The 144179-nt window shown below is 44.5% G+C and overlaps 3 protein-coding genes and 1 pseudogene across 10 annotated transcripts; 2 read left to right on the top strand and 2 right to left on the bottom strand.

The window, feature by feature from the left end:
- The first annotated feature begins 12513 nt into the window (after positions 1-12513).
- SDCBP2 (syndecan binding protein 2) lies at positions 12514-22065 on the top strand. Its single transcript, XM_055543195.1, has 8 exons — positions 12514-12567; positions 13225-13294; positions 13894-13994; positions 18002-18160; positions 19213-19388; positions 19468-19639; positions 21184-21275; positions 21523-22065. The coding sequence occupies exons 1-8, from the start codon at positions 12514-12516 to the stop codon at positions 21575-21577; spliced, it is 879 nt and encodes a 292-aa protein (XP_055399170.1). The 3' UTR covers positions 21578-22065.
- Positions 22066-25831: 3766 nt separating this feature from the next.
- On the bottom strand, positions 25832-67765 carry SNPH (syntaphilin). 2 transcript variants are annotated; one of them, XM_055543197.1, is made up of 6 exons: positions 67632-67765; positions 67289-67398; positions 33395-33491; positions 32590-32697; positions 30130-30279; positions 25832-27044 (listed from the first exon to the last, which is right to left on the bottom strand). In XM_055543197.1, the coding sequence occupies exons 3-6, from the start codon at positions 33442-33444 to the stop codon at positions 25853-25855; spliced, it is 1500 nt and encodes a 499-aa protein (XP_055399172.1). In that variant the 5' UTR covers positions 33445-33491; positions 67289-67398; positions 67632-67765; the 3' UTR covers positions 25832-25852. The 2 variants fall into 2 exon arrangements, with proteins under 2 accessions (XP_055399172.1, XP_055399171.1); XM_055543196.1 differs by lacking the exons at positions 67289-67398; positions 67632-67765 and having other exon boundaries at positions 33395-33576.
- A 9225-nt stretch (positions 67766-76990) lies between these two features.
- On the bottom strand, positions 76991-118684 carry RAD21L1 (RAD21 cohesin complex component like 1). 7 transcript variants are annotated; one of them, XM_055544660.1, is made up of 14 exons: positions 118567-118684; positions 115869-116044; positions 114576-114705; positions 112899-112992; positions 110143-110249; positions 101238-101408; positions 99991-100086; positions 98932-99039; positions 95315-95541; positions 94987-95086; positions 94033-94157; positions 90774-90869; positions 86659-86736; positions 76991-78534 (listed from the first exon to the last, which is right to left on the bottom strand). In XM_055544660.1, the coding sequence occupies exons 2-14, from the start codon at positions 116010-116012 to the stop codon at positions 78346-78348; spliced, it is 1665 nt and encodes a 554-aa protein (XP_055400635.1). In that variant the 5' UTR covers positions 116013-116044; positions 118567-118684; the 3' UTR covers positions 76991-78345. The 7 variants fall into 7 exon arrangements, with proteins under 7 accessions (XP_055400635.1, XP_055400636.1, XP_055400633.1 ...); XM_055544661.1 differs by having other exon boundaries at positions 90774-90866; positions 118555-118681; XM_055544658.1 differs by having other exon boundaries at positions 118555-118681.
- LOC129625806 (40S ribosomal protein S27-like) lies at positions 80517-80766 on the top strand (annotated as a pseudogene).
- Positions 118685-144179: the final 25495 nt, after the last annotated feature.

Raw genomic sequence — 144179 nt, forward strand, 5'->3', positions numbered from 1 at the left:
AGACCATATTTTGTATTTTATTTATAAATATATATTAAAATTATAAATGTTATATATTTATATAATTAAGTTATATAAGTATATACTATTTATTATGTTAAAAACCGGGATACTGTTGAGAGGATTACTGAATTTTTTGGTTTTGTTTTTGGTTCTTTAATAATTTTGCCTTTTCTGAGTTTGCACAGTTTGTGGTTGTAGGTCCATAGTAAATTAAAGCTGTTTTGACTCATAAGAGAACAAACCCACGGTTACCAGAAGGGAAGAATTCAGGGAGCGGACAGCCAGGGAGCCCCAGGATTGACATGCACACACTGCTACATTTAAAATGGATAACCAACAAGTACACACTGCACAGCACAGGGAACTCTGCTCACTGCCACGTGGCCTGGATAGGAGAGGAGCTGGGAGGAGAACAGCCATATGTGTATGTACAGCTGAGTCACTCCACTGTCTACTCAAATCCATCACAACACTGTCAATCAGCTATATTCCAATACAAAATAAAAAGGTAAAAAAATAAAAACCTTACAAAATAAGCCAAAAAAAAAAAAAAGAAAGAAAAAATAAAGCTCTTTTCATCACTCATATACATGCACCATAAGATTTGGCTACTGATTTAGATGTAGAAAGTATAAAAGAAGTAGAGATCTTAGATGTGTCTAAGTTTTCTCATTTGTGTTACTAGGTGACTACTGATCACATTTACTAAAATAGGCAATGAAAAATGGAAGCAGTAATTTTGATGAGAAAAGAAGTTATAAAACATATTTCAAACTCCTCTAACTAAAACAATACTGATAAGAAAAACACACCTAATCCTTGTTTTTTCTTAATCACCATCTTTTTAGAACTTTGTGTTTATCTTTGTGTAGTGATGTGGTACAGCAGCCAAGAATACAGACTCTGTATTACAGGATGTAATACAGGATGCCTCATTGCTTCTTTAAATGACGTTGATGGCTTTCCGATCTTCCAAAGACGCCTTATTTAACTGACCCTGTGATGTCTGTGATGGGCATTTGGAGATTTCTAGATTTCCCTACTATAAGAAACACAGTGATGGGCCCTGAGACCCCACCCTACTTATTTGCTTATGACAAATCCCCAGAAGAGGAATTGCTAGGTCACAAGGTATGGCCATTTTTAAAGACCCATCAAACTGCCTTCATGTTTAGAGGAGTAGGTGTCCTATCCAAGTCTGATTTCCTCAAGGTCAAGAAGTCTGGTTCATGCCCCTCCCCACAGGAGCTGTGAGCCCCTAGCCCCATTTCTACATCTAGACTAAGGCCAAAGCCCTCCTCTGAACCTGCTGACCTTGGGCAGGTTGACCCAGCCGCAGGGACGTACTTGGGCCCATTCCAGGCCTGGGTGAGTCAGCTGACCAGGGAGCAGGAACCCAGCTGGGACAAGGGCCACCACCTTCCAGGGAGGGACCATAGTCCGTCAGCAGTGGCTGGAGAAGGACGAGCAGCAGCACCTGACTACAGGTAAGAGCTGGGCGCAGGGCCCCTTGGCAGGGGGGTTGGAGGGAGCGAAGAGGACACCTGCTCTCACCTGTCTTCTTCTTTCCCTGTTTCGACCCTTCTGGGACTTCCAGGTCTTTTCCTCTCAAGGTGCTTCTCTCTGGCAGTGAAATGTAAACTTTGGAAGAGGGGCTTCCTCTTCTGAGCCCAGCCCTGGGCCAGGTTCAAGGGTAGGTGATCTTTATCCAGACATCACTAGGGCTCCATCCAGGCTTCTTCTGACTGCCTGGGACGGTGATCACAGGGATGGGACCCACACTTTGTTCCTCGCAATGGGCCCCTGGAAAACCAAAGAGCAATCTCTGCAAGGAACTGAATGCAGGCTTCAGTTTTTGTTACTCACTTCTCTCCCTGAAGCTGTTTCCATCAACAAGCTCCCTACCAAGGAAGGAGAACCTGCTGGGGGCGTGGGCCAGTGGCCTGACCCAAGAACCGGTTTCCTCCTGTGGGGACTCCCACACAGTTGGGGAAACTGAATGAGGTCATGGATAAAAGGAGCATGCCTCCACACAGCTAGCCTCAGAAAATGGTGCCTAAGACAGGGCTGCTATGTGCTGGGCAGGCACTGCATGGGCTGTTGTACACATGGTCGTCCAAACTACTAACAACTGTACCGCCACCACCTCTAGCCCGGGCTCTCTGTTCACTCGCGCTCCCTCTTCTATCTTCCAAATGAAAGTCCGACCATATCATTCTGCTGCTCAAAATTCTCCAGTGGCTGGCTCCCATCTCACAAGAGTCTATGCCAAGCCCTCAGCATGACCCTCAGGCCGTGAAGGATCTAGTCTCTCTCACCACCTCTCCATGCTCTGTCCTACTACTTCCCCTCTGAACGACTGACTTCAGTCTCATTGGTCAGACGTTCCCCAAATAGAACAGGCACTCACCTTACGGGCACTGCAGTGGCTGTGCCCTAAGCCTCACTGCTTTTCCTTCCCCATTTAGGCCACTTGTGGCCCCCACCCTCAGCAGTGAGCCTCCTGGACTTCCAGGCTCTATCCTCCACTCCCTATCACTTCCCTAATCACCTAACACTACAGACGCACTTATTTATCCAGCCAGGTGCCATTCAAAGGCGGGTTTTTCTTGTTCCCTGTCTTATTACCGGTACTTAGAACAGTACTGGGACTTAGGTGCTAAGTGAATGTACTGAATGAACAACAGCTAACGATTACTGCGTGCCCTTTATTGTGGTAGTACTTTCTGTACACATCTCAAGAATCTAACCTCCACCACAACTCTGTGATGCAAGTATTGTTATTCATATTACAAAGGAAGAAAACACATGCAGGAGGGACTTGTCCGTGCTTGCTCTGCAGCCAGAGCACGTCAGTCTGAACCCATCCTGCCTGCCTCCGAGGTCCTTGCTCACATTCTGCCTCTCCTGTGCCTGGGTTCAGAAGCATCTGCACTCCTTGAAAGAAGTTCACAGTTTTTCTCCAGCAGGCAGTACAGCCTGAGGGAGGGAGGTGGTTATAAGCTGGTGGCCTAGCAACAGCCTCTTCTTTTCCAACTCACCACATCCCTGGGCTAATTTGGCCTTCCAGGAGCTATTCCTCTGACACTCTAACCCACGCTTCCCTCCTGCACACTGTCTTCTTCAGGATGGATGAGTTGTCCACAGGAACAAGTGGGCGTCCCTTAGTGTCAGCTCTTTGGAACAAAGTGTTCTCATTTCAAAGCCCAAAGATGGGGGCTGGTGACCCCTTTTCAGCCCTGCTGGTCTCTGAGAACCTGATTGCTGCTCAGTTGTGGGAGTTGCTACCACTCAGAATACCACAAAGTACAGAAGCTCAGGGATGGAAATCGTGGAAAATGCAGTGGGAGAACATTTCTCTGGGTGAGCTAGGTTAGATGGGTTCTTTCCTTTCACAGGAGCCAGTTAATTGTAGGAAAGCACCAGCATCGTATTGAGCAAACTTTTCCCGTGTCATTGCAGGAGCCCGCCTTTCCATCTACCTCATCAGGGCACTGTTTTATCTCACTTTCTAGGCCCAGGGTTTTTCTTCAAAGGTGTTTTTGAACCTTTTTGTCTTCCCCTTGGGTCTGCTTTTCCGTTTCAAGAAACAGTAATTGGACCCTTGCTGTGTGCCAGGGAGTGGGCACAACATTAGGGCTTCAGAAATGAGCAACATTCCTCACCAGAGAGGGAGACAGGCAAACAAATACAGAGTAGTGGAAATCCAACTCAGGAAATGCAGACCTTGCTCACAGTAGGTGCTCAAAAAACACTAGTGGAATGAATGATGAGATTAGCAGTGGAATGAGTTTGAGATTCTGTGGTTTAGAAAAGGGAGACGCTTATTTGTGTTTGGTTTGGGGAATTTGGGGGTAAAATGAGTTCACCAGATGAACAAAGTGGTGGGGGCGGGGGAGATGTGAATGGCATTCAAGACAGCGGGAACAGCATCTGTAAAAGCACAGAGGCTGAACTAGCAGGGTGAGTTACGATCAACAGGAGTCTGGAATGAATGAGATGCAGGGTAAGTGCACAAGAGTGAGGTTATCAGGAGTCAGTGGAGAAGGTACCTGGAGTCAGGTCAGGGAGATTCGAATATCAAGTTGAAGTCGGCGATTTTACTCTGAGGGCAGGAAATGGGTAGGCTGGAGGGCAGGAGTCAAGGTTAACTCCCAGGTTTCTGGCTCCGACCATGGGGTGCATTTGGTGGGGTCACTGTAGAGCGGCAGCAAAGCTGGGAAAAATGAGTTTCAACCAGCGGTAGGTAGTAAAGATCTGGAAGGCGGCTGGACTCCTGGGTCTGGCCCTCCCATCCCTGGAGTAACATACTCCACTCTCCTCCTCTGGAACCTCCATTCTTCACAGTCCAGTCTTTGTCCCCTGGCTTCCTCCGGGAGGCCTTCCCACTTGCCCCAGGCTTTTATCCTGCACCCCACAGACCCAACTGCCCGAATCTCTAATAACGAGCAGCGGGTCGTTTTGCTGTGGAAAGTGATCTGCCAGGCCAAGCCCAAGACCCTCACCCCGAGTGGCAGGCCCTCATTCTCGGGTGGGAGCCTAGGGTGAATCTTCCTGGGGCGGAGCACCAGGACGGGAAGTCAGGGCAGGACAAGAAACTTGGGAAGGTGACGTCTCAATGGGTGGGAAATACTCGGGGATCCAAGGTGCTTCCGAAACCTACGGGAGCGCTGGAGCTTCCTCTTCCTAAGGAGCAACAGGCAGCCCGGAGCGCAGGCGTGTCAACTTTGCCCTCCTCCCTCCCACAGCTGCCTCAGAACGGAATCCTATCAGTCAGGGGAGGGTTCAGCCGCACCCGCTCTCCTTCGGGAAGCCGTTAACGGACTCAGGCTCAGGGGTGTGAGGAGGTGTAGGGAGACATTCCCATTGAAAGCGCAATTTGATCCGCGTAGCTTCCACACCGGTAAGAGGCGATGCGGAGCCCGATTGAGCCTTTCAATCCCTTATTCTGATGCTCTACCTGATTTTGTGTGTGTGTATGGATGTGGGTGCCAGCCACGAGCGCCTGGAAAAAGCAAGAGGCCGGAGGGACACTAGGATCCCACCGGACCAACAGCCCACAGAAGAGGCTGCCATTTTCCACACACAACCGCGGAGCACCCTGGGAACGGCATGTAGCCGCGCGCAGCCCCGGATGGATTAGACGCATGCGCTCTAGCCGCCGCAGCGCGCCCTAGCGGCCTGGCGGAGTCTTTGCTGTAACCCATAGCAACCAGGGGAGGTCGCCTCTCTTATTCCGAGCAAAGTTCGGAGCTACAAGAGGGTCAGAATGGGAGTCTTTTAGAGATCTTCGATCAGCGATCGTTGGACAGATTAGGAAACAGGCCCTAGGGACCTATGGTGCTTTCTCCGGTCCCCCTGTTCACGGAGTTTTGTGCCTGGCTGTTTGCAAAAAGCAGGAAATTGAGGCTGAGGGAGGGGGTAGTTTTGTCCAGAGCGGCTTTTCAGCCCCACCTCCTTAGAAGGCATTGCTGTGAACAAAGCTAATGTAGGTGATGGAATTCCAGCTGAGCTATTTCAAATCCTAAAAGGTGATGCTGTTAAAGTGCTGCACTGATATGCCTGCAAATGTGGAAAAACTCAACAATGGCCACAGGACTGGAAAAGTTCAGTTTTCATTGCAATCCTAAAGAAGGGCAATACCAAAGAATGTTCAAACCACTGCACAGTTGCACTCATTTCACATGCTAGCACAGTAAGCTCAAAATCCTTCAAGCTAGGCTTCAACAGTATGTGAACTGAGAATTTCCAGATGTACAAGCTGGATTAAGAAAAGGCAGAGGAATTAAAAAGCAGGGACATCACTTTGCTGACAAAGGTCCGTCTAGTCAACTCTATGGTTTTTCCACTAGTCATGTACAGATGTGAGAGTTGGATCATAAAGAAGTCTGAGCACTGAAGAACTGACGCTTTTGAACTGTGGTGCTAGAGAAGACTCTTGAGAGTCCCTTGGGTAGCAGCGATCAAACCTGTCAATCCTAAAGGAAATCAACCCTGAATATTCATTGGAAGGACTGATGCTGAAGCTGACTACTTTGGCCACCTGATGCGAAGAGCTACTCATTGGAAAAGACCCTGATGCTGGGAAAGACTGAGGGCAAGAGGAGAAGGGGCTGACAGAGGATGAGATGGTTGAATGGCATCATCGACTCAATGGACACGCGTTTGAGCAAAATCTGGGAGATAGTGAAGGACAGGGAAGCCTGGCATGCTGCAGTCTGTGCTAAGTCACTTCGGTCGTGTCCAACTCTTTGTGACCCTATGGACTGTATCCTGCCAGGCTCCTCTGTTCATGGGATTTCCCAGGCAAGAATACTGGAGTGGGTTGCCGTTTCCTACTTCAGTGAGTCTTCCTGACCCAGGGATTGAACCCATGTCTCTCACGCCTTCTGCACTGGCAAGCAGGTTCTTTACCACTAGCGCCACCTGGGAAGCCCTACTCTACAGTCCATGGAGTTGCAAAGAGTCGGACGTGACTGAGCGACTGAACAGCAACAAGTTGGAAAAAACCCCGCAAAACAGCATGTTGCCCTGTCTGCACTGTAAAGGAGAAATGAGGGCAATGAAAATAGTTTCTAATAAAGGAATATGCACTTCACTATGTAAAAGCTCAGACTGGGTTACACCAGATCACGCTTGTACCTAACTTAAAACTAGGGAGTTTGGATTTGTGTGCTCAGATGCTCAGTCGTGTCCTACTCTCTGGGACCCCATGGCCTGTAGCCCGCCAGGCTCCTCTGTCCATGGGATTCCCCCAGCAAGAATGCTGGAGCGGGTTGACATTTCCTCCTCCAGGAGATCTTCCCCACCCAGGGATCCAACCAGGATCATCTGCTTGTAGACAGTCTCCTGCATTGGCAAACAGATTCTTTGCCACTAGGGCCACCTTGGATTTAATAGATAGTATTCAGCTGAATTTTGCCAAAGTTTATATTTGGCATCTTGAGTCAAAGGTTAAATGTATCTGTATACAGGCGTGGAGTGACTATGACCAGCTACAAACGCAGACACACACGAGTGTGTTCTGGTGACCTAGCCGTGTGGTGGAGAATTGACAATGATTTTTCAAAATGGTGAACAAAACCAAGAATAACTTCCTCAGATAAGCTGGTGTATACATTTCTGGATGATATATTGTATATTAAAACCAGGTAAAGTTTCATTGTATTTGTATATAAAACAGGTTATATACAGGTTTTTTTTTGTTGCTTCTGTGAAGGTTTGGTGGGATATTGGAAACTTGTGTGGGACAGTTTGTTGTGATGAACTGTTCTGTGCATTACAAAAGGTCCTGGTCACTACTCCCTGCTTCTTAAACGCTAGTGTCCCCTCAGTCTTGTGACATCCAAGAATGCCCACACAAATTTCCAGTCTGTTTCTTGGAAAACCACTTATCTATTCAGTCAAATAGCAATTTTTGTGGGCATCCGTGTGCTGGGTGCTGTTTCAGTGGGGAGGTGTAGGGTGATGAACAGGACACAGTCCCTGGCATTCTGAGTTGGAGTTCAGAATGAGGGGATACCCAGACAGTAGTCGTATAATATGATAAATAACTTGAGAATAGGCGCAGTACCTGTCAGTTTGGGAACACAAGAAGACCTAGCCAACTAGCCAGGGGTCCCACGTCCTGAAAAAGCCAAGCAGAGAACTTGCATTTGAGCTGAGTCTTCAAAGGCTTGAAAGGCTATGCAGAGAAGGGTGGTATGCCAAGCAGAGGGATCTGCATAACAAACAGGTCCAAGGTCGCTGGCACACAATGGACACTCAAATAGTGTGAATGAGTAGATGGATAATTGAATGAGATACGCATATTTCCTGGCAGGGAGCCAGGAATATTGTGAATTGCTAAAAGGCAGGGAAACACCTACCTCTTGATTCCACCCAGATCCCTAACCTTGGTTGAGACCCAGAGAAGGTGGCAGTGGTGAAAGTGTCCCAGACCCGGAGGACGGGTTTTGTGATCCCAGCCTGGAAGGGATCTCCAGGAAATGGATCTCAGATTCTGCTCGCCCAGACGGCAGCTGCTACAGATATAAAAGCTCTACTACTTCAGTGTTTGAAAAAGCAGGGCAGGGATGCCTCTTATTTTCACATCTGTAGCTCATGTGTGATCCAGGGCGTGTTTTTGATGGATGGTACCTTCTGAGGACTGTCCCAAGATCCAAGTCTCCTGGAGTGTGTGCACAGAAGGGAAGACCACAGGCAAAGGAGCCTCTCCCCCAAGCTGGTTTAAAGCAGGTCAGAGCCAGTCTCCCTCTCCCCATTGGACCATCCCTGTCTCCTTAAGATGGTCATTTCTGCCCCAAAGACCAGGTGAGGGCAAAGATCTGGAACTGCCTGCCCCCAGGAAGCAAGCAGGCAGTGTGAGCCAGCTGGATGGGTACTTTGGGAAACAAGAGGTGTGTGCAACCTCATCTAAGGGCAGGCTGTGACTCTGGCCTGGCTGAGTGTTGCTTGTGTATGATTCCTGCTCTTGCATTGCCAAGTGTTTTGTGTTTTTTTTTTCCTACACAAGATAGAAGTGGAGAATTCTATATTTCCAGATTTTAAAATGTTGACACTAACTCAAACGAAAACAGAAAAAACAAGCCAGTGAAAGGCAAACAAAGCCTGTCTGGGCCCTCACATCCTGGTTTCCATCCTAGGAAGGGGCGCGTTCATACGACATTAGTGCTTTACTCTACAAGGAGAAACGTGGAAGCCCAAGCGGAATGCATTGCTTCTGGAAATATTGAGTCAATGTCCACGCTAGGGGCTGGTTGATGTCCACAATAAATTAGAAGGTCCAGTTTCTGCCCATTTGGAACTCCCAATAGGTAGATCAAGAGGCAGCTTCAGAGCAGTGAATGATCAACAGACTAAGAACATGAGCTGGGAGAGCAGGCGAGTGTGTGGGCAGGGGGAGCACAAATCAAGGCAAGTTTCCTGAAGAGCCCTCTGACATGGAACACAGAAAATAATTGGAAGTTAGCCAGGTGGGGAGCACAGTGGGTAGAAAGGTATGCCAGACAGAGGGCATAATAATACACGCAAAGGCCTGGGGACACGAGGAAGTTCAGTTAATTCAAGGATCTAAAAGTAGCTCATTGTGGCTGAAGCTGAGGGTGCGGGTTGGGAGAAAGACATGTGGAAAAAAAGAAAGCGGGAGAATTAGGCAGGGGGTGCAAGCAAATGTCTATTGGGACTCAGGGCCAATGAGTAAATTGGTCTTGATGTAAGAGACAACAGAGGCTGAGGGGGTCTGGGGTGCCCGGGAGTTGGCTGCGACTCAAATGTAGCAGAGGTCCAGGGTTGCTAGAGTGTCCTGTTTTTCAGGAGCAGTGTGAAGCTAGATTATTAAGTGCGGTGTCTCGAGTTCTGCATTTACGCTTTTAACTTTGAATGTATAAAGTCCTTGGCAAGGTCAAACAACATCTGTTTGCATCTGGCCTGTGAGCCACTGGTTCCATTCTCTGAAGGAATCATAAAGGGCATGTGGACTGGATTCTGAGAGTGGGGGAGCCACTAGGGGTGCTTTAATCAGGGGCATGGCATTCCAGGCTCACACAGAAAGGACCTGTTGGCTGGAGAACAGCAGTCGAGTTGACTCACTGGAGATGTTGTGATTCCTGCAGAAGAGCGGGGAGATGGAGGAGGACAATGTGGGGATGGGCGGGGAGATGGAGGAGGACAGCATATGAGGATTAGTGATGGGATGTGGGGATAATAGGGTGTGATGGCAGACTAGAAGGGATGGTGTGTGTACGGGGTCCTTAGGGAGGCTTAAAGTTGATATGTGTCAAGGCAGCAGGTGCAGAGGAAGGACAAGGAAGAGTGATGGAGGAAGATGACCTTGACCCCTGGGGATCACTCCGGCGAGATGCCCAGAGATTCTGGACCTGGTCCAGGAATGTGGGCCCAGTGCAGTGAATAGGACCCCCTGGATTGCCAGGAACTGCAGGTAAGGTGGGAAGACACACTGAGGACTACTGAAGAGCCCAGGACCGGAGGCCGGTCCGCAGTCCCTGCTGAGGGCAGGGCCCTGAGTGGAAGCAGCGGTGACCTCACTGTCTCAGGAGCCAGGGCGGGAGGGTGGGGTAGGAGCTTCCAGCTGACGAGGACTGGCCCGGCAAAGGCCGGTAGATGTCACAGAGCCAGTGTGTTAGTGGGTAAATGGTGAAGAATCCAGAAAGACAAACTGCTCCTTGCTCACATTTCATCTAAGGAGGAAATAAAGCTTTTCTGCAGGTAATTTCTTTGAATTTCTTTTGGTACCTTGCTCCAAGGTCCTGCTGGTTCTCCCCCTGACAGGCAGGAAGGTTTTTAATAAATGTTTATGGTCCCCCATCATTTCTTTATCCCTCTGAACAATACTCTGATGAGCATATAAACTCTGTTACAGTTTGTGTGCATGTTTTTAAGAGTTTCCATTGGCCTTCATCATGATCAAGATCAAGACTCACCAGTGAAGCCGGAAATGGCAGTAGGGGCTCAAATGCCCAGAGATGGAGAGGGGTGTTGGGGGGCAGGGGAGGAATTATAAGGTACCTGCTGCCTTTCTGTTTTAATATGAAGTCCCCAACTGCTTGACACTGGACTGAGCCCCAAGTAGTTGTGGGAGGATGCTGCACAAACCCCTAATGCTGGCCGGGTATACAGTAGGTGCTTACTGTGCACCAACTGGACCGGGTTTAGGTCTTGAGCGATAAGATCTTGTAAGGCTTTCTGACCTTTGAAACATGGCAGGGAAGGACATGGTTCCCCAGTCCTACTTTGCCTGGTCAGCATGTCCTGGGTGACCCCTGGGTCCAGGTTCTAAAGTCCAGAGTCAGCTGAACACGGTGGGGTGGGATTTTGCAGGAGTGGAGAACATGGGCTTGGGAACCAGACTCTGGCTGAATCCCAGCTCCTCCATTTCTAAAATGGGGATAATAATACCTATTATATAACTGGTCCAATCCCAAAGAAAGGCAATGCCAAAGAATGCTCAAACTACAGCACAATTGCACTCATCTCACACGCTAGTAAAATCATCCTCAAAATTCTCCAAGCCAGGCTTAAGCAATATGTGAACCGTGAACTTCCTGATGTTCAAGCTGGTTTTAGAAAAGGCAGAGGAACCAGAGATCAAATTGCCAATATCTGCTGGATCATGGAAAAAGCAAGAGAGTTCCAGAAAAACATGTATTTCTGCTTTATTGACTATGCCAAAGCCTTTGACTGTGTGGATCACAATAAACTGTGGAAAATTCTGGAAGAGATGGGAATACCAGACCACCTGACCTGCCTCTTGAGAAACCTGTATGCAGGTCAGGAAGCAACAGTTAGAACTGGACATGGAACAACAGACTGGCTCCAAATAGGAAAAGGAGTTCGTCAAGGCTGTATATTGTCACCCTGTTTATTTAACTTATATGCAGAGTACATCATGAGAAATGCTGGACTGGAAGAAACACAAGCTGGAATCAAGATTGCTGGGAGAAATATCAATAACCTCAGATATGCAGATGACACCACCCTTCTGGCAGAAAGTGAAGAGGAACTCAAAAGCCTCTTGATGAAAGTGAAAGTGGAGAGTGAAAAAGTTGACTTAAAGCTCAACATTCAGAAAACGAAGATCATGGCATCCGGTCCCATCAATTCATGGGAAATAGATGGGGAAACAGTGGAAACAGTGTCAGACTTTATTTTTGGGGGCTCCAAAATCACTGCAGATGGTGATTGCAGCCATGAAATTAAAAGACGCTTACTCCTTGGAAGGAAAGTTATGACCAACCTAGATAGCATGTTCAAAAGCAGAGACATTACTTTGCCAACAAAGGTTCGTCTAGTCAAGGCTATGGTTTTTCCTGTAGTCATGTATGGATGTGAGAGTTGGACTGTGAAGAAGGCTGAGTGACGAAGAATTGATGCTTTTGAACTGTGGTGTTGGAGAAGACTCTTGAGAGTCCCTTGGACTGCAAGGAGATCCAACCAGTCCATTCTGAAGGAGATCAGCCCTGGGATTTCCTTGGAAGGAATGATGCTAAAGCTGAAACTCCAGTACTTTGGCCACCTCATGCGAAGAGTTGACTCATTGGAAAAGACTCTGATGCTGGGAGGGATTGGGGGCAGGAGGAGAAGGGGACGACAGAGGATGAGATGGCTGGATGGCATCACCGACTTGATGGACGTGAGTCTGAGTGAACTCCGGGAGTTGGTGATGGACAGGGAGGCCTGGAATGCTGCGATTCATGGGGTCACAAAGAGTCGGACACAACTGAGCGACTGATCTGATCTGATCTGATAATATATGTTATTATATAATATATAAGTATATAATAATAGAATATAGAATATATAACAATATATATTATCTATGATATATATAATATGTATCATATATAATCATGTAATAGTAGTATAATAATAATACTACCCTTCCTGACGTCTTTCTCATCCTAAGAGTGCTGGGTGGCACATGTCTGTGCCTCCTCTCACCCCTCAGCACCCCGCTCTGTTGTGCCCTGCAGGGTGTTCCAAGGAGCAGCCATGGCCTCCCTGTACCCATCTCTGGAGGACCTGAAGGTGGACCAGGCCATGCAGGTAAACTGCCAGGCTGTTAGCCTGGGTCCCCTGCTGGGGCTTCGGGATTACCCCAGGGTAGTTAAGGGAGGCTTGTCTTGGATCAAGGTTGGAGGCCACTGGGAGTTCCTTATTGGCCCCAAGGCATGCGGGTTCCTAGTGCGGGGCCTGCTGGGCAGAGCAGGTGTTCAGAGGCCAAGGCAGTGAGATCACAGCAGGTGGAGAAGACGAGCAGCTGCAGACAGGCCTATGTCTGGTGCCCGCTTGGTCCCAGTGCTTCCTCCATTGGGGTTCGTGCAGACCCCATGCTCTAGGGCAAGCTTCCAGGGTAAACCCTGTGGCCGTGGTGTTTGGCCTACTCATCCCCCAGAAGCCCTTTCCTCCTTCCATCCTACATGAGGTCTTAGTGGGTTTTGAGAACTGGGGGCTTTTTGACTGATAATTACCTTGGCCACTGCAGGTAGTAAATGAGTTGTGACATTCGGTGGGTTGCAGGCCCTTGGGAGAACCTCCCTCCTGAGGCATGGAGGTGTGCGAAGCCACATTTATTGAAGGGTTGGATACCCACTCAGGCCACGAGCATACCTATTGCCCTGACCCCCAGCCTCAGGGAGCCCCAAGCTCCAAGGGCTCTGGGGTTCTGACCACAGCTGAGCGGCACTCCCCTTCCATCCCCAGGCCCAGGCCAGAGCTGTACCCAGGATGCCTGCCCTGACAGTACGGGGAAAAGGGGACTCCCAGCCTCCACGTGAGTGATGGGGATGGGGTGCTTCCAGCCAAGAGTGACTTCTGCTGGCCATTTCCGAGAGCCTGCCTCTTGCCTGCCACCGAGCCATGGGCACTGTGTACAGTTGTCCCCTCTACTTTGAAAAGCTGTGACCTGTGAGGGGCCCGACATCCCTGACTTAGGGCCACCAAGGAAGGCTGCGCGAGGAGACCAGGATGTATGCAGTGGCCCTGGGGCTGCTCTGGCTATCGTGACTGGTCCTGCGGTAGCAAACTTGAGCTCAGGCCCAACCCCTCTCCTCACCGTGCAGTTTCCCAGAGCTGCCTTTGGGTCGGCTGGTGCCAAATAAAGGTAACTGAGCTCAACACCAAAGTGATCCCTGAGGGGCTCCGTGTCCCAGGCTGCTCCCAGACCATCTGAGGGGAGGACCCACATTGCCAGTGAGTGTTCCCAGGGCTGCAGAGCCATCTCAAGAATATACTGCATTCTTGGGAGTAAACAGCATCACGGACCCTTTTGTTTCTTAACAAAGATGAGTGACCACTTGGGAGCCAGGCAGGTGTGGCCAAGCTCATGGCCAGAATAACATCTTTCTCTTCTACCCCTTCCCTTCCCACCAGTTTTGTACCCTAACCTGGCAGAATTGGAAAACTATATGGGTCTTTCCCTCTCCAGCCAAGAAGTCCAGCAGAGCCTGCCTCAGACTCCAGAAAGTGCCAGTGTAGGTATTTGTCTCTTGCCTGATGTGGGCCCTCCTTCCTTGGTCTTGCCATTTAAACAGATTTGAATCTCCTCTCTCTGTAGCATCCCTGAGGCTCTGTTTCTTGATGACACGTTTCATTTTGAACCTTCATGAGAAGTGCCGTGGGGTTTCATGGTTTCCTGCAGGCCTTGGGGCTAGAGGGCCACTGCCTGCCCTTTGACCTCTGACCTGCTGGCCTGAGCCTGCTGGATGAGACGGGAGGACATTAAACCTGGCCTGAGCCTGGGTGCTTCTAATGAGGGGGTGCCTGTGACTTGGGAGCAGCTGCATGGTTAGGCAGAGCCTGTGAGGAGGAGCTTGTCAGCCCCAAGTCCCCAAATGAAATAATAATGCTTAACTCTTGTTCTCTATGACTTCAGGGAACAACAACAAAAAAAATCATAACATAGAAATATTCACTCCTGAAAATATATTCACTTACAGAATCAGTCCCAAAACTGTCTCCCCATCAGCTTCAACATTCCTGGTTGGTTCATTGTTCTGGTCCAGTGCAAATTGATTGCAAAGTACAAATACAAATCTTGGTAAGGCTGTGGGATTTCATGAAATTGATAGAAGTGACGATGAGAGCTGCCACACTGACAAATGAGGATTTCACAGGAGAAATCAGCAAGGATGAGGACGTGTAGGATTCTGAGCAAAGCTGGTGACATCCTGGAGTGGTTTTCCAAAATGACGCCCTTGACAGTCATGTAGGGAAGCACACACAGGAAGCAAAGTAGGTCACATTGTCCAGTTTTAATCCATTGATTGATCTCTCTTTGGTCAATACCCCAGACAACCTAAATTTGATGGGGAAAAAAAAAAACGACAGATAATGTACTTTCATAATTAAAATTTTTAATTATTTTTAGTTTAAGTTTTTCTTTTTAAATAATCGGAGATTCAGTCAGGAAGTTGCCAAGACAGAGAAGTCCTTTGAACTCTTCATCCAGTTTTCCCAATGGTTCCATTTTATGTAACTATACTATAATGTCAAAACCAGGCATTTTACATTGGTACAATGCGTCTAAGGTTCTGTGTGTTTTTATCACCTGCAGCCACCAGCACAATTGAGATACAAAACTACATCATCACACAGAAGTCTCTCTCGTGCTGCCCCTTTATGATCACGCCCAGCCTCCCCTTCAGCATCCTCAGCCCCTTGGCAGTCACTGGCATGTTTTTGTCCCTATAATTTTATCATTTCAGAAGGTTATGTAAGTGAAGTCACATGGTGTGTGACCTTTTCAGATGGGCTCTTTCCACTCAGCATTGTGCCCTGGAGATCCTTCCAGGCTGTCGCCTGTTTCAACAGTTCATTCCTTTTTATTGCAGCATTTCGTTCCATGGTGTGGCTATAGCTCAGTTTGTTTAACCTCTTGAGGGACATTTTGGTTGTTTCTAGTTTTTGTCTATTATAAACTAAGATATTACAGATGTTTGTATACAGATTTTTGTACAGACATAAGTTTTCGTTTCTCTGGGATAAACGACCAGGAGTGCAATTCCTAGGCAGTGTAATACATGTATGGCTAATTTTTTTTAGAAAGAAACTGCCAAATGATTTTCAGAGTGGCTGTATTATTTTATTTTCCTGCCAACAGTGCATGAGTGTTTTGTTGGCACATCTTTGCCAGCATTTGATATTATCACTATTTTAAATTTTGCTCATGGTAGGTGTGTAGTGATGCCTTATCGTGGTTTTTATTTGCACTTTCCTAATGGCTAGTGATGTTGAACATCTTTTCATGTGCTTATTTGCCAGCTGTATATTCTTTTTGATAAAATGTTTTCATATATTTTGCTTATTTTCTAAATGGATTTTTTTAAGTCAACTTTTGAGACCTTATTCTAAAATCCTTTGTCATTTGATTTGTAAATATTTTTCTCCCACTGTGTAACTTCTCCTTTCATTGTGTTAAAAGAGTTTACTGGAGAACAAAAAGTTTTCAATTTTGATGAGGTTCAATTTATTGATTTTTTTTCTTTGTGGATCATGCCTTGGTGTCCTAAGAAACTTGACTGAGCTCTAGGTTCTGAAAAATTTTCCGTTTTACTTCTAAAACTCTTATAGTTTTTTGTTTAAATTTATGATTGAACTTGAGTTAGTCTTTGCATAAGGCATGAGGTCACGATTCACATTTTGCTTATGGATGTTCAGTTGCTCCCATGCCATTTGTTGAAAAGACTCTTCTGCCTTCACTAAATTGTCCTCACACCTCTGTTAAGAAGCAGTTGCCCCTACTTGTGTGAGGCTATTTCTGGATATTCTCTCTTCTGCTCCGAAGGTCTGTCTCTCCCCAATACCACACTATCTTGATTACTGTAGCTATACAGAAAGTCTGGATATCTGGTAGAGTGATTTCTCCTGTTTTTTTTCTTTTTTGTCAGACTAGTTTTAGCTATTCTAGTTCCTTTGTGTTTTCATATAAAGTCTAGATTAACCTTGCCTCTATCTACAAAACATAGAGACTGTGATAGGAAATGCGTTAAATATGTATATCACTTTGTGGACAGTTGACAGCTTCATCTAGTTTTTCTGATCCATCAATACAAAATATCTCTTATTTATTTAGACCTTTGATCAGGCTTCCCCAATAGCTCAGTTGGTAAAGAATCCGCCTGCAATGCAGGAGACCCCGGGTTGATTCCTGGGTCAGGAAGATCTCCTGGAGAAGGGAAAGGCTACCCACTCCAGTATTCATGGGTTTCCCTTGTGGCTCAGCTGGTAAGGAATCTCCCTACCGTGCGAGAGACCTGGGTTCAATCCCTGGGTTGGGAAGATCCCCTGGAGAAGGGAAAGGCTACTCACTCCAGTATTCTGGCCTGGAGAATTCATCCATGGGATGAAAGGGGTCAGACATGGCTGAGCGACTTTCACGTTCAAACTCACAATACATTATATTAACAACAGTAATGAGTACTCAAAATTTCTCTTTTTAATAACTTCACTATTTTCTACTAATATCTATCCTACTGAGGTTATTTCAGTTTTTATCTAAAGGTAGAAATATTATATGATGATGTGATGAGAATTCCATGGACTGTATATTCCATGGGGTCGCAAAGAGTCGGACATGACTGAGCGACTTTCATTTCACTTCACTTCACTTCTTTGATCTCTTTTATCAGTGTTTTGTCATTTCCAGCATACAATTCCTGTATATGTTTTATTAGCTCCACACCTAAGTATTTCTTTTCTTTCTTTTTTTTTAGCGATTGTAAGTGGTATTGTATTTTTAATTTCAGTTTCCACGTATTCATTGTGAGTATATAGAAGTACAATTGATTTTTTTGGTATGCATTGGTCTTGTGTCCTGTGACCTTGTTAAACTCACGTATGAGTTCTAGGAGTTCATCTGTAGATTCTTTGGAATTTTCTAGTAAAGCATCATCTTATCTGAAAATAGGGACCATTTTATGTTTTCTCTTCCAATCTATATGTCTTTTATTTCCTTCCCTTGTCTTATTGATCTGGCTAGTTCTTCCATTACTGTATTTAACAGTAGTGATGGGAGTGGACATCTTTGCCTTGTTCCAGATCTTTTTTGGGGGGGGCGGGGATAGTATTCACTCATCTTGATACTTTTGACATAATTTTTTTTAAGGCAGAAATCAACTTGAGCTCCTTTACCCCCTCACTGTTCACCATTTTCTGTAACTCTTTATTTTTAAGTGGATTTTAAAAGGTTCTCCTGACATCAAGTTGTCTTGGAAAATGAGGACCCTTTTTCTATAATACATACCTGTCCTCCCGTCTCTATTTTCCTGGCTGTGTTTTTTTGGGGTGTGGACTTTGACGCCCCCTAGTGGCTTCATGGCGCCATGTGTCCTCCTGCCCGCAAGAGGTATGTGTGGTCTGCGGTGGACTGGAGCTCAGGGTCCGCCCCGTTCTATTTTCCCAATCCCTGCTCCCACGCCTGGACCCTTGAGGCACGAGGCCTCACGGCGCTGGCTGACCTCTGCTCCCCTGTGGTCTGCAGGCAGCGGTCTCGGGCCCTTCGCCGGGCCAGGTGGTGGCGCCGGTGTCCGGTAACAGCCTGGGCGCGCTGCGTGCGGAGATCAAGCCCGGGGTGCGCGAGATCCACCTATGCAAGGACGAGCGTGGCAAGACGGGGCTGCGGCTGCAGGCCATCCACAAGGTGGGGCTGGGGTCGGGCGGGAGGGGAGGGGCCCCGCGGAACGCAGAGAGAGAGCTCGCGTGCTGGACTGCGCCTGCCCGCGGCCCGAGCTGCCAGCGGGAGCCAAGGCTCACCTGAGCCCTAGACAAGCTCGTCCTCTCCATCCCCTCCCATAAGGCACTAGGGCTTGCTATGGGTTGTGCCAGGGACCCTCCACTTGACCCTCCTGGGACTTCATGCTTCCTTGCTCCCCCCTCAGAGGGATCTGGCTTATGGGAGGCTTTCTGAAGACAGTGGAAGGTGAGGGGTGTGGGGGTGTTGGTTCAGATTCCAGCCTGAGAGGCCTTGTAATCTGGTGACTGGGGATGCAGCCACTAGTTGGAATTCCTGAAAGCGTTAGTTGCTCAGTCATGTCCAACTCTTTGCGACCTCATGTACTGTAGCCCGCCAGGCTCCTCTGTCTATGGAATTCTCTAGGCAAGAATGGCACCCCACTCCAGTACTCTTGCCTGGAAAATCCCATGGATGGAGGAGCCTGGTAGGCTCCAGTTCATGGGGCTGCTAAGAGTCGGGAACAACTAAGCGACTTCACTTTGTCTTTTCACTTTCATGCATTGGAGAAGGAAATGGCAACCCGCTCCAGTGTTCTTGCCTGGAGAATCCCAGGGACGGTGGAGCCTGATGGGCTGCCGTCTATGGGGTTGCACAGAGTTGGACACGACTGAAGCGACTTAGCAGCAGCAGCAGCAGGCAAGAATACTGGAGTGGGTAGCCATGCCCTTCTCCAGAAGATCTTCCCAAGCCAGGGATTGACCGAGTCTCCTGCATTGCAGGCAGATTCTTTATCATCTGAGATACTGGGAAAACTCCTGAATTCCTGACTCCGTTGCTTCCTAGCTGTGTGGCCCGTTTCCTCACCAGGAAAATGGGGTACCCTCTTTGTTGCTATACAGAGCTGCGGTCCCAGGGCCCAGTAGGCTCTGAGAAGATCAGGAGGCAAACAGCAGTGCAGGAGGAGGCGCCTGGGCTCAGGGTGGGCTGGGGGAACTGACTGCGGGGCTCACCTCCTCCAGGGGATCTTCGTGCAGCTGGTCCAGGCCAACACCCCTGCATCCTTGGTGGGGCTGCGCTTTGGGGACCAGATTCTGCAGATTGATGGACGCGACTGTGCTGGGTGGAGCACGGACAAAGCCCACCAGGTGGTGAAGAAGGCATCGGCCGAGAAGATTGTCATAGTCGTTCGGGACAGGTGAGCACCCGGGTCCCAGGAGCCTGTCTGTCTGCCCTTGGTTATGTCCCAGGCCCAGCTCACTGTCCCTCCCTGCCAGGCCGTTCCAGCGGACCATCACCATGCACAAGGACAGCACAGGCCACGTCGGCTTCGTCATCAAGAAGGGGAAGATCATCTCTTTGGTCAAAGGGAGTTCCGCGGCCCGTAACGGGCTCCTCACCAACCACTATGTGTGTGAGGTGAATGGGCAAAACGTCATCGGGCTGAAGGTGAGCAAGGCGGAGCATGGCTCCATCCCAGGACCTCAGGGACTGGGAGATCGAGAGGTGGTGGGAAGGTTCGTGTCTGTGGGTGAGCTGCTGCCCTCGCCCCAGCTTCAGATCCTCATCCTAAGGCTGCTGCAGGGATTCAATGAGACAAAGGTACGAGAGCTTCAAGCACAGTGCCGATACTAAGTGCTCAGTGAATACTCGCTGATGTTACTTACTCATGAAGGCCAGAGGTGTGACTACAGGTGGTGGTGATGACGTGTGTCAGGAAACAGGTGTCCAGGGCGGGGGTGAGGGGCTCCTGGCTGCACGGTCTACTCTGTGTGATATTTCTGTTTGTATCCTGGATCATGTTCACTAATAGGAATATTTTAGGAAATGGCTCTTCAGAAGCCCATTTCCTACTTCTTTCTTCTCCCCAACAGTGTGTGTGTGTGGTGAGTTTTATCTTTAAATACAAGAAGGAGCAAATGGTCTAGGGCCAGTGCTGTGACGTAGACTGGGGGACAGGGTGGGTGCCTTCGGGGAATGGACCCCAGAAGAGGTTGAGTCACATGGCTTCTGGTCCCTGGACAAACGAGAGTGGTTTATCCTGATTGATGCCACCAGGACTGAGAGCCGTTCTTAATTCCAGTTGTGATTTAGAGTGAGGGTCCCCTCCTCTCCAGCATCCAGGGCTTTGGGGCTCACAGGCAGGTGAAGGTGGCCTGGGGGGGTTTGCCATCTCACCCCACAGATGACACAGTCTTGTGAGCCACTCCCCCTCCCTCATAAGGGCCATCTCCAGGTCACTCCTGTCACACATCTTCTCCCCTATGCCTGACGGTCTAGTCGCATCTGGTATATCTTCTCCCATTGGTCCTGGCACAGCTAGGAAAACACACAGCCAAGTCGGAGATCTGTGTAAAGTAAAGGTCACGGTCTCCAAGTAAGGGCCAGAGGTTTGTCTCGTGCCTTAGCGTTCGGCTTTGGGCTGTACGGCACACTCTGTGTAGGTGCTTCTCGTGTCTTGTTCTCCCCACGATCTGAACGGCTTCTGCAGGCCTTTCTTTTTACTGGTCAACAAGATGTAAGAGGAAGAGGTACCCCATGGCCTCGGCTCAGGCTGACAGGAGCCCAGAGAAGAGGGTGGGTGGGTGTGCCTACTGTCCCCCCTTGTCCCCCCACTGCAGCGTGGTTCTCTTTCTGCTTTGGGGTCAGAATCCCGGTGTGACTGGGGCCCGGGAGACGGCATACACGTGTGGTTGGTGGGATTCCCGGGGCTCTTTGGGGGAAGTCATGTCTGTGAGGCCGTTCGGTGTCAGGCCCACACAGGCCCTAGAGGTGAGGGTAGGAGAGGTGAGTCCATTTTACTGAGAGAGCCTCAGATGGGAGGCCCACATTCTTGCTTGAGCTGAGGGCCTGCCACCCTCACTCAAGGGGCAACCTATTCCCTACCGTCACTGTCAGTGGTGGACTCCAGCAGGGCCACGCTGACCACTTCACAGAGGTGCCTCAGAGTTGCCCCTGGCCCCCAAGGTGACCGTCACTCACCTCTTCTCCAGGACAAAGAAGTCACAGAGATTCTGGCCACCGCCGGGAACGTCATCACCCTGACCATCATCCCCACTGTCATCTACGAGCACATGGTCAAAAAGTAAGGCTAACCACTCCCCCCCGCCCCAGCCCCCCTCTCCTCCGGCCGACCCCTCCCCTCCCGCTGCCCCCCTCCCCTCCGGACTCCTCCCTTCCTCGCCTCCCTCCTCCCCTCCCTCCTCCCCTCTCCCCACCTCCTGGCCGCCGCCTTCTGGTAACTTGGGGTGAGGCAAGGGAGGCACAGGTTTTTGGGGGAAGGGGGAGAAGGTGCTGCCAGTTTTGGCGACTGTCCTTGTTGCTGTATCTAGGTTGTCCCCGACCCTGCTGCACCACACCATGGACCACTCTATCCCTGACATCTGAGGCCACGGGACAGCAGCTCAGACCTGTCACCCTCCTGCCAGAAAGGGAAAGTCCGTGCCTGCCTGCGGAGGCGTGCTGCTTGGGGGCGGGGCCATCTCAAGGGGGCGGGATCTTCTCAAGGGGGCGTGTTCCGGGCGGGGCGACAAGGCATCCTGTGCGTCTGTTATTTACATACACTGGCCTTGTTGCAGTCTCAGCCACTCAACTGGGCTAAGGCCGGGACAGGGCCCACAGGCAGCCATTCTCTGTGCTGATTTAAATGCTCGGCACGTCGGCAGGCCGGCTAAACACTTCCTAAAGTTGCAGCTGGGGCCCTTTCAAATTTTTGCCTCTACCAGTAAAACAGTTCCATGTTTTGAGAACACAAATATATCTTTTTTTTTTTGGTTAAGAATTGTTTCTTTTTCCTTTACTTGTTCTTTGTCACAAAGTGTATAGAGTTATAACCCTTCACTGTCTTTTGAATAAAGATTTGATTTTAAATAAAATCCCTTCCTCAAAAGTAATTGATATTCCAGAATCCTCAGTCCCATTACGACCAGTGTTGGTTGTCTTTTAAGCAGTGGTGAGACCGAGGCCTTTTCTATGCGTTGCCTCTGACAGCATGGCTTGGCTTGGCTTGGCTTGGCCAGCGTCACGTGCCGCCTGTTGGTGTGAGTCTGGGATGACTGGGTGGTGGTGGGGGAGTGATGGGGGACAGTGTGGGCTCTGGAAGGGGGCACTAGCTTTAGAGTGCCCCCTGCTCAGTGACTCTAGCTGGCTTCTGCATCTGTAGGTGTGAGAATCACCTCAGGGGTGCTGGAGAGGATGGAATGGGTGCACTCTCAGGGCCCAATGGGGCTGACACCGAGGGGGTGCCAAATGACCCCCAAGTGATGCATGGTAGAGCTGAGCCAGCTTGCAGCTCTCAGGTTCCCTCTACCTCAAGAAAGATCTCTGCCCCCTCAGCTCTTTTCAGGGTGTGAGTTTTGACTCCCATGTGGGCGGGGACAGCATGAGCCCCCTTCATCCCCCTCACTGCCCCAAAAGACACAATATAAAGAAAACAGGCGATGGATCTGGTTGTGTTTTCATGCTTTAATCCAGAGCTGTTCTGCTGTAGGTACAACTCTGTCAGATCAATAGGACAAAGGAGACAAAAGTGAAGACCCCTCCCCACCTCCCACCCCCTTCCTGTATCCCCTGAATTCTCTGTCAAGGGCATGGCTGAATTTAACAGTGCACTATGACTTGTTTGTACTGACCCCTAGGTCACAGAGGGGTCATGAGTTCACTGGGCAGAGGCCCCTCCGTAGGCCTCTACCCCAGAATTTTGTCACTTGCCCCCTACACCACCCCCCGCAAGGTGCTGCCAGGTACGCCGGTACTACTGGTGACTGGGAACTGTGTTCATTGAAAAGCTAAGTTATCCCCTTGGGAGATATTTGGAATAAACTTCACTTGAGGCCAGCTCTCTGAGCAGAGTACTGCCCCTGACTCTGATTCCTGCTTGAGCCTGGACCAGAGGAGTAGCCGGGCCAACTCTGGCCTGGACCCCACAACTGAGGGGAAGCCAATTCTGGCAGCGGGGCTCCAAGGGACCAGCAGTTCCACAAGGTGATTCCTGAGAACGGTGTTGCTCAGGATCTAATCAGCTCCAGCCAGAGGCTGGGGAGAGGGGAGACCCCAGAGATTTCTGCTCTAGAAGCGGAGGGCATGAGAGAAGGTCACAGCCCAACAGGAGGAGGTATTAAGCAGGAAGGAAAAGGGGAGCCTTGGAGGATGAGCACTCAGCGGGAGGCTCCGGGGCCCTGGCCTTGCCTCCAGCCCCACATTCTGGACGCTGCAGTCTGGGCTTGGAGCCTGAGCCAGCGGGCCGCTGCTTCTTACCGCTGGAGCCTCCCAGGCAGCTCTGCCCCTTTTGCATAGATGCGGGATCCCGAACACACACACGCACACAGGCACGAGCTGGAGCCTGGCCGACACGGTCCCAGCACCTGTCCCGGGCTTGGGCCAAAGAGTCGCCTCCTCCATTGACAAGAGACAAAGCCTGTCAAAGGTCCCACCAGACCCCACAAAAGAGAGGACCCAGAGTGGGCTGGGGCCCCTCTGACCAGGCAGGCAGGTCTCAGGCCAGAGCAAGAGTAGAGGGTGGCACCAGTTCCTCTCACCTTGTCCACAGACCTGAGTCCACACTCTTCCCGAGGGGCTTGTTCAGAATTAGGGACAGAGCGGACCACGGCCCCGGCCCTGACCACGTCCACCATAACACAAGACACAGTAGGAAGGCCACAGACAGCAAGACGCAGACAGGAGCAGAGGGGCTATGCAGCTTGACTAGATTCCAGGGGTGAAAAATATATAGATTTTATGTTGTCAAATATAGTCATATCTTTATTTTCTCAGCAAAGCTTTTGACTATTTCTAAGGAGACACTGCACAGCTCCGTGAGTACACGGCACGAGGTGGGGTCCATGGCCAGTCTTGGCTTGGCTTTGGATGGGTGTTGTCCACTGCCCCTCCACGTCATGACCCCAGGGTCCTGTGGGGCAGCCCAGCCCTGCCCCCAGAGTTCAGGTTTGGTTCGGCTGGGATCAGGGGGAGCTCCACGAGGATGGCAGGTCTGAGGCTTGGAGTGAGGACGGGGGGCTTCGGAGGCGCAAAGCACATGGCTGAGGGGCTCTCCCCCCAGCTGGTGGCTAGGCTGGCTGCCCACCCCCAGCATGCAGGCGTCCCCCGCACCAGCAGAGGCACAGAGAGGAAGGGCAGAGTCCACGAGTCAGGTGACAGCTGCTGAAACAGCGGGGTGGGCAAGCCACCTTGACGGAACCAGAGGGCCCCCCTAGGCCAGAGGGCTGAGTAAGACACAGGGTCCCAGCAATGCTCCCCACCCCTGCTCCAGTGTAGGGCGTAACTCTGAGGAGTGGGTGGGGTGAGCAGACAGGTATACGCCCTGAAGGGGAAGAGGAATGGGTTTACTCTGTAAAATAAGAATGTTAATAAAATGTCAGCAGCTTTGCTGGGGGACCCAGACGTGGTCCCAGGGAAGGAGGCAGGGGGCCAGTGAACCTTTCCAGGTTGACTGGGCTTGGGCTGGGAGCCCCACTCCACTCCCATCTAGGAAACATCCCAGAGCACCCTGCTTTGGCCTGGACGGACATTACGGCTTCAGCACCTCATCTTGCCATTCATCCTGCTGGATATTCTTCCAGAGGCAGATAGGTGTAAGATTTAGGAACCCTCATCCTAGAAAGCAAGCAGCCACCTCACAGGAGATCCCGAGATGCATGAGAACCAAGCCCCAAAATGAACATAGTGCAAAGCAGAAGTTGGTTCTAAAGTCTCTGGAGAAACCTGGGCAAGCTCCAGGGGCTGGAGTGAAACCAGCTGGGGTTGCTGAGCCCAGCCCTGCCTCCCAGGCTGCAAGGCCTCATCTCAGAGGCTGGAGGAGCCCCCTTGAGCTGCCAGCCCCATCTCCTCCTTTTGTGCTGGCAGAGTCTCCAGATGGGAGCTGGGGCTCAGGCCAGTCTGGCTCTCACAGAAGAATGACCTGACACCGTCAGAAACTCCAAGAGGAAAAGTGAGGTGGGGAAGGTCTGAGATGAACAGACAGACAGGGGACCCACACTGCCCTCTGCCACCTCTTGCCCATCACCATCTTTCCTCCAGCCCGTGGCCTGATTGTGCTCCCAAATCCCAAGTGGGGAGAAGTCTGAAGAGGCTGGAGCTTAGCACATGCCAAGTGGTTCCAGACTTGCTCTGAGTCCCAGTCCCCTGCCTGTACTTTGGGTCACAGCTGCCTCCATCTGAGGAGATAATACTGGCCCAGAAGCCTGGGCTGAGGGCAAGGGGTGGCTTGGGAGACAAGGCCTGGCATACACAGGGAAACAGACAGGACCTGGGGGCGGGGGATGGGGAGGCCGGACTGACAAGTCAAGGCTGGCCTCCCCAGATCATCACACGGGAGACTTCCTGAGCAGCGGCTGCCCTGTGTGGGGGGCCTGGTGGGCAGGGGGGCCGGGGTGGGGGCCTCACCACTTTCTCTCTCTGCAGTGTGTCTGATCAGTGGGCCTCCCGGCTGTCCGTCTCTCTTCCCTTCTCTCCTGTTGCAGTTTTCAGACACCTTCCCCCGACCTTCACTCCTAGCCTCTGATACGGTTATCATCCTGAAAAAGCCACCTCCAAACCCCAAACTAAAGAAATAAGATGATGCCCCAGGGGAAGGTGTGAGAGGGAGGGCGGCACCCCTACAATTGGTAGTTGGGCTGTGGGAGCCTCTGCCCAGGCCGGCCCTCCTCAGAGCTGGGAGCTGCCTCCGGCTGTCGTGCCAGCGGCGCTCGGGCCCTGATGGCTCAGCGAGCGGCAGCTGATCCTGCGAATGGAGTGCAAGGCCACCGTGCAGCAGCCCCGCAGCAGGGAGCTGATGTTGTAAATGGGCTGGCCCTGGCGCCGCTGGGAGCGGCAGAGCCAGGCCACCGTGGGCACGGCGGGCACTACCACGGCCAGCAGATCCACGATATAGTGGCGGCTCCAGTAGCTCTTGGGCTCCTTCTCGGCCGTGGCTGCCTCCTCCTCCTCTTCCACAGGGCATGCCACGCTCACCGAGGGGCTGGGGTTTGGGTGGGCACCAGGGTGGTGTGGGGTGGGCCCCCAGGTGATGGGCTCCGGGGCCTCCAGCTCATCCCCCACCGTCACCACCACTGCAGAGTTGGGGTCTCTGGGCCCCGGGGGGTGGGGATCCAGCTCCGGGCGCCTGTCCCCTGACTCGGGGACCATCCCGCAGACCTGGGCCTGGGTCACTTTCTCCAGGATGGTGTCCAGGTCAGGCTGGGATGGCACGAAGTCTGTCTGGATGGCGCGCTCCTGCATGCAGCTGGCCTGCACACCGGCCTCCGTGCCACACAGCAGCTTCTCATAGGTGTTGCTGGCGGGGAAGCGGGGCCCCAGGCTGAAGGAGCTGTGTAGAGACGAGGGCTCCTCGGGGCCGCAGTCCACCCCTGACGACAGCAGGCTGCTGGCCTCCAACGCCTCCGTCCGGCTCAGGGTGTCATCGTTGGCCGCGAAGCCGCTGTCGACCCCATCCTCGGCCGAGGTGCCAGGGTGGTTCCCGGGCGGGTGGTCGCCGCAGACAGCGGGGTCGCTCAGCTTGGTGTATGTGGAGCTGCGGGTGAGAGAGCGGGCTGGGGAGCCGCCAGCCGACTCGCCCGCACCATCCTCCTTGGCCAAGCCGTTCTGGGCCACTTCCATGCTGTGCAGCAGCGTCTCCAGCTTCTTGTTCTGGATGTTGATGTCCACGAAGTACTTCTGCAGCCCCTTGTCCTTGTCGATCAGGTTGTTCTTGACAGTGTCGATGACCTGCTTGAGCTGCTTAATCTCCTTGCGGGCCTCCTTCAGGGCCAGCTGGGCCTCCACGCGGTGGCACTCCTCCTCAATCCAGTCCTCCTGCATGCGCGACAGCTGCGTCTTCAGGTCATCGATCTCTGTGTCCCTGTGAGCGGATGAGACACTGCGCTCATCACCTGGCCGGGCACTCCATTAAGGACAGGCAAGGAGGGGGTTGTCCCCAAGGACAAAAAGCACTAAAAACAAAGGAACGACTCGATGCCTTCTTCCTCATCCTCTTTATTCCACCGGGGAAGCAGTGGGGGTGGGACAGGGGTGAGGGGTCAGGACAGAGGAGCCCCTTCCTTGGGGACAAGAAGCCACCATTGCATTCCCACCCCCTAGAGCCGAAATGCCGACGACCGTCCACTTTTACATCCACTACCCAAAGAAGAGAGTCGATGATGAAGACCTCAGTTTAAAAATGCAATTGCTATAAAAACTTAATACATCCGTTTAAAACTCTTAACATAAAACAACAAAAACGAAACCTAAAATCTCTGCTCTGCCCAGAGGGATGTGGCCTCCTACAAAAGCCGGTGGTGGAAATTTTCAGTGGAGGGTTATTTGGCCAGAGACTGAGGGGAGAGGGTGACAAACCACTTTGTTTTTATGAGAGAAATTACTGCCGTGAATGTTGCTGATAATGTTACATCTTCCCTCCAGGGGAGGGGTGAGAAGTGGTGGATGAGTCCGAGGAGAGTGATGAGAACAGAGTGGCTGTCTTATCTGTGCTAGATGTGTCCTTCTTGTAAGTACTGTCGAGAGGAGAGGCCCAGAAGATTGCTGAAAAAGGCACAGAGCTATTCCCAAGAGGAGAGGCAAGAGCAGGCAACATGGACTGTCAGAAGAGTCTCTGCCAGAAACTCTCAGGCTTTTAAAATCCCTGAGGCTTAGATGAATCTGGGGGGCAGTGCAGGGGAGGGAGGTGAAGTAGGAAATGATGCCATCTAGTCCAGAGGTAAAGCCAGGGTGAAACTCATCAGGATGAGCTAAAAGCAGTAAGAAAGGAGGAAAATCTTTCATGGAACTGAATTCAACCTGCACGCAGACACTCATCCCAAATTTATGTGAAATAAATAAAATCCAAATGGCATATCCGTCACTTTGGGGTTTATAAGGCCAGCAGAGTGACCAACCCAGATCCAGCATCGTGCTCTTTTCAAAGGCAGATTAGAAATTCAGGAAATGGGCCCAGGAATTTCACTCCACAAAACACTGAAGGGCCTTGGCCTGGGGAGCTGCAGGGGGCACAAGATCAGCAGTGGCATCAACTGGAAGGGGCAGAAGGGAAGGAAGGGCTGCCCAGCGGGCACAGCTTGGCAATGGAGGTGGGGTGGCAGTGGGGACCTGCAGGGGCTCAGAGCCCCCACAGGTGCGGAGAAGACTGTCCACTCCTCCTGCCTTGGGGTGGAGGGCTCACTCTAGGGTAATCCCGCTCACTGACGCTGAGCCCTGGGAGGAAGGGTGAGTTTGGAAGAAGGGACTGGGCGTGATCAGCTGGGCTGGGCCCACTCCTCCTTGGAGCTGGCAGGACCCTAGAGCTGTGGCTTCCCAGCCCTGTCTCGGTCTCAGGTGGTCTGTGGGATGTTATATTTGAACTGGGTCTTGAAAGATAAATTTGCCAAGGAAGTGAGATGGGGGAAAAGGGCGTCTTGGAAGTGGGGATACAGTGTATGAAAGCACAGAGTGTAAAGCCATCTTTGAGGAGCAGGCAGGCTACTGAGGGAATGAGAGCATCACTGTTCACAGCGTGTGTGGAGGGCAACAATACAGTAAGTAGAGAGCGGCCAAGTTACCGCATGAGTTGTGGGTGGAGAGGCTGGGGAGCTGAGGTTCAGGCACGTCCAAAGCAGGGCATCCTGCCCAAACCACACAGGGCAGGTGGCCTGCTCTGAGCCACAGGGCAGTCCTGGAAAGGCAGGAAGGAAATGGGCTGTCTGCTCCCTGAGGACAGCAGAGCAAAGGGCCAAGCAGACCCAGGGCATCACTGAGAAGAAAATGGGAAATAGAAATCCTGGCTCTGCAGACAAGGAGGCCCACAGAATGCCACCTGTGACCTCCTCAAGTTCCAAACCACAACAAATACAGACTGAATGGGGTACTTGGCAGAGCTCTGGTCAAGAAAGATGTGGTCTTACTTACTTATTTTATATATATATATATATATATATATATGTATGTATGTATATGTATGATAGACACATTCACAGAGGGAGAAAGATTAGTGGCTGCCAAGGATGGGAGAGAAATGGGAGCATGATTGCTGCTGGGAACAGGGTTTCTTTCGGGAGTGATGAAAACATTCTGGAATTAGATACTCTTGATGGTTGCACCATTCTGTGAATATACTAAAAAACCACCGAACTGTTTACTTTAGATAAGTGAATTGTATAGTATGTGAATTATATCTCAATAAAATTGTCATATTAAAAAAAGAAAAGATGAAGGAAGCCGTAGTCATGGTGCTCTGACCCCCCAGTGCCCTGCGCGGCACCTTGTCCAGCTCACAGTTAGCTGTGTATCTGAATCCATACAGTTTGGAGAAGATGGGTAGATGATGCAAAGGTCAGAGGGCAGCCCTGAAGCTTCCATCATAAAGATGAAGCCGCCAGCCTGAAAAGGTGAAGGCTGGGAGGGTCAGGACTGGCCCTCAGGTCTGGAGAATGAGCTCAGACAGGCTCACGGGGTCTCCTGGGAGACCCCTGGGCTGGGTGGGCGTTCAGAGAAAGGTTCCTCGCAATGGATGAGGAAGAAGGCACCTGGGCCTGAACGGTAGGTCAGGAGCCCCTGGTGACCCCCTGGGAGGAGGCCAAGGAGGGTTAACAGGTTGTTTCTCCCCCCCCGCCGCACCCCCCCAACCCCGGCCCTGCCACCAAACCTCCCCGCCCCGCGATGAGCAGGTCAGCCGGGAAGAATGCCCTGGGCTCCTACTCCCCAGGTAGAAAGGAGCCAGGGCACGAGAAGTGGCCAAAAGGGGCTGCCAGGCTGCTACTGAGAGAGCACTGCCTTGGAGTGAGAGGGAAGGCGGGGAGGCCAGGATAACTGCTTTCGGCCTGGCCCTAAGCAGCCACCTGAAGCTTCAAGGAACAGCTGAGGGAGGGAAGGGACGGGTGGGGTTTTGCGGGAGAGAGGAGCCCCCAGCCACTCCTTCCTCCCAGAGATGCCACGGGCCCTGGCCTCCCGCTCACCGGTCCTGGAGCCGGTCCTGCGTGTCCTTCAGGCGGGCCTTCAGGTGCCGGATGCACACCTCCTTCTGCTGCAGGGGCGTCAAGTACTGCTCCGGGGTGGGGGGCTTGATGCCATGGTTGTCACTGCACAGCGTGTACTTCATGGAGCGCCTGCCAGGGGGCGCTCGTCAGCGGGGAGCGAGGAAGGGGCCTGGCGATGCGCTGGGCCTCCAGGCGCAAGGGAGCCCCGTCCACCCATCCTGGTGTCCCGCCCACTCACCCTGGAGCCCCGCCCACCCATCCTGGTGCCCCACTCCCCTCTGGTGCCCTCCCTCCCCGCCTCCAGCGCCTTGCAGGCCAGGCCTCCCCCTGTGCCCCTGTGTGCATGAGAACACCCGGCCCTTCTGGAAGGTGGGTTTTATTAAGGTTCTTCTGAGGGAAGAGCATAGCGTCGAGGTGGGGAGGTCAGGGCTCCTCTAGCTCGGGGTGGGGAGATACGTCACAGAGCATGTGGACAAGCCTGGTACCACCCAGGGCAATGCCATCTCTGTCAACCCAATCCCTGCGCTGCAGCCCAGGGCTCAGTCTCCCATCCCAGAGAATAAAGCTGAGGCAGGGAGAAGCCTCCCTCTCCATGTAATTATCCCGGGGCCTGCCTGGTGGGCAAGGACTTATCCGTTGTATATGTGAGTGACTCGGTGTGGAAATCTAATCACTGTACCGCAAGAACCATAGGAGCTGGCTCTGTGTCGTCATCATCACCATCGCCTAAACGTTCATTCTGTGTAAAGCAGGTACCGAAGTGGTAGCCTGTCATTTCCCTGGCATAAGGTGGGTGATACTTAATATAAAATTAATAGTGTGTAAGTTTCCTCACTGTTCTACAACTGTGCCTTCAGAGGATCACATTCCCCTACAGTAGGCCTTTCTCTGGTAATTGGAGAAACTGCCTATCATTCTGTCATCACTGTAAGTGGTTTTAGACAAATGTAACAATGTTTCTCATACCATATTATGAATATGACTGTAATACTGTATGCCATAAGATTTTTATAACGATTCATTCATTAGATAGGCTAGGCTACCCTGAAGCAATCGTATTGCTGCTTCTTTGTTATCAATGTGTATTGTTATCAATACATGCATCATTATGCCTGTAAGTAAATATGAATTTCTTTTTCACATGATCTTTTCATTTTTGATGTCTAGTCTTAGTGATACATATAATCCCTACAGTGTTTTGTGTCATATAAGACAATATTGATGTCCTGACAGGTGATTCATCTTAGAAATAATATAAACATACCGTGTCAATAAGTACAGTGCTGTAAACATATTCTCTTGTGCTTATAATTTTCTTAACATTTTGTTTTCTCTAGTTTACTGTATTGTAAGCATATTGTTGATAGTACATATAACATACCAAATATGTGCCAATCAACTGATTATGTTATAAAGGCTTCTGCTCAGCAGTAGGCAGTTGTGTTTTGGGGCAGCCAAACGTGATATATGGATTTTCAACTGCACAAGGGGTCAGTGCCCCAGCCTCCCTGTTGGACCAGGGTCAACTATTCTAGGACACCAGCTCATGAACACATTCACACAAATGCAGGTCGATCCTTCCCATCTGCACGTGCCCACTCATGTTCTAGAGGCACATGGGAGCCCAGATGTGCATCGACTGTTCATAACATCGACCTGTTCATAGCTGTACCCTGAGGTGGAGGCAGGCTGGACATGCACTGCTCCCAGCAGCCACACTCCCCCTCATGGGGTGGTGCAGATGTGCATGTGTGGTGAGCACACCCAGCTCCCACCAGTGCCAAGGAGAAGGAATTCCCACCCAGAGGAGGCGGGAGGGCCAAGGCTTTCATCCAGGGGTCGGGAGCACCCCTATCCCACCAGCAGACCTCAGCCTAGCCTCCTCAACTCACAGCTTCCTGCCTTCTCCCCAACAGAACTCCCATTGTGCTTAGGTGGCCCTGCACGTGGAACCACTAACCCTCCCTGAAGCCAGTCAGTCACACCTGGCACCCGCCAGCACAGTGTAGACAGAATTTACTGGGGAACGTGTCCTGTCTCAGGAAACATGAGCCTGGCGTAGAGGGGAGGGGGGGTTGGCCTTCTGCCTTCTTCTTCCCTGGACGTGGACCTGATGCCTGAAGGTGTCAGAGCCAGCTGTACACCAAGGATGGTGGAGGTGGGGTCCTCGACACTTTAGGGAGTCGCCCACCTCTGGCCCCTTGTTCTGAAAGCATCACCCCTAGTTTGTCTCAGCCACTGTCTTTGGTTATGTGTAGCTGGGTATGATCATATCATCTTACAGATGGGAAACTGAGGCTCAGAGAGAAGGGACCTTCTCAAGGTCACACAGCCAGGGAGTGTGCTCGAGTTGGGGATGGTTAGAACACCCACACCCCCCAGGCCCCAAGGCGTTCAGGTTCCCTGCCGGCTGGGAGGCAGGAGGGAGGGGCTGGTTACCTGGGCGTGGGGCTGCTGTCACTGCCCTTGCAGGAGCCTGAGTTGCTGCTGCTACTGAGAGAAGAGGTGCCGTAGGCATCCCGCACACTCACGGGTGGAGAGGTGCGCCTGGAGGCAGGGAGAAGAGGCAGGTGCTCGTTCTGGCTGGTGGGCAGCTGCGGACACTGGGCGAACACTGCCAGGCCGCTGCGGCCCAGAGGGCCCCCACTTTGGGGTCACCGCCGGGGAGAGAAGCAAAGGGGAGGGTGGGGGGACAGAACAGACAGGGGTGACAGAACAGACAGTGCAAATGAAGATGGAAAACCAGGAGGCAGGTCCTCCTGGCTCCCCAGGACAGAGGCGGAGGCTGAGCAGGGCTGTGGGCCAAGGGTGGGGCCCAGCTACCCCTAGCGAGGGTCCTCAATGTCCAGGGTCCCCCAAGCCCAGAGGGAAAGGGCCCTGTGTGAATTGAGACGGAGGAGGAGAGGAACGGGCAGGCAGGCGTAGGGGCAGGAGGAGGGGCATACGTGGAGTCTGGGTGAGCCTGGGTGGAAGGCTACATGCTGTCTTTGTAAGGATGGAACAACAATATTAATGATGGGAAGGATCCAATGGCTTAAGTCTTCAGACAACTTTTCTATCCACGGTGTCATCTGAGCCCTTAAATAGTTCCTGAGGCAAGTGTCAGCAAGCCCATTTTAAAGACGGGAAAAATGGGGGCAATGACTTGCTCCAAGACAAGTAGGTGGTGGACAGAGTAGGAGGAGGCAGAGACCCCCTCCCCCCACTTTCAGAGGCCAAGGCTCTGGGCAAGGGGGAGACTCACCTGCGGGATCCACCAGAGGCCCGTCTACTGCCTGGCAGGGACATGGCCATGAGGCTGCGGGTCCGGGTGAGGGGCGGGATGGGCGGTGTCCCCGGGGCTGAGGAGAGAGGGCGGGTTGGGGGGGCCGTGGGGAGGGCCGGGCCCGGCCACGTCATCCTCTCGCTGGGGCTGCTGCCCGGCATGGCTTCTCCTCTTACCCTTCAGCAGGACACCTGGGACCAGGCTGGGGGCTGGCAGGCAGGCTCTGCCCACGACTGCCTCCACCAGTGAATTTAGCAGGCTCCCACCACCCAACTTAAAATCACGATTGTCAGAGCCTCAGGATGGCCAGAAATCATCAGTCCAGCCCCGTGTCCTCAGATGAGTGGATGGTGCCCCAGAAGAGCGAAGGCCTCCCCCCAGGTCACACTGACACTAGGGCAGGGCCTTCTGATTGCCTCAACCCAGCACTGAGTCTGGCTGTGAGCCAGGGTCCCCGGACCCCTGACTCTCAGACCCCCACCCCTGTGCTGGTCAATCCACCCTCCTCCTTGGAGGGGACTGCAGGCTGGAGGACTCCTGGAGCATCACCAGGAAGCCCAGATTAGGCTGGGCTAGTCTCGACGTCCTTCCCAGGGTGCCTGTTGATGCGAGGCTCGGGGCTTCCCATCTATAGGGGAGACAAGACAGACCAACACACCAGCACACGTGTAGAAAGACATATGGATACACATGAACATGAAAAGGTACCGCATCCCTGCCATTCCAAGGCGTGCCACACAAGGCTCAGTGAACATGCTCAGGGGGCCTGTCCACAATGCAGGGCATGCAGCCCTTGCCTGCCCCACCTCCACTTCCCACATGCTACACACAGGCACGCCTGTGCCCATCCATGCAAATGCGCATGCTCATTTTGGGATGCACGAGGAACTCAGGGCACAGGCTCAAAGCAAATGAGGAAGGAGACAGATGGGAGAAGAAGACACTACCCCACCCATTCAGAGCATCAGTGTAGGCTGGACCCAGTAGGAAGGGACCATGCCTGTGGAGATCCATCCTCGGCCCTCTTGACAAGTGGGTAGGGAGACTCAGATCTGGGCTTCTGCCTGGGGATCCCTCGGGCCCTTTCCTGGGTAGGGGCCTGGGTTCTGAGGGCAGCTCTACAGAGGTTTAAGGGAGGGAGAGGCCCCATGCTGGGCTGGTGTTGGCTGTTGTGGGAGGAGGCCTATGCTGGGCTTCAGCCCAGAGCTCCCAAAGGCCAGGGAAGGGAATGGGCCTGGACTCTTTGCAGCCAACATGCTAGTTCTGTGCCAGCTCCAGAGACCCTTGTCCCCTCCTTCCATACTCAGAGCAGGGACTAAGGACAGTCGCCTGGGTTACAGGACTCGGCCGAGGACACCGTGCACTGGACCTTCCTCCATGCTGGGAGAGAAGCCGTTGCCAAGCCCTACTCCACGCCAAGACCCGTGCTAACCACGTTACGTACATTACGCCATCGACTCCTCCCAACAATCCTATGAGGAAGTGCTGTGATTAGTCCCTTTACAGATGAGGAATCTGAGAGGGAAGGGACTGCCTGAGTCCCTGCCCCAGTGTGGCAGGGCCAACACCTGAGCCAGGCCAACACCAGATGCTGAGGGGCTGGATCATGAAGCCCGGATCCCCTGCCCAGGGCACCACCCCTTCCCACGTCAGGGCCTCTGAGGATCCCGGCTGCCCCGGCCAGTGGTGAAGCTGCCTCCTGAGCAGACAAAGGTGCTGCTCAGGTGGCCTGTTTCCTGGCTGGGACACAGACACGGTCTGTTCCCTGGAGGGCCTGGACATAGCCAGCATTGTCTGCCCAGAGGTGTCAGGTGCCAGGTACAGGAGCCGCCGGCACCCCACCTGTTATCTGAGCTGCTTGACCTGGCTTGGCAATGCATCCCACCCACCATGCCTCAACCACCCAGGCAGGGCCTCCTGGAACTGCAGGGCTGGCCCTCAGAGGAGGAACCGTGGGACAGGGGCTGGGGGGACAAGCGTGCTCCTCCATACTTGCCAGGAGGCCACCAATGTCTTAACACCTCCTAGGCACAGGAGAGCCTCAACGAGGAGCATGGGGGAGGGGCTGATTGTCCTTACTCATGGGTGACAAGGGCTTCAAGGATCACCTGTCTTTTTTTTTTTTTTAATTGGAGGATAATGGCTTTACAATATTGGGTTGGTTTTTGCCATATAGCAAAGTGGATCAGCTATATGCACACATATACCCCCTCCCTTTTGAGCCTCCCTCCCACCCCCACCCCTCATTCTACCCCTCTAGATTGTCACAGAGCACGGAGTTGAGCTCCTTGTGCTATACAGCAGCTTCCCACTGGCTAGCTATCTTATGGGAATGTATATATGTCAATGCTATGCTCCAATTTATCTCCCCCTTGATCATCTGTCATTGACAGACCTCTTCTGTCTGCTACCAGGTGACCATGCTGAGTGCTATTATGTGCCTTGGCTCATTATTCCAAATAAAAATCCTTCAAGGCAGGATCTGTTATCACATTTGGGTCCAAGGTCTCACAGCTGCACATCCAATAGACCCTGGCCTCTAGCCCCAGTTAGCCTGGCTTCACCGGCCATCCTCCCGTCATCACTTCTGGTTTTTGGGAGGATGCTGTGCCTTCAGGAAGACCTTCAGAGAGGCAGGACTCAGAGCTGAGGCCAGACTTTGCTCTTCTAAGCTAGCCCTGGTGAGTGTTGCTAAGGAGCTTGCAAAGCCTGGGTGGAGCTCTAGGCTCCAGTCCTGGGAGGCAGGCACCAGCCCTGCTTCGCCTTGGAGCTGCGTGTGGCCTTATACAATGAGGGCTTTGTCCCCATTCTTACCTTGCTTGGCAACCAATCCCACACCTCCCTCCTCTCTTGCTCCCTCTTCCTTCCTCTCTGGCCTGGGGAAGGGGGGTTGGCAAGGGGATGGCATTTGTACCTGGATGGAGCTGACAGTCTCCTGGGAGGCCAAAGACAGCCATTCATCTGGGACAGAGGTGGAAGTGGCATTTCCCCTGCTGGGATGAGACCTTGCAGGCTGGAGTCCCTCTGGGAGGGCAGAAGATACCCAGGCCCAAAGGGAGTCACCTCCCCAGGATCTAGCCCAGAAGTGTTGGTGAGCACCCTGTGCTCTCTCAGGTCCTCCCTCCCCTCTGAGCCCCAGAGAGGAGGTAAGTTGCCATGGCATTTGTTGCCATGCCAACTGCTTGGCCTGGAGTCCTGTAGGCCTATCCCCAGGTGGCCACCGGAATGGAAGGTGGAAAGGAAACCCCTAAATGTGGGGAACTGGGCTGACAGTCGCCCATCATCTCCACCCCAAGGTAAGCCCAGCCCCATTTCCCCATCCTGCCCACACCTTGGCAACCCTGTTGGATCCACCCCTTTCATCAGTCCCTTACACACCCAACAATGGGAGCTTGGGAGATGGAAAGAGTCGGAAATAGTCTAAGCGATCTGGGCTCAAATCCCAGCTCTGTCATCCTCTAGCTGCCTGCCTTGGGCAAGTCATGCCACTTCTCTGAGCCTCAGCTTCATCATCTGTAGGTATAACAGAAAGCTCCTCATATGGTTACTGTGAGGATGAGATGGGATAATTCATGCATGGGGGCTTAGCCCACTGCCCACCATACAATGAACACACAAAAATGGGAACTGCCAGGATTTGGGTAGTAGGTAACCGCAGTGCAATGTGAGCTTTGAAAGAGAAACATTCAAGGGATAATAGTGGCTTCAGGAAGGTCAGGGAAAGAGTCTTCAAAAGGAAATTTACACTGGGCCTTTAGGGGTTAACAGGGGTTCACCAGGCAGAGAAAGCGCATGAGAGGGATGGAGAAGCCTGGGCAAAGGCGGTGAGTAGTTCAATAGAACAGCATGGCTGCTTGGGGAAACTAGGGGGCCTCGTGGAGGCAGGGGCACAGCAGGAGTGAGGCTGCAGAAGGAGGTGGGGCCAGACCACACAGCGCCACGAAAGCCAGAATCTTGTCCTGTGGGCAACAGGGAGCTATGGAAGGGCCTTAAAATGGGGATGGACATGATCAGATTTGCACTTTAGAAAGTCCTGCACCTTTGTGAACCATAGCTGGAAGGGAAGAAGAATCGAGGCAGAGAGACCGGTTAGGAGGTTATCAAAAAATTAGAAGGGCCTGATTCAGGGCATGGGCTTCCCAGGTGGCGCTAGTGGTATAGAACCTGCCTGTCAACGCAGGAGACATAAGAGATGTGGGTTCAATTTCTGGGTTAGGAAGACCCCTGGAGGAGGGCATGGCAACCCACTCCAGTATTCTTGCCTGGAGAATCTAATGGACAGAGGAGCCTGGCAGGTTATAGTCCATAGGGTCGCAAAGAGTCGGACACAATTTAGCGTGAATGAACGCAGGGCGGCCCAGGAACAATGAAGAAAAGGGCATGGGGTCTCCTGGAAATTCATCAGAGGCCCCCAATTAAGTAAAACTTAGGGCATAACTCTTTTTTTTTTCTTTTTAGGTAAGAATTGGATTTATTTAGAGAGAAACACACTCCATAGACAGAGTGTGGGCCATCTCAGAAAGAGAACAGCCTAGGGCAAAACTCTTGACCATGGCATTCAAGGTCATGCCATGGTCTCTACCTCTCGTCTCTACCCTGTCCAGCCAGCTCTCAGCTGCTTGCTGACCCCCGAGGAAAGCCCTGTTTGTTGCTCCCATGTCTTTGCAAAGGCCGTCTGCCCAGCCGACAGCACCTGCCCTGCTTTGTCCTCATGCATACACTGCACTCTGTGTTAGGGTCTGCCCTGCAGGCCTTTCCTCCCGGGACTCCACCAGTCACTTACTCTCTTGACCACTTAGCATGCCATGGCTTAGGTTGAAATTCAGGGAACACCACCCTCTGGGGAACTTCATAAAAATAAACACAATCAACACACAACAGTTAGTAACACAATGGGTTAAACAGGCACATATGATAGACCAAGTGGTTGGATTAGATGGTCTCCAAGACAATTCTGGATCCAACATTCTCTGATTCTAGGGCTGTGAATGAAATGATAGAGTCCTAATTGATGCTTTCTTCCCTTTCAATTACTAGAACCCCTGGGTTTCAGTTTCTCCATCTGTAAAATTAGGAAGCTGCATTCTTCAAAGCGAGACATGATGGCATTTTACTCAATCAATGAGTCACGGGGGAGAAACCAGGCACTTGGGTTAATCTAATATACTAGCTAAGTGAAAGTCCCTGTATGTACCATACATTATCCTCCCCCCTGCAAAGAATTAGCCATCAATAAAAGAGGAAATCTATCCAAAAATCCAAGGGAACAGAACAATCTGTATATGATGACTCAAGCCTCTCACAGCTGTGGAAAGCAAAGCAATGCAACCTACAGACCAGAACTTGGGCAAAATCCTCTCTCTGCCAAGACTACACCAGAAGGCAGAACATTCCACCTGTCAAGCTGCAGAGCGCCTGGTGCTCCTAGAACGCTAATGCAGAGAGAAGCGGCAGGTGGAAGACGGGCCTGGGAGTGTTCCAGCCTCCCTCTCTGGATCTTCAGGTTAGTGCTCTGAGTGCTGCTTATGGCTGAGGGGTTTGGTAAACTTCCCCTGGCTTCAAAACCTCATCACCCGCTACGCTTCTCCACACTGTCAGCAAAAGCCAGGACCTTTCCTCCTGGACACGGAAAGGGAGGTGCTGGCAGCACGTCTCCAGCTTGCTCCTTGTTTCCAACACGCTGCCCGCAGAGCCGGAGCCACTGGACTCCTCACTGTGGCAGCCCCAGCACAGCACAGGGCAGACCCACAACTTGGCCACACACTGCGAAGTCTCTCAAGGCAACCAGGATGGGAGTGAGGGTGGAGGCGTCTGCTATGCTGGGTAGTCTCCGGTGGTTACACTCAGATCCCAGAGCTTGGAGGGCATGGAGCCCAGTGGTCTTCAAACCACCCAGAGAACTTGCCCCTGGGACTGCAAGGGGCTGTGAGCTCAGGCCTCCTTCCCCCTTTCACCTGGAGAGGCTCCTCTTGTATCTGTTCTACCTATGGAAGGTCCAAAGTAAGACTACATTTTTGGACTTTGCAGGTTAAACATCTATGCGATGCATATTTTCCGTGATGAGATACTCCTTCATATCCACTAGGATGGCTATAATCAAAAACACAGATAATAATAAACAGGGGTGAGGATGCAGAGAAATTGAAACCCTTGGGTGTTGCTAGTGGGAATGTAAAACAGCATGGTACAGCTGCTGTGGAAAACAGGCTGGCAGTTCTTCAAGAAGTAAAACAGTGAATTACCAAATGACCTAGCAGTTCCACTGGTGGGTATTTACCCCAAAGAAAAGAAGATAGATGTTCAAACAAAAACTTACACATGAATGTCCATAGCAGCACTGTTCACAACAGCCAGAAGGAGGAAATGACCCAAGTCAAATGTCCATCGAAGGATGAATGGACAAAAAGTATGGTTTATACATTTGGTGGAATATCATTAAATCAGAAAAAGGAGTGAAGTATTAATATATGCAACAACATGGAAGAACCTTGACAGTCTTATGCTAAATGAAAGAAGCTAGACGCCAAAAGCCACACACTGTGATTCCATGTGTATGAAGTGTCCAGAACAGGCAAATCCACAGAGACAGAGAGCAGATTAGCGGTTGCCAAGGGCTGGGGGAAGGAGGAGTAGGGAATGACTGCTAGTGGGCATGGAATTGATGAAAACGTTTTAGAATTAGAAAGCAGTGACAGATATGCAACTTTGTGACTAGGCTAAAATCCTTTGTATCATACATTTAAAAGTGTGGATTTTATGGTATGTAGCTATATATCAATAAAAAATAAATATGATCTATATAATATTTCAAATGAACTGGTATAAAATGACAGGCATGGTCCAAGAAGGGGAAGGGAATGGCCAAGGATGGCTCTGCAAGCAGAGACTGGACGGGGACCAGAAGCAGCCCTCCGGTTCTACTTGACTTCAGGCCGCCGGGCCCAGGGCAGCCACTGCCCTGGTGCCCGAGAGCCTGGAGGAGATGGTGACTGAGGCTGCCCCTTTTGAAGGTTTGGAATATCCCCAACTCCATCTGATTCTCACAAATTCCCTGTGGAGGGAGGCCAGGTGGAGACTGATCCATGGACACATGGGAAATCTGAAGCTGCAGAGCTTTTGAGATCACTCAAGGTCACACCTGGACATCTAGGTCTCAAGGGCCTGCATTTCTACTGCATCATGAAGGTCTCACAGCGCAAGAGATCTGGGACATGTATTGTTATGCTGCATGAAAAAGCAAAATTCTACTTTGCTGGGAGATCCTAAAATACCGTGGTGGAGATGTGGGGTTACATCCCCAAATCCTGTGCTCCTCATGCTTCCATAAAAGGAGGACATCGCAGGTGAAGAAAAGGGAGGCCTCATACACTCTTGGTGGCAGTGTAAAATGAGGCAGCCTCTGAGGAAAACAGTGTGGAAGTTCCTTAAAAAACTAAAATTAGAACTACCATATGATCTAGCAATTCCACTCCTGGGTATATATCCAGAAAAACCAGTAACTTGAAAAAACATAGGCACCGTAATGTTCAATAGCAGCACCATTTACAAGAGCCAAGACATGAAAACAACACACGTGCCCATCAACAGAAGATTAGATTAAGAAGGTGTATATGTATATACACGCACACACATAAAACGAATATTACTCGGCTGTAAAAAGAATGAAATGTTGCCATTTGCAACAGTGTGGATGGACCTAGAGAATATTATGCTTAGTGAAATGTCAGAGAAGGACAAATCTGTGATATCACTGATATTGACAATCTAAATAATAATACAAATGAATCTATATACAAAACAGAAATATACTCACAGATATAGAAAACAGACTTGGAGTTACCAAAGGGCAGAGGGAAAGGGAAGTGACAGATTAGAGGCTGGAGTTAACAGACACAAACTACTGTATATAAAATAGATAAGTAACAAAGATGTGCTGAAAAGCAGTGATCCCCAACCCTTTTGGCACCAGAGGCCAGTTTCATGGAAGGCAGTTTTTCCATGGACCAGTGTGGGGAGATGGTTTTCAGGATGATTGAAGCTCATTACAGTTACTGTGCACTTTGTTTCTGTTATTATTAAATCAGCTCTGCCCCAGATTAGATCTGAGGCATTAGATCCTAGAGGTTGGGAACACCTGCTGTCAAGCACAGGGAATTATACCCATTACCTTGTAATAACCTAGAATGGAATATAATTTGAAAAAATACTGAATCATTAAGCTGTACACCTGAAACTAACACAATAGTATAAATCAACTATATTTCAATAAAAAGATGATAAAATAATACACTTCCTGAGACAAAAAAAGTGGGACATAGAAACAGGAGGTTAGCAGAGCAAGAATGATTATTCAAAAAGAAATTCTTCATATGTCTTCTCCCTAACCAGCATAAGTCTCTCCACATCCCTCCAAGAATCAGCCGTGTGGGCAAAGGAGAAGCCCTCATTGTGAGGACCGTTGTGTTCAACTCTTCCAACAGCTGTTGGCTGCACCCTGCTCTCTAGACCAAGTGCTGTGTGAGCCCAGCACTGAGAGACCCTCAGCTCCCCAGGCCATATCACAGGGTCACTGTACGGGACCTTGGGCCCTTGACATGTCTGAATCTCAGCTGCCACACGTGTTCAGTGGGAGCCACCCTCCTGACCTTGCCTGTCTCTTTAGGATCCAACCAAGGCAACGAATGCAGCAACGGAGGAGGTGCTTAGACAAACAGAAGACAGAATATTTCTTGCCATTACTACGAATATCACTACCTTGAAGGGATCTTCTCTCCTTTTTCAGAGGTATTATTCTTTGCTTTATGTGAAGTCCCAGCATGCACGGGGGTGACTCTTGAAATTACTGGCACCCTCTGCCAGGCCAACTGCCCTGGGCTGGCTCTCCAGGGCAATGCCTGCCAGGTCTCCTATATGGGGAGGGGCAGCAGGGGGCAACACTGGTTTCTATCCCTCCACCATCCAGCGTTCCAAGGCTGCCCCTCTGCAGACAGCCACGGGGAGGCCTGGGGGACAGAGGGGCCCCAGTGCAAGCCCCAGGTGGGCAGATGCCTGGCAAGTGGCTCCTGGCAGATGGAGGCCCTCCAGTGACCTTGGACACAGCATATGCTTCCCTGGGCTTCCTGGCTGATAGAGCTGTCAAGCCATCACCTGGCTCCTTTCCCCGCTGCCTCCTCTGCCTGAGGTTCCAGCTCTAAAGCCTCACAGGATGGGACCTCTGACTCTATGGATTCTCTCCTTTTCTTTTCAGATCTCTGCCTTAGTTCTCAGGATCCTTGAGTCGGTGTCCACACCTCTCCTAAATTTACCCCAAGTACCTCCAAGGGCCAACACCCTCACAGAATTCTAGAATCCTGGGTAGACTGTGTTACAACCCATCATTTTACAGAGAGACACTGAAACCCAGGAAAAGCATGCAATTTGTTTAAAGTTGCCCAGCAAGTAGGGGATAGAGTCTGGGCTGGGAGTTCAACTCCTGGCTCCAGTGACAAAGCTTCTGCACTGTGGCCTCCACCCCACACCCCCATTTGAATCCAGGCAGAAGCATCCTAAAAGATGATTCTGTTAAAGTGCTGCACTCAATATGCCAGCAAACTTGGAAAACTCAGCAGTGGCCATAGGACTGGGAAAGGTCAGTTTTCATTCCAAATCCAAAGAAAGGCAGTGCCAAATAATGCTCAAACTATTGCACAATTGAACTCGTCTCACACACTAGCAAAGTAATGCTCAAAATTCTCCAAGCCAGCCTTCAACAGTAGATGAACCGTGAACTTCCAGATGTTCAAGCTGGATTTAGAAAAGGCCGAGGAACCAGAGATCAAATTGCCAACATCCACTGGATCATCGAAAAAGCAAGGGAATTCCAGAAAAACATCTATTTCTGCTTTATTGACTATGCCAAAGCCTTTGTGTGGATCACAACAAACTGTGGAACATTCTTCAAGAGATGGGAATATCAGAGCACCTTACTGGCCTCCTGAGAAATCTGTATGCAGGTCAAGAAGCAACAGTTAGAACTGGACATGGAACAACAGTCTGGTTCCAAATTGGGAAAGGAATATGTCAAGGCAGTATATTGTCACCCTGCTTATTTAACTTATATGCAGAGTACATCATGTACTCTGGGCCAGAGAAATGCTGGGCTAGGTGAAACACAAGCTGGAATCAAGATTGCCGGGAGAAATATCAATAACCTCAGATATGCAGATGACACCACCTTTATGGCAGAAAGCGAAGAAGAACTACAGAGCCTCTTGATGAAAATGAAAGAGGAGAGTGAAAAAGTTGGCTTAAAACTCAACATTCAGAAAACTAAGATCACGGCATCTGGTCCCATCACTTCATGGCAAATAGATGGGGAAATAATGGAAACAGTGACAGACTTTATTTTCTTGGGCTCTACAATACTGCGGATGGTGAGTGCAGCCATGAAATTAAAGGACGCTTGCTCCTTGGAAGAAAAGCTATGACCAACCTAGACAGCATATTAAAAAGCAGAGATATTACTTTGCCAACAAAGGTCTGTCTAGTCAAAGTTATGGTTTTTCCAGTAGTCATGTATGGATGTGAGAGTATAAAGAAAGCTGAGCAGTGAAGAATTGATGCTTTTGAACTGTGGTGTTCGAGAAGATTCTTGAGAGTCCCTTGGACTGCAAGGAGATCAAACTAGTTAATCCTAAAGAAAATCAGTCCTGAATATTCATCGGAAGGACTGATGCTGAAGCTGAAACTCCAATACTTTGGCCACCTGATGCAAAGAAGTGACTCATTGGAAAAGACCCTGATGCTTGGAAAAATTGAAGGCAGGAGGAGAAGGGGACAACAGAGGAGATGGTTGGAGGGCATCACGGACTCGATGGACATGAGTTTGAGCAAGCTCCAGGAGTTGGTGATGGACAGGAAGGCCTGGCATGCTGCAGTCCATGGGGTTGCAAAGAGTCAGACATGACTGAGTGGCCGAACTGAGAAGTTTGATAAAATAATAACAAAAGTTAGCTTTTTGAGTAAAGAAGTCATGGAAGGAAAGCCGAGGGTAAGACAGAAATCTCACCAACTTCAAGGTAGCTCACAAATGACACAGTAAAATATACACTGAAACTGAGGCCTGTGGAAGAAGGGGATACTCCAGCCTGACCACACATACAAACGTGTTGGCAATAATGAGGTTCAGGGTCCACTCCAAGCTTCCTGTCCTCCAAAGCAAAAAGAGAAATTACGCCCAGTTTTCTTATAGTTAAGGGAGAGTGGGAAGCAGACTAATTCTTCAGGATAAATAAAGATCTCCCTAAAATGATTGCTAAAAGAAACATTATTGCATGGGATTTGCTGTAGGGATAGAGGACTGCCCATTGTGAACCTGCAACGAGGGTCCCAGGGTAAAGGAAAGACGGTTCTCTCAGAGCTCACCCAAGTTGCCCTGTGTGTGCTATGCTCTGCTGACATGAGACTGAAAGACCCATGGAACACAAGGACCAAAGGCTAAGAGGATGTACAGATATGATCTGATCTGCCCGGGACCACAGTGCCTTTCCATGGAGATAGCCCCACCCAACCTGATGAGAGAGCTTCTCTTTCTGTGTATCCAAACCAGGGAACCACCGAAGCTCACACTGTGTTTTGCATTTTTTCTCCCACCCTCTCTCCTGGCATTTCATGACAACCTAGTCCAACGGCCACATTTTCTAAAACATAAAACCAAAGACTTGCCAGAGGCCATGATGTGAGCTGCAGGGCCAGGGGACAGGAGACTGAAGGTGGGCCAGCTGATTCCAGTCACACCAATCACTCTGGGCATGTTGCTTCTGTTGGAAACCAAGTCTCATCTATCTTCCGGAGGCTCCTGGGGGCTTGGAGACACAGACCCGGTTCACCTAACCGTTTCTTGGCCTGGGGGCCATGCCGATCCTACATCAGCATCCTTCACCTCTCCTCCCAGGCCCTCCTTCTTTCTCCAGCTGCCAGCTTCCCTGCCATCCTTGGCAGCTGACTCCTACCCAGCTGATTTCCAATGGCACATCCATTCTCAAGCTGAATTCTCTTGCCTTCACCAAGATCCAAGGCTTTTGACAGCCCCCAACATAGCTCACACTTTCTGGAAGAGGGTGGGTAATTATAAACCCCTGTTCCCAAAAGACTTCCTACTCTGGAGAAGCTGTGTGTGTGTGTGTGTGCGTGTGTGTGTGTTAGTTGCTCAGTAGTGTCTGACTCTTTTGTGATCCCAGGGACTGTAGCCTGCCAGGCTCTTCTGTCCTTGGAATTCTCCAGGCAAGAATACTGGAATAGGTTGCCATTTCCTTCTCCAGGGGATCTTCCTGATCCAGGGATGGAAGCCACATCTCTTATGTCTTCTGTATTGTCAGGCAGATTCTTTACCATCTGAGCCACCTAGAATTCTTTTTTCCAAATTTATGAATCCTTGGGATTCTTCAATAAGTATTGGCTTCCAGGTAGCCAATATCTTTTGACTCAAATTGGAACACAGTTCTAGGTCTCTGGCATTGCAGGCAGATTCTTTACTGTCTGAGCCACCAGGGAAGCCCCAGAGAAGCTGCTCTACCCCTTATTTTAGCTAAAGTGAGCATTTAAAAATGTTTTAAAGGGGAGATTCTGTAAACATCTACATCTATATTAAAATCCCTTTGTCTCAGAATGAGCTTTTCCCCTTTGCTAAGAGACTAATTTAACAGAAAGACATGACTTTGGGCTCAGATAATAAGTCTGGATCTGAATTCCAAACTGAACCATCCACTATCTTCATGACAGTGAGAATCCCACTTTATTTCTCTAAACCCCAGTCTCCTTATCTGTAAAATGGAGCTAACTACAGTTGTGCATGAGTACAGTCACGATTAGCAATTATATGTGTGTAATTAGCTATTATATATGTGAAATGCCTAGCAAGGAAAGCACTCCACACGCAATATTTATTTATTCATCTAAACAGTCTTATTCTTGGGCTTCCCTGGTGGTCTAGTGGTTAAGAATCTGCTTTGCAATGCAGGGGACACATATTCAACCCCTGATCCAGGAAGATCCCACGTGCCGGGGAGCAACTAAGTGTGTGCACCACAACTACTGAGCCGGTGCTCTGGACCCCATGAGTTGCAACTACTGAGCCCATGAGCCACACTTACTAAAGCCTATGTGCCTAGAGCCTGTGCCCTGATCAAGAGAAGCCACTGCAGTGAGAAGTCCACGCACCACGACAAAGAGAAGCCCCCACTCTTGGCAACTAGAGAAAGCCCAGGTGCAGCAACAAAGATCCACCACAGCCAAAAAATACAATAAATAAATCTTAAGAAGTCTTATTCTAAAAAATAAATAAATAAATAAATAATTCCTGAGTAAAAAAAAAAAAAAGAAGTCTTATTCTTAATGTTATTCATATATGTTACATTTTTATCCCACCTTAAAATCTTCCTCTGGAATATTATCATAGTTTGTGTTTCAGGGGGCCCTCTGTTTCTTCCCTTGCTTTGTTTTCTCCATAGTCCCGCTACAGCTCATATATTTACATATTTTGTTTATTGTCTCTAGAACACAAGCTCCAGGAAGGTAAGAGTATTTGCCCATTTTGTTCTTAATATAGTTCCCAGCACCTAGATTAGTGCCTGGCACCCCGCACGCCCTCAAATATTTTCTGAATGAATTAGTGGTTCTGCATTCACTTGGACTGATGTCACTACCCAGGTAAAAGCAGGCTTCAAGAATGCTCAAACTACCGTACAATTGCACTCATCTCACATGCTAGTAAAATAATGCTCAAAATTCTCCAAGCCAGGCTTCAGCAATATGTGAACCGTGAACTTCCAGATGTTCAAGCTGGTTTTAGAAAAGGCAGAGGAACCAGAGATCAAATTGCTAACATCCGCTGGATCATGGAAAAAGCAAGAGAGTTCCAGAAAAACATCTATTTCTGCTTTATTGACTATGCCAAAGCCTTTGACTGTGTGGATCACAATCAACTGTGGAAAATTCTGAAAGAGATGGGAATACCAGACCACCTGATCTGCCTCTTGAGAAATTTGTATGCAGGTCAGGGAGCAACAGTTAGAACTGGACATGGAACAACAGACTGGCTCCAAATAGGAAAAGGAGTACGTCAAGGCTGTATATTGTCACCCTGCTTATTTAACTTATATGCAGAGTACATCATGAGAAACGCTGGACTTGAAGAAACACAAGCTGGAATCAAGATTGCCGGGAGAAATATCAGTAACCTCAGATATGCAGATGACACCACCCTTATGGCAGAAAGTGAAGAGGAACTCAAAAGCCTCTTGATGAAAGTGAAAGTGGAGAGTGAAAAAGTTGGCTTAAAGCTCGACATTCAGAAAACGAAGATCATGGCATCCGGTCCTATCACTTCATGGGAAATAGATGGGGAAACAGTGGAAACAGTGTCAGACTTTATTTTTCTGGGCTCCAAAATCACGGCAAATGGTGACTGCAGCCATGAAATTAAAAGACGCTTACTCCTTGGAAGAAAAGTTATGACCAACCTAGATAGCCTATTCAAAAGCAGATACATTACTTTGCCAACAAAGGTTTGTCTAGTCAAGGCTATGGTTTTTCCTGCGGTTATGTATGGATGTGAGAGTTGGACTGTGAAGAAGGCTGAGCGCCGAAGAATTGATGCTTTTGAACTGTGGTGTTGGAGAAGACTCTTGAGAGTCCCTTGGACTGCAAGGAGATCCAACCAGTCCATTCTGAAGGAGATCAGCCCTGGGATTTCTTTGGAAGGAATGATGCTAAAGCTGAAACTCCAGTACTTTGGCCACCTCATGTGAAGAGTTGACTCATTGGAAAAGACTCTGATGCTGGGAGGGATTGGGGGCAAGAGGAGAAGGGGACGACAGAGGATGAGATGGCTGGATGGCATCACTGACTCGATGGACATGAGTCTCAGGGAACTCCGGGAGTTGGTGATGGACAGGGAGGCCTGGTATGCTGCGATTCATGGGGTCGCAAAGAGTAGGACACGACTGAGCGACTGATCTGATCTGATCTGATCTGAAGCAAGTCAAATGGGGCAAAAAAAAGTTTAACAGTACTTAGTTTGTTACTTTAGTCCTTTTCACACATGGTGTCCTATTTAGGTGGGCTTGTCTCTCCTGCTAGATTTGTAAGCCTAGGTTTTTAAAAAAATTTTTGTTTTTTTTTAATTGAAGAATAATTGCTTTGTAAGCCAGGGTTTTATCTATCTTCATATCCGTAGTATCTAGCAGCGCCTTGAGTGCAAAACTCTTAAAACCTGTATCTTAAAGGAAGGCATGAAAGCAGCACAGTTTGAAAGCTGACATTTAACCAGTCTCTTGCCAGGCACTGTCCTGCGTGCCCCACATTTATCCTGTCAATTCACCCTTATATTACAGGGTATTCTCTCTGTTTTACCACCAAGGAAGCTCAGGCTCCAGAAACCAGCGAACTTGCATGAGGGCCGGTGGCAAGTAGGTGGTAATGGTGAGAGTAGAACTCAAACCATCCCAGCTGCCCCTCCAGATTATTGGGTTGGCCAAAAAGTTCATTCAGGTCTTTCCAGAACATCTGCTACAAAAACCCGAACGACCTTTTTGGCCAACCTGATACATCTCCCCACGCAGAAAACCCAATTCGCTGTGTCAACAATCCCAAATCCTAATAGCACCCCTCAGAGAAAAGTGAAAGATACGTCACAGTGGATCCTCATTGTCTGGGGAGTCCATAGTTGTGAATTCACTTACCTGATAAGCATTTATTTACAAGCCCTGTTAATTGCCTGATGCCCACATTCCCAGGTCAGGTGGAACAAGGCAACCTTCTTATTTCTTTTCTTTCTTTCTTTCAAAATAAAATCTCATAAAAAACTAGTGTTTCAAACTGGAGTCACCAGAAGTATCCAGTTATTAAAAATATACACTTGGCTTGTTTCATTTCTTAAAAACAAATGTCTTTTTGTGGCTATTTAGAGCCATGTTTTAACAGTTTTGTGCTTTTTTCTGCAGGGTGACTTTGCTATTTAAAATGGCCTGCAAGTACAGAGCTGAAGTGCCATGCAGTGCTCCTAAGCTCAGGAAGGCTGTTAGGTGCCTTACAGAGAAGATAAGTGTCAGATAAGCTTCACTGAGGTGTGAGTTACAGGGTTGCTGGCACAAACTCAATGTGAATGTATCAACAATGTATAGTAAAGGCGCTGTCTTAAAACAGAAACACAAATAAATAAAACAAGGTTTTATTGATCAGTTGATGAAAATGTAACAAGAGACTTCCAGGATCCTAACTCTGTTTTCCCTCAGGAGCAATGGTTTCGCACCAATTCAGGGTTCCCAGTTGGTTTATAGTGCTAGAACATGACTTTTGCAAATAAGAATTGACTGTTCTAAGCATAGGTGCCAAGGACACAGATTTGCACAAAACAGGTCGAGTTGTATTCATGTGCTCACTAGTGCTCACTAGTACACACATGTAACTATGCTCATCTGTGTGTGTGCAGTCCATGTACTCAACACGGCCATCAGCACCAGCACAAGCCAAGCGTTCTGAGGGGCTGAGGAATAAAGGCAGGAACTCAGAGGGTAGAGCCAGATGCCCCTGGGTTCAAATCCCAGCTCAGAGGGGAGCTGTGTGCCTGCGGGCCAGTCATAATCAGGGCCAGTTTCCTTATGTCCACATGAGGTTTATCACTGTCACATGGTGAAGCGGGCCTGTGCATGTTAAGGTGCCAAGCACAGGGCCGAGCACACCACAAGCCACAGAGAGGATGGGGTTTGGAGCAAGCAACAGGACAGGGCCTTTTAAGGCCCTTGTTATCTATTCCAGTAGTCATGTACAGATGTGACGGCTGGTCCATAAAGAAGGCTGAGCGCTGAAGAATTGATGCTTTCAAACTGTGATGCTGGAGAAGACTCTTGAGAGTCGCTTGGCCAGCAAGGAGATCAAACCAGTCAATCCTAAAGGAAATCAACTCTGAATATTCATTGGAAGGACTGATGCTGAAGCTGAAGCTCTGATACTTTGGCCACCTAATATGAAGAGCTGACTCATTGGAAAACACCCTGATGCTGGGAAAGGTTGAAGGCAAAAGGACAAAAGGGTGGCAGAGGATGAGATGGTTAGATAGCATCACCAACTCAGTGGACATGAATTTAAGCAAACTCCAGGAGATAGTGAAGGACAGGGGAGCCTGGCATGCTACAGTCCATGGAGTCCCAGAGAGTTGGACATGACTTAGTGACTGAATGGCAACAATAACAATCTATACAGGGCATGTGTGGGGGCCCAGCAGTCAAACTTAGGGCCTCCTCCTTAGCACACTGGCCTCGTTGTTCTCACAGACCTGGGCTTCACTCTGCCCAGTGTTACTTCTAGGAACACCTGACGCTAGGAGTCCAGGAACCAGAGGCTTGAGAAATGGAATATTTCACATCATATCAGTAAACAAGGGTGTCACAGTCATCAGCGATGGTAGGGAGCCTTCCAAGCCACTGAGCCCTAAGGAAACTCAGGAAGGTGGAGGATACCTGCCACCTAGCAGCCATCAGACTGCAGCCACTCTCTACTGTGAGCCCTGAGGAACTCAAGGTGTGAAAACAGAATATTGGCCCCAGATAGCTGAAGTGCAAATCAAAAGAATGATGATTTCAGCACAGCCAAAAATATAGAAAAAAAAATATATATGAACGATTTCAGTGAGCCCAGACTCTTGCATTTTCCCCAAAATAGAAAAGCACTAAATTCCTTAACTTGGGATATTCAGCTTTCTTTAATTAACAACAATCTTTTGATGTTCAGACTGCCTGTCTTTTGTTGCAAAACTTCTGTATAATCTGGCTCCTTCCCTTGCCTCCTCAGAACCATTGTCTCAGGGTAACTTAAGATGCTGTCTCTTGGGCTTGAAGTCCGAAAAATCCCCACCAAATGAAACATAACTCTCAACTTTTAGGTTGTGAACACTTTCTAAGCTGACAGGGTCAAAGCCAGAGGGTGCTCAGAGGCAGGAAAGTCCAGAGGTCCCAAACTGGCAGCCCACAGGCTATATCATGCAAATAGACCAGTTTGCTTTGGCCTGCATTTGTATGTATTTTATTTTCAGTCAATGTTTATAACTTGAAAGATTTCATACTTAAAAAACCCGGAGATTTTCTAGCCTCTCTTAAACCCCAAAGATGCCGTGGCTCTGTGCCCACATTCCTGCAGGACAGTGATGGACTGAGGCTGAAAAGTGGCTCCTTTTGGTCAATTCTCACCTGCACTCTTGCTCTTTACCTGGGTTTTTTTTTTTTTTTTTTTGGTTAGCTGTCTGGTGTTGGAGTTTGGAATCTCTAGTCTAGCCTGATCCCATTTTATAGGTAGAGGATGTGAGGTTGGGGGAAGGGGTGGGCCCTTGCCCAAAGCCCCAGGATGAACTGGTGGAGCTGAGACTCGAACCCTTGCAGTTCTGAACCCAGGGCACTGGACATACAGGGAAGTTGGGAACACGGAATGGGGACTTGGGCTGAAGGGCAAATTCTGCTTAGGAGAAGTCTGCTGGGGCAGAAAGGTGAAGCAGAGACCAACAGCTCTGGCTGCAGTTAGCACAAAGTTCTCTCCTCCTCACCTGCTGGCAAACACCGCCTCCTGACTATATAAGCTAAACTCTTCTTGGCTGTGTTGACACAAGGCTTTCAGGTGTCCCTCTTCCTGACTTTTCTCCGGAGCACACAAACATCTTCATAATCACAGGGGCCCTTGAGGAGGCGTACAGAGCAGGGGCTTTTCTTAGGGCAGAATCCATCTGGAAAACTTAATTCTCAGCAGAGGACTGACCATGGCCTTTGGCTTCCTCATCTGCAACATGGAGTTTCCATTGGGAATTTTAATCAGATAATGCTTGTGAAGAATCCTGGCACACACTACCCAATGAGCCATAATTCCATTTCCTTATTTTATAAACCAAGGCCCAGAGACATAACTCATCCCAAGAAGGTCACAAATTAGCTACAACTGGATAATTTTTAAATGTTAAATATAGCTCTATTTATGAATATTGTTCCTATAGCTATAGGGCTTTGCTGGTGGCTCAGATGGTAAAGAATCTGCCTGCAATGTGAGACACCCTGGTTTGATCCCTGGGTCAGGAAGATCCCCTGGAGAAGGGCATGGCAACCCCCTCCAGTATTCTTGCCTGGAGAATTCCATGGACAGAGGAGCCTGGTCGGCTACAGTCCATGAAGTTGCAAAGAGCTGGAGATGACTGAGGAACTAACACATTCCAACTATAAAAGTAGCATGCACCTTAAAAAAAAAAACCAAAACCTTCCAGTTTTGCTACTCAAAGATAAACCACTGATTAATTTTACTGTTGCTCCTTCTAGTTTTTTCTAAGCATAAAAGGAAAACTGTATTGGTTGGGGGGGTGGTGGTGGTGGTGTTATTTTTACATAGTTATAGCCATGGTAGAGAGGCATCTTTCAAAAATTTAACACAGTTTATGAATTGCCCGTGATATGGCATTTTCTTTATAAAAAGTATCTTATGGGCTATATAATAGTCCATTTCATGGCTCCATCATGGTTATCCTTAACATCCCCTTTTGTTGAACATTTAGACTTTTTCACTCTCAAAAAGGATGCCACAGTAGGCATCTTCGTGCATAAAAGTTTTTCTGTATTTAGAATTATTTCCTCAGGATGAATCCCCAGGAGATATTTATAGGGTTAAAGAGTATGAATATCTGCAAACTGCTTTGCTAAAGGGTTGAGTTGCCAGTTGATTCTCCCCCCAAAACATATGCACAGCAGCTGTATTTCCCCTCGATAAAACCACAGGCACTTAGTTCTGTCTCCTAAAAGGGAAGGAGTTCCAGTTCAAACACAAGAATTACCCAAGATGGTCTTTCTGCATCTCTTTGGCTAGTGACAAGTGTCCTCACCCCCACATGGCAAAGAGGGAAACTGAGGCCTCCTGGAGAGCCTGAGCTCAAAAGTGGCCTACCTCCATGCCCCCTCAAGCTTTCTCCCTCTCCTACTCACAGCCCTTCTTATCTGTGTGGCGGCTCTGGCAAGGCCATTTTGGTCAATGTTTACCAAGTGTCTGTGTGCACTGGGTTCTCCCCAGTGGTCCCAGTAATCAGAGTGTGTGTCAGGGAGGGGCTGGGAAGAGGATGGAAAGTCTCTGCAGAACTCAGGGGCAGGTTTCTGCGGGTGGATGCAGAGCTGTCTGTGGGGATCATTCCAGGTTGAGCACAGGGGGCGGGAGTCAACACTCCAGAGGCTTGCAGGAGGAGGGCAGAGACAAGCGGCTGGGCACACCGGTCAGACAGTGTAGGGCCCAGAGGGAGCAGAGGGGAGACTGGGTGCTGTGGGAGCACCTTTTGAGGCTACAGTAAAAAGTTATGAGCAGAGGAAGGACAACCTCAGGTTTAGAGCATGGAAGGCAACCCTGTACCAGCTCTGCTGAGAGTGGGCTGGAAGAAATGAGCAGAGGCACTGGGAGTCGGAAGATGGGAGAAAAGGAGAGGAGGTGAGAGAAGCAAAGATGGCTTTGAGAGAAATTTATGGGGACGACAGGGCTCGGAAGAGATGGGCAAACCAAAGAGAGGGAAGAACCGTGATGATGCCCAGGCCTCTGGATAGGTGGGGGTGATGGGCACTCATCACTGCCCATCCGATGTTCCTCTCCCCTCTTCCCTTAATAACAGAACCCTATTTTTGTTTGGGGGAGCTATCCACCCAGTTAAAACATACAAGTGTCCAGAGTGGCGGTGGCAGTTCTGGCCTGTGCACTGTGAGCAGTAACATCCCGGCTAGAGTCAGGCTAGCTGTTGTTTAGCCTGTGAGGGCCAAAAGAGAAGTGGGCATCACGCCTTCAGTGGCTCAGAGTCTCCCAGGTGCCAGCAACAGGACTGTGTTCAGAATCAAGGCCTAGCGGACACCAGCTGAAGGAAGTGGGGCAGCCAACCAGGCGATCAGGGCCTAAGAACCCCACATAGTCAGTGCAGGCACCGGGAATGGGCCCCGAGGGAGTGTCACCATCCGTCTGTCCTGGGACACAGCCCAGCACAGGAGGGAGAGCATGGAACTGGGAACCTGGACACTCAGCTCTGCCACTGACTCACAGACCTGAGGGTGCCCCTCTCTTGAGCCGGTACCTCAGTGTCCCCATCTATAAATGGAGGAAACACCCCAACCTCATGGAGCTGTGTGACCACCTGGCCTCTGCCTTCCTTGTCAGCCTCGCCTCCCATCACACCTTCCCAAGCATCTTCACTCTCACTGATTCATCCTGTGGATTCACCATGCTCTGACATGTGCAGTGCCTTCCACCTAGAGCACCCTTCCAAGCTTCTTCCACCTGCTTATCTTCCAAGATGAATTCAAGTACAGATGCCTGTGTGTGGCTCCACAGAAGACAGTGTTCACAGCTCAGCCATGATGGCCGAACTGTACCTCTGACTTTTGGAGCACTTGTTACACCAATAAGACATGGGCTGTTTACACACATCAGCTATGGATCACTACCTTCCATCTTTTGAGGGGTTCTAAGCCTACACACACACACACGCACACACACACACACAGCATGTATCTGCTGGAGAGCTGCAAAAGGGCACTGGCAGAAGAGATAATGATGTCCTGATCCAGGCTCCACATGCCCAGAGCAAAGCAGAGAAATTTGCCCTGCACTGTTCTAGCCCGTGCATCTCAAACCTGGCCCTCCTTTATGAATTCATGGCGCCTCCTCCTCTGTCTCCTGAAAGCCTTTTGTGGCAACAGGTGGCGCTGACACACTCCTTGTCCTTGGAGTTGGGATGGTCAGGGAGAGAGCTCTGCACCAGCCTCTCATCCACAGGAAGGCACAGTTGTGCCCATAGAACAGACAAGGTGAGGGAGGCGCAAAGAGGTGACCTGCCTCTCTGGGGTCACAGGAATCAAAGACATCAAGACCTCCAGCCTGGGCCCTCTTCCTCTAGAGATCAGAGGTCTGTGTGGGCTCTGACACCACACCCCATGGTCTCAGGGACTCAGGCCCCCTGTTTGCAAAACGAAGTTGTTGAGGTTAGGTTAGGAAGTACTTCTAGGTCTGTCCTGTGATTCCACATGCTAGTAGAGAAGGATTGAATTCAGAGGCTAGAGTCTCCCAGGAAGCTAGTTTCTCTCTCTTACACACACGTACACACACGCATTAAGTCTGAAACTCCCAGAGGGCCCTCTGGGGCAAGACAGAGATTAGGAGAAAATGGTTGCAAAATATATATTTGATGAGGAACTTGTATCAAGAATGCATAAAGAACTCTTACAACTCAATAATAGAAAGACAGCCAAACGGTTAAATATTTAAAAGTTGGAAAATTTTTTGAACAAATAATTCACCAAAGATATAGAGATGGCAAATAAGCACACAAAAAGATGATCAACATCATCAGTCATTAGGAGAATGCAAATTAAAGCCATAAGGAGACACCGCTATACAACCTATTGGATGATTAATGATAAAAAGACTGGTCATACTCAGTGCTTTGAGGATGTGAAGAAACCAGAACTCTCATACATCTGCTGGGAATGTAAAATGGCACAACCACTTTGGAAACACTTGGACAGTTTTAACTTAAATATGTATTTACTAAAGGACCTAGCCATTCCACTTCACTCCTAGGTATTTACCCTCGAGAATAAGAAGGTATATCCACACAAAGACTTATACACAAATGTTCACAGTAGCTTTATTTGTAATAGCAAGAAACTAGAAAAAAAACCAAAATGTCCATCAACAAACAAAGGGAAAAGCAAATCATGGTTTACCCTTACACACAGGGGAGTACTACTCAGAAGTAAAAAGGAATACACTATTGATAAACACAGCAACTTGAATCTCTAAATAATCATGCCAGGTGAAAGAAGCCAGACCCTCTGCCCCAACCAAAAAAAGTATATGCTATATGGTTCCATTGATATGAAATTCTAGAAAATGCAAAGTAATTGATAGTGACAGAAAGCAGATCAGTGGTTGCCTGGTGAGGGGAATGGAGAGGGAGGTATGAGAGGAAGGAATTACTACAAAGGTGCAAGAGGAAACTTTGGGGGTTGATGGATGTGTTAATTATCTTAATGGTGGTGATGGTTTCATGGGTCACATCCCATGTCAAAAGTCACACTTCTAAGTAGGTGCAGCTTGATGTATACATCAAGAGCTGGGAGGAGGGGAAGGGGCCAGAGAAAGAGAAGAAGGCAGGGCAGCAGCAAGCAGGAGGGGTCTTTCTTGGAAGCCTGGCACATGCACAGACATGGACACAGATGCACGGATGTACACGCACTGAGTAGGAAACCACCATGTGGCCTCGAGGGAAGTTCTAAGAGTCTCTACTCAAGAGATTCCATCTGCAAAAAACATCAAGGCTATTTGCCATTTGCTCATTACTCGTCCAGAGTACTTCCTGTATGCCTGGCTAGCATTGGGCACTGGGGATTCAGAGACAAATCAAACACAGGCCTTGCTCTGGGCAGTTCACGCTATCGACCACGGTGTAGCCTTCCCAAAATTCAGCCGGCACATTTAGCCTCATACCCTAAACATCCCAGCCGGGTTCCCTTCATAGGGTATGTGAGAACTCTTCTTCTTAGACCTCATTTTGTTTCTAGCCTCGTCATTGCTTGGGAGAAAGCCTTCAATTAGCTCATAACTCCAGCAGATTTTTGTCTTTTATCTGTGCTAAGCAGACATCCAAGCCGAACCCCAACTGTTTCTCATAATTGACTAAGGAGATCTGAGTCAAAGTCTTCACAGAATCACAGAACTTAAGGACAAGAAAGAATGTGAAGATTTCAAAGCCCAACATCCAATGATGCTGATTGAAGCACCATTTCTCTGAATAACAGTCCTGTTCTGCAGTCACCTAGACTGTTTGAATACCTCCAGTGAGAAGGGAGCTCACTACCAACCGAAGATGTATCAGATCTTTGGAAAACTAGAGAAGTTATAAAGTTCTTTCCTTCTAACTGGGTGTAAGGGTACTAGCATTTATTAAGCACCTACTGTGTGCTAAACCCTGTGCTGTGGGCTTTACACACATGGGATTTCTAATCTAGTTTAATTCTCTACCCAGCTTTGCTCCTATGAGGCTGGAATTATGACTATGAAGCCCATTTTTACTACTGAGGAAACAAAAGGGTCAGAGAAATCAAGTGACTTGCCCACAGTCACAAAGTAAGTCCATGATCAAGACCAAGGTGGCAGTCCAACTTGTCCAGCTCCAAAGTCCGTGCTCTTAGCTGACCACTCAGAGAGCAGGGTGAGAGATCTGATGCTGTCCAGGCTTGGATCCTGGGCTCCATCACTGGAAGGCTGACCTCTGAGATTCCTCACAACAGCCATCTCCTGCTAGTCCTAACAAATCTGAGGCCCATCCTCTCCCAGGCACGGAGCCTACCCGCCCCCTATTTTTAGAAGGAAGCCACAAGCCAGGGAGTTGGCTCAAGTAGTCCTACAGCTCTAGGCCGGGCCCTGGGTACTGGGGGCTGCTCTCTGTAGTGCAGGAAATGGGAGGGCGTGGAGGGTCAGGTGCTCTCCGTCCTCTGAGCTCACAGAGCTAGGCTTGGTGACTAGGAGCCTGGGCTCCAGGAAGGAGCTGACGAATAGGGACTCCTGAAAGATAGCACATGAACTGGGCCTTGAGACAGATGGGAACATGGGGAGATAGCAGCGGTGATGGGAAGAAAATTTCAGGGTGAATTAAAGTAAAGGAGGTAGAAAGGAGGGGCCCGTGGAGGGAATACTGCTGACTGGGATAGAATTTGACCAAGGGCCCCTTACGGACATTTCTGAAGCAGCAAAATATCCTTCTTCAGGTCTTAGGCTGGCTCATCCCAATCAGCCCCAGGGCTGGTAATCTTGCTCGCAAGAGCCCAGCTAAGGGCTGAGGAGGGAGGAATGGATACCCACAGGCCCAAAGGAGCAGAAACAGGGAGAGAAAGAGAATGAAAAAGCAAAGGGAGAAAAAGGAATGGGGAGAAGTGGGCTCAGGAATCGGTTATTTGGTAGCTCAGCCACATACAAAAGACAAGTCGCTTTAATTCCCTGTGACTCAACTTCCTCTTTTATAATACTACTTTCCTTGAAGAGCGGTAGGAGGATAGGCCATGTCACACATCCCTGTGCCTCTTATCATTCGCAGGGACAAGGGTTGGGACCCAGCGGGGAGAGAAGCAATTGAGGCCATAGAGAGGAGGCGCATTTGTGGGGCCATCTGCCATGTGCCACGCCCTTTTGGCAGATCATCCTCTCCTCTCAGGCACAAATGATCGATCCCTCTTTGGTAGATGAGAACATGGCCCAGGGGTGGGGGCTGGGAGGGGAGGGTGGGGAGTAAGATAATTTGTCTGCGGTCTCAGGCTGACAAGCAGCAGAACTGGAGATGAGCCAGGCCTGACTCTGAAGCCAGAGCTCACCCTGAGCAGCAAGTAGCCCCTAGGAGACCCAGGTCGGCTTCAGCTCTGTGCCCCAAATGAGAGGAAGGTGACCTTGGTCAGCGCCCTAGGCTTCGCCTCACTGCAGAGGCCACATTTGGCATACCTGTCTCCCAGGAGAGCTCAATGTCCGAAGTCTGCCACCTCCAAAAGGGAGGATGGAAGGAGGTGAGTGGTACAATAAAGAGAGGAGCAGTGGCTTGGAGGGAAGAGGGGGATGTGGTGCCAAACTAGCCTCCTAATGAGGCTTTGGGAAAGACCCAGGATTCCCTGTGCCATTTCTACCATTTAAAAAAGCTCTGGAGAACAGGGGACTGCCCTTTGCTGAGAGGTACTAACCCTACAGCCCAGCTAGACTGGTGGGCTTACCACCCTAGGACTTGCTCAGCTTACCCAGTCCTACTCCTCTCCCTTTCCCCAACCCTTCAGATCCTGCTCTAGTTCCTCCCACTAGGAAGCCTTCCCAGATAGCCCAAGCCTACGGTTACCCTTTCTCTTGGGGACGCCAGTAGCACTCACTGCTTGCATCACCTGTGACCAGTCCTATGCTAGAATTCCCGACCCTCTAGATTACAAGACTATTGAGCATCGCCATTCCACATCCCATCCCATTGCAAGAATTCCTTCTAGAACATCAAGACCTATGTGAGCAGCCTAGAGACGAGGAAGTAGCTCTCAAAACATACTGCTTCATTGCTAGATGGTTTTTCAACTTAGCATGTTTTTCCTTGAACTGAGCCTAAATTGTCCTCCCTGGCTGGCACCTGTAAGTGCTGATCTGGGGACTGCCCTTCAGGGCATGTGGAAGCCCAAGATCTCTCATGAGACTGAAATTTGAGTTTCCACATACAACTATCTTCATACCCAATGACCATATTCCATCCCAGCAGTGTGGGAAGCCATGTCCAACATGCCTGGGTTGGGGTTCCAACCCCACCACTTTCTGGCTACACGAAGTATGGCCAGTTCCTTCTTTCCACTGGTCTCAGCTTCCTCAATTATAAAAATGCCCCACCTCACCAGGTGGCAGTGCCTCACCTGTTGAATGTAGTAGCTTTATTGCTTTATTCATTAACCACTTTTTTTGAAGCAATATGGCTTAGAAGAAAGAACATAGCTCTGATGCCAAACAGACCAGCTTGTTACACAGTAGCTCCGAACAAACTTACTTTCCCTCTCTGAGCCCCAGTGTCCTCATCTATAAAATGAGGATAACATAAGCTAAGTGGGACTGAGTTGTTTTGCGTCTTATTTTTCTAACAAATGTCTTGGCCTTTCTTCTGGATCTGCCCAGTTTGCAAGGTTACTATAAAGCAGCTACCCTTTTACTGAGCACCAGCATGTGGCAGGCACAGTAAGTGTTTCAGATGAAGACTCCATTCAATCCCCATACCCACTCTCTAAAGCAGGTACTACAATCTAGCATCTAACACTCGGAAGGCACGCAATCCAATGGCAGCTGTTACTAATATTTCTATGAGCCAGGCTCCATGTATCATCCGTATATCTTTATCAGCCTCAAAATCTCCCTGAGTGGGAGGGGCTGAACGTCAGTACCTGCTTATAGACCGGACACTGTAAACACTGGCTGAATGAATGAATGGAAACATTTCTTTGCATTCCCCCACGGTGGCCCGGGTAAGGCCTGACCACGGTAGATGCTTGATGAATATTTGATTAAGTGGAGCCACAAAAACGTAAACTGTCCTCAGAGGCTTTAGTCTGAATCCCAGAATGCCTTGAAAGCACATCAGTGGGGTTCCTCCAGCTAATCAGGAGGTCCTCTCTGAGAACACTCCAGGCTTTCTTCATAATCAGATCCCAGCTTTTCCTTGGGGGTGGCTATGTGGCAGAGCTGTCAAAAAGAGACCACTTACTGTCCAGACCTCATCATAACCCAGGCAGAGGTGGTAGAACCAGCGTGGCTTCCAGAGAACAAGAAATGCCCCTCCTGCTGAGGAGATACCAGCACCTCTCCTCACACCTGCTTCTCAAGGGTAGCTTTTGTGCCGGCTTCACTGGCCATCAGTCAAATTCCCCCTTCCGAGGCTGCTGATCAAGCTTCCAAAGACCCTGTGGAAGGGAGGCTGGAAGGTTCCAGGGGGCTCAGAGGGGTTTGGAAGCCTCAGTCTCTAGAGACTCCTTCCTGACAGTGCTGCCAGAAGCGAAGGGGCACAAATTGGGCCTTTGAAGCAGGCGGCCAGAAGCAGAAGATCCAAGTGGCCAAAGTAATGTGTTCCCCTGTCTTGAAGAGAGGGAGGGCATCCCTGGTCCAGGTCTGCACTCTCAGCTTCATTTCCTTTCTCTGTCCTCATCCTCAGCCAACAGCTATGAGCACTACGTGTCTGGCATCTAACACTGTACATCAGGAAGCACAGACTGATGGCCTGACACAGACACACTTTAATGGGCGTATTTTAAAAGGCTGCCTAGTTGGTCACATTAAAAAAAAAATCAAAAGATGTCACAAACATTCAGATTTCTGTCTTATTTTTTATTATTGTAATTATTTATTTTTTGGCCATGCAGGTTGTGGAATCTTAGTTCCCCGACCAGGGGTCGAATCCATGCCCCCTGCTGTGGAAGCATGGAGTCCTAACCATTGTACAGCCAGGGAAATACCTGGGTTTCTTTCCTATAAATGAGAAGATCCAACAACATGTGACCCACATTCTTGCGTGGCAGGAGTGGCAGGCAGGCTAGCAGCTGCCTCTTTCAAGTAAATACTCTCCAATTTGCTATCATCTTCCAAAGCCCAAAATGGACAAGAGAGTTTGAGGTTCCTTCCTTTACATGTTTTATTATGGCATATGGACCTCCTCTAGTGACCTTAGGAGGTAGATAGATAGCGTCATGTCCCCATTTTACAGATGAGGAAGCAGAGGCTCTAGAGAAAAAATTGGCCAGGATTTGAGCCCAAGCAGCCTGACTTCAGAGCCAAACTCAAGGACAGTGAGTATGTGCAAAGTCACTTCAGTTGTGTCCGACTCTGTGTGACCCTATGGATTGTAGCCTGCCATGCTCCTCTGTTCATGGGATTCTCCAGGCAAGAACACTAGAGTGGATCCTCCTCCTCCAGGGGATCTTTCTGACACAGGGATTGGACCTGTGTCTCTTCTCTCTCCTGCCTTGGCAGGCAGGTTCTTTACTACTAGTACCACCTGGGAAGCTCCCTGGTCTGCTGCAAAATATGGACAATGCAATGAGACTTTTTAAAAAATATTTATTTTTATTTATTTGGCTGTACTGGGTCTTAGTTGTGGCATGTGAGATCCTGTTCCCTGACCAGGGATTGAACCCAGGCCCCTTGCATTGGGAGTTTGGAGTCTTAATCACTGGACCACTAGGGAAATTCCTGCAGTGAGTTTTTAAATAAAGCAAAATGCATCTGATTTGAAGGAATCATTTTTTTTCCCTGATTTTATATAGCCTTCTTACTTTGGGGATAAAGGTATTAAAATGTTCTTTTTCTCTCTATATGACTATAACAGTAAACAGAATGAGTGTAATTTGTCCTTATTCGGCAGAGTAAAAAGTTGGCCAACCTAGGATAGATTCTCAAATGTATTGATCTTTGAAATCTGTCTCAGGACCATTGCTCTGCTATACAGCCTTCCTGTCCAGATAGAAAGCATGTTTCTGCTACTCCTCATGGTTCAAAACCCCCCCACCTTGATCCGCATCTCATCCTATCTTTGAAGAGGTAGCTTTTGAACTGAGCCTTTCCCAAACCGTCTCTCTCCAGCAAACCCACAGAGCATGTGTTCATACCTCTAGTTATATTTATCTCATTCTTCCTCAGGTTACAGGAACCTGTGTATCATATCCACTCTTGTACCCCTTAAAGTGGTTCTAGAACAGAAGAAAGTGTTGCGGAATTGTTAACCAGTCAGTGCTTGAAGAGATCACCACCTCTGCCTATCATTTTACAGGTGTGGAAAAGCAAAGAGCCTTGCCTCAGGCCACCCAGGGAGCCCTGGCAGAGCTGAGGTCAGTCTCTTGGCCCCTCGGTGCTTGCTCTTTCCACTGTACCAGGCTGCTTCCCAGGTGTTCTCTTTCGGTTGGTTCAGCACCTCAGTTCAGAGGTGCTAGCATATGACAAACACTTCATAAATACCTGTTCATCAGGCAGTACAAAGCAGCTTGGGAACACAGGCCTCCTCTCTCTAAGGGCCCTTAGCTTCATATCATCTGCATCAAACCTCTACTCGGTGTGAGCTGCCCATCAAATGAAGAAACAGCCCCTTAGGTTCCTAGTGACCTAGATGTAGAAAGATACCCTTATGGCTCAGAAATGCAGTCCCCATAAGGCCAGAGTTCTGATCCCAGCCTTGCTGAGTAATCTTGGCTAAATGCCTTCACCTCTCCAGGTGTCGGGTGGTCTGGACAGGTGGGATAATGACATGAGGAAGAAGTCCCCAAGCCCACTGGATGGTTATAGGCACTAGACAGGCTTTCCAAGAGGAGCCTCAGAGTCCTACTTCTAGAGGCCTCTGATGACAGGGAGGGTTCCAGGCCCCCTGAGACAAATGGATGGCTCCTTTGGAACTGAGCCACAGAGTGAGTTGGGATGGTCCCTCAGATTGTGGCCACTTTTTGGGTTACTGCAGTCAAGAGTCAAAAACTCCTTGGAAACATCCTAATCTGGGTAGAACATTTATTATTATTTATTATATACAAATTTAATGCAGAAAATGGCATCATTTCTCTAAAGTCTTCCTGAGAGAGGAAGAGGCTATCCCTTTCTCCCTGTCCCATTACATCCACATCAGTGTTATCACAGCTCCTAGATGGTCCAACCATACCCACAGGCTTAGATAGTTGTCTTCCTCTATTAGCCGTGAGCTTCTTGAAATTAGGGATCGCCTGTTACTCTTTTCTGTATCCTATGTGCTTGGTCTGCTGCTGCGGCTGCTGCTGCTAAGTCACTTCAGTCGTGTCTGACTCTGTGTGACCCCATAGACGGCAGCCCACCAGGCTCCCCTGTCTCTGGGATTCTCCAGGCAAGAACACTGGAGTGGGTTGCCATTTCCTTCTCCAAGGCATGAACAGGGCCTGATAAATAAATAATAAACAAAGGCTGATCCATGTTTAGCTGGACAAGGAAACTCCACTCTTGTTCTGGGACAAGGCAGCATTTAGGCCCTTTAGAGTCATAGAGGCGTCCAGTGCATTTAGGACATGCAGAGAGAAACTGGCTAACCCGAAGTCACGCTGTCAGTGAGAAGGCTCAGACTAAAAGCAGTTCTTTCAACTCTCAGCTAAACTGTTTCTGGATCTACCACAACTTAGCTGTGTAACTCTGGGCAAGATCCTTTGTCTCACTGCCCTGGCTTCCTCACTTATAAAATGGGTAAGATTAAAGTCTAAGCCCACAGAATAGGATTATTTGAAGAGTAAGTGAACCTGTGTAAAACAGAGCACAGGACCTAGGAGGAGCTCAAAACATGTGCCCGTCATGACTGTCATTCACTCCCAGCGGTTCTCCTTGGTAAAGGGGCACCAGCCACTCATCAGCAAAGCTGAGCTCACGCTGCAAGGAAAACTTTACAGCACTAACTCACAAACTCGTCAACCCAGCAAGTTCCCCTGCAACAGTCCCTTTGGGGAAATGCCTGATCTTTTGTCATAATCTTTCACAGCTTCCCCTTCTCCAAAGCCCTAGGCACAGTTACAAGTGTACACACACCTCACAGAGACTAGAAGCGGAGGTAGCGAAACCTTTGCAAGAGCTCACCCTTTCCACTCAGATAGACCAGGTGTCGGATAACAGTTCTGCCACTTCGAGCTCTGTAGCCTTAGGAAAGTCACTCTCTCTAAGCCTCAGACTCCTCTACTTTCACATCAGTATAATCTGTTACAAGGATTACCTGAAATAGGTAATGGTCTGCTATTCCATAAATGATACTCAGAGTAATAATAGTTGTCTTACTTTTATTTAACAAAATCCACTTGACAAAATGTCAGAAGCAGAAGGAAGCTTCAGGATCATGTCTTCTCACTTTATACCTGGGGAACTAGAGGTCCTGAGAGGAGCTATGATTGGCCCAAGGTCACTCAATGCGGTGGTAGTAGAATAAGACCTGGGACCTGGGTCTCCTGATTTTTTGCTACATGTCCATTTTGACTTGTTTGATTCTCCTTATCTGCTCCTTCCCCGAAATACAAGAAGAGGCTGGAATCATTCTCTTCCCAATTTTCTTCTCTTTATGCTCATCTTTCACCAGCCAGAACCACCATCATCACTTCCCAAGGCACATCTATTTCCTTCAAGCCTGACTCAGGGAGAAGGTGAAACAACTGTTGGCCACTGGCAGTAGCAATAGTAAGAGCAATAATAATGACAACCAACAATTGGCACAGTACTATACTTAACAATGCTTTTCCCTACACTGTCAACACACTCCTGCAGTTTCTCTCTAACCTAGTTGGCTTAGGGACATAATTTCCTCAAACTTATTTGATCCAACACTTACTGAGGACCTGCTTTATGCCTAGCCATGGGCTAGAGGTTGAAGACAGAGAGAGAAAAAAGTCCAGGCCTCTGCCGGGAGGAGCTCACAAACTAATGGGGATGTAGTGGAGCTGGGGAAATAATTTCTTATGGCCCAAATGGTGCAGCAGCAACATGCCCTGCACTACCCTTATGGGGAGCCTTCTTTATCATGCTGTCAAGAGGCAGAATGTATCTGTGGAATAAACCGCAACGAGAAAGGGTGAATGTAAGGCTGAACAGGACAGCAGGAGAGACTATAAAGAATAGGAAATACAGACACCAAAGTCTTGACCTCCTTATCTCATGGAGATTCTAGTGAGAGACTCCTGGAGTGCAAGGGAGTAGGAGTGGGATCCAGGTGAAAACAGGAAGGCTTGGTCCCTGCCTCCCTGTCAGCACATAAGATTTTGATGCTTCTGTTCCCTAAGGGACTCGGCTCTTTGATGCCAACATTTTCCAAACCCAGTGCTGGGCTACATGTGCCTCCTTGGGACTACCATTTGCTGGAATGATGTCAGCATCCTTGCACCGGAAATGTTTGTACCTCCTGGTTGCTTCCCCCTCAGCCTGGCAGCCCAGCCCACTCCAGCACACATTATCCCCTGGCAGGGAACCATCTATAAGGATGTGGAAGAGACTGGTGGGGAGGTGAGAAAGCACAGGACTAAGAGGAGCCACCCCTCCCCTCTTCCTCCAGTCTACCTCCCAAGTCCCACATCCCTGAGAACCTACTATGTGCCAGGCATGGGCAGTATTTTCAGTGCTTTCATATAGGTCTCATTCAGTCTTCACGTCAACACTCTGACAAATTCTTCCCAGATTTACAGATGAGGAAATTGAAGCTTGGGGGAGGGAAGTAGCTTGACAAAGGTCATTCCAGTGATGGCATGGAGATGCCAATACAGGACTGTCTGACGCCTCCAGTTCTACAAGGCCCACACAGTCAATGCTTCCCTTGAGAAGTCCTGAGTTTAAAGAGATCAACTGAGGAAACCCCAATTATTTCATAGACCCAAGTTTAAATTCTAGATTGCTTTTAATAGAGATGTCCCCCTGACATGTAAGAGCTGCTTGAATGGCATATTAAAATCGAACAGACCATCTAATCCAACTCCTGCATTTAACAGACAAGCAGACAGACACCCACGCCTAAAGGATTTTAAGATGGCTACTTGGGGCCTCTGAGCAGGCTAAGGGACATCAAGAACCCCAATCTCTGGCACCTTCCCTCCCCCACCCTGCCTGCAGAGATCACCTTCTTTGGGGAAACAACTCCAGCCCATCCCACCTCCAGATGGACAGAGAAGGCAGAGGAAACAGGCCTCTCCTCAGACTGCAGGGGTGAGGGAGGGAATGTGGGACTCCCCTGGCTAGTTGGTGTTCCAACAGCCCAGCTCCCGGCTGAGGAGCAGAAGGAGAAATTATCACATCTCAAGGAAGCGCCAGGGAGACTGAGGCTCAGAGCTCCTACTCTAGGAGGTCAGGGGCATTTTTTTCCAGATCTACCGCAGGGCCTTGATTCTTCTCAGAGGGGAATAAGGGAAGGAAGCAGTCATTGGCACTTGACCTTGGGCTGGGTTTGAGGTTCCATCCTCCCCCCACCCTCAGGTACCCTTGCTCCTTCCTCCTCCAAGAAGGAAAGAGGCTTAAATGTTTGCCAAATGCTGGAACAGGAAGACAAATAGAAACGGGGTGGTCCCTAAAATCCCCTAAAATCGCCCACTTCGGGCATCTTCTCTGCTGCTACCAGCATCCTCTAACTGGTGAATTTTAAGGTGGTGGCGGTGGTGGGGCGCTTAGAAGGGTGTAGGGGAATGAAGGGAGGGTAAGAATGAGTCACTGTTAACCCCTCCGCGGCTGGTGTTCTCTGAGGGATTCTACCGCAGCGAGCGGCCCCCGCCCGCAGCCCGCAGCGGTGCAGCACACGCGGCCCCTCTCCCGGCTCCGCCGAGGCCTCCTCACCTGAGTCCACTCGCCCTCCGCAGCCCCGCCGGCGGCTCTCACCGCTCCGGCCCGGCTTGGCGCAGCGCCTCTGCAGTCGCTGCTGCAGCTGCCTGGCCCAGATCAGCAACCTGCGGCGGTGGGGAAAACAGACAGGGGCGGGTGAGCGTGGGCGGGGACCCGGGGCGGTCGAGTCCCCCAGCCGCTGACAGCTGGGCCGCCGCAGCCCGAAAAGCCGGGAGGGCTGGCTGACCGCTGGGCGCTCCGGCTGCTCCCCCGAGCCTCCCCTTCCCCCACCCGCACTTGGCATTTGGGCCGCGGCGGCACCGCTGGGGCGGTGGTCCCCGGAGGTCCCTGTCATCACCTGCGGAGGCTTCCATGGCTTCGGCTGCCCTGCCCAGGCCGCCGAACTGCTCTCCGGAGCCCCTGCTGGAGGCGGCTAGCTGGGTGCTCGCCGGGGCTGGGGCTGCCGGGAGGGAGGGAGGGACAGGGAGGGTGAGGTGGATGCAGGGGACCAGCCAGTCGGCGGCTCGCCGGCAGCTGCGTAAGCGCCCCGTCTTCACTTTCCTTCTTAAAGAGATAGTTAGCATCTTGCTCCAAGAGATTTCGGGAGCGGTGATGCCAGCATGCACCGAATAGGGGTGGCCTCTCCCACTTCCACACAGGCCTGTACTTAGAACCGGTGGTGGCACCTGGCCAGAGCATGTTGGCTCACTGACAGGTCGTGTGACCCTGGACGAGTCCTGTCACCTCTCTGGGCCTCAGTTTTCTCATCTGTGACATGGGATGTTGATACTAAACTCACTTCTTGTCATATGGTGGTCTTAAATAGTCATTTGATCCTAATTCCTTGAAGAATATTTTCACTCAACTACCTCTGAGTATCTAATGCAAACAGTACTCAGGTTACTTAGGAAAACGATAGTAAGAATCTTAAATATCTGAAAACAAAAAATGTTTTTCTTTGAGGTATTAAGATGATGAATCATCAGAAAGATGGAAATATAAAAACAATCAATACCTAAAATAAGTGTTCATTATACACCTTTCCCCTCTGTGTCTGTCTTCCATCCACTATCAGAGGGAAGAAGAGAAAAAACAAGTGGGAAAAGTCTAGAAAACTGGACTCTCTGCCTAGCCCTTCCACTTCTAGTCCTGTAACTTTAAATAAAGTAACTCACTCTCTGGGCCTGGATTCTTAGCTACTCTATGTGTGGGAAGCTGGGTGCAATGGGAAGCTGCTCCCTCCTTCAGAACCAGCCCTAACTATCTGATCAGTAACTCCTTTACTCAAACCATCCCTCAGTTCTTCCAATTGTTGTTTAGTTGTTAAATCATGACCAACTCTTTTGCAATCCCATGGACTATAGCCCGCCAGGATCCTCTGTCCATGGGATTTTCTAGGCAAGAATACTGGTGCAGGTTGCCATTTCCTTCTTCAGGGGATCTTCCTGACCCAGGGATCAGACCTGTCTCCTGCACTGGCAGGTGGATTCTTTACCACTGAGCCACCAGGGAAGCCAGGCCTTTCTTGACCACCCTAAATAAAATAGTGACTCCCTCCTCCTTCACTTCCTCTGCCCTAGTTTTGCTGTATTCCACCACCATATTAAATTTTTACTATTTGTAGTCTTTCATTATTACCCCCACTACAATGTACACTCCATGAAGGTAGGGACTTTATCTCTTTCCATATTCCCATTGCTTAGATGATGCCTGACACATATCACATGCTCAATAAGTATTGACTAGGTAAATGAGAGAGTAAGCATGCATTGTGCCAAGCCCTAGTTTCTATAGAACATGAGGTCAGATGTTATCCTAGTCTCTAAGATTCCTAAGTCCTTAAGTCTCTGTCTACTCTTGGCAAGGCTTAACTTGGTACCCTTCACCCTAAGCTGACTTTTCCAGAGAAGTATTTGTAAAATGAATTCTCTGACCTCATATCATGACTCTGCATTACTGGCCTGGTAAGAAATAGTTAATATTTACAATATACAATTATAATATTTGCAATATACTATATATAATAAGAAATAATTGTTTTAAGTGAACTGTTACTTTTCAGAGTTAAATCTTTTTTTGTAGCTCTAATTTGTGGTAAATCCATGATCTGTAACAATACATATAATTTCGCAAAAAATGCCTATAAATTTTTTGGCATTGGCTATATTTCCCCTCATTCATTTAAAATGAATTCTTCTGTCAGATGGCTGTATTATATTATGCTTTGTGGAAAAATACGGCAGAGCAATTGTAGTAAGAATAGGAAATTGTAGTTGAAAAAGCCATGTGGATTAAGGCCTGCTGTCTAAAAAACAAAAACCTGATGCTAAATTAGCAAGTTAACTGATGAAACATTTTATCTGCTCTAAAGCCCACCTAAATAATATAAGTGACTTACACTTGATGCAAAACCAAAGGAAGCCATGTAATTACTGTTCGTTTATCAGGAGATAATTTCTGAAATCCTCATTTAAAAATATTTTTTGTCTGTTCTCATGTTTTTTTCCTTGATACTTAGAAGACTACATTTCCCAGAAATATCCATAAGGAATTTCACCCCCCAAAAGAGAGAGGATCTCTATCCACATTACTGTCCTCTGGGATGGTGTTAGCTAGCAAAGACTCCTCAGTAACATAAAGCATGTGATTGAGAAGAAGATAGCCAATGTTTAGTTACAATAGAAATTGTAAGCAATGAGGATTTTAAACACAAAATGAATTATTCAAAAGAAACTAGTAGTTTTGCTTTTGTTTTGTACAAATTGAGAACTACTAAATTTGTTTATTTTCAAAAGCATTTCTGGTTCCAGTTTTGGGTAAGCACATTCCTCCCACTGACTGCCACAATAAACCTGAAGAAAATGCATGTAGCAGCTACTCGAGGACTCTGAAAATACTAGCAGGCAAAATGGGGTAGAAGGATAGAATTTGACACACCACTGACTAGTGAGTTTACCAATTTTGCTTCCTCTGGTATCCCCCAGCCTGATCTCAAGATAGCCCCAAATCTGGAATTGGGGAATCATCACAGAGAAGATGCCTAGTTCTGGCTTGAGGGTTAGGAAAAGAGACCCCTAATACTCAAGGTGAGTGAGGGGAATAATTTTACTTTTATTTTATAATATTTTCTTCATTATCTCATGCCCCAGTCCTCGGGAATTCTGCAGTGGTGGCTGTGGCATCTGGGACCCACAGGTCTCTAAAACTCTGAGGCAGGAAAAACTTCTCCAATCACAGTAGCTGTGGGCCTGAGAGTGTGAGCCTCTGCTGGTATTTGTGTTTTGTCTCTTTCTGTTCCTCCCACCATTTGGGTCCAGATGCAGGTGCAATTGTGGGAAGAAGTCAGGAAAACAGAGTGGAGTAAATAAAGCTACAATCTCCAGCCTTCTGGTGAACCCCAAAGAGGATGAACTAAATCATTATAAGGATAATAATAAAAAAATAGTAATTCTGGTTACTACTGAAAACTAAGAATAAAGAAAAATCTTGCAAGCAATCAGAGAAAAATGATGTGTTATTTACACAGGAATAATGATTTGAATAACTGTGAATTTCTCAACTGAAACCATGAAGAGCAGGAGAAAAATGGAACAATAATTTTATATTGCTGAGAGAAAAGAGCAGTCAACCAGGATTCTACACACAGCAAAAATATCCATCAGGAATAAAAGTAAAATAAAGACATTCTAAGATAAAGGTAAGATACGAAAATTTATTTTCAGCAGACCTGCTCTAAAAGAACTGTGAAAGAAAATTCTTCAAACAGAAGGGAAATTATATTAGAAGGAAAGTTAGAACATCAGGAAGAAAAGGACAATAAGAATGATAATTATTTGGGTAAATTTAGTAGACTATTCTCCTCTTGAATTCTTTAAAATGTTTGACAGTTGAAAGCAAAAGTCATCATAACACTGTCTAGTGGGTTTTCAATGTAGATAGATGTAATATATAAAACAATTATGATTACAATATAAAGTAGGAAGTCTAAAGGAACTTAAATTATACAAAGTTTCTATACTTCGCTCAAGGTGGTGAAATATTGATTCTAAGTATGGAGAATCTCAGGGACGGAGGAGCCTGGTGGGCTGCCGTCTATGGGGTCACACAGAGTCGTACATGACTGAAGCGACTTAGCAGCAGCAGCAGCAGCAGTGTGAAAATTTAAGAATTTAATTTTGAATCCTTAGAGTTACTATTTAAAAATATCTACAACAAAAGATAGAGTAAAAAAAAAAAAACAAACAGATAAATTATAACGGAATTCTAAAAACAAAGTTCAGATATTCCAAAAGAAGGCAAGAAAGGAGGAAACAGAAGTGAGAAATAGAAGAAACAAATAGTAAACAAATAATAAGATGGTAGATCTAAATCCAAACATGTCAATATTTACATTAAATGTATAAACACATCAACTAAACAAAGATTATCAGGATGGACTTAAAAAATGACTTAATTAGATGCTGTCCACAAGAAATCCACTTTAAAGAATGATATAGGTAGGCTAAAAGTAAAATATGGGGAAAGATACACTGTAATACTAATCAAAGGAGAGCTGGAATGGCTTAATATAAGAAAATGTAGACTTCAAAGAAAATAAAATTACCAGAGACAAAGGACTCATTATACAAAAATAAAAGGACTGTAAATAATTGTAGAAGAGCTTCAAAATACATGAAGCAAAACCTGTCAGAACTGCATGGAGAAATAGATTCACAATTATAGCTGCAGACACAAACACTCCTTTTTCTGTAATCAGTAGAACTAGTAGACAGAAATAAGCTAGGATACGGAAGAACTGAAAAGCACTATTACAACTAGGTTCAATTGACATTTATAGAACACTCCACCTATCAACTACAGAACATATTGTTTTTAAGACAGACCGCATACTAGATCATAAAACAAACATTAATGAATTTAAAAGAATCAAAATCATTTAAAGTATGTTCTCAGACCATAATGAATAGAATAATTACATAAAGGTAACAGGAAATTCTCCCTTGAAAATTAAACAACATACTTCTAAATAATCCACAGGTTAAAGGGGAAGTTTCAAGGAAAACTAGAATATATTTTGAACTGAACAAAACTGAAAGTACAACTTATTGAAATTAGTGCAATGCAACTTAAAGCAGTGCTTGGATGGAAACAAATAGCATTAAATGTTTAAAGAAGGAAGGTCCCAAATCAATTAAGCTTCTACCTTAATAAAACTAAAAAACAAGAGAAAAATAAACTCAAAGCAAGCTGCAGGAAGGAAATAATAAATATCACAGTAGAAATCAATGAAATTGAAAAAAGAAAAGCAAAGGAGAAAGTCAATGAAACCAAAAGCTTTGAAAAGACCAATAAAATTAATATGCCCCTAATATGACTGAAAAGAAAAAAGAAGACAGAAATTAAGAGTATCTATAATGAAAGAGGGAGAGGGCAATGGCACCCCACTCCAGTACTCTTGCCTGGAAAATCCCATGGACGGAGGAGCCTGGTGGGCTGCAGTCCATTGGGTCGCTAAGAGTTGGTCATGACTGAGCGACTTCACTTTTACTTTTCACTTTATGCATTGGAGAAGGAAATGGCAATCCACTCCAGTGTTCTTTCCTGGAGAATCCCAGGACGGGGGAGCCTGGTGGGCTGCCCTCTATGGGGTCGTACAGAGTCGGACACGACTGAAGCGACTTAGCAGAATGAAAGAGGGGTTATTACTATGGACCCTGCAGATATTAAAAGGATAATCAGGGAACACTCCAAAAAACTGTACACAATTTAGATGAAATGGAACAATTCTTTGGAAACCACAAACCAGTAAAACTCACCCAAAATGAAATAGACAACTGCATAGCCTTACAATTATTTAAAAAATTGAATTCATAGTTTAAAACCTTCTAAAATATAAATCTCCAGATCCAGATGGTTTCATGGGTTAATTCTACCAAACGCTTAAAGAAGAAATAGTACAAATTCTACATAGTCTTTTCACAGAAAAATAAAATAGGAAGAAACAATTTCCAAGTAATTTTTATGAGGTCAGTACCGTACTGATCCCAAGATCAGAAAAAGACAGTACAAGAAAGAACAAAAACAGACAAATATCCCTCATGAACACAGATGCAAACATCCTAAACAAATTGCTAGCAAATCCATATGGAAAGATGCTTAACATCATTAGTTATCAGGAAAATGGAAATCAAAACCATGAGTTATTACTTAAAACTCACTAGGATAGCTGTAATCAAAAAAAGGGGCAATAACAAGTACTGGTGAGAATATAGAGAAATTGGAACTCACACATTGTTGGTAGAAATGTAAAAAGGCACAGATATTTTGTAAACAGTTTGATAATTCCTTTAACACTGCTGCTGCTGCTAAGTCACTTCAGTCGTGTCAGACTCTGTGCGACCTCATAGACTGTAGCCCACCAGGCTCCTCTGTCCCTGAGATTCTCCAGGCAAGAATTCTGGAGTGGGTTGCCATTTCCTTCTCCAAATTCCTTTAATAGTTAAACATAAAATTATAATTTGACCCAGAAATTCTACTCCTACGTATATATCTAAGAAAGAGAAAACGTGTATACAAAAAACCTTATAACTTACAAACTCTTGTTCAGAGCAACATTATTCATAATAGTAAAAAATGGAAACAACAACAAAATGGAAACAAGCCATGTCTACCAACTGATGTGGATAAACAAAATGCATACCCATATAATGGAATATTAATTTAGCCATTAAAAGGAATGAAGTACAGATACATTCTACAACATAGATAAACATTATGCTAAGTGAAAAAGGCCATATATTATATGACTAACAAAAAGTGGATGAGTTGTTGCCAGGAGTTGAGGGGAAGGAGGGATGAGGAGTCATTGCTTATGAGAATGGGGTTGCTTTTTGGCTGATGAAACTGTTCTAAAATTAGATAATGGTATTGGTTCCATAATACTGTGAATATACAAAAATTCAATACCTACTTATGATAAAAACAAACAAACACCTCTCAGCAAATTAGGAATAAAAAGGAATATCTTCAACTTGAAAAAAATTACTGACACATGCCCAAACCCACCACTACCCCACCCTTACCCACACAACATACAAAACAAAATATATCTAATATCATACTTAATGGTGAATGCGCAAGAAGGAATGAGTTCCTTCTTGCACTGGGAATAGATTAGAAAGGAAATGAAACCATCCCTATTTGCAGTCATGATAGTCTGTAAAAAATCCCAAGGAATCTACAAAAAACAAAGTTCTAAAAGTAATTTGTGAGTTTAGCAAGGTCACAAGATGGCAAGAAAACACAGAAAAACTCTACAAAAAAGATCTTCATGACCCACATAATCACGATGGTGTGATCACTCACCTAGAGCCAGACATCATGGAATGTGAAGTCAAGTGGGCCTTGGGAAGTATCACTATAAATAAAGATAGTGGAGGTGATGGAATTCCAGTTGAGCTATTTCAAATCCTGAAAGATGATGCTGTGAAAGTGCTGCACTCAATATGTCAGCAAATTTGGAAAACTCAGCAGTGGCCACGGACTGGAAAAGGTCTGTTTTCATTTCAATCCCCAAGAAAGGCAGTGCCAAAGAATGCTCAAACTACCGCACAATTGCGCTCATCTCACACGCTAGTAAAGTAATGCTCAAAATTCTTCAAGCCAGCCTTCAGCAATACATGAACTGTGAACTTCCAGACGTTCAAGCTGGTTTTAGAAAAGGCAGAGGAACCAGAGATCAAATTGCCAACATTCACTGGATCATGGAAATAGCAAGAGAGTTCCAGAAAAACATCTATTTCTGCTTTATTGACTGTGCCAAAGCCTTTGACTGTGTGGATCACAATAAATTGTGGAAAATTCTTCAAGAGATGGGAATACCAGACCACCTGACCTGCCTCTTGAGAAACCTATATGCAGGTCAGGAAGCAACAGTTAGAACTGAATATGGAACAACAGACTGTTTCCAAATAGGAAAAGGAGTACGTCAAGGCTGTATATTGTCACCCTGCTTATTTAACTTATATGCAGAGTACATCATGAGAAACGCTGGGCTGGAAGAAGCACAAGCTGGAATCAAGATTGCTGAGAGAAATATCAATAACCTCAGATATGCAGATGACACCACCCTTATGGCAAAAAGCGAAGAACTAAAAAGCCTCTTGATGAGAGTGAAAGAGGAGAGTGAAAAAGTTGGCTTAAAGCTCAACATTCAGAAAACTAAGATCATGGCATCCGGTCCCATCACTTCATGGGAAATAGATGGGGAAACAGTGGAAACAGTGTCAGACTTTATTTTTGGGGGCTCCAAAATCACTGCAGATGGTGATTGCAGCCATGAAGTTAAAAGACGCTTACTCCTTGGAAGGAAAGTTATGACCATCCTAGACAGCATATTAAAAAGCAGAGACATTACCTTGTCAACAAAGGTCTGTCTAGTCAAGGCTATGGTTTTTCCAGTGGTCATGTATGGATGTGAGAGTTGGACTTTAAAGAAAGCTGAGCACCGAAGAATTGATGCTTTTGAACTGTGGTGTTGGAGAAGACTCTTGAGAGTCCCTTGGACTACAAGGAGATCCAACCAGTCCATCCTAAAGGAGATCAGTCCTGGATATTCATTGGAAGGACTGATGTTTGAAGCTGAAACTCCAATATTTTGGCCACCTAATGCGACAAGCTGACTCATTTGAAAAGACCCTAATGTTGGGAAAGATTGAGGGCACGAGGAGAAGGGGATGACAGAAGATGAGATGGTTGGATGGGATCACCGACTCAAAGGACATGAGTTTGAGTGAACTCCGGGAGTTGGTGATGGACAGGGAGGCCTGGCGTGCTGTGGTTCATGGGGTTGCAAAGAGTCGGACACGACTGAGTGACTGCACTGTAACTGTAACAGGGTATAAAATTAACCTGCAAAAGTCAACTATATTAATGACAAAATTATAAAGATGGAAAACAGGCTAAAGGTCTTCAGGGGCTAGGGAGGAAAGTAAGGAAGGAAGTGGCAGTAGCTACAAAAAAGTAACAGGTCATTCCTGTGAAAGAACTGTTCTATTTCTTGACTGTGGTGGTGGTCACATGAAGCCACCTATGTAATACAATTGCATAGAACTAAACACACACAGGTGGCTCAGACAGTAAAGCATCTGCCTGCAGTGCGGGGGACCTGGGTTCGATCCCTGGGTTGGGAAGATCCCCTGGAGAAGGAAATGGCAACCCACTCCAGTACTCTTGCCTGGAAAATCCCATGGACTGAGGAGCCTGGTGGGCTACAGTCCATGGGGTCGCAAAGAGTTGGACACAACTGAGTGAACACATTCATTCTAAACACACACAAACAAATGAGTGCATGTAAAACTGGTGAGACATGAATAAGGTGAGCAGACTGTATCATGTCAGTGTCCCTGATACTGTACTATAAATATGTAAGATGTTACCACTGGGGAAATTGGATGAAGAGTATACAGGATCCGTATTGTTTTTCACAAGTTCATGTGAACCTACAGTTATCTCCAAATAAAAAAGTAAACAAAAAGTCAACTGGAACTCACATACATTGCTAATAGGAATGCAGAAAGGTACATCTGGAAAATAATTTGTTAGTTTCTTCTAAAGTTAAACATGCACTGGCCATATGACCCAGGCCTAGATATTTACCTTAGAAAATTAGAAACTTATATTCATACAAAAACTGTACACAGGTGTATGCAGCAGCTCTATTTTTAATTGTTAAACAATATAAATGTCCTTCAGGGGGTAAATGGATACATAAACTGTGGTATATCCAGACAACAGACTGCTACTTAACAATACATAGGATTGAACCCCTGATATATGCTACAATTTGTACTAATCTCAAAGATTAGAATGCAAGAAGTCAGTCTGAAAAAAGGTTACTTACTATATAGTTCCATTTGTATGACATTCTTAAAAGGATAAAACTATAGTCATGTAGAAGAGTAGTTACCAGGAGTTAGAATGGGGGAAGGGTGTGACTACAAAGGATTAGTACAAGGGATTTTTTTGGTACCCTGGTTCTGATGGTGCTCACAGGAATCTATACCTGTAAAATTCATTGAACTGTGCACTAAAATAAAAAAGTCAATCTTTCGTGTGTTAATTAAAAATTAAAGGAAATTTTTAAAAAAGGGAATTTTGACATCTAAAACTTATAGTTAATACATTCAAAGGGGCCATTTAGAATTTCGTTTGTAGCATAATTCCGGATACAATAGTATGGAGCTCACAGAGCATTACATGAAAATCTCTTAATTCAAACTTCAACTAAGAAAGAAAAACTTTGGTTTTAATGTCAAAAATGCTCAGTATACACCATATAAAGAACATTTATTTTAGTTACCTTTACTTGAATTATAGCTGAAAACAACATGTTGAATAAGCATCCATTAATTTTTTCTAATGTTAGTTTTGCTGATACATAAATGATAGCCATAATAATCATTAATAGTAAATAAACAGGTTGCATGAACTATAATTAGACTAAAGCCATATTATATTAGACTCATATAATTTGAGACTAAGAAAAATTTTATAACTCTTCGATTAAGATATTAGATTAAAAGCCAGGGCATTATATCAAACCAAGAGTGATATGCAGTATAATCAAATAAATTATTGTGGAGAAATAAGAAAGTGTTAATTATTAATTACTAATATTTATTAATAATTAATAATTATTAAGTTATAAAATTTAAGTAAATAATCCACTTTATAAAAATCCTTGAAGACACAAAGTATTTTTAAAATGTATCCTAAATGCAACATTCAAGTCAAGGAAATGGTAAATGATATGCATTCAAGTCAACCAAGTTAAAAATATTACTTAGCTACAATTATTTCTGGAAGCATGTAGGTTTCTAATTATGCCTATGATTATTCTGAACTTACAAAGAGGAAATATGGGCTCAACCTATCTATCTATGAAATATGAGCTCAACCTATCTATGAAATGGATCAGACCTTCAGCTGCTTCCAGACAGCTTCTGCATTAAACTGAACAATCTATACAGAAATTCCAATGATGACATAAATCTGCATGTTCTGGATTTCCTTCACATTTTATGGAACATTGGTCCCACTGTAGCTATAATATCTGCATAGGGAGCACTCTGGCTCAGCTCAATAGCCTGATGTTTTTTCAGGATAAGAAAGCTATAAAATTTGGCAGCAGTTTGTTTCCGGTCACTATTTCTGCAGAGCTTCATCAGACTAAAGTACTGCATTCCCATCTTGTTGGATTCCTGGGAAAACAATTATAAAAGAGGAAAGGGAAATAAGATCATTAGAAACAAAGCAGGCTGTGGATGTATAATGAACAATAAATATTGGTATTTTTGATAAGTGACTGAAATTCTTAAATGGAGAAATGCAAATGATTGATTAGGAAACATAAAAAAACAGGTCATTGAGCACAGCTTGGTTCATTGAGAAAATACACGCAAAAGAACTCTAAAGTGTTATACAAATTTCAATGTGTTATACAAATGTTAGGTCTATTGATGTTAACATAAATGGCTCCTGGGAAAAGTGCAATTAATTGAGACTTTCAGGCAGAAAAAAGTCCACAGGACCTTGGGAATCTTCAAAAAATGATTATCAGCCTGTCAGGCTTGTTTTATAGGTACTGCAGGGTGGAGTTAACTAAACAACTCTAGTATAAATGTAATGGCAGGGGAATATGACTAAATAAATATCTCCCAGTTTCTTTGTACAGATTAAAAAGGCATTGGTTCACTACAGGACACCTGTGAATCTACTTGAAAAACTGACGTACAATGAAGTATTTGATTAGACTGCACTTGGAATCAGATTTCTAGAGAAGGAGTATTGTGTTTTAGTTAGAAATACTATGGTGAATACTGGCCAGTATCCCTGTGAATATTGTACTAATTTGGTAGCCGTGAAGCATTTTTTTAAAAAGACCATATACAAAGGTCTTTTTTTTTTTTTTTTTTTTTTTGCTAGTCCATAACATTTAACTCATGGCTCAGATGGTAAAGAACCTGCCTGTAATGCATGAGACACAGATTCAATCCCTGGCTCTGGAAGATCTCCTGGAGAAGGGAATGACTACCCACTCCAGTATTCTTGCCTGGAGAATTTAATGGAGAGATGAGCCTGGTGGGCTACAGCTCATGGGGTCACAAAGAGTCGGACACAACTGAGCAACCAACACTAACTTTTAAAAAATTGACAAGTTAAATATTTTATCACACTTTAATCTCAACCAAAGGAGTAGCATAGCACAGTGTCAGCAGCCTTTGAGATAGCATGCCAAGCCTTCATTTATTCCCTCTCTTGAGGAGACAAGATGTGGATTGGGTGGTTTTCCCCAGGGAGAGAGCAGGGACAGCCTTGTAAATTTCAAGAACCCTTTTGAAAAATACCCTGAGAGGATTATTCTGTTTCCTCCAGGAGCTCCTCTAAAATAAAGGTAAAGAAATGAAGAAGAGAAATACAAAGTGGAAGACTTATCAGACTTAGAGAAAGCTGAAACCTAAATGCCAGCAGAGAGGAGAACCAGCAAAAGGCAAGACAATTTGAGATACAGAACCTAGACCCTGCTTATGGAAAGCATTTAAGGAACTTATTTGGAGAACAAGAATTTTTGAGGAATGTAGTAACCTCTAGACTGAGATGAGTGAACTGCAACATCCAATGGATTTTCAGCCTCTAGCCAGCCCTGCTCACTTTTGACTGGCCAGACCCAATGACTCAAATTGGCATGTACCAATTCCTTAGTCAATCTTGTTCCTTCTGTTTCTCATGACTAATAGGGATTTTACACAATTCAGTGGTTTTTGTATACCAATCAAAAAACTCACTAGTTTGTTTAAATTCTGAAGTCAGGGGAGATTCTGTCAGCAACCAAGGACCTCTCAGTTCAGTCCCAAATGGGTTTTTCCTCCAACTGCAACCCAAAGCTTTATATCTGTCTTCCTTTCCCTATAGAGTTTATTTGTGCCACTAAATGGGTAAATGTATATAGACAGAATTTTACTTTCCTTCTAGATTCTCTAATTGTTTAATATATTTTACAGTGTCTAATATATCACATTGTTAAAGCCATTCATCAATTTACCTTTGCATTTCAAAAATCTGGACATAAGGCCAGCATATACTTATGCTCAGTATTTAATGGTGAAATTTGAGTGTAAGTACAATAAAACATGAAAAATGTGGGAAAAATGAGCATTTCCAGCAGTGAAAACCTCCCTATGAGATGCCTCTTGCAAAGGATCACCTTCATCCTTCTCCAAAAAAGGAGAAGAGGAAACATGAGAAGAAGCACATGGTCCAGAGCCCCAGTTCCTACTCTATGGATGTGAAATGCCCAGGATACTATAAAATCACCACCAGCTCTAGCCGTGCACAAACACTTGTGGTTTTGTGTGTTGGCTGCTCCTTGTTCTTGCCACCCTACAGGAATAAAAGCAAGGCTTACTGAAGGATGCTGCTTCAGACAGAAGTAGCACCAAAGAATCCAAAATCAAGATGAGTGGGAGACCATCCCAACAAACACATTTGAACAAAACAGAAACAAAATCCCTAAATGAAAGAAAACCTAGGAAAAGATCAGTGATTATAGGCAGCAATATGTCATAAGCTGGAAATTAAGTGTGAAGTTAAAAATATGAGAATTCCTTAAAAGGCTACTTGAAAACAATTAGACCCTCAGGTTTACCATACCACCTCCAGAATCAGGAGACCATTAGTCCTGAACCCTAGCAGGAGGCAGAAAGTTGTCTTTCTGGAGGTACCACCATGAGGTTTTAGACTTGGAATACGAGGCACTGTGGATAGTGGAAGAGAAGTGTTACAAACTGGGGGATTAAGGGAAATTCTAATATCTAAACAGTGAGACTGCCAGCTTCTCCCTTACTCCCTTTTGTTTCCTCAACCATGGACGTCATGCTTATATCTTCTAGACAGTAGATTTGACCATGCAAAAATAGACCATTCCAAGGAAAAAAATTCTATAGATAATGACATCTGTGTGCGTATGTATTGGTGGGGGTGGGGACACCCAAAATTATCTAGCTATGAAGACAAAAAGTCTATAAGCCCCACCCATGCTTATATAACCTCCAATCAGCTTTTTGGTGTCTCATTCTTAAATAAAAACCAAAGATCTATTAAACACTTGGATAAAATTTCTAATATCCAAGAGAATCACTAAGGAAACAGACAATGAGGGCAGTAGGAGAAAGCTATAACCTTGGAAAATTAAGAGAAGATACCATCCACAAAAAATGATTAGGATACTATTGAGAGAAAACAGATCAATGGTTGCTGGGGGCTGGGGGAGGGGGACCAGTGGGGGAGATGAGACAAAGGATTATCAAGAGACACAAAGAAACTTCTGGAGATTGTAGATATGTTCACTATCCTGACTGTGGTGAGAGTTTCCATAAATACATCAAAATTTATCTAACTGTATATTTTAAAATAGGTATGGTTTATTGTTATGTTAATCATACTTCAATAAAACTATTAAATGTAAATAAATAGATTGTGAAAGTCACTCAGTAGTGTCCAACTCTTTGTGACCCCATGGACTATACAGTCCATGGAATTCTCCAAGCTAGAATACTGGAGTGGGTAGCTGTTCAGATGCTATAAAATAAAATAATTTAAAAATAAAATAATCAATAATAAAATTATTACTAAAACAAAATAATAACTGAGAAAAAAACTCCTGGAAAACAAAAAAGTTCAATAAAAATGAGGATAAAGCTGAAGAAATCTTCTAGAGCAATAAAGAACTACGGACATAGGTTCATGACATTGTACAGGGGTCAGGGATCAAGACCATCCCTAAGAAAAAGAAATGCAAAAAGGCAAAATGGTTGTCTGAGGAGGCCTTACAAATAGCTGTGAAAAGAAGAGAAGCTAAAGGCAAAGGAGAAAAGGAAAGATAACACCCATTTGAATGCAGAGTTCCAAAGAACAGCAAGGAGAGATAAGAAAGCTTCCTCAGTAATCAATGCAAAGAAATAGAGGAAAACAATAGAATGGGAAAGACTAGAGATCTCTTCAGGAAAATTAGAGATACCAAGGGAACATTTCATGCAAAGATGGGCTCAATAAAGGACAGAAATGGTATGGACCTAACAGAAGCAGAAGATATTAAGAAGAGGTGGCAAGAATAGTCAAAAGAACTGTACAAAAAAGATCTTCATGACCCAGATAATCACGATGGTGTGATCACTCACCTAAAGCCAGACATCCTGAAACGCAAAGTCAAGTGGGTCTTAGGAAGCATCTCTAGGAGCAAAGCTAGTGGAGGTGATGGAATTCCAGTTGAGCTATTTCAAATCCTAAAAGATGATGTTGTGAAAGTGCTGCACTTATTACACCAGCAAAGTTGGAAAACTCAGCAGTGGCCACAGGATTAGAAAAGTTCAGTTTTCATTCCAATCCCAAAGAAAGGCAATGCCAAAGAATGTTCAAACTACCGCACAATTGCACTCATTTCACACACTAGCAAAGTAATGCTCAAAATTCTCCAAGCCAGGCTTCAACAGTACATGAACCCTGAACTTCCAGATGTTCAAGCTGGTTTTAGAAAAGGCAGAGGAACCAGAGAGGAAATTGCCAACATCCATTGGATCATCGAAAAAGCAAGAGAGTTCCAGAAAAACATCTACTTCTGCTTTACTGGCTATGCCAAAGCCCTTGACTGTGTATATCACAACAAACTGTGAAAAATTCTTCAAGAGATGGGAATACCAGACCACCTGACCTGCCTCCTGAGAAATCTGTATGCAGGTCAGGAAGCAACAGTTAGAACTGAACATGGAACAACAGACTGGTTCCAAATGAGGAAAGGAGTATGTCAAGGCTGTATATTGTCACTCTGCTTATTTAATTTATATGCAGAGTGCTGCTGCTGCTGCTAAGTCGCTTCAGTCGTGTCCGACTCTGTGTGACCCCATAGACGGCAGCCCAGCAGGCTCCCTCGTCCCTGGGATTCTCTAGGCAAGAACACTGGAGTGGGTTGCCATTTCCTTCTCCAATGCATGAAAGTGAAAAGTGAAAGTGAAGTCGCTCAGTCGTGTCCGACTATTAGCGACCCCATGGACTGCAGCCTACCAAGCTCCTCTGTCCATGGGATTTTCCAGGCAAGAGTACTGGAGTGGGGTGCCATTGCCTACATCATGAGAAATGCTGGGCTGGATGAAACACCAGCTGGAATCAAGATTGCTGGGAGAAATATCAATAACCTCAGATATGCAGATGACTCCACCCTTATGGCAGGAAGCAAAGAAGAACTAAAGGGCCTCTTGATGAAAGTGAAAGTGGAGAGAGAAAAAGTTGGCTTAAAGTTCAGCATTCAAAAAACGAAGATCATGGCATCTGGTCCCATCACTTCATGGGAAATAGATGGGGAAACAATGAAAGACTTTATTTTCTTGGGCTCCAAAATCACTGCAGATGGTGACTGCAGCCATGAAATTAAAAGATGCTTGATCCTTGGAAGAAAAGTTATGACCAACCTAGACAGCATATTAAAAAGCAGAGATATCACTTTGCCAACAAAGGTCCATCTAGTCAAAGATATGGTTTTTCCAGTAATCATGTATGGATGTGAGAGTTGTACTATAAAGAAAGCTGAGCACCAAGGAATTGATGCTTTTGAACTGTGGTGTTGGAGAAGACTCTTGAGAGTCCCTTGGACTGCAAGGAGATCCAACCAGTCCATTCTGAAGGAGATCAGCCCTGGGATTTCTTTGGAAGGAATGATGCTAAAGCTGAAACTCCAGTACTTTGGCCACCTCATGCAAAGAGTTGACTCATTGGAAAAGGCTCTGATGTTGGGAGGGATTGGGGGCAGGAGGAGAAGGGCACGACAGAGGATGAGATGGCTGGATGGTATCACTGACTCGATGGATGTGAGTCTGAGTGAACTCCAGGAGTTGGTGATGGACAGGGAGGCCTGGCGTGCTGTGATTTATGGGGTCGCAAAGAGTCAGACAGGACTGAGCGACTGAACTGAACTGAATGGCTGAATACTGTGCTGAAGATAGACTGGGGTTGGGGAGATATAACTAAGTTAAATTTTCATTTTCTGTTGAAAGAACTCAGCAGATAAAATGTAAAGCTGAAATATTAGGATAGAGGAGTAAGAACTTGTAATTAGAAGTATAGATATAAATCTAAAAGAAATAGTTCAGTTTCCTCTGGAAAGCAGAACTTAGGGATAAGGAGGGGATAGGACAAAACACTTCTGTGTTTCCCTTTTAGCCTTACAGCATTGTATACTGAACTTTCAAAATTATATGCATGGATGGGGCTTCCTTAATGGCTCAGTGGTAAAGATTTCGCCTGCAGTAGTTTGATTCCTGGGTCAAGAAGATTCTCTGGAGGTGGAAATGGCAACCTACTCCAATATTCTTACCTGGAAAATAATCCCATGGACAGAGGAGCCTGGCAGGCTACAGTACATGGGGTTGCAAAGAGTCAGACACGACTGGGTGACTAAGCATGAATTATTTTTATAAAAATATGTTAAATTTTGAAATTATCTGTTTTGTTCTTAAACTGTTATAAATTTAATTACAAAATAGAAAGCCCAGAGATAAATCCACGCACATATGGACACCTTATCTTTGACAAAGGAGGCAAGAATATACAATGGATTAAAGACAATCTCTTTAACAAGTGGTGCTGGGAAATCTGGTCAACCACTTGTAAAAGAATGAAACTAGAACACTTTCTAACACCATACACAAAAATAAACTCAAAATGGATTAAAGATCTAAACGTAAGACCAGAAACTATAAAACTCCTAGAGGAGAACATAGGCAAAACACTCTCTGACATACATCACAGCAGGATCCTCTATGACCCACCTCCCAGAATATTGGAAATAAAAGCAAAAATAAACAAATGGGACCTAATTAACCTTAAAAGCTTCTGCACATCAAAGGAAACTATTAGCAAGGTGAAAAGACAGCCTTCAGAATGGGAGAAGATAATAGCAAATGAAGCAACTGACAAACAACTAATCTCAAAAATATACAAGCAACTCCTACAGCTCAACTCCAGAAAAATAAATGACCCAATCAAAAAATGGGCCAAAGAACTAAATAGACATTTCTCCAAAGAAGACATACAGATGGCTAACAAACACATGAAAAGATGCTCAACATCACTCATTATCAGAGAAATGCAAATCAAAACCACTATGAGGTACCATTTCACACCAGTCAGAATGGCTGCGATCCAAAAGTCTACAAGTAATAAATGCTGGAGAGGGTGTGGAGAAAAGGGAACCCTCTTGCACTGTTGGTGGGAATGCAAACTCGTACAGCCACTATGGAGAACAGTGTGGAGATTCCTTAAAAAACTGGAAATAGACATGCCTTATGATCCAGCAATCCCACTGCTGGGCATACACACTGAGGAAACCAGAAGGGAAAGAGACACGAGTACCCCAATGTTCATCGCAGCACTGTTTATAATAGCCAGGACATGGAAGCAACCTAGATGGCCATCAGCACATGAATGGATAAGAAAGCTGTGGTACATATACACAATGGAGTATTATTCAGCCATTAAAAAGAATACATTTGAATCAGTTCTAATGAGGTGGATGAAACTGGAGCCTATTATACAGAGTGAAGTAAGCCAGAAAGAAAAACACCAATACAGTATACTAACGCATATATATGGAATTTAGAAAGATGGTAACAATAACCCTGTGTACGAGACAGCAAAAGAGACACTGATGTATAGAACAGTCTTATGGACTCTGTGGGAGAGGGAGAGGGTGGGAAGATTTGGGAGAATGGCATTGAAACATGTAAAATATCATGTATGAAATGAGTTGCCAGTCCAGGTTCGATGCACGATACTGGATGCTTGGGGCTGGTGCACTGGGACGACCCAGAGGGATGGAATGGGGAGGGAGGAGGGAGGAGGGTTCAGGATGGGGAACACATGTATACCTGTGGCGGATTCATTTTGATATTTGGCAAAACTAATACAGTTATGTAAAGTTTAAAAATAAAATAAAATAAAAAAAAAATTTTGAAATTATCTGTTTTGTTCTTAAACTGTTATAAATTTAATTACATATTGAGAATTAGTTGACAGCCTGCTCAACACAAGAATGAGACATAGCATAGATGTCTAGGGACATGCATATGGGTAAGAATTGATTACAGCATATGGGCACCAAAAACAAACTCATACTTAGCCCTGGGTATACAGCTCACAATACATTTCACTATAGAGTAATTTGGCCTCAACAAGAACACAGTGAAAATGGTTTCATTTTTATTAATATCTAGAGGATTGAACTCAACTTTTTATTTTTAAAACTAAAAACAGTGTTGATAAACCCTACCAAGTCGTACCTGCAAACTATGTAACATCTGAAGTATTCTTAGATTCCATTTTTCTGCCTCAATATTTTGTTCATTCCCCCATGACTCCTGTTTGAAAAATTGATAAAATATTTCCTTTAATCAAAATTTATTGACTGTTTACTATCTGCCAACCATAGTGTAGAAAGAAACACAAGACACACAACCGTAACATGGGGTCCTGACAAATAAGGAGGTTATCATCTGCAGTTGAGAGAATAAGACTAACAAACAGATACAGCTCAGTTTTTATAGGCTGATATCTATGCTCCCAGGCTATCTTCTGACAAGGGGCTCCAGAGTAGGAGATTCTGCATCTGTATTGGTGATGCATCCCAGGCATTGTACCCTTACTTTTAAAGGTAAAGATGACCACTTTTGGCTAGGACTGTCCCAGCTCTGGTCAATCTGAACTCAGATGACAGGAGTAAACATAAAGTTAGAGAAGAACTGCATTATAAAGATCTTTATTTGAATTTATCTGGAGATATAAAGGTTCTAACAATAACTGATGTTTAGTGAGTTGTGTTCAATTGGGTTAGGAACCTTTCAAATTTCAAGGATGCCTTGTTGAAAAAAAGATCAACACACTGCCTTTCACATTATGTAAATAGATCCAACTTTTCAATCTTCTTTTCAGTTTTTAGTCACTTGCAGAAACACCATAATATTTGAAAATTGTAAACTTGAAATCCCTTCACAGGAACTCACTCTAAGTCTCCTTACCAACTAACAACTTATAAACTGAGAACAGAACTGAGCATAGGAAAAGTGCTGCTAAGTCTGATAAAAAAGCATGCCTATAAAGGGTTTGGGGGTGGGGATGGGCAAGCGGCACAGATCTGACCTATTAATACTTTATAATTTTTCCTATGTTATCTCTGTTATCATGCAACCTAACAGCTTCTGTGTTACCCTTATTACAGCTCCACTGTTTGTCAAGCTTTCACGTATACCTCTGGAGCCCAGACACTTCCTAACAGTGCTTTCAATTTCATCGACTCCAAGATGACTTCAGAAAGCTTCAGAATATCCTATATGATGTTTTAAATCATCTAAGGCTAAAGGGACTGCCAAGTCCCCATTCCTGCCAGCTGCACTGGCTTCCTGGTTCTGCCTATACAGCATCCTTTCTTACATGCCAAAGAGACTGATCTGAAAATATGGTCAATATTATTCTGTACAGTTTTCTAAATTCTAGGTAAAATGTTTATGTTTATTCCTTACTGGTTGATTCTGGGATAAATTAGTTCACCCAATTACTAATGTTTTATTTTATTGTTAAATACACAAAAGCTATTTTTCAAATGTGAAAAGTAATGGCCCAACTCCTTGTTAAAGATCCATGAGATTGCAGCTTCACCTATATTGTACAACTAAACTAACCAGGAAAAGCCTCAGAAAAAATAGTCTGTGCACTTTGCTAAAGCCTGTCTACTTGAGCTATCTGGATACCCTACAGCTAAGTCCATTGTGTGGAAAGCCTAGTTGATTATTAAAACAGCTGAACTTGTGCTGTGTTGTGGTTTTCTTGACCATATGTAAAAATAACCTGTGTCTAGAAGCAAAGAAGAACTGTACAAAAACAAACAAACAAAAAACAGAAGAACTGTACAAAAAAGATCTTCAAGACCCAGATAATCACAATGCTGTGATCACTCACCTAGAGCCAGACATCCTGGAATGTGAAGTCAAGTGGGCCTTAGAAAGCATCACTATGAACAAAGCTAGTGGAAGTGATGGAATTCCAGTTGAGCTCTTTCAAATCCTGAAAGATGATGCTGTGAAAGTGCTGCACTCAGTATGCCAGCAAATTTGGAAAACTCAGCAGTGGCCACAGGACTGGAAAAGGTCAGTTTTCATTCCAATCCCAAAGAAAGGCAATGCCAAAGAATGCTCGAACTACCACACAATTGCACTCATCTCACACGCTAGTAAAGTAATGCTCAAAATTTTCCAAGCCAGGCTTCAGCAATACGTGAACTGTGAACTTCCAGATGTTCAAGCTGGTTTTAGAAAAGGCAGAGGAACCAGAGATCAAATTGCCAACATTTGCTGGATCATCAAAAAAGCAAGAGAGTTCCAGAAAAGCATCTATTTCTGCTTTATTGACTATGCCAAAGCCTTTGACTGTGTAGATCACAATAAACTGTGGAAAATTCTTAAAGAGATGGGAATACCAGACTATTTGACCTGTCTCTTGAGAAACCTGTATGCAGGTCAGGAAGCAACAGTTAGAACTAAACATGGAACAACAGACTGGTTCCATACAGGAAAAGGAGTACGTCAAGGCTGTATATTGTCACCCTGCTTATTTAACTTATATGCAGAGTACATCATGAGAAACGCTGGGCTGGAAGAAGCACAAGCTGGAATCAAGATTGCAGGGAGAAATATCAATAACCTCAGATATGCAGATGACACCACCCTTATGGCAGAAAGTGAAGAAGAACTAAAAAGCCTCTTGATGAAAGTGGAGAGTGAAAAAGTTGGCTTAAAGCTCAGCATTCAGAAAATGAAGATGATGGCATCTGGTCCCATCACTTCATGGGAAATAGATGGGGAAACAGTGGAAACAGTGTCAGACTTGATTTTTTGGGGCTCCAAAATCACTGCAGATGGTGACTGCAGCCATGAAATTAAAAGATGCTTACTTCTTGGAAGGAAAGTTATGACCAACCTAGACAGCATATTTAAAAGCAGAGACGTTACTTTGCCAACAAAGGTCTGTGTAGTCAAGGCTATGGTTTTTCCAGTAGTCATGTATGGATGTGAGAGTTGGACGGTGAAGAAAGCTGAGCGCCGAAGAATTGATGCTTTTGAACTGTGGTGTTGGAGAAGACTCTTGAGAGTCCCTTGGACTTCAAGAAGATCCAACCAGTCCATCCTAAAGGAGATCAGTCCTGGGTGTTCATTGGAAGGACTAATGTTGAAGCTGAAACTCCAATACTTTGGTCACCTCATGTGAAGAGTTGACTCATTAGAAAAGACCCTAATGCTGGGAAGGATTAGGGGCAGGAGGAGAAGGGGACGACAGAGGATGAAATGGCTGGGTGGCATCACCGACTCTATGTACATGGGTTTGGGTAGACTCCAAGAGTTGGTGATGGACAGGGAGGCCATGGCATGCTGTGATTCATGGTCACAAAGAGTTGGACACGACTGAGCAACTGAACTGAAGTGAACTGAGAAGCAAAGAGAAAGGTGAAAGTGACTCAGCTGTCTTCTGGCTCAGCTGTTTGGACGCTTCAGGTAAAAATTTCAGGTATTTATTCTGTCCTAGATTATCCAGAGAATTCAGTCATATGAAAAAAACCAATTTAATAGTCTTGGAACTCATTATACAGATAATTTATCTAAAAAGAAACTAATATTAGGCATTACTAGGTGCTTCAATATTGTTTACTAAGAAACTTTTTGTCAAAATTTATTACAATCTTAAAAATGCCTTCAGCACTGTAGGACAGGGATTATAGAAAGGTGATAGTAATCTCTGTGGAGTCAGGTAAGTCCGATATTAGCTCAGGGTTTGCTATGGACTTGTGGTCCTCTCTGTAGACCATTCCCTTTGAATTTTGTATTCCTTTACCTGAAGTTTATGCTTTAACCTTCAATCCCATTCTTATTTTATTTCCACAAATGGTGAACAGATAAGAAATACAGTCAGGAATGGGAAATGGTCAGTAAAGACCATTCCCTTTTTCTGATCTCTAGAAGTCAGAACATTTTTTCATTTGAAAAATAAAATTTCAAATGTCTTAAGGCATACCCCATGATACAGCTCTGTTTCTTTAGAGATGTTTTAATAACTTTAAAAAATGACTATCAACATTTTAACCAGGACTACATTTGATAAGCATAAAAATCTCATATCTTTTAAAACATTACTTGAAATTTCAAAATAAATCAAAGAAAGAATAAAAGATCAAAGCAATTCTACATATGCTCTGTCAAGCTAATCATACACATCTTTGTTAAGATCACAAATTTAAACTGTAATTTTAGAAAGTAACATGACAGCTAAAAATAATTTTGGGGTAAATAAGGTGCTAACTATTTAGGAACAAAGTTTTAAAGAACATTCTCAAGACTATACATCTATTTACCAATTCCATTGGACAATTTTCAATTTCCTGTGCCAAGATGGCATTCATTAAAGATGATTCCTCAGCAGCTGAAGACACCCTTTCAACAATATCCTGCTAAAGCAAATCAGGGAAATGTAGGTAAGCCGTCACAGTAGTAGTAGCCATCACAGGAACAACCTCATTTTGTTAAATGATTTAATCACATGGATGCTCATTTCTAAAATGAATTTAAAATACTATCTGCATTCTCAAAATATCATTTCTGAAATATCCCAGACTTAGATATTCCTGTTTTCTTTATGCCTCCCACACATGAAGAACTTGCATGTTCTGCCCTCATTGCTTTTTTCCTCCTATATCTTATTCCTATATTCTATATTCTATCTTATATTCTTATTCCTCCAATATCTTTTTCCTGCCTATTTCTATCACTATCACAGACTTCATATCAAAAGTCTCTGCTGCTGTGCATCTGAGACCATTTCTTTTGAAGCAGTCTGTCTTTGCCCTAGTCCCCTACCTTTAATTTCATGCCAGAACCACGTGGCAGAGGAAGAACTGTAAGCAGAGGGAATGAGAATGGGAGAAGCGATATTAATATCCCTTCCTAGGGCTATGACAGGATTCTTGTCACTGCTGCTGGAGCTGCCAATGGCAAGAGTGAAGAAAAACTGTGTCCGCTGGAAGGGAAGTGGAAGAAGATAAATTCTCCATTCCCCATTGCTCCTTTCTCATCACTATAGAAGCTGTTGGACCCCTTTTCATCTTCAACCTGTCTCCAAGCTCCATTCCCCAACTGGCATCTATGATTGTGACTAAGTTAGAAGCTTCCTACGGTATAGTTTAATTGACTTTTCACTTTCAGTTCAGTTCAGTCACTCAGTCGTGTCTGACCCTTTGCGACCCCATGAATCACAGCACGCCAGGCCTCCCTGTCCATCACCAACTCCCGGAGTTCACTCAGACTCACATCCATTGAGTCAGTGATACCATCCAGCCATCTCATCCTCTGTCGTCCCCTTCTCCTCCTGCCCCCAATCCCTCCCAGCATCAGAGTCTTTTCCAATGAGTCAACTCTTCGCATGAGGTGGCCAAAGCATTGGAGTTTCAGCTTCAGCATCATTCCTTCCAAAGAAATCCCAGGGCTGATCTTCAGAATGGACTGGTTGGATCTCTTCGCAGTCCAAGAGACTCTCAAGAGTCTTCTCCAACACCACAGTTCAAAAGCATCAATTCTTCAGCGCTCAGCTTTCTTCACAGTCCAACTCTCACATCCATACATGATCACTGGAAAAACCATAGCCTAAATTAGATGGACCTTTGTTGGCAAAGTAATGTCTCTGCTTTTGAATATGCTGTCTAGGTTGGTCATAACTTTTCTTCCAAGGAGTAAGCGTCTTTTAATTTCATGGCTGCAATCACCATCTGTGGTGATTTTGGAGCCCCCCAAAATAAAGTCTCTCACTGTTTCCACTGTTTCCCCATCTATTTCCTATGAAGTGATGGGACCGGATGCCATGATCTTCGTTTTCTGAATGTTGAGCTTTAAGCCAACTTTTTCACTTTCCACTTTCACTTTCATCAGGAGGCTTTTTAGTTCTTCTTCACTTTCTGCCATAAGGGTGGTGTCATCTGCATATCTGAGGTTATTGTTATTTCTCCCGGCAATCTTGATTCCAGATTGCGCTTCTTTCAGCCCAGCGTTTCTCATGATGTACTCTTTGCATGAGTATAATGGGTTGCATTTGATTCTTTAATATACATGTTTGTGGAGCCCTATCATGTTTTCCCTTTTAATTTCTGTGAATATTACACACTTTCAGTTCAGTTCAGCTCAGTTGCTCAGTTGTGTCTGACTCTTTGTGACCCCATGAATCGCAGCATGCCAGGCCTCCCTGTCCATCACCAATTCCTGGAGTTCACTCAGACTCACGTCCATCGGGTCAGTGATGCCATCCAGCCATCTCATCCTCTTTCTTTAAAGAAAGCTGAGCACTGAAGAATTGATGCTTTAGAACTGTGGTGGTGGAGAAAACTCTTGAGGGTCCCTTGGACTGCAAGAAGATCCAACCAGTCAATCCTAAAGGAAATCAGTCCTCAATATTCATTGGAAGGACTGATGCTGAAGCTGAAACTCCAATACTTTGGCCACCTGATGTGAAGAACTGACTCCTTGGAGAAGACCCTGATGCTGGGAAAGATCGAAGGCCAGAGGAGAAGGGGACGACAAGAGGATGAGATGGTTGGATGGTATCACCACTCAATGGACATGAGTTTGAGCAAACTCTGGGAGTTCATGATGGACAGGGAAGCCTGGTGTGCTGCAGTCTGTGGGGTCGCAAAGAGTCGGACATGACTGAGTGACTGAACTGAACTGAAAGTGACACTGGGAAAATACTGGAAAGCACATTGTTTAAAACTATGTTTTTAATAACTATGTTTTTCAAATAGAAAAAAAATAATTTTATTGGTAACGGATCTTTAGATATTCTTTCAGATTCAAGACTGGGCTTCCCTGGTAGCTCAGCTGGTTAAGAATCCACCTACAATGCAGGAGATCCCAGTTCAATTCTTGGGTCAGGAAGATCCCATGGAGAAGGGATAGACTACCCATTCCAGTCTTCTTGGGCTTCCCTGATGGCTCAGCTGGTAAAGAATCTGCCTGCAATGTGGGAGATCTGGGTTTGATCCCTGGTTTGGGAAGATCCCCTGGAGAAGGGAATGGCTACCCACTCTAGTATTTTGACCTGGAGAATTCCATGGACTATATAGTTGATGGGGTCACAAAGAGTCAGACATGAATGAGTGACTTTCACTTTCACTTCAGATTCAAGACCAAGGTAATTCATGGATCTAACACATACTAGTCATAGAGATAGGAGGGTGAATTTATGAATAGAAGGAAAACATGGGCATATTTCTTTTTAATAGGTGTATTGTCTAGAGTTTTTAAGAATTCCTTGGTATACTGAATGTGAGGCCTTAGCATATGACCAGGTTCACAGATAATAATTTATTCAGTGTACCATGCAAAATACTATTTCAGTATGAAACTACTTATCTTGTGATTTACTATTATATCTTAAACTTCTAGAAAAACTGTTTTGGATGGAAATTACGTATTACCCTGCAGTACTGTTGCATACTAAGGAAGATATAGAATAACATAAGATGAAATATAAACTATAAATGTAAGAAGATATACCAGAGTCTCAATTTTATTTCACTATATATGTCAGGAAGATAATATTTTTATGATTCTCTTTGATTAACTTACATCAGAGTTAATGTTTTTATTGGTATTCTCATGAGAACTACATTTTGATCCATCAGTCACTTCCTTCCAAGTTTTAGGTTGACTTAACTCCTGCAGGAAATTTGGCTCTTCCATCATGGAGGTCTCTGAATTGTTAAGGAAGTAAAAAAGATTTCACCAAAGTTTCTTTCAAACTTAAAACTGGAATATGGCTTTTGCAAAAGAAAAGTTTTGACAGACAACTTAGAATCCACGAATTTAAGGATGCACAAGCTTTCTGATAGCACCCCAAGTCTCACATATTTATTTCCCTTTCCCCTCATTTGCCTCTTTATCACCTCTACTGCCATGTTCCATCAACTATCTCCTCCACACTTGCTCCCACACATTCAACTCTCAAGACAACATGGATAATTCAAGCCCATCTTGGTATATTGTTCAGCAGATTTTAATGCCTCCAGGAAGCAGGAGTTCATTCACCACAATAATAAGTTGGTTTTATTATTCCTTTATAATAGTCACAATAATAATTATTAATATTTCATGTCTTTTCTGGGAGATAGAAATGTCTATGTTTCAGGTTAACTGTATTGTTTAAATGCTATTCTTATCAAGTGATTTCTCAGGTTAGTTGTCTTAAAGTGATATATTATCCTACTAGATATAAAAATTTTCTTTATCAAAGGCTTGTGAGTACTGCCTATGAGGATAAGGGAGGTGGGAAAGGGTGAGATTAAGAATAGCCCACATAGTATATATACTTCATCTTTTTAAGGTGGTTTGTTGGACAAAAATTAATCTGCACATAGAAAAATACAATGCTGATTTAACGATTTCTTTTAAGTTCAAGTATTCTTCTAAGAGCATTTACATTTGGGAATATGGAATTAGGTCCCATCTTTATTTTGAAATGTAAAATCACGTTTTTGTTTCTACAACATTCCCTTCAACACCAACAGAATTAGGATGTCTCACCTAATATGTTTTTGCTTTCCATTTCTTCCTTTACTGACTCCTTCTGTATCAATTTTCTTCCAAGTTTAAAGCCAGAGGACACAAAGCATTTTGTAAACAACTGTAAAAATATACACTTTTCCTCATTTTTTGTACAAGTAAAGCAATTCAAAATACAAGCACATATGCTAAAAAGTAAAAACTATAATTCATGTACATACATCGAGCAAATTAATTCAAAAGTAAGGGGGTGTTTTTTCATGGGTTTAAATTGTTGCATATATGAATATAAATATGTATTTATTTATCACCAAACATTGCACCCATGTAAAAGTATGGAAACTGTTACCATTTTCAGTTCAGCATGAGTCAAATCCTGGGCAGCAGTTGACAGAAGTATATCTGCTCCTCCCTTTTGCTTCCACATCATCAATCTTTGGGTAGGAGGTGCAAGTTCCAAAACCATGAGTGTGTCCGTAAAGGAAGTAAGCTGTCTATGCATAATTTTGCTACTGATCTCCTTGACTGGATCTATGAGCAATTTCCTGTTTTTGCCTTTTCTTTTTTCAGCAATATCTAAATATAAGAAATATGTACAAATGTGATAGGTTGTACAGCTCTGTAAAATGATATTCTAGGCACTGCATATCTAAGAAATGTCTAACACAATACACCCTACAGAGTTGCCTTGGTAAGAAAATCCCAGTAGAAAATTCATTCTACTGAAAATTATCCTTTTAAGGTTTTTGCACAGCTAGGGTGTCTCAGCAGCCAAGGGTTAACACATTTTGTAAACTGCTTAGGAGGCAGTTGACCTACTAAGTGGACAACTGAAAACTGTGGAGCAGGGAGCACATTGAGAGGGAAGTCACTCAGTTTTGAAGTTTCATAAAATATCTAACTTTGCAAAAAGCAAAGGAGAAAAGGAAAGATATAAGCATCTGAATGCAGAGTTCCAAAGAATAGCAAGGAGAGATAAGAAAGCCTTCCTCAGTGATCAATGCAAAGAAATAGAGGGAAACAACAGAATGGGAAAGACTAGAGATCTCTTCAAGAAAATTAGAGATACCAAGGGAACATTTCATGCAAAGATGGGCTCGATAAAGGACAGAAATAGTATGGACCTAACAGAAGCAGAAGATATTAAGAAGAGGTGGCAGGAATACACAGAAGAACTGTACAAAAAAGATCTTCACGACCCAGATAATCACAATGGTGTGATCACTGACCTAGAGCCAGACATCCTGGAATGTGAAGTCAAGTGGGCCTTAGAAAGCATCACTACAAACAAAGCTAGTGGAGGTGATGGAATTCCAGTTGAGCTCTTTCAAATCCTGAAAGATGATGCTGTGTAAGTGCTGTACTCAGTATGCCAGCAAATTTGGAAAACTCAGCAGTGGCCATAGGACTGGAAAAGGTCAGTTTTCATTCCAATCCCAAAGAAAGGCAATGCCAAAGAATGCTCAAGCTACCGCACAATTGCACTCATCTCACACGCTAGTGGCAACCCAATCCAGTGTTCTTGCTTGGAGAATCCTAGGGACGGGGGAGCCTGGTGGGCTGCCATCTATGGGGTCACACAGGGCCGGACACGACTGAAGCAACTTAGCAGCAGCAGCAGCACACGCTAGTAAAGTAATGCTCAAAATTTTCCAAGCCAGGCTTCAGCAATACGTGAACCGTGAACTTCCTGATGTTCAAGCTGGTTTTAGAAAAGGCAGAGGAACCAGAGATCAAATTGCCAACATTTGCTGGATCATCGAAAAAGCAAGAGAGTTCCAGAAAAGCATCTATTTCTGCTTTATTGACTATGCCAAAGCCTTTGACTGTGTGGATCACAAGACTGTGGAAAATTCTTCAAAAGATGGGAATACCAGACCACCTGACCTGCCTCTTGAGAAACCTATATGCGGGTCAGGAAGCAACAGTTAGAACTGAATATGGAAAAACAGACTGGTTCCAAATAGGAAAAGGAGTACATCAAGGCTGTATATTGTCACCCTGCTTATTTAACTTATATGCAGAGTACATCATGAGAAACGCTGGGCTGGAAGAAGCACAAGCTGGAATCAAGATTGCCAGGAGAAATATCAATAACCTCAGATGTGCAGATGACACCACCCTTATGGCAGAAAGTGAAGAGGAACTAAAAAGCCTCTTGATGAAAGTGAAAGAGGAGAGTGAAAAAGTTGGCTTAAAGCTCAACATTCAGAAGATGAAGATCATGGCATCTGGTCCCATCACTTCATGGGAAATAGATGGGGAAACAGTGGAAACAGTGTCAGATTTTATTTTCTTGGGCTCCAAAATCACTGCAGATGGTGATTGCAGCCATGAAATTAAAAGACGCTTACTCCTTGGAAGAAAAGTTATGACCAATCTAGATAGCATATTCAAAAGCAGAGACATTACTTTGCCAACAAAGGTCTGTCTAGTCAAGGCTATGGTTTTTCCTGTGGTCATGTATGGATGTGAGAGTTGGACTGTGAAGAAAGCTGAGCGCCGAAGAATTGATGCTTTTGAACTGTGGTGTTGGAGAAGACTCTTGAGAGTCCCTTGGACTGCAAGGAGATCCAACCAGTCCATTCTAAAGGAGATCAGTCCTGGGTGTTATTTGGAAGGACTGATGTTGAAGCTGAAACTCCAGTACTTTGGCCACCTCATGAGAAGAACTGACTCATTGGAAAAACCTGATGCTGGGAAGGATTGGGGGCAGGAGGAGAAGGGGACGACAGAGGGTGAGATGGCTGGATGGCATCACCGACTCGATGGACGTGAATCTGAGTGAACTCCGGGAGTTGGTGATGGACAGGGAGGCCTGGCGTGCTGCGATTCATGGGGTCGCAAAGAGTCGGACATAACTAAGTGACTGAACTGAACTAAATTGAAAATATCTAACTAACAAGATAACTTAAAAAAAATTACCAATACATTAAATATTTACTTATTTATTTTTCAGGATAACTTTTTGAAACATTAATTTGTATCTGTCCAGTGCATTTTCCCCTCTCCCACTGAAATTCATATGTAAATTCCAAATAGATAGCTAGGGTCATGGGATTTGCTCCTTTAACTAATTTTGCCAGGTGAAAAGCAGAAGTCAAGCTTTTCCTTAGTGAAGATGCAACAGTTGGGGGATGGTTAGATTTCTTGGAAAGGGTGGAAATCTGAGATCAGATGGAGCCAGAAGGAACCTGCTTGCTGATGTGTCTCAGTAAAATCCTAGGAATATGATAAGATTCCAAAGAAGCTGGCTGTGTGATGACCACAGAGACTATGCAGGCTGGGACACTGGGTATCACAAAGTGGTATGGCTGATGACCAGAGATTCCCTTCCACCTACTGCACCCCTCCCAAAACTTGATACTACATGGTTCAGGGCAGATAGGGGAGCTATGCAGATTGAATTTCCTGCCAAACCAAGTGGGATAGAGGCTCAGAATTGAATTCTGTAAAGAAAAAGTTGAATGCTTTATTCTTTGCATGCCTGAATTTATAAACTGAAATTCATATCAAAGATAATACTTAAAACTAGGATATGCTTAAAAGATCTAGGGATATATTTGATTCATATCCAGTGACTCTATTTGGATCCTTTTACTCTGTCTTATTTTAAATATGCAAACACTCATTTGCATGTTTATCTTCCCAGTCAGATTTTAAGCTTCTTAAAAGCAGGAACTATGTTGTCTTCATTTCTGTGCTCAGAATAAATGGCTCAATAACTACTGGAACTGAAATCAGTTTAAAATTTTCCAGTTTCCCAAACTGGATAGATGGTTTGATCAGGACTGGATAGAATAAAAGTATCATTTTAACTTTCTTCACATTCTTCCCTTATTGTATTATAAATGTTATTACTAGATTGACTACTTCCTAAAACATTTTAAGAATTATCAAAATATCTCAGGGTAAATGAGATAGTAGTGCCTCAAAGCTAAAAATAAAAACATGAATAATTCTGACCTGAAGTATCAATTGGGTCAAGGGTAAATTCTTCCTCTTCTTTTGATACTGTAGTTTCATCCATTTTTTCATTTTCAGGTGAACATACACACTCTGGATTATCTGGTGCTACTCGTCAACATTGCCATAAAAGGATTTATTAAAAATATAATGATTATGTTGCAAACTAGAAGACTATATGAGAATTAAAGTGAAAGATTAACTGTAGATTTATATTGCTAACTGGAGCCACAAATGAAGTTTTAGAATCATGTATTTAATAGAGTTGAAGAGGTTCAGAGATTATATAGTCTGGGACCCACAGTGTCCAGGTAGGTCAAATATTAATCACACACTTTTGCTCCTGTGACATCTAAGGCTAGGCTACAGTCATGGCAGAAGTAAAAACAGTGGTAGGAACCACAATAAATGACTGACATAAATTTGACAATATGTCTGCTAAAAATTGTAAGAATTGTACATAACTAAATTTTTATTGCCCATCTCTTTTTATATTTCAGCTTTAAATTTATACTATTGTGTTAGAAAGCAAATGCAACATCCAAAAGTGAAAAATCAAAATGAGGCTAATGATTTTTTACTTCTTAACAAAAATCAGACTACAAAGACTTCAAATCATCTGAAGTACTTTCACAATCAGTTTCAAGTAGAAAATATCCCCATATTTGTGATTTCTATAAAACTGTATGTAGATCATCAAGCCATGTTAATATTAATGTGGTATTAATGTTAATAATAACAATGTTAATGTCAAACATTAATGATGTTTTTACTATGTAACATATTATTTTAATGATTCAAAAGCAGGATATTTTGCCAGAGTATTTAAATATGCTCTCATAACAAATAAACCCAATCCTGATTAAACACCCATCAGTGTACTTTTCTCAAAACTTAATTTTCTATGCTCTATTATCTAAGTCATGATAAGAGTTTGAGGGACAACTCTCTTTAATATCTTTCACTAAACTATACTGCTCCTTAAACCTAGAAGTTTTGAGGCTTAATTTGAATATTAATATCTATTCACTTTCTACACAAAAGAAAATTCCTACATACCCACTACAGTATTAGGAGACTCAGGAAGCAGGGAAATTTCTGTATTTAAATGCATTTCTTCTAACAGGATATTCTGATCATCTTGCAGTAGATTGTCTTGAAAACAAAATAAACACTTTTCTTATAAAGAGCTGAATCTGTCATTTGTTCACTAAACACTTGATAACTTAGTATGCAACGAGTTGTCAAGGGATATAAAAAAGAGTGAACCCTACTTAATTAGATTTGATTGGTTATATGGACTACCATGGGGTTTCCCTGATGGCTCAAATGGTAAAGAATCCACCTGCCAAGACAGGAGATGTGGGTTTGATCCCTGGATTGGGAAGCTTCCTTGGAGAAGGAAATGTTAACCAACTCCAGTATTCTTGCCCGGGAAATCCTATGGACAGAGGAGCCTGGTGGGCTTTAGTCCATGGGGTCACAGAAGAGTCGGACATGACTGAGCGACTAAACAACAATCTAGACTACAATATTTCATGCAGTAGGACATAAAATTTTATATATTTAATTTCCTTTCCTTTATTAAACATGTATTTTTAAGTGTTTAATGTCAGAAAATATTTACTAAACTATCAAGATAGTAGCCTTGTTACAAAGCCATGTTTAGACTTCAAATCAAGAAATAAAAGTTTTCAAACTCCTTTAGTGGAGATCTAAGGTAGAGCTACTATTTTTCATAGTTTTCAAATTTCAGTAAGTTTGCCATAACCAGCCTTTTATTGTAGATAATTAAAAAAAGATTTGATATATAAAGGTCAATATCATTATAATTAGGTACATTTAGACTTCCCAGTTTTGTCTATCATATTTCTATGATTACTTTACAGTAATATCATAATAAAATAATAATATGAAATGCTAGACAGATCCTTTAGAATAGCCGTCCCACAATTTTTGCTAAAGAAAATATTTCTAGTATATGATCTAGTATATTTTGTGAGGAGTACTCTAACCTCACTTCTTTCTCTCTAGAAACTAGAAATTTGTAAAAAGAAAAACAAGAACCTATATGATAAATGTATTTCACAACCTATATAATAAATGTGTCAAAGATGGCTATTTACTTAGATCTAGCCTAAATGTTTAAATATACTATAGACTTTGAAAACTTAGGTAAAAAATATTTTAATCTATATGACACAGAAGCGTATCTGAAATTTCTGTTTGTTGGAATAAATCTTCCAGTTTGTTATAGTAATTTGACTGAAACAAATATCCAGTTTCTATATGACCAGAGAGCATACCAATCATTTCTCCTGCAGCTCCTTCATCTCCAAATCCATCTCCACTGCCACAGAACAGAGATTTTTCTCCAGTGGGGCTTCCAGAACTATGTTCAAGTAAAAGACCACTGGAACTCAGCAATATGCTGTCATCAAATAAGCTATGTCTTCTGAGAATTTCAGGTTCTTCCCCTAAATAAATATATATCATTAATACTGAGTTAGTCATAGAAAAAATTTTAGGGTTAGAAGCTAGAATTTAGATATCATCTTGTATAGCTCCTCTCATTTTATAGATGAGAAAAATGAGATCTAAAAATTTACTTGAATTATTCAAAGAAGACAAACAGATGGCCAGTAGGCGCACAAAAAGATTCTCAACATCACTAATTATTAGAGAAATAAAAATCAAAACTACAATGAGGTACGACCTCACATTGTCAGAATGGCTGTCATTAAAAAGTCAACAAATACTTTCATTTGTAAAATGGATAGCTAATGAGAAGGTGTTGTACAACACAGGGAGTCCAGCCTGGAACTCTGTGATGACCTGTAGGAGTGGGATGGGTGGGGGCAGGGAGGCTCAAGATGGAGGGGATATATGTATATTTTGCCTGATTTGTGTTGTTGTACGGGGACTTCCCTGGTGGCTCAGATGGTAAAGACTCCGCCTGCAATGCAGGACACCTGGATTCGATCCCTGAGTTGGAAAGATCCTCTGGAGAAGGGAACGGCTACCCACTCCAGTATTCTGGCCTAGAGAATTCCATGGACTCTATAGTCCATGGGGTCGCAGAGTCAGACATGACTGAATGACTTTCAATTCACTTCACATCACCACCAACTCTTGTAGCCCTGGTGTCCTCATCTGTAAGCAGGTGTTTAGTGGCCTCTGAGCTCAGATAATCAGACTTTCATTTCCAGCTGCCCTACCTTGGACAAATGCTTCAATAACCATATCAACTTTCTAGAGGTGCTGTGAGGATGAAAGCAGACAGTTATTGTGGAGGTTAAGGGCAGTGCCCACACATTATCAGCACCCTTCCAAAAGGCTCCCTGGAATTCCCTGGTGGTCCAGTGGCTAGGACTCCATGGGCACCATGCAAGGGGCCTGGTTGGGCCATCCCTGATTGGGGAACTAAATACTGCATGCTGCAACTAAGATCTGGAGCAGCCAAATAAATAAATATTTACAAAATGCTACTTGGAACCCTGGTTCAGCCACTTACTAGCACCATGACGTTGGGGAAAATCACTTAAATCTCACTGTGCATAAAAATCTGTGCTTTGAGATTTGACAAACTCTTGGGAAGCATTTTCTGCCTCCTGCTGGTTGCGGATGCATTTTCCCTGCAAAAAGTTGTTAAGATGCTTGAAGAAGTGGTGGTTGGTTGGTGAGAGTTCAGGTGAATATGGTGGATGAGGCAAAACCTAATAAAGTTTTTGTTCAACTTTTGAGGTGTTGGTTGTGTGATATGTGGTCGGGCATTGTTGGGGAGAATAACTGTGTCCTTTCTGTTGACCAATGCCAGCTGTATGTGTTGAAGTTTTCGGTGCATCTCGTTTTTTTACTGAGCATACTTCTCAGATGTAATAGTTTCACCAGGATACAGAAAGCTGTGGCAGCAGGCCACCAAACAGTGACCACGACCTTTTTATGGTGCAAGTTTGACTCTGGGAAGTGCTTTGGAGCTTCTTCTTGGTCCAACCACTGAGCTAGTCATTGCCGGTTGTTGTATAAAATCCACTTTTCATCACACGTCACAATCTGATCGAGAAATGGTTCCTTGTTGCACAGACTAAGAGAAGATGACACTTCAAAATGATGATTTTTTTGATTTTCAGTCAGCTCATGAAGTACCAAGTTCATGAGGTACCCACTTACTGAGGTTTTCACCTTTCCAATTTGCTCCAAATGCTGAATGACCATAGCATGGTCAATGTTGAGTTCTTTGGCAACTTTTCACATAGCTGTATGAGGATCAGCTTCAGTGATTCTCTCAATTGTTGTTGTTCAGTTGCTTAGTTGTGTCCAACTCTTTGTGACCCCATGGACTGCAGCACAGCCATGGGGTGCAGGCTCCCCTGTCCTTCACCATCTCCCAGAGTTTGCACAAACTCATGTCCATTGAGTCGATGAAGCCATCCAACCATCTCACCCTCTGTTGCCCCCTTCTTCTCCTTCCATCAATCTTTCCCAGCATCAGGGTCTTTTCCAATGAGTCAGCTCTTTGCATCAAGTGACCAAAGTATTGGAGCTTCAGCTTCAGCATCCTCTCAGCTGGTCATTGTTAACCTCCAATGGCCAGCTTCTACGCTCCCCATCTTCACCTCATCTCATCTCCTCTGCAAAACTTCTTGAACCATCACTGCACTGTACATTCATTAGCAGTTTATAGGCCAAACATGTTGTTGATGTTGTGAGTTGTCTCCACTGATTTACAACCCATTTTGAACTCAAATAAGAAAATTGCTCTAATTTGCTTTTTCTGTCTAACATCATTTCCCTAGTCTAAAATAAGTATATAATAAAAAGCAAGTAATGTCATTAGCCAAAAAAAACCCCCACAAAGCAAGAAATGAGCATTAAAATGATGTATAACATAACCACATTTATTTAAGAATGTATGCCAATGTCAAACAGCAAAGTTCAACAACACAAAACTGCAATTACTTTCACACCAACCTAATACTCAGCCATTAAAAAAGAACAAAATAATGCCATTTGCAGCAACATGAATGAAACTAGAGATTATCATACTAAGTGAAGTAAGTCGGAAAAAGAAAGACATATGCCATGTGATATCATTTGTATGTGGAATCTAAAATATGGCTCAAATGAACCTACCTACAACACAAAAATAGACTCACAGATACAGAGATCAGACTTGTGGTTGCCAAGGGAAGAGAGAAGGAGAGGGATTGACTGGGAATTTAGGGTTGGTAGATGCAAACTATTAGACATTTAGAATGGATAAAACATTTAGAATGGATAAAAAACAAAGTCCTACTGTACAGCACAGGGCAGTACGTCCAATCTCCTGGGGTTAAATCGTAATGGAAAAGAATATGTATATAAAAAAAGAAGAAGGTATATAAACGTAAGGGCTTCTCCCAGGTGGCTCAGTGGTAAAGAATCCACCTGCAATGCAGGAGATGTAGGTTTGATCCCTGGGTCAGGAAGATACCCAGAGAAGGAAATGGCAACTCACTCCAGCATTCTTGACTGAGAAATCCCACGGACAGAGGAGCCTGGCAGGCTACAGTCCATGTTGGGTGGCAAAAGAGTCAGACACAACTTAGCGATTAAACAACAAAAGTCTATATGTGTAAAACTGAGTCACTTTGCTATACAGCAGAGATTGGCACAACACTGTAAATCAACTATACTTCAATAAAAAAGAAAAACTTATTTGAATTATTCAAGTAATTTCATTCTGCTAATCAGTAAAGACCGGATTTCTAGTCTAATGTTTTTTCCCAATATAATGAGGAAAAACTGCCAAAATACTAGGATTGAGTTTTTAGTGGTGGAACAGTTTAATAACTTCCCAGAAAATTATTATTGGCAGTAGAATTATTTATTCTACTTTAGGTGGGTCATATCCTGCTTGATCAAGTATTATTTCATATTATTTCAAGGACATTGGAGCTTCAGTTGCTTAAGTTGTTAGTCCAAAATGCTGCTGCTGCTGCTAAGTCACTTTAGTCGTGTCCGACTCTGTGCAACCCCTGGACTGCAGCCCACCAGGCTCCTCTGTCCATGGGATTTTCCAGGTAAGAGTACTGGAGTGGGGTGCCATTGCCTTCTCTGTAGTCCAAAATGAGGGTTTGGAAAATAAGGAGTATGTTTGCCTTCTATATAATGGAAAAGTAGGTAGACTATTAAAGAAATGGCTTACAACATTGTTTAGTATTTATTGAATGACTAGATATTAGGCAATATGCTAGGGGTTGGAGATACTGCAGTAAGAAAGACAAAACAAGGTCAGCTGGGACTCCCCTGGTGGTCCAGTGGTTAAGAATTTTCCTGCCAATGCTGGGGACATGGGTTCAATCCCTGGTACAGGAAGATCCCACATGTGCAGCAACTAAGCCAAGCACCACAACTACTGAAGCCTGCACTCCCTACAGCCCATGCTCCACAACAAGAGAAGCCATCACAATGAGAAGCCTGTTCACCTCAACAAAGAGTAGCCCCTGCTTGTTATAACTAGAGAAAGCCTGCATGGCAACGAAGACCCAGTGCAGACAAAAATAAATAAATGAGCAAATGTGTGCACATGTCCAACTCTTTGCCACCCCGTGAAACTGCAGCCCTCCAGGTTCCTTTGTCCATGGGATTTTCATGACAAGAATACTGGAGGGGGTTGCCATGCCCTCCTCCTGGGGATCTTTTCAGTCCAGGGAACAAACCCGATTCTCCTGCATCTCCTGCATTGCAGCTGGATTCTTTACTGCTGAAATACCGGGGAAGCCCAAATAAGTAAATAAATCTTAAAAAAGAACACCTGGTAAGCTAACATAAGTTCAGTTCAGTTCAGTCACTCAGTCGTGTCCGACTCTTTGCGACCCCATGAATTGCAGCACGCCAGGCCTCCCTGTCCATTGCCAACTCCCAGAGTTCACCCAGACTCACGTCCATCGAGTCAGTGATGCCATCCATCCATCTCATCCTCTGTCATCCTCTTCTCCTCCTGCCCCCAATCCCTCCCAGCATCAGAGTCTTTTCCAATGAGTCAACTCTTCGCATGAGGTGGCCAAAGTACTGGAGTCTCAGCTTTAGCATCATTCCTTCCAAAGAAATCCCAGGGCTGATCTCCTTCAGAATGGACTGGTTGGATCTCCTTGCAGTCCAAGGGACTCTCAAGAGTCTTCTCCAACACCACAGTTCAAAAGCATCAATTCTTCGGCGCGCAGCCTTCTTCACAGTCCAGCTCTCACATCCATACATGACCACTGGAAAAACCATAGCCTTGACTAGACGAACCTTTATTGGCAAAGTAATGTCTCTGCTTTTGAATATGCTGTCTAGGTTGGTCATAACTTTCCTTCCAAGGAGTAAGCGTCTTTTAATTTCATGGCTGCAATCACCATCTGCAGTGATTTTGGAGCCCAAAAAAATAAAGTCTGACACTGTTTCCACTGTTTCCCCATCTATTTCCCATGAAGTGATGGGACCAGATGCCATGATCTTTGTTTCTGAATGTTGAGCTTTAAGCCAACTTTTTCACTCTCCACTTTCACTTTCATCAGGAGGCTTTTTAGTTCTTCTTCACTTTCTGCCATAAGGGTGGTGTCATCTGCATATCTGAGGTTATTGATATTTCTCCCGGCAATCTTGATTCCAGCTTGTGCTTCTTCCAGCCCAGCGTTTCTCATGATGTACTCTGCATATAAGTTAAATAAGCAGGGTGACGATATACAGCCTTGACGTACTCCTTTTCCTATTTGGAACCAGTCTGTTGTTCCATGTCCAGTTCTAACTGTTGCTTCCTGACCTGCATACAGACTTCTCAAGAGGCAGATCAGGTGGTCTGGTATTCCTACCTCTTTCAGAATTTTCCAGTTTATTGTGATCCACACAGTCAAAGGCTTTGACATAGTCAATAAAGCAGAAATAGATGTTTTTCTGGAACTCTCTTGCTTTTTCCATGATCCAGCAGATGTTGGCAATTTGATCTCTGGTTCCTCTGCCTTTTCTAAAACCAGCTTGAACATCAGGAAGTTCACGGTTCACATATTGACGAAGCCTTGCTTGGAGAATTTTGAGCATTACTTTACTAGCATGTGAGATGAGTGCAATTGTGTGGTAGTTTGAGCATTCTTTGGCATTGTCTTTCTTTGGGATTGGAATGAAAACTGACCTTTTCCAGTCCTGTGGCCACTGCTGAGTTTTCCAAATTTGCTGGCATACTGAATGCAGCACTTTCACAGCATCATCTTTCAGGATTTGAAAGAGCTCAACTGGAATTCCATCACCTCCACTAGCTTTGTTTGTAGTGATGCTTTCTAAGGCCCACTTGACTTCACATTCCAGGATGTCTGGCTCTAGGTCAGTGATCACACCATCTGTGCATTATATTATGTAGTGAAGTGAAGTGAAGTCGCTCAGTCGTGTCCGACTCTTTGAGACCCCATGGACTGTAGCCCACCAGGCTCCTCTGTCCATGGGATTCTCCAGGCCAAGAATACTGGAGTGGGTTGCCATTTCTTTCTCCAGGGGATCTTCCCAACCCAGGGATCGAACCCAGGTCTCCTGCATTGCAGGCAGACGCTTTAACCTCTGAGCCACCAGAGAAGCCTGTAATAGTATCCTCTACTGTATATTATGTATCATGTAGTAGAGGATACTATTACAGTCGTCATTGTACAGACAAGGAAACATCCACAGAAAGGTTTTATAACTTGCCCACAGCCATACCCTAATAAGTGATAGAGCCAGGATCTGAACCCAGCAAAGATGGTCTTTGTATCAGTGTTAGAATTCTGCCAAAATGGAGACTTATGACAGAAAATTCTTAATACACTGACAGCAGCAGATAAAATGAACTAACTCCCTGCTTCAAACAGACCTGCTTCCAGATTGACTGTCAGTACATGCATATACCTTCCCTTTCTTGGGTTTGAGTCTCTTGGTCCAGAAGTCTTAACCTCAGAGATGAGAGTCTAGCAGTCCGAAATCCTAGAGGTTAGAGGTTGGTCCTCTCTTCCCTTCATCTAACAACCCACATTAATGCTAATTGATAAAGAAAATTATGAAATATCACTGGAAGACCTACATCTCTTCTAGAAAGAAAGAGGTAAAAAAGGCAACTTTCACTGCACTGGACTAAAGATTTGCTCAATAGAAGAGATTCTTTTCCAAAGAATTAAAAATATTGTTCTCATCTTCCAGGTACACCTTAGTAGCCTCCAAAATAAAAGTTTGTCTTGGTCAATACAACAATAAAATTTATGAACAGCACTATATTCTGAGCACTGAGCATCATGAGAACCTGAGATTACACCAAAAAATTAAGGAAACAGTCTTGGGGTCACTCTTATTTTATAATCCAGAGTAGGATGAAATTATATTAAACATTTCTTAGAGGACATTAGGTTTGAGCTAGTGTTTGAAGGAGAGAAAAGTTCCTTATTGGCAGAAAGTACTGAAGGAGAAAATAAAGGAAATAACTCTATGATGTTGCTAGTAATATCCAAATTTTATGAATAGGGCAGTAAGGCTCAGATGAGCTAGGTGATCTGCCCAATATCACCCAGCAAATCAACAGAGGAAGCTCAGATTCAAACCCAGGTCTGTCAGTCTACTCTGAAGATACTTTTCTTACCTTCTTGAACTGTAGAGGAAGACAGAACTGAGAACAATTAAATTGTATTGGGTGACTGGTAAGACATTTGCTTGACTGGAGCAAAAAGTCTGTATTAAGGTAAAATAAAGTTAATAGAATAAAGATGATGATAAACTGGTAGAGTGCCTTGAGGATAGGCAGAAGTATTTATCAGTTAGTTATAGGGACCCAAGGCACTTAAAAGAAATGTGACGTGAAAAACAAATGGAATTTGAGGACAATTGCTCCTGCACAGATGTATAAAATGTGGGAAGAGACTGAGAGACATGTCCAACTTTCTAAAAAAAAAAAATTGACACTGGAATGAAGCTTATAGAAAACATAGTTAAAAGTGATCCTAAAGTTTCAGGACTGAAGAGCATTTACAGGGAAATGTACATAGAGTGTCTTAGGCAGGAAGAACCATGATTAACTCTACCAATGTGTTAGATTTCAAGGTTTGGGGTAACAGCCAGTAAGAGATGTGTGCTACTCAAAGTAGGGTCTGTGGACGGTGATGATCCACAACAGAGTAAATATACAAATTAGAGGTAAATGTTTACAAAGTTTTAACATAACGTCATAGAGTAATTTTATGTATGTTGGCTCTAATAACAAAAACGTGAGGCTTATTATGTTGATTTAAAATTTTTTTAAGTTTTCTAGTAATTCATTTTATTATATTTTACAAAAGTATCACTCCATGACAGTTCAGAAATTGACAAAGTATAAAGTTGGTCCTTCGCCATAGCTCATTTGAGAAACACAGCTATAGATCATAAGAGTTATGGAAGAAGAGTCAGGATGAAAAGTGGAGGTTACGATGTAGCTCAAGCATTACTACCCTGACCACCCTCCTCCATCTAAGACAGGTTTAGGCCTTCCTTCTCCTATGCTTACTGCTTTGAGCATTAAGAAAATTGAAGATGAATATGACACAGATCTTACCCTCATGGAGTTTTCAGAATAATACAAGCCAATATAATAAATGTCATGATACAAGTCAGAGAGTGGTAAATGCCACAAAAAACAAATACTATAAAGTTAAATTACACCATATAACCTCAATTTGAAAATACATTAGTTTCTATTTCCCAATCAATGTATATTTAGTGTGTATTTCCTCCTCATTCCCAAGCTATTGTAAAACCTTGTTATTGATATCATATTTAAAAGAAATATATTTAAAAGACTCTGTATGCAGCACACATGTAAAGCCTTGTGTACATGTTAACTGTAACAACTGTTTATTTGTTTGTCTCTCTCCCAGCCTGAAGTTCCTTGAAGGCAGGAAATATTTCTTTAAACTCTGTATTGCCCAGCCTGTGATAGTATCTGACATATAGTAGATATTCAATAAATGGTTGTACACTGAGAAGGGAAATAAAGGTTAAGACTGAGTCTTGACATTTGACACCTATAGTAGAAAAAGGCAAAGATAAACTCATTGCAGGGATTAAATCTATATATCAAAAATTCATTCCACAGATAGTTCTACTGGCATAGAAGTAGCTTTGGCATTGTTTTATTTATACAACAAAAATGAAAATATAACTGATTATGACTTGTAGTTTTAATTTCTCAAATATTCTCACCAAAGCTTCCAGCGTGGAAAAGTAGATCATTGCCATAATCTTCTCTAAGTGTGATTTCTTCTGGTTTGCTTTGGTTCTGAATAGAGCATTCTGAAACATCAATAGAACTATGGAGAAATACAAGATTGAGGGAAACGTGAACAGAACACAGTGATTCTGAAGTATACTGAAAAACAAACAAAATCCTTTAAAAAACAGGTTTTATTACGAAAATAAAGAATTTGCTCAATAGTATTACTTACAAACATTAGTTTATTATACATGCATATCATCTTCAGGTTGTCAAATCCAACCAGCAATTCTCAATCCTTATTTTACTCACCATAATCAACAGCATTTGAAATAGATGTTCACTCCCTTCCTCATGGAACACGTTCTCCTCTTGACCTCTGCAATAACTACTGACCTCTGCTACACTCGTGTATCTTGATTTTCTTCCTGCCTCATTGGTTGCTCCTTTTCCATTTCCTTTATTAGTTCTTCCTCATCTCCCAGACTTATTAACTAATAGGAATGACTCAATATTCAGTCTTCAGATTGCTCTCGTCCCCCCACTTTCTCTCCTTCCTTCCCCTCTCTTTAAAATCTACACTTATTCCTTTAGGGATCTCTTATGACTTATGGTTAAAGTTCCATCCACATATTGAGAGAGTCAATTCCTAGGCAGGTTGATAAGAAGTCCAGGTTCCTGGAGGAGGAGAAAGGGGTCTAAGGCTCTCAAGGTGTAGATAGGGGTTTGGAACTCTCAAGGAGGAGGAAAGGACAAACTTTTTTTCTCTACATTCCTTAGTCTTAGTCACATAAAATGTTTTTTTCTTTAAGCCGGGAACTGATAATTACTCAGTTTAAACTCTGTACTAGGGATTATATAACAACAATGTATCCTGCTTGAGGACAGTTTCTCCTTCCTGAAAACCTTCTGACTAATCCTGATATCTTAAAATGTAAATTATGGAAGTGGGTCTAGTAGGATCTTTCTATTGTTAAATTCTAATCCTGTTATCCTAAAGTATAAATTGTGGGAGTGGGTCTGGTAAAATTTTCACAAACTTGAGACATTCTTTTGATTTATTATAATAATTAATTAAAAAGTATATAATTCCCTTGCTGAAGACTAGTGAGTGGGGCATTCTCGGCCCCCTTCTGATGGCTATGTCAGAAGGTTTCTCTGTCCCTTTTCACTTTAATAAAACTCTGCTATACAAAAGCTCTTGAGTGATCAAGCCTGGTCCCTGGTCCCGGAAGTTAAATCTTCTTCTTTGGAGATCACGAATCTGACACTGTTCACCGTAAGCTATCAATACTCACAACTCTCAAATTTATATATCCCATCAAATTTATATATCCCATCAAACATCTTTCCTGAATTTCAGATCCACATATTCAACTACCTACCTGCTGTCTTGGATGTGTAACAGTCATCTCAAAACTTATGTCCAAAACCTAATTTACTTTCCTTTACCTTGCCCCTTTAAGCTTGCCATTCTCTATGCTATGCTAAGTCACTTCAGTCGTGTCCGACTCTGTGCGACTCCATAGACAGCAGCCCACCAGGCTCCCCCATCCCTGGGATTCTCCAGGCAAGAACACTGGAGTGGGCTGCCATTTCCTTCTCCAATGCATGAAAGTGAAAAGTGAAAGTGAAGTCGCTCAGTAGCGTCCGACTCTTAGCGACCCCATGGATTGCAGCCTAACAGGCTCCTCCGTCCATGGGATTTTCCAAGCAAGAGTACTGGAGTCGGGTGCCATTGCCTTCTCCGTGCCATTCTCTAGTTATCCTAATTTTATCAAATGGATAACTCCATTCTCATACCAGAAATCATACAGTCAACCTCACTTCTCTCTTTCTCTTAAAGCCATATCCAATCCTTAGCAAACACCATCTGGGTAAAATGAAGACTAAAAGCTGATCACAGAGACTGCCATCTCTCATCTAATTTCTTACTGCAACAATTTTTTCACAGGCTCTGTGCTTCCTCCCTTTCCCCCTTATAGTAAGTAGCCAGAGGGAAGCATGTTGAAGTCAAGTCAGATCCATTCACTTAATCTGTTTAAAACCCTCCTGTGCTCCCCATCTGAGTACAAGTCCTTATTATAGCCTACAACACCCTCTATCATCTGCACCCCAGCTACTTCTCTGACCTCATATCCTACCACTTGGGCCTTTCATTTACTCCACTCCAGTCTCCTTGCCTCCTTGCTGTTCTTTGAACAGATCCAACACGCTCCGCCTTAGAGTTTTTTCATTTGATTTATGTGGAACTTTCTTTCCCACATTACTGAATAATTTGCTCCTTCATTTCTTTCAGGTTTCTGTTCTGAGCTTATCAGTAAAGCCTTTCTAGACCTTTCTGATACTTTATTTTCTGTTTCTCTCCATAATGTTGATCATCTCCTAGTATAGTCTGTATTTACTTGTTTGTTTTATTATCTGTCTCTCCCCAGCTAAAACACCAGGAACAGTGTTTTATTCATTGTTACCTCCTCAGTGCCTATAACAGTGCTTGGCATATGGAAGGCACTCAACAAATATTGAATGAATGACTGTGCTGTTAATACTGCAAACTATATTCAGCAAACATAATGATATATTTTTGGTGTTCTACTTTGAAATTTCACACTAAATTTAAGTCTTTGTCAACTACATGAGTAATTCAGCTATTAACTATGTTCTATTTGTATTCGTGAAATCTGAAAATGTAAACAATAAATTACCAGGAAAATCAAAAGGAAGGAAAAAAAATAAAATAATTTACTTCATAGTCAGGGTGTCAAAATCATGAAATTCTTCAGGCAATGTGATAGTACTGTATGCTGCTTCAAAACTCTCCTTTGGAAGGTCAACCAATCCTGAAAACGATAAAAAAAAAAAAGAAACAAATAAAAACCCCACATTCAATAAACTAAATCTCTACTTTCTCTCACTGGACTGTTAAGTCTCCTAACTCATTTCCCTGTATCTGCTCCTATCCCTCTTCAGTTCATTCTCTACGAAATGGCAAGAGTGATATATTAAATATGTAATTAGGTCAGATCACCCTCAAACTTAAAATGACTCAGTGACTTCCCTAGTGCACTTAAATAAAATTTAAATTTCTAAACAGGGCCCTGCACCCCTACAAAATCTATAGGCATGATCTAACAACACTTTGCGCTACTCACTCTACTCCAAACGTACAGGTCTTTTTGCTCTCTGAATGAGTCAAGCACTTTACTACCTCAAGACCTTTGTTCTTGCAGTTCCCTCTGCCCAGAATGCTATTCCTTTAGGGATGTCTTATATGGCTGGATACTTCTCATTCTTCAAGTCTAAGCTTAAATTCTATCTACTCAGAAATGCTTTTCCCAACTTGTCTAACTAAAATACATGTCTGTTATTTTCTGTGGTAGTACTCTTTATATTCCTTCATAGCACAATCTATAATTATTATAATAATTTTAAAAATATCTTTTTCATTATCTGATTTCCTCACTAGGCCAAAAGGGACACTGTCTTGTCTTTGTACACCAGAACCTAACATAGTGTTTCACACAAAGTATGAGCTCAATAAATATTTATGGAATATATAAGTGAACCACATTTGATATGATTATAACTCTATCTAGGGGTTCTACAAATATTTTAAATAAAGAAAAAAAACAAACCTTGTCAATCTTGATTCACCAATACTAATTGAGGGAACACTATTTACATGGGACTGAGACAAGTACTATAAGTGATTCAGAAAATAAATATCACAAAGATATTGCCTTCAAGGAGCTTGCAGACTGGTGTGAGAGGCAAGGTCTGTACTTAAATAAACGTAATACAAGGTGGAAAATGATGAAAGTGGTAAAATTAAAATTAAATTAAAAGTTGAAGACATTCTATGTATGACACATATAAATCTCGAGCACTTTGGAATGCCTAGAGATTTTCTATAATATTTCATAAACAGTGTGCTACTTAAGAGTCTTCAGAATTCTGAAAACAATGACAATTATTGATACCTAGGTTCTATCAATACATTATTTCTAATTTATCTCATAAAGGCAAAAACAGATATGGCAAACAAAGAAACCCATTAAATCTGAATATCAGAGTTTCTTATACAACTGTGGTAGCTTTAAATATATTTCTTATACAACTGTGGTAGCTTTAAATATATTTCTTATACAACTGTGGTAGCTTTAAATATATTTCTTACGTAAATATGCAAGAACATTTCAAGTTTTTGAAAGTATAACCTCTTGCCGCAAACACAGTAAAAGAGCAAGGAAAATAATATAATTTGTTCTTAACCATGGAAACTAAGTTTCAGTCAAAAGGAAGTTTTCCATTCATTATACCCACCCTGGAATTATAGAGTATCAACAATTAAAAGAGCCCACCCAAACTAAAAATGCAAAAGGGAAAAAAAAACAAGTGAGACAAATCAATATCACACTTATACCTGGGCGAAATGTCATCTTCATTTTAAGCAAGGCTTCACTGCAATCTGCCAAAAGATATTTTGCCTTCCTATTATAGATTCGAACAACTCCTAAAAGAAGGTGTCCTGAAGTTCGCAGTGCAATTTTCACCTTTCAATAATTTTAAAAGTATTAGAATATTAAAAATTAGATTTATAAACTCTGTTCTTTGAAAATTATAAAATAATAAGAATTTCTTCTCTTTAAATAGCAGATATTTTGTATTATTATTTAAAGTAAATCATTTAACTTTTACCTTGTAAAATGATTAACTTTTTTATTCAGTGAAGATAATCTAATGTGGCATTTAAATGAAATATGCTATTGTTGATTTTATGAAAACAACATAAACTTTGGAGTCAGGCAGACTTGGGTTCAAGCCTTGGCTCATTTGCTGAGGCTGTCATTTAACCTTCCTGAATTTCAATTTACTAATAATGACTACAATTTATTATACACTTGTTTTGTGCCAGGAATTATCCTAAGAGCTTTTCATACATCAATTTATTTAATTTTGACAACAACCTCTATTTACAGAAGAAAAAACTGAGACTCTGACGTGATAAACAGCATGCCTAAGTAACAAAACTATTAAGCGATGGGGCAGAAATTAAATTTGACCAACTCAGAAGCTCATGCTCTTAAATACCACATTCACTGAGGTTAAGCAAACTAAAAAAAATTAAAGTCTAGCCCAGTGCCTGGCACATGGTAAGTTTTCAATATATAATTGAATATATATTATATATTGAATATATAATCCATAATTCATCCTCTTAAGAAGAAAAATACCTAACCTATACAAATATTAAAATATTTTAATGCAAATTCTAGTAACTTGTAACTGTTTTATAATGGATATAGTGCTTTGTTTAATGAAGTTTTCACATATATTTTTATTTATACTCAATCCTCCTTTCCTTCTACTCTCCCTATTTATTCACTCATTATTTTTCTAAGAAATATTCACTCGGTACCTACTATGTATATAATATTTTGTTAGTGAATAAGAAACAATCACAAAATAGTTATAAAGCATGGCCTTTATCCTTCAGGATCCAATCTATTTATGATAAACATATTAAAAAGTTAATTACCAACAGAAACCAATATGTTTATTTTCAGATGATAAATGCTTAGGAATTTTAAAAAAAGAAGACCATTTGAGTAGTAAAACTTCCTAGGAAATACATTGCATGGTATAATGTCTTTTAATTCCTTTCCTCTCCTTAAGTCAAAGTAAATACATCCTATAATTTTAATCAATAACATACCTTAGGAGAAAGAATTTTTTCAATGGTTATCTCTAGATTACATTCAAATACATGGGCCTTTGTGAGTTTCTTCTCCCAGTGAGCTGCAAGCCAGATTTTGGCCAATGGCCCTCGCTTACTCATAAGCACATGTGTGTAGAACATGTTGCCTGTATTCCTTAGTAATATTTAATGAACTAGAGAGAATATGAAAAGATATTTAAATTTGAATATAAAACACTTTTAGTGCTATTTTACAGTAAGCAAAACCATTTCTCATTAATTCTATAACATATTAACTTCTAATAGATTACTCAATTCAAATTACTTTCTTATAAAAAGAAACTGCTTTAAAATACAAAACTATAAACTAATGACAGAACTCTATTAATAAACTGTGTATAGCACCTGGTTTAAATGTATTCTGATCACTGAGCACCTCTTACATTTTACATATACTATATAAAGATTTTGAATTCTAAGAGCTTGGCAGGCTACAGTCCATAGGGTCTCAAAGAGTCGGACAAGCAACTTAGCATACACACATGGTCAAATAAATAGATAAGGAAGACTAGGGGGGAATAAAAAATAGGAAATGGAAATAGGGGGAAAGCAACAGAATTACACAAGGTGGAAAAAACTAAGAAAAGCAAACACACACACACACAGAAGTTGCTCAGTCGTGTCCGACTCTTTGCAACCCCATGGATTATCGCCCACCAGGCTCCTCAGTCCATGGGATTTTCCAGGCATGAATACTGGAGTGGGTTGCCGTTTCCTTCTCCAAAAGCAAACACAGGTAACCACTTTTCTAAAACTTGAGTTTGGGAAGTGTCAGATCATTGATTTATATCCAGGTATTGAATTCCTTTGTTTTCTTTAAGATACTATGGTTTACTCAATGATGTATTAATTTATGAAGTTAAAATAATGGAAATCCAAAGGACCATAAAGTAGAAAAATTAAGAAAACAAGAGACTATAGAAAAAGAATCAGAAGAGAAGAACAAAAAAGAATCGGATTTAAATGTTTTGAAATAAGAATGGTAAAAGAAAACCTTCACTTAAAGGTAAAAAATGTATGCTGCTGCTGCTAAGTCGCTTCAGTCATGTCCGACTCTGTGCGACCCCATAGACGGCAGCCCACCAGGCTCCCCCGTCCCTAGGATTCTCCAGGCAAAAACACTGGAGTGGGTTGCCATTTCCTTCTCCAGTGCATGAAAGTGAAAAGTGAAAGTGAAGTCGCTCAGTCGTGTCCGACCCTCAGCGACCCCATGGACTGCAGCCTTCCAGGCTCCTCCATCCATGGGATTTTCCAGGCAAGAGTACTGGAGTGGGGTGCCATTGCCTTGCACATTTCTACAAACTGTACTATTCTCAATAACATCATAAGGCTCCATTATTAGCAAAGGAATGTCAGGACACCTTGATTGACTTACAAAGAATGAAGTTATTGCTTACATATAAGTAATCTTAACCTACCACTAGAAAAGCACCCTTTTGCTTCTTACTTAAAGTTCCAATAAAGGGGAACACTGAACCAAAATAAATACAAAAACTAAATCAGCCACAGAATTAAAAACTTAGGTGATCAATGCCATTTCCACCGCAAGAAATCACTGGACCCAAAACAAATGTGATTATGCAATCTACCAAACCACATTTCTCAATGGGTGGGCTAAAGATTTTAATGTGTATGGCCTTTGTCTGCCTTGGCTCCACTGTCTTCCTTTTTAATCTGTGTGTTTGGTATCTTGGAGTAAATTCCAGTTTGTCCTTTTCAATTGCTCCCACGTGTATGATTATTAGTAAACTTAAAAAAAAAACAAACCTGTGATTTAGTATTCCTGAGACATTGATTTTCTCGAGCCTCCAATCCCCCATCCCCCACAAAACCCACAGCTCCCCCCGCCCCGGCCCAAATCCCTCACAAAAGTCCCAATGTCCTGAGAGTTAGTTATTTGTAGGTTGAATTGAGTTCATGCAACCTATAGCTAGGGAAAGAAAAGTGTTAGTCACTCAGTCGTGTCCGACTGTTTACGACTCCATGGACTGTAGCTCGCCAGGCTCCTCTGCCCATGGAATGTTCCAGGCAAGAACACTGGCATGGGTTGCCATTTCCTTCTCCAGGGGATCTTCCTGACACAGGGATCGAACCCGGGTCTCCCGCATTGCAGGCGGATTCTTCACTGTCTCAGCGACCAGGGAAGCCCAACGTAAAGCTAAGGATAGTATTAATACGTGGTAGTAGAAGCCAGGGAGTGGGTTTAATTCGTGGGAAGGGGTCCCTGGTGAGGCGTGAGGGCGGTGGGCGAAGGGGAGCTTTAGGGCAGGATGAAGGGGCAGAAAGTGGACGCTTGGGGGTGGTGGGGGAAGAGCCATGGGGGGTACTCCTTCCGGGGAGCGAGGAGGGAGGGGAGAGGAATGGAAGGCGCTGGGGTTGGGTGGGGGGTAGGGGTGTGAGGAGAAGACAACGAGCATCAAGGACACGGACGTCCAGGGCTTCCTCCACACACGATTCCTCAGAGTTGAAGGCCCGAGGCTCAGAGGGAGACATTGAGGCTGAGGGGTGACCGCAAGCGCCCGTTTCCTCTCCTCAGAGGGTCCCTCAGGGCTCGCGCCAGTGAGGAGCCTGGCAAGGCCACTTGTGGGGATGAAGGTGGCCGTGGCCCCCGTGACCCAGCCAGCCTCCAGTCCCCGGATCCCACCCAGCGCCCTACTTCCAGCGCCGGGTCTGAGGCGAGACAAGCCGAAACAGGGCCTGGAGGAGGAGTCGCCGAGTCTGCGAGGTGGGTCCTAGACGCTCAGCTCCCAGATCTGGTAGGCTTCAGGGAAGGCGCGGGAGGGCGATGGGCGGGGCGAGGCAGCGGGTTGGGGCGGGGCAAGGGGCGGGGCCACTGAGTGACAGGGCCCCAAACTGGGGCGGGGAGGGGCATCTGGGAACGGGGCGGGGCAGTGGGCAGGAGCAGGTCTGGGGGCGGGGCGGCAGAAGTGGGCGGGGTTAATGCTCGGGCCGCAGGGAGTGGATGAGGCAAAGGACTGGGTAGGGGAGGGAACCCGTGACCGGGGCGGGGATCGAGCGGCGTGCAATTTTCCACCTGGGGCTTGCTCGTGGAGCTCACTGTTCAGGCACCTGGTCCCTACAGAATAATTGTGTTAGGTGGTAATGTCTAACCCCTCTGCCTGGCCTCTGAACGTCACTAGAATGGAGTTTTCCACTTATGAGTGAGGAGCTCCCTGGAGAAGTTATTCAATCTCTTTAACTTCAGTTTCTCTCACCTGTAAATTGGAAATGATAATGAAAGTACCTGTGCCATGGGATATTGTAAGAGATAAGTGAGATGAAGCATGTAAAGAGCCTGCTGCTGCTAAGTCACGTCAGTCGTGTCCGACTCTTCGTGACCCCGTAGACGGCAACCCAACAGGCTCCTCTGTCCCTGGGATTCTCTAGGCAAGAATACTAGAGTGGGCTGCCATTTCCTTCTCCAATGCATGAAAGTGGAAAGTGAAAGTGAAGTCGCTCAGTCATGTCCGACTCTTAGCGACCCCATGGACTGCAGCCTACCAGGCTCCTCCGTCCATGGGATTTTCCAGGCAAGAGCACTGGAGTGGGGTGCCATTGGCTTCTCCTTGTAAAGAGCCTAGCAATCATAAATGCTCAGTAAATATTCAGTTCAGTTCAGTCGCTCAGTCGTGTCCTACTCTTCACGACCCCATGGACTGCAGCAAGCCAGGCCTTCCTGTCCATCACCAACTCCTGGAGTTTACTGAAACTCCTGCCCATTGAGTCGGTGATGCCATCCAACTATCTCATCCTCTGTCCTCCCCTTCTCCTCCCACCTTCAATCTTTCCCAGCATCAGGGTCTTTTCCAACGAGTCAGTTCTTTGCATCAGGTGGCCAAAGTATTGGAGTTTAAGCTTCAGCATCAGTCCTTCCAATGAACATTCAGGACTGAATTCTTTTAGGATGGACTGGTTGGATCTCCTTGCAGTCCGAGGGATTCTCAAGAGTCTACTCCAACACCACAGTTCGAAAGAATCAATTCTTCAGCGCTCAGCTTTCTTTATAGTCTGTTGAGTCCGGCTCTACAAGCAGGGTTTGCGAAAGCGTGATGCGGGCGGGAGAATGAGAAACAAGACACAAGAGTTCAGTGAAAGACGAGGATCAGGGGACCAACACCGCTCCAAGGTGAAGGTGCCGAAACTGAATCCGTGCCAGCTTTATTATACTCTCAGCCATGAAGGAAGGAATGTGCAGGGGGTTAAGCAATAACTCATGTGGCCTTCAGGGCCAAAGAACAAAGTGATCATTAACCTTTCGGTAAACAAGAAACAGTAATCAATAACAAATCAGTAACTAAGACCAATATTCTTATCTATAGATTTCCTCCAGATACGGAAAAACATGTAACTCTGAGAGGCCAGTTGGGAAACAGTCTGGGGTTGGTTTTCTGCCCCCAGGATCATATCTTGTTTTCAAGATTATGAACTGTTCCCTCTGGACTTGTTCCAAGAGTCCCATGCCTTAAAGCATCCAGTTTATCAATAATTATAAATTCCTTCTGTGGCCCTCGCCAGGGTCTGCTTTTCTTTTATTCTTCCTGTCTCCTACATCTCCCCGTTTTTGATTTTCCACATGATGAGAAATGGTGAGAAATGCTAGTTGCTGTTGTTGGCTTAGTTGTCTCTTGATTGTTCTTCTCCAGACTGCAGAAACACAAACACATAATTAATAGCATTCCCATAACCAGAGCAATTCCATATCCAAATGTTTTGATCTGTTTTAAGGGATTAAGAGAAGAAAGATTATCAGCAACTTATCAAGAAAATCTGATCCAGTAATTACATCGAGATGTTTATTAAAAGCTTTTAATATATCTTGTTGTAAGTCTTGAATATCTACAGAAATATTACCTTGGTTCAATAGATGTTGTTTAACTTTATCCCAATTGAATTGTGTCTTATTATATTTGTAAGCTGTTACACAAAAGGAAGTATAGTTCCAATCACATTTTAGTCTCATCTGTTTTTGTAAACTGACCGGTTGATCTCCTAATAAAATAACAGATTGTTGAAGGTTGGCCACTTGGAGGCCAACTCTCCATCAGTTTTTTGTTGAGTGGTCCAAGGGACGTCGGCATCCTACGCCATTCTTGTATAAAATGAACTGTTTGCATAGACTGGTGAAGAGCCACTCCGGCTATGGCTACCATAGTGGTAATAGCTATCTATAGTGCCTACTGCTGCTGCTGCTGCTAAGTCGCTTCAGTTGTGTCCGACTCTGTGCGACCCCATGGACTGCAGCCAACCAGGCTTCTCTGTCCATGGGATTCTCCAGGCAAGGACACTGGAGTGGGTTGCCATTTCCTTCTCCAATGCATGAAAGTGGAAAGTGAAAGTGAAGTCGCTCACTCATGTCCGACACTTAGCGACCCCATGGACTGCAGCCTTCCAGGCTCCTCCGTCCATGGGATTTTCCAGGCAACAGTACTGCAGTGGGGTGCCATTGCCTTCTCCCCTATAGTGCCTAAGATGGCAGCAATTAGCAATCCCAGGAAACATTTAATATGTTTAAGATTTTACAATATTCCTTCAATAGCATATAATGTAGGGCTTTCTTGCCAAGGTCATTGTAAATCAACTTGAACCCATATGCCAGTTCTGGTTTTAAGAATATAAATACTTTGCCAACTTTCATTAAAAGGAATGGTGTTACTTATACATGTATAAAATGATCAATTAAGACATGTTATTAATCCCAAATTGGGCTTATATTTTGCTGGTCCAGTCATAAAAACAAAAGGAATTCTTACACAAGTTTGAATAGTGTGGGTAGAATTTTTTGTAAAGTTAAAGGTAGCTTTTGGGTTATTTAAAATATATTCAGTATATCCTCCATTCCAAGCGATTAGTTTTTTTCTAAGCCATGGGTATATTCCATATTTCATTATGAACAGGGTAATGATCTAAATGAGGCATGGAGGGGCAAATCCTGCCCCCATGCCATATGAGGGATTGACTACCATAAGTAATAAGGGCCTTATTTTTATATACCCATGGGGAAGACACTTTAGATTCTTTAAGTTTAGGGGTTCCTCAGGGTCCCCAATTGATAATGGAGCCTTCTGTAACATTTAATAATAAGTGACCTTCTGATCCCTTACATAATTTCCATTGTATCCAATTTTCAATACCATAGGTAATTTCAGCAATACAATCATGAAGGTCAGGTGGATTCATCATGCTGGAAGTTTCCTTCTTTTCTAAAAAAGTAAAAGCAGTTAAGAGAAAGAAGGAAGTCTTACTATGATTTGATTCTTTGACGACTGACAGCCATTTTTGATATCCTGTTTTAAGACATATACTTCCGAAACCAATACAAATAGGAGTGGCATCGGAGCCAACAGTATAATTTACCAACTGACAACCTTCTTCTTCCTTTTTAGTAGGAAGATTTTGATCATATGGTCCGGGGACCCAGGCAGAATCATTTACGAATAAAGGGACTGGCGAATCTTCCAGAGTCACAGGTCTCAGCAGGGGAGGATTAGGTATGTAAGTCCAATAGTGATGACTATCTGCAGCTTGTGTACTTACTGCCATGGTCAGCAAAGTGACCATAGCCAAGAACAGGTTGTCTGGTGTTTCTGGAAGTCTTCTTCTATGTGCCATCTTCTCTGCCTCTAGAGATAGTTTCTCTATCTCTCCCCAAGTTGGCAAAGGTGCTTCTTGGGTTATTTTTGATAGAGATAGTCCAGGATTAAGGATCAGCAGTGACATGGCTCCAAGCCGGGGGGTCAAACAGTGGGTCTATATCAAAGTAGGTCCTTTTCTTTCCAGGGCCAGATTTTTCATTTTGGGATCCACCGATGTTCAACTTCTTCTGTTAAAATAAGAGCATAACCTCATCCTTGTTTAAGTAAAATTCCCTTTTCCAACTCTTATTGTCTTTCCATAAGACTTGTTGAGTCTGTTGTAAGGTTTCTTTTTTAGAAAGCAAATCATTAGCAGTTTGATTATTTGTCCAATATATTGTAGCTGCTGGTTCTGTATTGTCCCCTCTAATATCCAAAAAATTTAAAGTAAAAAGAACTATTGCTAATTTATCTTTTGAGGAATTAGGTCCTATTTCATACCTTTCTCTCCCTTTTTGTTTTTGTAAAGTGTTTTTTAATGTTCCATGGACTCGTTCAACTATAGCTTGTCCTTGTGGGTTATATGGAATTGCAGTGATGTGTTTAATAGACCAGTCTTCAAAAAATAATTTTAACGTGTGACTTGTATAAGCTGGTCCATTATCAGATTTTTTTATGTTTAGGGAGTCCCATGTAAGCAAAGCTTGTTTGAAGTGAGAGACCCACTGATTTGCAGTTTGTCCTGTATGATGTGATGCAAATATTCCAAAATAAGTGTCAATAGACCCATGGACTAGTCCAGCATTGCCAAATGTTGGAATACGTGTTACATCAGTTTGCCAAATATCATTGGGAAATAATCCCTGTGGGTTAACACCGTCAGGCAATGTCGGAGTAGAGTTAACTTGTTGACAGGAAGGACAATGAGATACAATATCTTTAGCTTGTTGACAAGTCAATTGAAATTTATGTTATTGTCCTTTAACTTTTAAGTGTGTTAGTTCGTGAAATTGTGATGAGAAAGAAATGAAATGAGTTTAGTGTCAGTAGTATTGTTTCCTTCTGCTAAAGCTCCTGGAAGTTGTGAATGTGACCGAATATGAGTAATATAAAAATGATTGTTTCTATAAAAAATAGCATTTGGTAATTGATTAAACAGTTGAATAATAGGCAGATTAGAGTTAGGTATTGTTACAGTCTCGATTAAAGAATAACCTTGACAGCATATTGTGAATCAGAAACAGTGTTAACAGGTTCTTTAATATCCAATAATACAGTGTAAATAGCTTCTAACTCAGCCTGTTGTACAGAAGGATATTTGGATTGCCAAATCTTCAGTAGGACCAAAATAACCTGTTTTGAGGTCCTTATCTGCATCAGTAAAATAGGTGACAGCATTGTGAATAGGCTCTATTTTTCTTATTTTAGGGAGAATCAAAGCATGTATTTTAAGAAAATTGATTAACTTAGAAGAAGGGTAGTGGCAATCAATGTCACCAATAAAATCAGAAAGAGCAATTTGCCATTCAATATTTTGAATATACAAATGTTCAGTTTGTGTTTTAGAAAATGGTACTATTATAGCCTTCAGATCGTAACCCAACAATTGTTGATTACGAGTTCTCATGTTAAATATTAACTGGTTGACCACATCAACATAAGTAGTCAATAAACTTAGTTTGTTTATGATGCAAAAAGACCCATTCAATTATAGCTTCTGTTTGCCAGATTATTCCTGTGGGAGAATATGGAGTGGGCATAATTAAGGCTGTTATAGGCTGATTTAATTCTACCCTAGTCAAATGTTGATTTTGAATTGCCTGATTAATTTGTTGTATTTCTATTTTGGCTTCATGGGTTAGAGACTGAGGACTTTTTAATTCATTATCTCCTTGTAATATATTAAATAGATTTTTAAAGGCATAATTAGGAATCCGTAAGGTTGGACGAAGGCAGTTAATATCACTTAATAATTTTTGAAAATTATTTAAAGGTTTTAATTGATCAATTGAATCTGTGTTTTTTTGTGGAGATAGTGTTTCTATTTAATATATAACCCAAATAATGATAAGGAGCTTCAATTTGAACTTTATCTGCTGTAATAATTAATCCATAAAATTCTAAAATCTTTTGGGTTTCTAAGAATATTTGTTGAAGAATTTTCTTATCAAAGTATGCTAATAAAATATCATCCATATAATGAATAATATAGGCTTGTGGATATTTTTCTCTAATTAAACATAAAGGCTGATTTACAAAGTGTTGACACAAGGTGGCGCTGTTCATCATTCCTTGCGGCAAAATGATGTATCATCATTCCAGTGATATCGCTGACTAGGGCCTTTATTATTAATATTGGGAATAGCAAAAGCAAAATTTTGGAGCATCATTAGGATTTAATGGGATAGTGAAAAAACAATCTTTTAGATCAGTGATAATAACTTTCCATCACTCTGGAATCATAGCGGGAGAAGGGAGTCCAGGTTGTAATACTCTCATGGGTTCCATAACAGCATTGATTTTTCTAAAATCTGTAAGCATTCTCCATTTACTTGATTTCTTTTTAATCAGAGACCGGTGAATTCCAGGGGCTAGTAGTTTCTACTATATGTCCTAATTTAATTGTTCTTCTACTAGCGTTTGTAAGGCTTCGATTTTTTCTTTTGATAAAGGCCACAGTTCCACCCATATAGGTTTATCTGAAAGCCATTTTATTTTTAATGCAGTCTTTGGAACAGTGGCCCCTAGGCTAAATTTTGAGGAGTACTAGGGTGAAGTCCCATATTAGTCATAATTTGTTTTGTCTGAGACATTATGGGAGGTATTGTAACATAAGCTCCCCATTGCATAAGTAAATCACGGCCCGTAAGTTAATAGGAATATCAGCGACCAATGGTTGAAGCATAACAGTTTGTTGATCGGGCCCCTGGCAACACACAGGGCATGCACTCTGAGCTATATTGCTCATTGTTCCTATTCCAGTAATAATTGTAAGAACTTGTTGTAACTGCCAGGATTGAGGCCAGTGTTTAGAGGCAATGATAGAAACATCTGCCCCTGTGTCCACGAGTCCAGGGAATTGCCTTCCCATAATTTTTGTTTCTAATTTTGGTCTTTCGTCTGTAACAAAAGTTTGCCAAAATACTTGTTTTCCTGTACTTCCAAATTCCTCTATTCTCTTTTTAGGAGAATTTAATTTTATATAAGGTAATAATAACAATTGAGCAATCTGATCTCCCTTAGATATTTGATAGGGAACATCGGGTTGTAGCATTATAAGTATTTCTCCTTCAAAATCTTCATCTATTATTCCTATCTGAACTTCGACCCCCTTTAAAGTGAGATTGCTTCTTCTTCTTATTAAATCAACAGTATGTTTAGGTAGGGGTCCCCAGATGTCAGTTGGTATTTTATATATTCCCATAGAAGGCATTACTACTAAATTTTCTAAGGCTGGTATGTCTAATGCTGCGCTCCCTGATGTTGCAGGGAGTAAATCATGAACTGATTGTTTTCTTGAGGTTGAGCTGGGTAGGCAAAGGGAACTGCGTTCCAAGTGCCCACATTGTTTTTCGGGCCCCGAGCCAGGCTCCAATTCCCGTTTCCTGACAAGGGAGTCCCGTCTTTATGAAATTTTGACCTACATTGATTTGCCTAGTGATTTCCCTTATGGCATTTTGGGCATAATCCTGGAGTCTTGATACCATTTTTTGTCTTTTTTAAATTTCCTCCTTTACAGTTTTTTTAAATGTGTCCTAATTTTCCACATTGGTGACATCTCATATCCGTCTTTTTATTAGCCTTAGACAATGCTTGAGCCAGGAGTTGCATTTTATATGGTTCTGACCCAATATCCTGGCAAACTTTAAGATATTCTTCTAGGGGGGCACCCTGTGCTTTGAGAGGCTGAATCGCCTTTTTACATTCTGAGTTAGCATTGTCATAAGCAAGAACTTGCATCAGCAAATTTCTCAAACCAGGCTGTGAGACTGTTTTGTTCAAATTTTGATGTAGCCTGGCGAGAAAATCTACAAAAGATTCCCCATTTGATTGTTTAATTTGGGTAAACGAAACCGAGGCTTGTCGGGGTGGATTTATTCTCTCCCAGGCTTTTAAACATATCATTCTTACTTGAGTAAGTAATTGATCATCAAATTATAACTGAGCTTGGATGCCAAAATTTCCTCTGCTACCCAATAACTGACCAAGCGTTATATTAACTGGCCAGTTGGCAGTCGCATTTCTGTGAGCTTGTTGATTTGCCTAATCTTGCCACCGGGTCCTAAATTGTAAAAATTCTGAGGTGGATAGGCAAGTTCTGGCTATCCTTTCCCAATCATAAGGAATTAACCGGTCAACTTGTGAAAGTCCCTGAATTAGTCCCATGGTATAAGGAGAATTAGTTCCATATTGGGTACGTGCCTGTTTTATCTCCCTTATAGTTTTAAATGGTATGGCTGTTATAATCGTAATGCATTCCTCCTTGTGGGAATTGAGGATATGGTGGGATTTGAGTTACAGCCACAGGGAGAACTAAAGCGTCTTCATCCCTCTGCAATTGTGCCATACGAACCCCTTTTTGTAAAGGCGTCATTTTACTAGGCAAGGTTATCGGTGATTTAAAAGCAAATCCATCATCCCAAAGGGTTTCAGGATTGAAAGGAGGAGGCTCAACCAGAGGTGCAGTCGGACGAGCGAGCAAGATCTGTTCTTGACTTCTGTCATTCTTTTGGCTCTTATTTTTCGTTTTTGTTGATTGCTTCTCTTCCTCATCACCAATGTTATCATATAAATTCATTTCCTCCATTTGTTCTTGTAATTGTTCTGTAGAATCCCCTGAATCCGAACCTTTGGATTGCAGTGGTCCCTAAATCTGTGCTAATGAGATTCCCTACTGACCATACAAGACAAAGGAATCTTTTCCCTGCGTGGGAAGGCACAGCGCAGGCAACACATAACTTCTTGCCATTCCTCATACCTCAAAGTCCCTCCGTCTGGAGCTAGCCAGTAGCAATATTTTTCAGTGGCATAAAACAATTCTTTAAAAGAGGATTGAGATATCTCAACCTCCGAACTTTTTAACAAAGTTTTTAACACTTGCATACAGTCACTATGCTTAGAAGGATTTTGCCCCATTGTTACCCTGATTGACAAATCCGCAGGGGTGTGCTTACCAAGGTTCCTTCCTCGTCTGAGCTGGCCGGATTTCCCTGCGTTCTCCCCCGCTAGGAGCGTAGCCTCGAGGCTGGTTTCACTTTCAGTCCAGCTCGACAAGCAGGGTTTCTGAAAGCGTGATGCGGCGGCGGAGAATGAGAAACAAGACACAGAGTTCAGTGAAAGGCGAGGATCAGGGGACCAACACCGCTCCAAGGTGAAGGTGCCGAAACTGAATCCGTGCCAGCTTTATTATACTCTCAGCCGTGAAGGAAGGAATGTGCAGGGGGTTAAGTAATAACTCATGTGGCCTTCAGGGCTAAGAACAAAGTGATCATTAACCTTTCGGTAAACAAGAAACAGTAATCAATAACAAATCAGTAACTAAGACTAATATTCTTATCTATAGATTTCCTCCAGATACGGAAAAACATGTAACTCTGAGAGGCCAGTTGGGAAACAGTCTGGGGTTGGTTTTCTGCCCCCAGGATCATATCTTGTTTTCAAGATTATGAACTGTTCCCTCTGGACTTGTTCCAAGAGTCCCATGCCTTAAAGCATCCAATTTATCAATAATTATAAATTCTGTGGCCCTCGCCAGGGTCTGCTTTTCTTCTATTCTTCCTGTCTCCTACAATAGTCCAACTCTCACATCCATACATGACTACTGGAAAAACCATAGCTTTGACTACACGGACCTTTGTTGGCAAAGTAATATCTCTGCTTTTTAATATGCTGTCTAGATTGGTTATAACTTTTCTTCCAAGGAGCAAGCATCTTTTAATTTCATGGCTGCAGTCACCATCTGCAGTGATTTTGGAGCCCAAAAAATAAAGTCTGCCACTGTTTCCCCTGTTTCCCCATCTATTTTCCATAAAGCGATGGGAACAGATGCCATGATCTTAGTTTTCTTAACGTTGAGTTTTAAGCCAACTTTTTCACTCTCCTCTTTCACTTTCATCAAGAGGTTCTTTAGTTCTTCTTTGCTTTCTGCCATAAGGGTGGTGTCATCTGCATATCTGAGGTTATTGATATTTCTCCCAGCAATCTTGATTCCAGCTTATGTCCAGCATTTCTCATGAATATTAGACATCATTATTATTGCTAAAGAGATCATTCACACTGACCTGTGCTTTAGGGACAGCAAACATTTTCCTACCTGGAATATTACAGCTTTCAATAACTAAAGCCAACTGCTACAAAGTAAGAAAAATAAAAGAGCATAAGGATCCAAGGCTGGTTTCCTCCTTTGAATTTCCATAGGAAATACTGATAAATCTTGGAATAACAATAGCATTCAGTATATAGGTTATTTAAGGTCCCGGGTTCCCTGCTGATGGGTTGTCTCATTTACTCTTCAAACAACCTCAGTTCAGTTCAGTTGCTCAGTTGTGTCCAACTCTTTGTGACCCCATGGACTGCAGCGTGCCAGGCCTCCGTGTCCATCACGAACTCATGGAGTTTACTCAAAACTCCTGGCTATTGAGTTGGTGATGCCATCTCATCTTCTGTCATCCCCTTCTCCTCCCGCCTTCAATCTTCCCCAGCATCAGGGTCTTTTCAAATGAGTCAGTTCTTCACATCAGGTGGCCAAAGTATTGGAGTTTCAGCTTCAACATCAGTCCTTCCAATGAACATTCAGGACTGATTTCCTTTAGGATGGACTGGTTGGATCTCCTTGCAATCCAAAGGACTCTCAAGAGTCTTCTCCAACATCACAGTTCAAAAACGTTAATTCTTCTGCTCTCAGCTTTCTTTATAGCCCAACTCTAACATCCATACATGACTACTGGAAAAACCATAGCTTTGACTAAACGGACCTTTGCCGGCAAAGTAATGTCTCTGCTTTTTAATGTGCCATCTAGGTTGGTCATAATTTTTCTTCCAAGGAGCAAGCGTCTTTTAATTTCATGGCTGCAGTCACCATCTGCAGTGATGTTGGAGCCCCCCCAAAATAAAGTCTGTCACTGTTTCTACTGTTTCCCCATCTATTTGCCATAAAGTGATGGGACCAGATGCCATGATCTTAGTTTTCTGAATGTTGAGTTTTAAGCCAACTTTTTTACTCTCCTCTTTCACTTTCATCAAGAGGCTCTTTAGTTCTTCTTTGCTTTCTGCCATAAGGGTAGTCATCTGCATATCTGAGGTAATTGATACTTCTCCCGAAATCTTGATTCCAGCTTGTGCTTTATCCAATCCAGCATTTCTCATGATGTACTCTGCATATAAGTTAAATAAGCAGGGTGACAATATACAGCCTTGACATACTCCTTTCCTGATTTAGAACCAGTCTGTTGTTCCATGTCCAGTTCTAACTGTTGCTTCTTGACCTGCATACAGATTTCTCAGGAGGCAGGTCAGCTGGTCTGGTATTCCTATCTCTAAGAATTTTCCAGTTTGTTGGGATCTACACAGTCAAAGGCTTTGGTATGGTCAATAAAGCAGAAGTAGATGTTTTTCTGGAACTCTCTTGCTTTTTCGATGATCCAGTGGAAGTTGGCAATTTGATCTCTGGTTCCTCTGCCTTTTCTAAATCCAGCTTGAACATCTGGAAGTTCACAGTTCACATACTGTTGAAGCCTCACTTGGAGAATTTTGAGCATTACTTTGCTAGCGTGTGAAAGTGAAAGTCGCTCAGTCGTGTCCGACTCTTTGCAACCCCATGGACTATATAGTCCATGGAATTCTCCAGGCTAGATAACTGGAGTAGGTAGCCTTTCCCTTCTCTAGGGGATCTTCTCAACCCAGGGATCGAACCCAGGTCTCCCGCGTTGCAGGCAGATTCTCTACCAGCTGAGCCCAAGGCAAGTTAGCATGTGAGGTGAGTGCAATTGTGCAGTAGTTTGAGCATTCTTTGGCATTGCCTTTCTTTGGGATTGGAATGAAAACTGACCCTTTCCATTCCTGTGGCCACTGTTAAGTTTTCCAAATTTGCTGGCATATTGAGTACAGCACTTTCATAGCACCATCTTTTAGGATTTGAAATAGCTCAACTGGAATTCCATCACCTCCACTAGCTTTGGTCGTAGCTATGCTTCCTAAGGCCTAGTTGACTTTGCATTCCAGGATGTCTGGCTCTAGGTGAGTGATCATACCATCATGATTATCTGGGTCAGGAAGATCTTTTTTGTATAGTTCTTCTGTGTATTCTTGCCACCTCTTCTTAATATCTTCTGCTTCTGTTAGGTCCATACCATTTCTGTCCTTTATTGTGCTCATCTTTGCATGAAAATTTCCCTTGGTATCTCTAATTTTCTTGTAGAGATCTCTAGTCTTTTCCATTCTATTGTTTTCCTCTATTTCTTTGCATTGATCACTGAGGAAGACTTTCTTATCTCTCCTTGCTATTCTTTGGAATTCTGCATTCAGATGGGTATGTCTTTCCTTTTCTCCTTTGCCTTTCCCTTCTCTCTTTTCATAGCTATTTGTAAGGCCTCCTCAGACAACCATTTTGCCTTTTTGCATTTCTTTTTCTTGGGGATGGTCTTGATTACTGCCTCCTGTATAATATCATGAACCTCCATCCATAGTTCTTCAGGCACTCTATCAGATATAATCCCTTAAATTTATTTGTCACTTCCACTGTATAATTGTAAGGGATTTGATTTAGGTCATACCTCAATGGTCTAGTGGTATTCCCTACTTTCTTCAATTTCAGTCTGAATTTGACAATAAGGAGTTCATGATCTGAGCCACAGTCAGCTCCCGGTCTTGTTTTTGCTGACTGTATAGAGCTTCTCCATCTTTGGTTGCAAAGAATATGATCAATCTGATTTCAGTATTGACCATCTGGTGACGTCCATGTGTAGAGTCTTCTCTTGTGTTGCTGGGAGAAGGTGTTTGCTATGACCAGTGCATTAGCCTTTGCCCTGCTTCATTTTGTACTACAAGGCCAAATTTGCCTGTTACTCCAGGTATTTCTTGACTTCCTACTTTTGCATTCCAGTTCCCTGTCATGAAAAGGACATTTTTTGGGGGTGTTAGTTCTAAAAGGTCTTGTAGATCTTCATAGAAGTGTTCAACTTCAGCTTCTTTGGCATTACTGGTCAGGGCATAGACTTGGATTACTGTGATATTGAATGGTTTGCCTTGAAAATGAACAGAGATCATTCTGTCGTTTTTGAGATTGCATCCAAGTACTGCATTTCGGACTCTTTTGTTGACTATAAGGGCTACTCCATTTCTTTTAAGGGATTCTTACCCACAATAGTAGATATAATGGTCATCTGAGTTAAATTCACTCATTCTAGTCCATTTTAGTTCACTGATTCCTAAAATATCGATGTTCACTCTGGTCATCTCCTGTTTGACCACTTCCAATTTACCTTGATTCATGGACCTAACATTCCAGGTTCCTATGCAATATTGTTCTTTACAGCATCAGACTTTACTTCCATCACCAGTCACATCCACAACTGGGTCTTGTTTTTGCTTTGGCTCCATCTCTTCATTCTTCCTGAGTTATTTCTCCACTGTTCTCCAGTAGCATATTGGGCACCTACTGACATGAGGAGTTCATCTTTCAGTGACTTATCTTTTTGCCTTTTCATACTGTTCATGGGGTTCTCAAGGCAAGAATACTGAAGTGGTTTGCCATTGCCTTCTCCAGTATACCACGTTTTGTCAGAACTCTCCACTATGACCTGTCCATCTTGGGTGGCCCTGCATAGCTTGGCTCATAGTTTCATTGAGTTAGACAAGGGTGGGGTCCATGTGATCAGATTGGTTAGTTTTCTGTGTTTGTGGTTTTCAGTCTGTCTGTCCTCTGATGGAGAAGGATAAGAGGCTTATGGAAGCTTCCTGATGGGAGAGACTGACTGAGGGGTAATCTGGGTCCTGTTCTGATGGGCGGGGCCATGCTCAGTAAATCTTTAATCCAATTTTCTGTTGAAGGGTGGAGCTGTGTTCCATCCCTGTTATTTGACCTGAGCTCAAACTATCGTGGAGGTAATGAAGATAATCAGTGACCTCCTTCTAAAGGTCCCATGCAAGCACTGCTACACTCAGTCCCCCCAACCCTGCAGCAATCCACTGCTGAGCCACGCCTCTGCTGGAGATTCCTGGACACTCATGGGCAAGTCTGAGTCAGTCTCTTGTGGGGTGACTGCTCCTTTCTCCTGGGTCCTGGTGTGTACAAGGTTTTGTTTGTACCCTCCAAGATTCTGTTTCCCCAGTCCTATATAAGTTCTGGCAGCTCTATGGTGGGATTAATGGTGACCTCCTCCAACAGGGCTTATGCCATACCCAGGTCTACAGCACCCAGAGCCCCTGCCCCTGCAGCAGGCCACTGCTGACCCACACATCCTCAAGAGACACTCACAGTTCTGTCTCAATCTCTGTGGGGTCTCTGGGTCCTGGTGTGCACAAGGTATGTTTGAGCCCTCTAAGCATCTCTGGCAGGTATGGAGTTTGATTCTAAATGTGATTTCGCTCCTCCTACCAGCTTGCTGGGGCTTCTCCTTTGCCCCTGGATGTGGGGTATCACAAGGTAGTTAATAATTCCCCTCCTATTGTGATGAGGAAGTGGCCCGGAGAGGAGAAGCCATGGGTACAGGGTCACATAGTTGGGAATGGTTTCACTCTCTTTTTCCCACCTCAGGGAACTGCGTCACAGTGACCACTCAGGCAGACCTCTGGGAGATGTCCTTGATGCTAACTTCTTAATATCAACCCATAATCAAGCCCATCTGGAGAAGGCAATGGCACCCCACTCCACTACTCTTGCCTGGAAAATCCCATGGATGGAGGAGCCTGGTAGGCTGCAGTCCATGGGGTCACTAAGAGTCAGACATGACTGAGCAGCTTCACTTTCACTTTTCACTTCCACGCATTGGAGAAGGAAATGGCAACCCACTCCAGTGTTCTTGCCTGGAGAATCCCAGGGACAGGGAAGCCTGGTGGGCTGCCATCTCTGGGGTCGCACAGAGTCGGACACGACTGAAGCGACTTAGCAGCAGCAGCAGCAGCAATCAAGCCCATCACTTTACCTTCAAATAGGACTTTATTCATTTCTCACTGTCTCTACCCTCTCTACCACTTCCCTACTATTCTCTAGTAACAGCTTCCTCAGCAATCTCCTTCATGTCACTTGCCTCCCTTGAGCTCATTGCCCACACTGCAGCCAGAGCAGTCTCCCCTTTTAAAGCTCTTTAAGTCTTCCTGTTGCTCTTAGAATAAAACCAAATACCTTCCTGACAACTACAGGGTCCTGCATAGCTTCCCCCTTACTTATTATTCTAGCTTCATGTTCTATGAGTTGATTTATCCTGACCACAGTGAATCTTCAGTTTCAGGGTCCTTGCTTGCCTGGGCCCCTCCAAGGTCCTGGGAGAACATAGCAATATGTTCAGCAGGGTATATGTTTTTATAAACATTGCAGAAATAAGGTATTTAACTATAATCCTTTAAGATCATTGTCTTTCAACTCTCCCTCTGTCATAATATATTGTTCAATGCAGTACTGGAAGGATGCAGCTAAGACAGAGTTGAGTTAGGTGTACATTAGTTTAGATTCAGATGTGTTACGGACTGAATGTTGTGTCCCCTGAAATTCATATGTTGAAATCCTAATCTCCAATGTGATAGTATTGAGAGATGGGGCACTTGGGGAGGTAATTAGGTCATGAGGGCTCCATGTTGATGGGTTAGTAATGTGGGATTAGTTCCCTTATAAAGGAAACTTTTCAACCTTTCTGCCACGTGAGCACACAATGAGAAGACAGCTATCTATGGAATAGGAAACAGGATCTCACCAGACACTAAGTCTGCTGGCAACTCGATCCTGGACTTCCCAGCCTCCAGAACTGAGAGAAACAAATGTTTGTTGTTTAGCCACCCGGTCTGTGGTAGTTTGTTGTAGTGGCCCAAACAGACGAAGACAAGAACCGTTTATGTGGTTCGCAGTCCCTTTCATCTACAGGTGTGCCATTGCTGTCCATCCCAGGGCAGGAATGGCTTCCAGGAATACTGCTATTGTCCACTGTGCTGACTCGCCCTGCACCGTGCCAGGAAGGCGCAGGGCCACAGGTTATGGTGGTGCCCAGCATCAGGGGTGTGTACAAAATGGGTGGGGAAGAGATGTGAAACACACAGTACCAGAGCGAGTCTATAGAAAAGTGTTGATCATCAGATGTATTCAACTAGATGCAGAGGATTTGGTTCCTAGCAAAGCCGGGTTAGGAAATGGCAACCCACTCCAGGAGTCACTTGCCTCCCTTGGGCCCATTTAAGATCATTGTCTTTCAACTTTCCCTCTGTCATAATATACTGTGCCTGGGGAATTCCATGCGCAGAGGAGCTCAGCTGGGGTCCCAAAGAGTCAGACATGACTGAGCAGACACACACGCATGCAAAGTCCGGGCAGTGTATCTGGCAGTGCAGCTTATACAATTATAAATGTCCTGCATGTTTTTTCCTCCTTTCTAATAGAAATTGAATGAACTAAAAGATATCAAAGTCCTACGTTTGTAGGGATATGGAGAACCGTAAACTGCAAGCATAATATATCTATGAGGTAATCTGAGTGTTTTATGATCTCATAGTGTTGGGTTAGGCCTCACTTAGCATTTCTGTCCTAGCAGTGTCTTACAAATGAAGATCATAACAAAAGTGGTAGAGTAGGCCCTCCATATCCACAGGTTCTGCATCCGTGGATTCAATCAACCTCAGCAAAATATGTGAAAAAAAATTCCAGAAATTTCCAAAAGCCAACAGCCATACAGTGACAACTATTTACATAGCATTTACATTGTGTTAGATGTTATAAGTAATCTAGAGATTATTTAAAATATGGGGGTGTGTGAATAGGTTATATGCAAATACTATATCCTTTTACCGGAGAAGGCAATGGTACCCCACTCCAGTACTCTTGCCTGGAAAATCCCATGGACAGAGGAGCCTGGTAGGCTGCAGTCCATGGGGTCGCTAAGAGTCGGACACGACTGAGCGACTTCACTTTCACTTTTCACTTTCATGCATTGGAGAAGGAAATGGCAACCCACTCCAGTGTTCTTGCCTGGAGAATCCCAGGGACGGGGGAGCCTGGTGGGCTGCCGTCTATGGGGTCACACAGAGTCAGACACGACTGAAGTGACTTAGCATAGCATAGCATAGCATATCCTTTTACATAAAGGACCTGAGCATCTGTGGATTTTGGTATCTGCAGGGGAATAATTGTCCTGCAGATTGTTGTTCTTTAGTCACTAAGTCGTGTCCAACTCTTTTGCGACCCCATGGACTGTACCTACTGGGCTCCTCTGTCCATGGGATTTCCCAGTGGGTTGCTATTTCCCTGCAGATACCAAAGAGTAACTGTAATTCATTAAGAGGAATAGATACATTTCAAATCAAAGTAATGAATAGACTTGATTGTGATAATCTAATTAATTAAAAGAAGAGAATTATACGACTTCCCTAGTGGTACAGTGGATAGGAATCTGCCTCTGCCAATGCAGGGGAAATGGGCTCAATCCCTGTCCGGGGAGATCCCACATGCCGAGAAGCAACTAGGCCCATGCACCACAACGACTGAGCCCACATACTGCAACTATTGAAGCTCATGTGCCTAAAACCCGTGCTCCACAATAAGAGAAGCCACTGCAATGAGAAGCCTGAGCACGGCAACAAACAGTAGCCCCTGCTTGCCACAACTAGAGAAAGCCTGAGCACAGCAACGAACCCAGTGCAACCAATTAAAAAAAAAAAGTGAATTATATAAGTACATTTGGGGAAAGATTCAAATTTCTCACTTATTTGACATGAAATACTGACATGGATGAAGATAATGTCGAATTCATACCATGCCACCACATGGGGATGCTGACAATAAAACTAGTTAATGGACTGTCAACTCAAAAAGTATTTAAGCTTAGTCACTATATAAAAAGACTTATGTCTGTGTTTCCATTGCTGCCTTGCAAATGGCAATACTATCTTTCTAGATTCCATACACATGCGTTAATATGCAGTATTTGACTCTCTTTCAGACTTACTTCACTCTCTGCAGTAGGTTCTAGGTTCATCTACCTCATTAGGACTGACTCAAATGCATTCATTTTTATAACTGCAGGGCAGCAGTGGAGACATAGACATAGAGAACAGATTTATGGACATAGTGTGGGAAGGAGAGGGCGAGACAAATTGCAAGAATAGCATGAAAACATATACATGCCATGTGTAAAATAGATAGCCACTGGGAATTTGCCGTGTGACACATGGAGCTTAACCCATGTTCCTGACAACCTAGAGAGGTGGAATGGAGTGGGAGATGGGAGGGAGTTTCAAGAGGGAGGGGACATATGTATGCATATGTGCATGCTAAGCTGCTTCAGTCATGTCCAGCTCTTTGCAACCGTTATGGACTGTAGCCTGCCAGACTTCTTCCTCCATGGGATTCTCTAGGCAAGAATACTGGAGTGGGTTGCCATACACTCTTCCAGGGGATCTTCCTGACCCAGGGATCGACCTGCATCTCTTACTTGTCTCCTGCATTGGCAGGCAGGTTCTTTACCACGAGTACCACCTGGGGAAGCCCCGACATATGTATTCTTGTGGCTGATTCATGCTGATGTATGGCAGGAACCAGCACAATATTGTAAAGCAATTATCCTCCAATAAAAAAAATTTTAAAGAGTTACAGCTCATGTATTAATGTTAAAGAAATTTAGAATTTTTTCGAATTTGACAATAATCCTAAGAACTTACATAGCATTAAGCTTTACAACTTACAGAAACTTGTTTAAACTACCCACCAAAAAAGTCAATCTTATAAAGGCTGAATTATTGTCTTTATTTATAGCAATAAATCATTATCTTATGGCTATATGGTCAAAGAATATATAGAAAAAAGTTACAGAGCTATATCATGACAGCTAAATCATAAAAATATTATGCTGTATTTCCAGAGTTTATGATTTTATCATTTGTGGCAGTTTTTAAAATTTCATCATTTGCTGTTATTTCTTCCATAGATATAAAAGAAAAACTCCCCTCTTTAATGTACTGCTGCACTTATGAATTTTTATTCTTTTTCTTTACTCAAAGAATACCCTAAATTTTATAAGCTTCAGGGCGCGTAAAACCTGTCTTTGTCCCTACCCAGATCTGTGTTCTTGCTCCCTGTGTGGTAGCCATATATTAAATCCTTTCTATGCCCATTTCTTGGGAAAGTGCCTGGCACACCAGAAAACTACTTGTAGATAAATGAATGAAATTGGAATGGAAGAATGTCGACTACAGGAAAGCATGAATTTTATCCATTTAGTTTTTTTTTTTTTTTATTCCGACATCCAGAACAGCATCTGACACATAGCAGATGCATGATAAGTATTTTTCAAAAAATTATTTATTTATTAAAAAATATTTCTTATTTATTTGGCTGTGCTGGGTCACAGCTGTGACACTTGGGATCTTCAGTTGTGGCATGTGGGATCTAGATCCCTGACCAGGAATTGAACCCAGGCCCCCTGCATTGGGAGTGCTAAGTCTTAGCCACTGGACCGCCAGGGAAATCCCTTCAATTTACTTATTTTTAATTGAAGGATAATTGCTTTACAGTATTGTGTTGGTTTCTACCAAATAAAGTATTCTTCTAAATTAGTCCAGACCTGTTACCCTTTTTATTGCAGATAATGCTTCTTTTCATTGTCTCTGGTTATTCCATTTACAAAGCACTTCCACAAGGTCTCCCACAGCTCTGACTGGTGTCATTTTCATTTCAGAGTTAAGGTTCAGAGGAGGAGAAGTAACTTGCCACAGGCCATTCAGTCAGTGGCAGAGCCGAACCTAGATCTCAGAGCCAGAAAGCCTCGGGGTCCCCTCCCAGTATAACCCGTTCCACAGTAAGAAAGCAGACAGTGAAGGCAGTCTCACAACGCAGAGCAGGCTGGTTAACCGAAGAGTTACTCCACATGGACACCAGGTGGCGCCCATCCACCGACTAAGTCCCTTAGTCCTTGATAAGAAACACAAAAACGTTGATCAGAAACCAAAGTTTGAACCACCAGTTTCATTTGCTTTCAACTTCCCGGCTTTTCCTTCATTGACCACCCGCTCTTTGGGTCTCAGTTTCCTTTCTGTCAAATGGGAATATCAACAGGTACTTCCTAGCCAGGTGATATGCTATGGTGCCTATGCATAGCCCATGTTCAATAAGCATCTGTCCTCGTTCTTCCGACAGGGCCGGTGGTAACCCCTGGCTGTACAAAATTCTCTTTAGCCCTGCACATTGACAGAGAATGATTTCCAGTAGGAATGAGCAGGAAATTCCCTTTTGTTGATCCTTTACTGTGCTAGATGGAAAAGTGGCCCCTACATCCTAATCCCTGGAGCCATGAATGTTACTTTACATATTATATCTCCATTTTAGGAATGTAGAGCTTGGGTTTCAGTGGAACTAAGTGGCTCCAAATAACACATTGAGTAAATCTCAGATCTACCTTCTGCCTGAGCAGAGCTCTGAGGGTGTCTTTGCAAATGTGATTAATTTAAGGATCTTGAGATGGGGGATTATCCTGGATTATCAGGTGAGTGCTAAATGTAATCACACATATCCTCAGTAAGGGGAAGGCAGAGGGAGATTGTTCACATACAGAGCAGAAGGCAGAGGTGTAGCTTCAAGCCCAAGAATGCCTGCAGCCACCAGAAGCCAGACAAGGTCGGGAACAGATTCTCCCCCAGAGTTTCCACAGGGAGTGCAGCCTGGCACACATCTTGGTTTTGGTCCAGTGAAACAGGAGCAGGACTGTGACCAGGGAGCAGAGGAAGGGCAGAATTCCCATCTTATAAACTGGGTTCATGATTTTCTGGGAGTAAGAAAGGGGCTGCACTCCTGGGGACACCCCGACTCTGGATCTACTCACCAACCATGGTGATTCCAGTGGGTGTTGTCTAAAGATGTCTTTGAGTTCCTTTCACATACACACATACCCACACATACACACATGTAGACTGTCTCCCCAGACTCTGCCAGAAGGAGTGGCAGGGGAGAGGGGGACACAGGAACCCAACATCTCTGCATCCTCTTTCCCACGGAACCCCTCGCTCCACTTTGTCTGATAGGAAGAGCACCATTGTGCTGTGGGTCAGAGCTCTGCTTAGGCAGAAGGTAGATCTGAGATTTACTCAATGTGTTATTTGGGGCCACTTAGTTCCACTGAAACCCAAGCCCTACGTTCCTAAAATGGAGATATAATATGACCCTTGCAGAGCTGCTGAGTGGGTTCAGTGCAGCATCTTTACACTGTTTCGTATGGTGCTGGTAGTCAGGGTAGATGACTGATAATGAAAATGAAGAGCTTACATGGCACATACACAGCCCTTATTAGAAGACAGGCACGGTTGTAAACATTTTACATGTGTTAGCTCACTTTCACGACAACCTCAGAAGGTAGGTATATTATTATTCCCATTCTATACATGATGAAACTGAAGCACAGAGAATTTAATGACTTGCCCAAAGGCACATCATTAGTAAATGGAGAGCTGGGATTTGAGCACGGGCAGTGAGGCTCCAGGCTGTACTGAGCTACTACACTGTCTTGAGCTAAAAAATGGTAGCTGTTATTATTCATTATAATAGCTAAGATTGATGTGCCAGGACCATGCTGATTCACTGCATTTGCTCAATAGGTATATGAGGTAATTAACTGTTGTGTCTGCACTTCACAGAGGAGCAAATGGAGGCAAGAAAAGTTATGTTATTTGCTTAAGGGCATAGAACTAATATATAGCAGACCTGGGATTCAAATCCAGGCATGCTGGTGTCACGGCCCTTACTCAATTACTGCATTATACTTCCTGTGTATTGACAATGGTGATGAAGGAAAAGAGATAGAAGAAGAAGAGGCAGAGGAGAGAACAAACCTACCTTATACTAACCTGCTATGATGCACTCAGATGTCAAAGGTTGAGCTGATCCAACAGATTCCCTTTCTATGGACTTCAATGTAGAGAAATAGCAGGACCGTGAAATCTTTAGCAATGGAAGTGGATAAACAAAAAAATGCAGAAAGAAGACTAGAAAGTAAAGCCCAAAACATAGTTAAAGGAAGCCAAAGCCAGGAAATAGGACAGATGGCAGAACAGCCCCCGGCCCTTGGTTCTCAGCCTTCCCTTGAGGGTTTGGGGCTGGTGGACACTCAGTTCCCCAACTCCAATTCGGAGGCTCCTTTCAGCAGGTCTAGGTGGGCCTGGGTGTCCCCGTTCCTAGAGCACACCCTAGGAGCTTCTGGGGGATGGTGGAGACTGATGAGGACCCACTCTGATGCGGTGAGGAAGCCAGTTGTTGAGAGAGAATAGAGAGTGTGTTTGTTACAGTGGTGCTTGCCAGACTGTCATCCACACCTCACATTTCCCAGCCAACTCCCTCCCCTGGCTGGGACACACCATGTGACTAATTCTAGCCAATGGGCTATGGGCAAAAGGGACACATGTCACCGCCTGGTTAAAATGTGGAAGAGACAGTGTGTGACTCTCCAAATGTATCTTCCCTGCTGTAGAATCAGATGACATCGCAGATGATGGCTGGGTCCCCGAGCATGAGCACCTTCCCTGACACACACCCCCTGCCCCCCACAGGAGTGTAGGACATGTAGTGTGAGCCAGGGAGGGACCATGGTTGGGTTGAGGTTTTGAGATCTCAAGGTTGGTTTGTCATAGCAGCAGAGCTGAACACACCTCTTAGGAACACATTGAATGAAACACAGTAAGGCTGGAGTGACGAGTGAACTCTTGTAGACCCAGACCTACCCTTCACCTCCTGGAGTTCCTTCTGTTGGATTTTGATGAGATTCTGCTTATCATTCTGCCTGAGTTTATAATAAGCCCCACCTAGTCCTTGCAGCTGGTATACCACACTGGAAACCTATCCAGTCTTACACGGAATGGTGGCTTTAAAACACGTGTGCAAGTTTTTGATGCTCCTCCCATCAAGAGATGGTCTAATTCTCTTGCCCTTGCATGTGAGCTGGGCTTAGTGCCTGGCTTCTCCTGCAAAGGATACAATGGATGTGACACTGTATGACCTCCAAGGCTGGGTCATCAAAGCTATACAGCTTCCTCTTGACTCTTCAGATGCTTGTTCTTGGCACCAGCCACTATGCTATGAGGTAGCTCAGGTCACATGGAGTGTTCATGGGTAGGTGTTCCAGCTGACAGTCTCAGCTAAGATCCCAGGTAACAGCCCACATCCACTGCCAGATATGTGAATAAGCCTTTGGGATGAATCAAGCTGGACACCATATGACTGTAGCCACTTGAAAGACCAAAAGCAAGAGCTCCCCACCTGAGCCCAGTCCATCTCCAGAACCATGGGAAGTGTGATTTACTGCAATGATGAATGGTTGTTGCAATAATAAAATGATGCTGTTTTAAGTTTGGGAGCATTTTGTTACACACCAGTATACAGCCAGAACACACTCTGCAAGATTGTCACACCTGGCCCAGGGCTGGATGCTTGCAGCAAGTAAAGACGAGCCTCTGATCCTTTCTGGTTAAATCACAGTGTGAGCCCTAAACTGCCTGTCCTAACAATAAGTATCACATCTTGTACTGTTGTTCTGCTCCTAATTTTTTAGTCAGTCCTTTTCCTGTCTGTGCCCCCTTATCTCCTCACCCTTGGATGCAAGGCTTGGGTGTATAGTCCTGTCTTTGCTGCCTCAGCAGAGAAAACCCTAGATTTTCCTTCATGATCACGATCCCCAGGCTTCCTCTGGTGTACACTGGCTGGCTTGGACAAACATGATCTGTAACCCTGCCCTCTGGGAACCAGCACTGAGGATGTCGTTTCCACTCCAATCCCCTTGTCCCCCAGCATCTGGGCTCAGTCTGAGTTTTTTCTGACCTGGGATCAGAAATTAAACGTTGGTTCCAGAGGTGGGATCTCAAAAACAACAAATACCCCAGCAGAGGGGCGGGTTTATCTTCCCAGATTAGTAGAGAGGGGATTGGCAGATGGTTATGGTTTGAGGGCCCAGCTGTGGGAAGTTGGGAGAGGCAAAAGGGGCTAGTGGTTGGCATTGGGCATGGGAAGCAAATGTCACTGTTACTTTGTATGGTCAGGCAGATATTTCTCCTGATGATGGTTGCTAACAAGCTTGTCTATATGTAATAGTCATAGTTTCACAAATCAATATATTTGTGATTATACAGTAATAATAATGTTATCATTTATTAGCCTTTACAATGTCAAGTGCTGTGTAAGGTGGGTTATATGCATTCTACTATACAATATGTATATTAATCCCATGAGCTAGATACTATTTTTATCCCTTCTTTTATAAATGAAATAACTGAGTCTCAGAGAGGTTGAGTAACTCATCAAAGATCAAAAAGTAAGTAAATGGTGGAGCTGGAAATAAACTCAGGTTAACAACTAGTAAGTAGGAACATGCAAGTTAAGGTCACAGTGTAACACCATTTTGCACTCAGTATATTGGTAAAAATTAAGAAGACTGATAATACCAAGTGTTGGCGGAATATGGAGCAACAGGAGCTCTTGGACACAGCTTGTGGGAGTGTAAGCGAATGCCCCACTTTGGAAAATACATTTCTTCACATACCTCCAATTCAACTCTTTGCTATACAAGTATCTGTTGCTTTTCTAAAGTTCACTTGATGCCATTTCACTTTTATGAGAGATCTACATTTGTAACTGTTTTTGTGAATTGAAAGAAAGCCCAAGTTGATTTTCATTTTTACAAAACTGAGTGAAAAGTGAAACTGATGTTCAGTGTTTGATCTGGGGCGAGCTGTTACAGAGGCAGCAATCACCCTGGGGAGGGGCAGCAGGGGGCAGGGGGGACTGGGGCCACTAAGCTCCTTCCCTGAGAATTTCCCCAGGAACTGCACTCAGCATCTCTCTGCACCAGGCCACCATAGCTTTGGTCTGGCTTTGACCTGTGTCTGTGCTTTATCTCAGTTTATCTCATTTTATCTCATTTTGTGCCTCTGTTAGCAAGATCTGTCCTAAGGTAACTGTTTCTTCACTTTACACAGTTTCAGCTTGTGAGATGTTTCATGGGAACACTCTACTTTTGGATAGTGGGGGAAACCTGTATATTCTAGGGGCACTGTGCTTATGTACATGAACAGATGTGATCACAACAGCATCGGTAATGATAGCCCAAAGTTGAAAACTGTGTCAGTCAGAGACAGGCTGGAGACAGAAACCGCCCTAGTTATTTTAACAGAGAGAATTTAATATAGAGAATTACTAACCAAGTATAAAGTTGTTAACTGAATGACCAAAAGGTTATAAAAAGATCTCTAAGATAGAATGAAAGTAGCACTTGCAAGAAGCATCTACCATACCCAGGCCTGAGGGAACAAAGAGAAGAGGCTGAGATGATCAAAACTGAAAAACATAAAGCAGGAGACATGCAGTACTCCACTTCAGGTATCTGAGAAAGGAGGTGTGCTCAGCTGGGGCTTGAGTCTTGGAAAGCAGGGTGGGGCCAGGAGGGCAGGAACTCAGACTTCAGGGGAGGAGATTCTGGCTGGAGCTCTTGGCTCTGCAGTTGGGGGAAGTGCCCCCATTGAGCTGAAC

Source organism: Bubalus kerabau, chromosome 13, assembly GCF_029407905.1.
Source record: "Bubalus kerabau isolate K-KA32 ecotype Philippines breed swamp buffalo chromosome 13, PCC_UOA_SB_1v2, whole genome shotgun sequence".
In the NCBI taxonomy this organism is placed as follows: Eukaryota; Metazoa; Chordata; class Mammalia; order Artiodactyla; family Bovidae; genus Bubalus; species Bubalus kerabau.

Coding starts and splice junctions, on each gene's coding strand:
- SDCBP2 (XM_055543195.1), top strand. CDS start 12,514: ATGGCCTCCCTGTACCCATCTCTGGAGGACCTGAAGGTGGACCAGGCC. Junction 13,295..13,893: donor AGGGGACTCCCAGCCTCCAC/GTGAGTGATGGG, acceptor CCTTCCCACCAG/TTTTGTACCCTAACCTGGCA. Junction 19,640..21,183: donor AAAACGTCATCGGGCTGAAG/GTGAGCAAGGCG, acceptor CCTCTTCTCCAG/GACAAAGAAGTCACAGAGAT.
- RAD21L1 (XM_055544660.1), bottom strand. CDS start 116,012: ATGTTCTACACACATGTGCTTATGAGTAAGCGAGGGCCATTGGCCAAA. Junction 112,993..114,575: donor GAAGATGACATTTCGCCCAG/GTATAAGTGTGA, acceptor TATCGTTTTCAG/GATTGGTTGACCTTCCAAAG. Junction 99,040..99,990: donor GTCTCCTAATACTGTAGTGG/GTATGTAGGAAT, acceptor GTTGACGAGTAG/CACCAGATAATCCAGAGTGT.
- SNPH (XM_055543196.1), bottom strand. CDS start 33,576: ATGCCGGGCAGCAGCCCCAGCGAGAGGATGACGTGGCCGGGCCCGGCC. Junction 32,698..33,394: donor GCCTCTGGTGGATCCCGCAG/GTGAGTCTCCCC, acceptor CCCTGCCTCCAG/GCGCACCTCTCCACCCGTGA. Junction 27,045..30,129: donor CAGGACCGGCTCCAGGACCG/GTGAGCGGGAGG, acceptor ATCCGCTCACAG/GGACACAGAGATCGATGACC.